Below are 127,978 nucleotides of genomic sequence, written 5' to 3'. Positions count from 1 at the left end.
CACTTTAAGCCCAAACTTAGATCTTCCCCGTATCTTCCTCTGTTATCAGCTGCTCATGCAAGAAGCGCATGACTAATATTTGTTCAGTTGACTGCAGTTTCCTCCCATGGAAATTCCTTCCCCACAAGCAAGTTCTGAACAATAAACATTAATATGGATAGGAACTTAAAATGTAATGCAAGACACATGTGTCATGAATTATAAACGTCTTCACTCGTTCGACTATACAGCCCCAAGACTGTGTTCCTGGTTTCAACATGAAAAATGCATTAACCGGAGGCAAGCTATTAAGTAAAACAAGGAGGAAAAACCAAATCTTTACCCTGGGGGAGAGCGAGGCTTCTTTTTTTTTTTTTTATGGTGCTAATCAAACTTGGTAATGGGGAAAAGGATAATGGTCCTAACTGCCACATTCATCTCATCATGTGATGAGACAGCAAGAGTCAGAAGTGCAAGCTTGCTCATAAAGCAGAGTTACTTTTTTAACTCACGGGGGTGGGACCCCAGTAGCTGCACTGCCCTGTGCAGTTATTTAAGTTGGCCGGAAAAGCTTTTCATCTTATCCCTTCCATGTGTGCAGAGAGCCAACAGCCAGCAGTCAGGCGGCCTGGCTGGTCAGATCTTGAATATGTATGCTCTCATGCAGCCAAGAAGAGGAGAAAAGGAGCTAATTACCCCTTTCCAGCTGTTGTCCTGGTTAATGAAGGCATTATGCCACTCTCAGTCCCACTGTTCCTGGTTTGAGGGCAGGTAGGTAGGACAATTAAAAAAAGGGTATGGGAAGGATTAGAGCTGTGTGTTTGTGTCTGCATGGGTATATGTGCCAGTTCCTTCTGTCATGACTCCAGTAGGGGAGGTGTTGAGCCATCTTCCTGTCACACGATGCCACCCAAATCAGATCGACAGAGTCAGACATTCTGCCACGGGCCCGAAAATTCCCTATTCCCTTTCTACTCATCCATCAGTCTGTATATGTCAGCGTCCACTAGCAAGCATTTGCTGCTTCTCTAAATCTCGCTGTCATGCTCTGTCTGTGTTACCCTCCATTGCTCACATTCATAAATGCTAATCTTTGGTGCTGAAACAGCCAGCATGTTCATGGGCACAGCTGCATGTTGGGATTTTACCTGATGAAGAAACTTATGGTCATTATCCCATAACTATGCAGCACTGAATTACATGTTGTACATGCCTCTCAATCACTGCATTTTCCATTGTCACATGTACAGTTCCTCTTTTTCACAGGCAGCGCCAGTTATGCCACACATCCAGTAGCAAACATATGAATACACACCCCACCACAGGGTCTACGTATTAAACCCAAGTAGTAGATGTCAGAGCTCATCACGAGGAGCTTTAAAGAAAAGTCAGGACCCTGTCGTGGAGAGCCCACATTAAAACGTTCCTGAACGCTCTCTGCCTTTGCGCTGCTGTGTCCTGACAGCATGAGTAATGAAGAGGGGCTGGCTGAAAACGCTTTGTTTATCATAAACTATTATTAGACATTTCACTACAAGACACATTTGGGGGCGCTGCTGATATGTAACGACAGACTGAACTTAATGGCCCACAGTGATTATGTAGCCTTCACATATGACGGCTGCACCCAGATGGCTTTGTAGATACACTTTGGCAGACCTCCGCCATTTGTAGCGTTCATGATTCGCAGTGGCCGAAATATTCATCTCTTCCAGTAGTACTAAACTGCAGTGATTACAACTAGTCTCATCATGCAATTTTGGGAATTGGCAAAAGTGTCCGTCCAGTCGTGTGTGATAGGTTTTAGGCGCAGTTGTCTCACTTTGAAAAAAAGCTGGCGCTGAACAAGAATGAGCCACAAAACATGACACGTTCAAAAATGTTTGGGTTTTTTTTTTTTGAGGGGGGGTGAGAAAAGCAATTTCATTAGAATTAGATTCACTTAGGTGTCTTTCATCAGCATAACCAGTTTAGGTGCTTTTTAACATCAACAAGTTGTGTTTAAGATTAAACTTGTGGGCCTCAATCAGGGGCGGTCTGTGGCGTAATGGCTACAGCAGACGCCCCATGTACATTGGACGGCCCTTTGCTGTGTGTTATTCCCCCTCTCTCTGTCCCCTGCTTCCTGTCTTCCTATACAATAAAGGCAAAAACTTGAGGGCCTCAATCATAAAATGGACTTTACAACAAATTCTAGCTCAAGTGTTAGTCAGGCTGATAATCCATGTTCTGATATCTGCTCATAAAACCTCACTTTGATCATGGAAATGATCTTGTTTGTGTCCAAAGTCCAGAATTGAAGTCAGTGATTTCCGTGGTGCTTATTTCAGATATTGCAGTTTGTGACACAAATGTTTCCAGGCCTGTGAGGAACTCTGCATGAACTTTATGATCAGCGTGAGAGATAGATAGCTATACTTCTTTCCTATTTAACTTAAAGCAGGAGCGTTCCTTTCATACTTCAGCCACTGCTCTGTCTCTCTTTCTGTATCTGTTGGCTGCCTTCAATCTCCTCTGTAATTTTTCCATCAAAATGTTTGCTTTTCTGCTTTAGTCCACTGCTGTTCCTGACCAAACCCTATTTTTGATGTTGGCATTACACAATGGAAAACTGCAAGGTAAGAATTGCCGTCATTTGGAGTAAATTTGGGATTTCTAAACCACAGATGTGTCGGTGATAAATGGGATTCTTAGTGCCTGCTTAAGCAACGTTCAATTATAGTCAGCATCTTTTATGATGTGAAGTTCAGATAAATGATGATGATACATTTGGATCTGAAAGCTACTGTGTCCCAGTATCAGGTTAGAACATATTTAACTGCCTCACAGAAGAATCACTTACACAAAAAAAAAAGTGTGGTCATTTTAAAAAATAAAGGAGGAGGGCAGGTACATAATCTTGCTGATGTGAACAAGACACATTAAGAGAAAAGAAAAGCGACGGATCAATGAACAATTTAAAGTATACTTTAAATTAAGAGAGGTGAAAGCTATGGAAACAGGGAGGACTGTGTAATGTGTTCGTGCCTGACTCCTGACCTTTCAGTAGCCTCTCTCCTCTCCCACATTTAAAACCTCAGAGCTCCCCTCTGTTTGGAAACTTCCGGCAGCTTTCCCTTTGAATTTTTACATGTCAATCGTTGATGATCTTGCTGTCTTTGCTCCCTTTTTGAGGATCGGATGGCGCAAGGGAAACTAAAATCAACATTTAACTATAACATATTTCCTTATAATTCCCATGATCTCTAAGGGGTGGATCTAATCTCAAAACCAGACGTGTGTTAAGTGTGTCAGGGCATTTCCATTCCCACGCCATGCTGCGATGAATGAGATCAGACTGTTGTAAGCCATTATTGTGCCATCCTCCAAATCATGAGGCACAAAATGTTTTTTGATGGATGAGAACCCAGCAGTGCCGTACGCATGCATGAATATATCTGCAGGCCACACATGACCTCATATTAACTCTGGCGTGACATCGTATTGATGCACCGATTTGCACATTTGAGAGGCAGCATCTGCATCATTCATTTAAACCGTACAAACCTTTTCTGAGGCCTGTCGGTGCATCATAGCATAACTCCCCAAGTGGCTTCATGCACTGTGTAACAAGCGGGTTTCGTCAGCTGACCTGTGACTTAACTGTGCTCACCACCTCTGCAAATGAGGAGGATCAGTTTTCTGCTTCAGACGTCACTTTAATCTGTTTTACCTCTCTGCCCTGATAATGCCTCATTCGTCGTAATATCCTCAAAATGTTGGAGGGAAAGAGGGCGGGGTGGGGGGGTGGTGGGGGGGGGGGTTGTCGGCAGTGAGAGTGAAAAAGAGTGAAATCCTTCTTGTAACTGAAGCAGGGTTGCATAGCTGTTGCTCTGAAAGATTAGGGATGAATGGCACAGCACGAAAAGGCCATCAGATTATACGGCTGGGCTGCAGAGAGCCGTCATATCAAAGCCAATGACAGTAGGAGGAGGGCGGGGGGTCAAAACGGGGATTAATGAGGTTCTTGGTATAGTTAGGACTGTTTTACTGTAAGCTGCACTGCACTAAGATGCCTTCTGAATGGTGTTTTGCTCGGTTTTTAAAAGGTGCGCAACGGTGAACTGATTTTCAACAAAGGGAACGGCTGGAGTGGAATGCAACACCGAGCGTATTATGTACATTATTCAGCACGTTTAAGAGCCCAAACCCACGTCAGCACATTCTCAAAGCTGGCCGTGATCCCGAGCAGTAAAACGTCAGCTGGATCTTAGTCCTGCAAACGCTTGGCTAACGCATAAATTTGACAAAGTACAGATCAGGCTGTTTAATGTGACTCTGGTGACGAGAGGAGGGAGAATGCACAATCCATCACTTTAAAATAAATGATGTACCTTTTTTTTTCTTTTTTTTAACACCAGGGAAAGCAACATATGAGCCAAGTAGGGGTTCTGTTTTGATATGGATAATTCAGTAGGAAGGTGTGTTTGTTTTGTTGCTATAACAAATATACCGCTGCCTGGTCACTGAGGTCTACTTACTTGAAAAATGTCAACAAATGAACTTCTAGAAACATCGCTCACTGTCACCAGCAGCTCTCAAGACATTTCCCAACACCACAGCCAGGCTTTGATGACGACGCCTGCAGACGAATGACATATGGGTCATCGTGTCAGGAGCGCTCTGTGCTGCCCTCCAAAGCTCCTCCAGTCAGCAGGAACCCAGAGAGGATCATCTCCTTTTTTGGACTGGCAGCTGAGCAGATTTATATATCTTTTTTTTTTTTTTTTTTTTTGGTGTCTGCATTTTCAGAGCTCCGGGGTCTGACTGTATTTAGATAAAGATTTGTTCATTTTCACAACAAGTGAAAAGTTTTGCTTGTTGCCCTGGCTTCACATGTTTATATACAGATGTGAAGGGGAATTCTTTTGCTTTTTGCCTACATTTGAATGACAATATACAGACATTAGATGTTAATGCGCTTATTGACAATGCATTAGATTCCGTTGCATTTAGCACAACATAATGTGCTTTTTGTTGAAAAGTTTCCAGCTTGTTAGAATATGTGGAGTCGCATTTATCAGCCACAGATAAAGATAATTCCCTCTGAGCTAAGAGTGAATATGGAGTCTTACAGAATTTTGTAGTGGCGACAGACTACACATGTAATTCCAAATGAATGCCTTTTCTAATCTGAGAAATAAGTCAAAGCTTTGTCCAGAACGTGTTCTGCTCATTAACACCGCGCCTCTTCGGTTGAACGGACAACTTTTTGGTTCTGAGTCAGCAACACCAACACACTTGGCTTACATGTACTTCTTTACAGGAACGAAAGATACATTCAATAAAGATAGATTATAAAAGAAAGCACTGAGATATCCTATGCAAAAAGGGCTCCTGGTGGCAAGTAAACTGAAGGCCAAGGAAGACATTCTGCTGACGCTGATGAGGAGATGCAAGTGGGGAGGATGAGAGACGAGACGCTGACAGCAAATTACACCGGCGGGAAAACTACCAACCATACACAGACCTAGCTCTAGTTGAAACTGTTAGTTCAGAATTGTTGAAGGTGAACCAATGAAAAGGCAAAGTGTGAACATAAAGTAATTCTTGTGAAGTGCTCAACACCGCCAAGAGCTGTGACGTTATAGATTGCCTGACACATGAAATTCTAAAGCCTGATTTACCCAACAAGGCCACAGTCAGACTGGCCATCTCCGTTTTGCGCCTCAGACAAGTTGGTGAAATTTTCGCATTAAACTTATGCTGTGAAAAGGAGAAAAATTGGCCCTCCATAAAATCTTAAGCTCTACAGCTTCTGAATAACTTTAATTTGAACAAATATCTTATCTATAGACAAAGTCTTACGTTTGAATGCTATACTATTCTGTTATTTGACCAAAACACATGAACTAAAACTACATTCTGGTTTCCCAACATCTGGCAACCAATGTCTGTTGTACCTTGCACAAAGGTTACGTAATAAAAGATTTGATAAAGAGACCTTCGACATGGACCTGTCAGTATCTAACCACACTGATGTGGGTTATTTATATATCCAATCATTTATAATAACTGAGCGTTAAGCTAATATGTCTTTTGATATTTGGAATGTCCAGGCCTCCCTCAGAAAAGAACAGAAGTAATGCGATACAGCTATTTTCAGACCTGGTCTCTTATTCCTCCATATGTGTAAAAAATTAATAAAAACAATTTTAAAAAACATCAAAACACCTCTCTCCGGACTCTCAAAGAAGTGCTCTTACACACATATGATCAACCCCTTAATCTCCTGCTTTGAATTTGAATGGGTCTCTCAAAAAGAGCCTCTGGAGCAAATGAAAAGAAAGGAAAGAGCAACGAGAAAGAGACAGCGATGATGATGGTGGTGATGATACATGATGATTACCTGGGTATGACTGGGTCCCATGTGCACCATTAAAGCATGACTGAGTAATTCAAAGCATGGCGGGATTAGGAAACAACAGACACAGAGAGATAGATGCGTAAAAAGATTCTCCACCTCCATGTCCTCTTGAGGCGTCACACAACTAGACACATTACAATGAAAAATATCCAAATTGATTGTGATTGCTGTGTCCTTGCAATTGTGACGTTTTGCATCACTTTCTCTCTCTTTTTTGTCTTGTTCTTTTTAACTGGTTGGTCATAGGGTCTCATGTTGTGCCCCTGAATTAGTTATTTGCATCCGTTCATTTTGAGTCTCTTTGCATTTTTTTTAAAGATTAATTGTCTAATGTTGGTCATTATTACATCTGTTCCTGCTCCTTATGGCCATTTATTATCATGACTGATTATTACTGATTAATTATTATGACTAATTTTGTGTGATGTACATCTTTTTGTGTCAGATTGGTTAATTGATCTTTGTTTATATGTCTTTTCACAGTTTTGAGACTCTGTCTTGGGGTTAAGACTGAGGGCCACCTGACTGATATGAACTTGGGTCTGTTCCCATTCAGTAATTTCTCTATGCTTCAGAGCAACTCAACCCCACGTTTGCAGAGCAGAGTTGTCTCTGTGCTCTAATACAGAGTTCTTAAACAGGACCACAACAGCGCTGCCTGGAAGACAACAGAAGCAAGTCAAGCAGAAACTTTAAGGTTACAGCCCAGCTTTACAGTCAATGCACTATTTGACGTCGTACATGTTCTCCCATGTTCTAATGTGGAATGTATGAAAAGTGTCCTCTGAGATATCATTTGCCTGTCCTTTTGAGGAGACAATTGCTCAATTTGCTTTGGTGTTTTCTGCCTGAGATGCAACGAGAAGCATGAATTAAGTATCAAAAACCTAAGTGAAAGGAGAGCACATGCGCAGTGTGCTGCAAACACAGATGGATAGTTCATATTAGAACCTCATAGGCTGCCAAGCTTGCCCTCCCTGCACTCCCTCTAGCCTTAAGCAGCTGCTTTGTGTTTCCTCCCCGACTTCAGATGTGATCACATGAAGGCCGAGCCACTTGAAATGGCATTTAATCTGCCTTTCCTCCTTCTCTTTGCCTGTTTTGCTATCTTCTCTGTCTAATTGTCACAGGTGAATAAGGATGCTCAGTGGAACGAGTTACAAATATCTAATATCTTTCTTTATGGGGCGATACAAGGCTTTGCAAATGAAACGTATTGTGAAAATAAGGTAGAACCCATATTAGATACAATCAGAATGCCACCAACGTGCCATGGTCACACGTTCAAAATGCTGCTTTTAGCCTGTAGCCTTTATCACTACCAATAAAATATTCCCTGAATATTACTTACATGCCCTTGGATTTCAAATTCAATTCTAATCTCGATACTTTTTATATAATAAAGCTTAGCTTTTACTCTGGGGGCCAGAGGCGCATACCAAAGCTTGCACATATGGCGGGTAAAATTTAGATTTTGTTATCAGCTCTTTCTCTTTCTCTGTTACATTTATTTTTACATCTAGAAAGTTGACACTCACTGTAGCCCACTTAATCTTCTTTGCAGGACTGTAGAGTTCGATTGGAACTCACTGACAAGGATCTGACGGCAAAGGAAAGGTCAGATATTGTTAATTTTAGAGGTTTAGAAATATTCCAAACAATCAGCCCCCATAATCTACTGCTTATCACTCTGAGGATAGTTAAATATTAGTCAGGAAAATATTGAACGTCTCTGAGAAGCAGGAGAACGCTATACAAAAATAGCAAGGTGTTTTTAGGTGCCTATCTGCTCATCATTTTGTGCTCTAAATAAGAATTTAGCAAGACTGTTGGTGGTCAAGCTGAGGTTTGGGTAGCTCTTGGCTTGCTATTAGGATTGCAAGAAGGGAAAAACCAAATCCATTGTCCCATTGTGTAGCGACACCTGCATAGAGTCCTGATGAGAAAACAGCTCATGTGTCCTCGCCACAAAACTTCGACTTCAAAAGTTTGCAAACTGTCTAAAGAAAGAGGCAGAGAGAGGAATCTGCATTCATTGTATCGCCTATGGCACTGAGACGTAAAAGAATAGCATGTCTGTTCTATGGCGCATTTTTCTACACAGTTACTTGCAGTTTCACATGGGCTGTGTGCTAACACTGACAAATGATTAAATGGAGCACAACCAAACACAGTCCATTGCACAAATATATACCCCTCTCTTGGCCTTGTCTTGGTGTCAACCTTGAAACACCTGTCATGCTGTCACACAGGGGCTGCTGTTGTGTCCAGGTGCTTCTTTGTTTGCATGACCCGGCTTGGCTGCTTGGCATGACGAAACCCCAAAGCCTACGAAGAATGGAGAGAGGCCAGCGGGTGCTGATGGCCTTGATGAATTCCTCACCACATCAAGCGTGACTCAATTCTGCACTGTTTGGATTTGATGGGAAACTCGCCTCAGAGTTCCAGGACAATGATGACTGACATCTTTAAAAAGAATTTGAATGTTCTACACCGTCCTTCTGAGGTTGAGAGGCAAAGTCACTGCACTGCTGCTTTTAAACGTCATTGTACTGCCTTTTAGTGTTTACATTTCAAAATGCAACTGATAGTATGCTTTTTTCCTCAATACTGCAGATATCTAAATTTCACCCATTCAACACATATATGAGCAAAAAGAAAAAAAATACACACAAACGTACCGATTCGTTCTGACTGAATCTGGTACTTATTTGGTCAAAAAGTCGTGTTTACCGTTGTGTTGTTGATGATGGATCAACATATCAAACAGTGATACCTGACAGAATGACACAAATACGTAGAAGAGCCTTGTGAAATGTATCAGCCATAATATTACCCCCTACTGACTGGTGACTGGCACCTGGCAGTAGGTGGGATACATTAGTCAGCAAGTGAACATTTTATTGTTGAGGTCGATGCACTGAAAAAAGAAAAACAGACAAAGAAGGATTCTGACCAGCACTGCCGAGGGCCGAATTGCGATGGCTAGATGGCCGGGATGGTTCTGGTCTGCAGTGGTCAGGAACTGCTAAAAGTGGTCCAAGAAAGGAAAAGTGGCCACAGGATCATGGACTGTCATCAGGCTCATTGTTGCACTTGGGTTGTCTGATCCAATAGAGGAGCTAATGTAGCTAAAATGGCAATAAATGTTCATGCTGGTTCTGATAGAAGGCTATCAGTACAGACAGTGCATTGCTGCTTGTTGCATATGCTGACATATGTCCCCTGCTGTAAACTGGGCTGTGAAGCAATGAAAAAAGGTGGCCTGCTGTGATTAATCATGTTTTTTTTTTTTTAATCATGTTGATGGCAAGGCCCAGCCCATTGCTTATCTGGGGAAGACAAGGCAAACAAGGAAGGAAAAAGGCAAGCTGGTGGTGGCGGTGTGATGCTTTAAGAGTGTTCTGTTGGAAAAACCTTGGCTCCTACCATTCATGTGGCGGTTATTTTTTCACAAACCACCAGCCTAAACATTGTTTCTGACCAAGAACAACCCTCAGTGGATACACAATTCTCTGATTACGGTGAACTATTTCATCGGGACAATGTGTTCTGCTACACTTCAGGTCTTACAGGACTCTAAAGACTCTAAACATACTCATTCTTAGGCAGGTGGTCATAATAGTATGGATGGACGTGACAATTTTGTAGTTGAAACCACATTGGAGGTCTTTTAAAGGCCTTTGAGATGCAGCAAAACTTTTGGTGGTTTGAGAATAAACCAAAAAAAACATTCACTTTGAATGCATGCAATGCAATTGTGACCTAGGCTTTGGCCAATCTAGCAGAAACGTTCCTGTCTGAGTCCTCGGCCACAGTAAAAGTCTTCTTCTGCTGTTGAATGACAGCTTGGCTTCAATCCATGAGATGCAAGGGCCAGATTGAACGAGTTGTCTCACTTAGCCTGTGGGCTGCTGGGGTGAGAGCCAAAGGACCTGGGAGAACCTAGTTGTTACTATGCTACAGTTCTGTATGTCAAAGCTGTATAAGGTTTCACATGGGGAGGGGTAGGACTGTAGACTGGCACAACATTCAGCTGCAGGGAAGTGCGCAGTCAGGAAGTGAACAATAATTCAAAACACATCTCCAACGAAAGGGAGCCTTCACATGTGTTGACTTTAAACCATATAATTCATCCAAGTGTTCATGGTGTGCTTTTGGAAAATATTTATGGACAAAATGGTCATGCACGAGGTTTCAGAAGGAAAACAGTGAATAAGATCAGGTATTAGGGAGACCCTTAGTGGTATGCATGTGCCTGCACATTAGTACATCTGTATACCAGTGTGATTGACATGAATATGTGGCTGGTCACACTCGCCCCTACACTGACTGAAACAAGCGTGAATTAAAGAGAGTGAGAATCTTAAACTGCATTTTTCTACTTGCCTCCAAAACCATTTATGTCCACTCTGCGAGTGAATATTTTATGTTTTGCTCTTTCCGAAAGTGTTAAAGTGCATTCGCCTCTAAAGTACGCTCAAACCAGAGAACAGAGCGCACGAGCGTCGCTCTCCACATGCTCGCGACCTTCTCGTCATGCCTTTTGTATTACTGTGGAAACAAAGTGTACCGACTCAGTGAGCAGTCAGCAAAGCGTGAACTGCTCTGTGGGATGGGAGGACCCAGTGGTTGGCCGTTCCGAGAGGGATCGTCTGCTCCGTGGCACTGTGCTGCGTTCATGTCCTCGGCAGGAGGCTGGCACGCTCAGAGGCTGATTCTCTGCCATGGGCTCCAAAACTGCAGGTCTTCAATAGCGTTTCACTGTGATGCAAAGTGGCACTGCTGCTGCGCTGACTCAGACATGAACATCGTTGCATGTGCGCGTACATCTGTGGATTCGTGGGTGTGCTTGTACATTCATATAGGGGGACAGAGTTATATGTGTTTTTTTGTGTGTGTATGCAGTGAGAAAATGGTTTAAGTAATGGGAAATGAGTTTCCTGGTGTGTACCTGTGTATTATTGTGAGCAAACAAGATATGTATGTCTGTTGGTACAATTACATTACGGTCATTTTGCAGACGCTTTTAACCAAAGCGACTTACAATAAGTGCGTTCAACATCGGTAGGCAAAAGAACTTCAGGTCACAAGAAATCATAAGTGCATTTCCTTCCAAAACCAAACAGCTAAGAGCAAAGCTCTGCAAAGCGCAGAGGAATACGCGTGAAATGTTTATGCCAAGGTTTGTCAACATGACAATGTGAAGGAACGCATCATCACCCCAGGCAAACAATCACAATTGTGCCACTTCTTGGATGACTCTCAATATCAGGTTTAGGAGAAGAACTGTAGTCATATTAAAGTCAAAGCAAGTTAAAGAGCTTTCAGTGGACAGTTATACAAGACAATAGACTTTCAGTGTTGCTCTGCTAAAGTTTTACACTGGAAAATATTTGCATATTCACAGGTTCTGGATTCTTCAGTGCAGTAGGAAGCGTGAAGAAGAATTTCTAACCTTGTAACTGCAGTTTGCTCAAGGAAAAATCATGTCACACAGCAGAGTATTTGTATATTTATGTATATGAACATATCTAGAGGGGACCACAGTGAAGGAATGGGAAGTTTGTTGAGTGAGGATTTTTGCATAAGTTTGCATAAGTGAAGATCTCCTGTTTGGGAGGGGAGGGGGGGGGGGTTACAGCCATCTTCCAGTGAAGGAAATGTTATGAACTTTACAGGCAAAATAATGAGGACAGCAAAAGCCATGTATGCCTTGTTCACCCTCTGGGAAGATGTTATGCTATTGCACTAAATTTGTAGCTGTGCTGAACTATATTGACATGACCTGTGGCATCTATCTTTGGCTTCTTATATATGGTATGAAGAAAAATATTTTATTCAACAATGACACAGAATATATTGCTGGAATATCATTTACTTGTCAGAAGAATTTTACTCTGTATGCAGGCAGTAAAGATGTCACTGTGACACAGAATTATCAGCTGACTTGGTTCCTTTTAATCTCACAGAGTCTATGAGTATCTTTCAGCTTGTTGCTTTTGCTGTGCAGTCTACAGCTAATGTATTAGGGAGATGATAAGATGATAAGCCGACATCTCATTTGGGCAGTAAAACAGTGTAGTAACTCACCAGTCAGTTGGACCTGACAGGGCCTTTTGTGTGAAAGGTGAAATTCCTTCTTCACAAGCTCATAACACTATTCAGTTCACTGCACGCCTGTCATATAACTGCATTCATTGATGTGAAAAAGAAAGTACAATTTCTTTTAATTCTAAGGTTTAAAATATCAAGGCATAACAGAAAAGAAAATCCAAAGCTAAGTACATCCTTTCTGTGTCCGTAGGAGTTAAGAAGACAAGTGCTTACATTCAAATGCACTTCAATAATTGATCATCGAGTGTGAGCACCTCTACAAGAGCAGAGGTTTTTTCAGTCTACTGGTCTGGAGCATTCAGGTGTGTGCTAACACAATGCCACAGAGGAAAGAGAGTTTAGTGAAAACCAAACACTGCATACCAGCTGTCACACACGGAGGAGGAGGGGTGATGATATGGGCTGTTTTGTAGCTACAGAACCTGGACACCTTGCATTCACTAAGTCAACTATGAACTCTGTACTGTATACCAAAGTATTGAGGAGTCAAATGTGAGGCCATCTGTCATATGACACAACTTCCAACTGCTCCATCTCTCCTTTATAGTTTTTTTTTCTTTGCATAGTTGGAACATATCTCATCAGCAGCTCCAGCAGCACCTTATCTTTAAAACTTGGTGGATATAATGAGTAATACGAGGAGATCCAAGCTTGAGCTTTCAGCAAGCTTACTGTGAAGCTTTTGCTGCTGCCACTTAGCAAAAAAACACTTACTTTATTATTACGTTAACTTTCATTACCGATCTCCACATAGGCTCTTATACACGCCTCTCTGCCCTGAGGCTTACACACGCTTTTACGTCTGTAACCACAAATTATTATATGACAATGACATTGGAGCATCTTTCTTCCATAACTCTGTTTCTAGATGAGTCGTCTGAACTCACAACCCCATCCTGCCTTCATCCGAATTCACTACCACCTGATCTGCCTCTTCATCTTTTAGCCCCATTCTCCCACCGGCTGTTAAGAATATGGACAAAGCAAAGCTTCTTGTCACCACCGCTGATATAAATTCATCTGACACTGTCTGGAACACACCCTTTAGTGAACAAAAGAGGGCAGAGGCAGCAGAGGGCAAACAACAGGCATAAAATGGATGTGTGTGAAAGGCCAAGACGTAAGAGCGTAAGAGCACCGTGTTTTTATGTGCTACTGGGTGGAGATGCCTGTGCCTGTGTGTATTTGCTGCCTCGTTGTTTACTGTGACTTGTCATTACATACTCCTGGAAATGAGTGCACTTGTCTTTGTGTGTTGAGATGCGTCTTTTCGTCAATGTAACCAACAAGAGCTTTACACCCAGATGTGGCCAGACAGGTGGAACAAGTCACCAAAAGGTGAGTTCATCTCAGGTGCACTAGAAGCTGATTATACTGTAAGAGTATAGGAAGATCACTGCCAAGGCACAAAAGCCACTGATATTCCCAAGATCTTACAGAAACTTTAGATGACCCGAGTAAATGAGATCCCAGAGGAGTAATTCCACTATCCAACAGGCTGTCTTTGTGGAGGTTTGCAATACAGAGAATTTTTTTTTGTGACCTGGAAAGAATTTAATTACAAGGGGTCACACATGTGAAAGTGTGAGTGGCTGCTGGGCCCTTTACTTTCTGTGGACTCTGCTGCAGTCGGGTCATTCGTATATCAGAACCCAGCTGCACCAGCTGTTCATAGATTTAAATTCAGCGTGGTTATGATGAGCCCTTTATGTGGATATTTGATTTTTTTTTTGTTATAATTTCATCAATTAAAACAAGATGCAGCACACAGACCGGAGGATTTTTCAAAAACATTCCAATCAAGAACATTTATGTAAATTGATATTTACAAAAAAAAAATCAGTCAGATTAGTCAGAATGGAAAAGTCAGAACACTTTTAACCCCTTCCAAACTATAAACTCAGAATTAGGTTGTGTGGTGTCGTCATCATCCAAAGACTTTCAGAGGCCTACAAAAAAAAAGGTTTTTGATGCCCATGAATCTGACTAGATTTCAAACATCTCCCTGGATGTCCAGGTCCAGGATGAGAAAGTTTTATATAGATGGCAACATTTAGAGTACGATCCAACTGGTCAGCCAATAGCTTCCCAGAGCTAGCAAAAGAATAGCGGCTGAGCAAAATAACCACAGTCAAGTAGACCTAAGAAGAGGCAAAAGTCAAGTGGACCAACCACTCATAAAGAAGAAGGGAAACAAGTAGAATTTTTCCTCCAGAGAGAGACAAGTTTCATAAAAGGGAACAAAAGGGAAACAAGAGTAGAGGCTAAACCTTTTGGAGGATAATGATCAAGATCCAAAAAAGTTTTATCATCAGGTGTAGTTGGAAAAAAGTTGGAGATTTCTGTAAACGTTTTTTAAACATTTGACATTGAGATGTAGTTGTGTCCAATCATGCGTTTTGGAAGAATATATTGCCCAAAATCTGAAAAAAATAGATGCACATAAAAAGTAAAATAAAAGCTACCAGTTAGAGGGGGGCAGGATTCCTAAGTCCACCGTGACTTTTACTTCATAGAAAGTTTAAGAAGTGTTTGCAAAAAAAACTGAAACACGTCATCACTTGGTATCCTTGATTAAGCGTTGTGGGAAGGAATGGCAACATTACAAAGTGGTAAAATGTCCCTAAAATGTTCCACCTTTTTGGGGAATCTGTTGCGGGCTCGAAATACAAACCTGGATGAATATCAACAAATGAAACTGAGTTGATGAGACAACGTGAAACATCACTGGTTCATGGAAGAATCACTGTTTTATAATCCGCCTTTACATACACATTAGATACTTAGAGATGAGAATCATTGCAGGATTTAATCACTGAGTAGAGTTAAAGTTACGAGGCCATAATGGTGACAAACCACAAATTCAATACCAAAGTGATCTGACTCTGTGGATGTAAAATGGGAGACGATTGGAGCAAAGATTGATGGTCCAACAGGATCAACAGAAGCAAGTCAATGATGTTGCAATTGCAGTGAGAAGGATTATGCATAAAGTGAGGGAAAGTATGTGAAAGAGAGGGCGTCAATAGGCAATCATAGACCAAACAGAGGTAGAAGAGAAAAAAATCCCTACAAATGAACAACGAAAGAGATCTCGCAGTTTGATATTGTTACTATGATTCATCATTTGAAAGTCTGGTGAGTATGCAGGCAACAGTAATCAGTTCAGGTTGGCAACTCTTTATCTGAGCAACTAAGAAGCAAGACCACTAACACCTTAAACACATATGTGCACGTCCTGCCCAAAATACTGTAGCTGTGACACTCAAGAGGCTGTTTCAGTTTCAGTTGCAGATCAAATCAAATCAAATTTATTTGTATAAAACATTTCATGTACAAACAGTTCAAAGTGCTTTACATAAAATAAAAGCATTGTAGCAGGGAGTGGAAGAAGCATTAGAAATACATAAAAGAATATAAAGAGAAACAAATAAAATAATTTAATAAAATTTAAAAACAAGCAACAGTCCAGATAAATTAAAAGATACCGTGCAGATTTCATGCATAGGCACATGAGAAAAGAAATGTTTTGAACCTGGATTTAAAAATGTCTACATTTGGTTAAAGTTTAATCTCCACTGGCAGTTTGTTCCACTTGTTTGCAGCATAACGGCTAAATGCTGCTTCTCCGTGTTTAGTCTGGACTCTGGACTGGACCAGCTGACCTGAGTCCTTGGATCTAAGAGCTCTGCTGGGTTTATATTCTCTGAACATATCACAGATGTATTTTGGCCCTAAACCGTTCTGGGATTTGTAAACCATCAGCAGGCTTTTAAAATCTATTCTGTAACTGACTGGAAGCCAGAGTAAAGATTTTAAAGCTGCTGTGATGTGTTCAGATCTCTTAGTCCGGGTTAAAACTCTAGCAGCAGCGTTCTGGATGAGCTGCAGATGTTTAATGCTCTTTTTGGGAAGTCCAGTTAAAAGAGCGTTACAGTAATCGAGTCTACTGGAGATGAATGCATGGATGAGTTTCTCCTGGTCTTTTTGGGAGAGGAAACCTTTAATTCTGTTGATATTTCTGAGATGGTAAAAAGCTGCCTTGGTGACAGCTTTGATGTGGCTGCTGAAAGTCAGATCTGAGTCTATCAACACTCCGAGGTTACCAACTTGGTCAGTGATTGTAAGGGCCCGAGTCTCAAGATATTTACCAACGCTGACCCTCTTCTCTTTGCTACCAAACAGAATGATCTCAGTTTTGTCTTCATTTAATTGTCGAAAATTCTCTCTCATCCAGGTGTACATCCAGGTGTCTCATCCCTTGTACAGATGTGTACAAGCACAACTTTGGGCCCCTTTGGAAACCGAATTGTTCCCACTTTACAGTGTCCACATGGAAGATCACATCAGTGTCTACAGAAATTCTGCACGTGCACACAATGATCAAAGTCAGTGGACAGGTCTACATGGCTGTAAGAAATTGGCAGGTACACAGTAATCCAGAGAGCTTCATGCACACCCTCTGATGATGACATGTACACCGCACACACTCTTCCAGAGAAAAGTGTAACAAATTAAACCGAATTTTAACCAAATCTTTGCTCTCTCAGTACAAATTTTGCAAAGTGGTGCTACCTGTTGCACAACGTCAAAGCAACATTGCCAATATTGAGTCTCAGGCTGGATAGCATTTCAGTCAAATGCCCGTTATGATCATTTTGAAGACACATTATCCCAAAGCCCAACAGCAGTCTCTCAAGTGGACATACATGACAGAATCTGACAGGGACAATGCAGCTTGAAACACTGGTGAAAGACGATCACATTCTTCTCTTTGTCCATAGTCTTTTGATGGGATTACAATGCAACGATTTGAAAGAGGATCACTGCATATATTTACTATAGAAGTTGTTTAATAAGATTAGCCGTATTGTGTCCAATCGGTCACAGACGTAGGGCTTCACTGACTCATTCTTTGCTAAGTTTAATTATCCTCTGATGTAGACTTAACATGCCAAAGCTTCTGAAATCAAAGGAGCGAACCATATAACAAGTTTTCCATGAGAAAGATTTTACGAACACGCTTTTTTGCCTTTGAATATTCAAATTAGATGCTGGAGAATGCACACAGGCAGGACCTGTGATATGAGGTGCTGTCCAACATGGCATATAAAGATTGAAAAAAAGCCATGAAGCTTGGCCAAAAAAACCCAACAACAAATGAAACCGTCTTTAAACGTTTGTAGCCATCCCAGTAGAGTGGTGACTGATCCTAAACCAAGAAAACATTACATTTAATCACTTCAATAACTTTTCATTCAACTTCTGGTCCAACTTTGTTTCTTTACAGCTCTATTTATCCATCCATCCATTTTTTATATGTGCTTTATGCCTAACCTGCAGTACATAGTGGTCAGGGTGCTCTCAGTTTGGAGAATAGCATGGTTTCCTGAGCTAAAGCTAAAAACCACTCAGCAAGTGGCCGCCAGTGAAGCACATTTTTTGTCATCTAAAAAGACACAAACCTAAAAAGTATATTCATGGCGTTTTTATTGAATTCTATATTATGGATTTTTACTCCATGCCACATCTGCATCAGACAGTTTGTTTACTTTATCACAAAATATTCTCAACTGGGGATTGCCTGTGGGGCTATGTGGTCTGTCACAAAACGGTCCAGATAGCGACACTATGGGGCAACATCTACCGCAACACATTGTTAGCTGAAATCATTATGAAATTTTTAAGGTTTGAGCTGCTTCAGACGGTAAAAAAATTCACTCCTCTAGTGGCCCCTTTATGAGTGGCTTTTAGCTTTAGCTCTCACAATAGGAAAGCATCTGATTCTCCAAACTGAGAGCAGAATGACTACTTTGTACCGCAGGTAAGACACTGACTGCTGTGTCTTACAGTAGTCAAAGTTTAGTGATAGGGAGAAGGGATATAATCTAAAGGGAGACCTAAATTTTAAAAAACCAAAGGTCCGAACAAATATGAAAAGAATGTGCGTATCGAGCTGTGGAGTGACTTTGTGGAACAGTCTGGAGACAGAAATAAAACAAAGTGCAAATATAATTCTGTTTAAAAAAAGGTACAAAAAATATTTTTAAACAAGTACATGGAAGAGGAAGTATGTTAACGGAGGACGATGAGGGATAAATATATGAATAGAATAGGGTTAATTGTTATATTGTAATTTAATTAGTATATGGTATATATGGTATATATTTATTTATGGAGATAATTATATATATATATATATATATTCATATTTACATTTATATTTACAAGGATATGTGTGTAGTATATATTTGCTTTTGTGATTATGTATTTATTTAGATATTTAGGAAGTGTATATATGGCATATATTTATATAGGTGTATTGTAGTTAGGATATTTACAAACTGAAGAGTAGTTAAAAAGGGGTGGGAAACTAAAAAAGTATTGTACTTCTTCCCATTCCTTTTTCGAACAATGTGTGGTGTTTTGTTATGTATTAGCACTTTATGTGATTGAATTATTATTATTTTTTTTATTTCTCTTTTTCTTTCTTTTGTATGTACAAATAGTTACATACATTTCCTTTTTTATACGTGTTCGAAAATAAAAATCTATTAATCAATCAATCAATCAATCAATCAATCAAAACCCCTTTAACCTGCATCTTTGTTTTTGAGAGCTCAATAGCATGTTTGCATTCAGCTGTGTTGTTAGCTTGGCCATTTAGAATGGGGACCGAGCATCACTATTAGGGTTGTTTAGGTTGTATTCCTGCTTATTCTGAGGTTGTCTTTTGAACACATAGACCCTGAATTCTAACTTCAGGACAGTGCACTTTTGCACACACTGTGGGATTATAACAAGTCACATCACGTCAACGAGATTTCAAGAAGTTTTAAGATTAAAGCAAATCTTGATTTTCAACTGCTGCATGTTTTGAAGGTATTTCAATCCATCAACATATAAAGGGGATCTGATTTCGCAGGGGTCAGATTTGGCACGGTTTGCAAAAGAGTCTGCAAGACTCAACAATTTCTCCTCTCAAAGTCCACCTTTTTTTCTCCTTTTCCTGTTCCATCTTATCCCCTCCCCACAAGATTTGGCCATTTTTCACTCAACAGAAAGAAAAGCTCACCAGACAACAGTGGGAGCAAACGCAAGTCATGGGCTAGCCTTCCTTACGGCACGCAACATGTCGTGAAGCATCTTCACATTCTCCATAGACACAAAGTGACAACCCAGGTGAGGCCTAGTGTGTTTTCGGTTAATGGCTGCACATCATGCCTGACTTGAAATCACAAGAACTAAGACGAAGAATCAAACAGCAGAAGCTTGTAAGATACTTGCACAATAAGCAGAAAGCTGAAAAGGAAAGAGGATCTCAGATTAATGTCTTCATACACTGATATGTCCCACTGAACTTATCAGTTTGCATGCAGAAAAACGTCTTTGTGGCTTGAGTGGTCCCCTACACCTCTGTCATGCTGTAAAAGCAGGGGGATTAATAAGTTAGAAGCAAACTCTTTTTCCTCTTTATCTGTGAACATGCTTGCGCGTTTGTACCATAAAACCAACCTGACTTTCAGACTTTATATGAGCAGCTGAGCACTGAAGCTGACTGTCACACTCCAGAGCAGGATGGCGACGACTCTGTCGCAGCAATGAAATATCAGCTTTTTACATATCCGTTCATCTCTTTCTCCATCTCTCTTTTACTCTGCCTCTTACAGGTGAAAAAAAAAATCCTTATATCCAGCCTATTAGTCACAGAGGATTAGACCTACAGCAGAGACAAGCAGAGATGGGAGGTGAGGAAAGAAAGAGACAGATTAAATGCATTTGGTATTACAACGTAATACTCAGGCCACAAGGAAAAGTACCCTCATGGGAAACTACTATGAAGAGATGAAGAAGTACGTTTTGTTGGTTAAAAACGCTTCTACAAATGATAACACTGTGCGGATACGTTTGTCGCACCTGTAGATATAGCTTGAGCTGTGTAGGCCTTTTTTTTTTTCTCACAATTTTGCGCTTCTGGCAGAGGCTGCGAACACTGTAAACAAATTCCTCCAAGTCTTGTACGGAATCCCTGATGAATTGCAGACTCAGGCCAACTTCATTATCAGCTTGGATAGAGATCTCTCCACCTCCAACCCTTTGAGAAGTTCATTTGAAAGTCAGGACTCATTTATCAGCTTTTGATCTAATTAAACAACCTGCAGCGGGGATGAAAGCAGGGACCAGCCATTGTCTGACTCCATTAGGCTCGGCATGAAAAATCGCTCCCCATCCTTCACAACTTTAAGTCAACTTTCCCACTCTTTCTGCTTCTGCAGAAGCTGCTAGGGAATTTGATCTTGTTTTCACCTCACCTTTTACTGCCTCCCTGCTGCCGTTTTTACCTTCATTTTCCTCATCTGCTTTTTCACCTTAAAAAGATGTCTGTTGTGAAACTTTCCTTTCCATCCTTGTTGACTTGGTAAGGCCTCTTAATTCTGTCTTACACGGGCCAACTTCAGGACCAGGACATAATCTACTTTTCCTGCACCAAGCTTTGATTCTGGCAGAGAGCTGTAAATCCCCAATTCTGATGTCATCCAGTCAACCTCTGTATGGGTTCAGGGTGGGGGATTGCCCCATCTTCTTGATGTAAAACCTACATTTCCACCCATCTCACTCCTCAAGGGGCTCGAATGATTGACTCTTAGATTTGTGTCTGGCTTTGTGCAAATGGTTCAATTAACAAACTGAAAACTGCACAACATCAGATGATTGATTTGCATGGACAGGGTGTGAGACCACTGTGAGCTGTTTGCAGAGGTGTGCGTGATGTGTGGATGTCAGGTGAATTGATAGCCTGAGGGAAAACACGCATGTAACACGTAATCTGCCTGTCACCCTGCAAAGAGCTACATCCTGAACCAAAATGCATGTACCCCCTCTGCTGACATATTTAGGTGCTGCACCTCATGAGCATGTGTTCCTTCAAAAATGGACCAATTGGGGCGGTCAGTGGCGTAGTGGGTACAGCAGACGCCCCATGTACAGAGGCTATAGTCCTCCTGCAGCTGGCCCCGAATCCTGCATTGGACGGCCATTTGCTGCGTGTTATTCCCCCTGTCTCTCTTCACTGTCCTATATAATAAAGGCATAAAAAGCCCCCCCCCCCAAAAAAATTGACCAATTAATGAGAGGAAGACTCAACAATTCTTATTATTTCACTGGTGCTGGCATTGATCACTTTTTGTCATCATCGTATTGGGCCGCAGTAGACCTGCTGTAGAACAGTTGTCAGAAATCATTTTCTCAGCAACGCTGTTTTTGCAGCATGCCTAACAGATTCGGCAATCACTGACGACATCAAGGGAGTCGTTTTAGCGTAACCTGCAGGCATCTACGGAAGGATCATTAACACAAGGAAAATTAAATGGTGGCACTTTCCGAAGATGATGAGATGATGGGGCCAATTAGGATGAGAAGCCGCACGGAAATCCCCAGTAAGACAGATATTTATAGGAAATGTACCGGTGGAGTGTAATTAGCCGTGTTTGCAGTCCAAGTCATTAACACTCATTTGTGATACTTGCAAACAAGTTCTTTAAGTCTGTAAAGTTTAAGGACCATTGTTGCATGATCACACGCAAGGTTCAACAAATTGAGCGGTGACCTGAGGTCATGCATGTATGTTGCTTCCATTGAATCGATGATATATCCTTTGAGAGCATAATCTAGTTTGTGAGGATCTAGGATTTCAGGTCTAATAAGCTCGACATAGGTCAGGAGTCCTGCACACAGCTGCTCCCTTAACCCTTCCCTTTGCTCTGCTCACTGTGCATTTTTCAAGCCAGCACAGCCTCCTGTGTGCCGTGAATTTTGTGCTTGGCAGTATTAACTCTTTGAAAACTTCGAATTGACTGTCCTCACGGTGGCTCTTTGGAAAATAAGCTTAAACTGTAGGTAAACTGTAATCTTTTAAAACCCAATGTAATGCACAGTAATGCCACATCTTTAGGGGATGTGTACAGTAAAGCCGTTGCAGCGGAATAGAAGCAAAGCTTCACTACTCCAGCAATTATCGTATTTTTAGGTACTGCAAGTTTCATCGATTCAGGATAAAAAGTGAATTTCGAACAACACAGAATATTGTTGACAGTTGGTGGTGTTCATTTTTGTCTGCTTTTATTGATTATATTGAGTTGACCTCAGAATTTGAAACGCGATCAGCAGCTTGTTCAACACCACGATACCTGGTCATACCTTTTATCCTTTCATGCATCACATATCATCTATTTCCTTGTGTGTTTCAGTAGAGAATGAAAAACCAAACAGTGCAAAGACCTCCAAATGGTGTTAGCCCCCGGATGCATTAGAAAACGAGACGTTGCAACATTCAAGATTCCCCCGATGAAGAGCGAGCACAAAAATCTTTGATACTAGATGTTGCTTGAATGAAAGTCGAAGTGTAACGCTAGTGAGGTGGGACATTTTAGCATTTTTAAAGGCAACAGAAAAGTTGTTATATAATGAGGCCTGTTGTAACCAGCAGCAGCACGAACGTTGTAATTTGTCAGAAGTGAACCACAGTACATTGAAACTCACATTAATGATCTTGTGAACAAAAATCATAGAAAAGAGGCCACGATCAGGGATTTTTATGGACTAATCCTTTATGACTTTATCAGGGTCTCCCCTGGGAGGGTATTCAGCCAAACTTTTATAGGAGTCTGTTCCATTTGGCTGCTGGTCTATTGGATGCCTTACTTTGTTGTCATTCATTATGTAATGGCAGTTCATATCATAACACTGCCAACAACTGGTAAGGTTACCATGACAGGTTATAAGGATTATAAGGGAATTCTGCATTTCAAAGAGAAAACAGGGAGGAGATCTGAGAATCTGTAAAAAAAATGACAGAATCCCCACTCTTGGAGGGTGTATCTTAAACTTTTTTGTTTTGTAGGAGAAATAAATTTGCCGTTCGTAATGATTCAATATGTTTATTTATCTTTTATTTAGTTTTTGATCAAGTTGAGGGGAACAACTATGGCATGTGAACAAACATCAGCTTTGCAGGATGGAGCCTTGTCATTTTTTTTAATTCAGTTTCCACCACAAATTTACTGGCATGTCATTTAGCTGATGTGCAGTTCCTGAAGAAAAGTTTGAATGTTCTTTGCAGTGTGGCAAGATGAATAATCACCCTGAAAAATAACTTCACCGTAACCAAGTTCAACTGTGCATTTATTGTAAAGGCAATGACTGCCCTTACCTGACACCGACCCCACATCATCAACGAATAATAACATTTGCTTTTTTCTTCTGTCAGTCGTCTGTTTGTTTGTTTTTTTATATGACCTGCACCAAACAAGAGTTCAGGCATCATCTTCTTGTCCAAAGCAGATTGGCGATTCATCGCTGAATATCCCTTTCATCCAATCATCACAGTCCACCGCTTCTCTTTAGCCCGCTGTCACCTCGTTGTCTTCTGCTCGGGTGTTGGTGATGTTCGGCTTTTCTGTATATCAGTGCATTTCCTTCGGCCAGTTTCTTACAGTTTGATCACAAGCATTGACTCCCACTTCTGCCCATTTGCTTTTAATTTCTCTTGTTGGGCATTTTCTATTTTCAGGCTTGGAGTTTTCTGTCCTGATGCTTTGACATCGTCCTGTTGTGACCTGTTTGTTACCCTTTTTACAACCTTCCCACTTTGTTAGCGCGGGCTCCAAATTCTACAGCTGACTGAGAGCAGCCAACATCTTTACACTGCGTTGAATTACCTTCTGGAAGGAGTTATTTAATCCTATCCATTGTTTCAACTGACAGCTCGCTTATTGGGGCAATGTTTCTTGTCTGTCAGCCAGGTGTAACAGCATGTTAGGGTCTGCAGGCGCTTTCTTTTAACTGCTGATTTATTTGCATATCAACATTTGTCCAGATGTTTGTTTTAGAAATGCAAATTGAAAAGTGATTCTTTGATGTTTTCCTGTTCTCAATGAGATTAAAAATAAAGTCATTATTCACAACAGTTTCACTGAACTTTTTTGAGGTATGTTTTACAAAGTCACAGCCTTCAGCTGTTAAATAGAATAATTGTGGCTGCAGCTATAAACTTTGACATTTTATGTTGAGGAGAATCCTAGATTCACTCACTCACATTCTTATATGTTGCAGCCCATTATCCTAAATCACCACTTATTACCCCAGAATGAGGTTACTCTTCAAATGAAGGCTGCTTGGTCTCTGTTATACTGATGCAGGCAATTACTGCTCAGATACATGGTGAAATTAGCATGTTAATTGCTTATTATCACACAATCCAGTACATCGGTCCCCAAAGACTATTTCTATCATGGGTTTGATGGGAGCAATCCCATTTGCTGAAGGGGGAAATGGCAGAATACAGACCACTTGACATGAGATAAATCAACAGAATAGGAATCGTGCATGCAAGAACAGGATTCTTCTGTCTTTTCAAAGCAAATTGGATGCATACTATTGAATTTATGTGAATCTGTGTTGCTTTTGCTTTGCAAAGTCATAATATAATTTTTTTCCCTGTACATGCGACATAATGTATATTCCATCCACAAAAATATGTAACTGTAGACTGAACTGAAGGCTGACCAATCTAATATTAGTCAGGATACATCCAATGCAGATTCTCAGTATGCCATTTGACCACTAGGTGGCACTCTGATACCACAGTAAAGCAGCCCAAGCTGTCCAGATGTTGACTCAAACGTAAAGGTTAGCTTCTCCCTTAGTTCTCTGTCTTTGCTATTTAAAGGTCGTCATTTGCAAGCAGTGGACAATCTGATGTAACATTTACGCTGCTGAGTCATTATCATCATCTGCAACAGGAGGAGGAGTTGATCATTATCACAGTCTGGTTGATGCTCTAATAGAAGGTGAATGCACCACAGCGAGGGCACTGCAGATTAAAATGTCGCCTCTTCTGTTTTGGTAATAGGGCTCCTTTGTAAAAAGGTTTCTCACATTTGTACTAACAGTTATTTACAGTTATCATGTGACTAACGGTTGCAATAAGGGAATCGTGGCGTCAGCCTGTGGAGGGATGGATCAAATGTCTGTGTGTGGGAGATTTCTACAGGGCCCCACAGACAGAGCAGGCAGGGCTGGACTGACAAGTATGTGTTTGCATATTCTACAGTAATGCAGCTCCATCTTCATTGACTCAGTGACTGGGAGAAAAAAAGATGTCCCTATGGGGTGGGGGGGTGGGCACTCACACACATATACTATCTTGGGCCTCCTCTCCTTTTTGATGTACATGTCCCGAATCGATCCACGCGAAGGTAATCGTTCTGTACACGCTTTTGACATAACAGCCCCTCCAAGGTTTCTCATTCTGGCTGAGATGGGGGACCAATGTTATTGATCCATCTGCAGCTACCTGAAGGCCATGACTGCCGGGGAAGATGAAATCTACTTGTTCACATCTGGTCCCTGCACTACTGAGGCTTGTAGCAATGCGCGGCATGGCAGACCACACATCAGCTGCTCAAATGTCATTGTGCCACACAATATTACCTGCAGTCAAAAAAAGAGAAAAAAACCCCAAAAAGACATCTATTAGAGTTTTGTTTCTTACCTCACTTTACTTGTGTGTTCAATCAAACCATGAAAAGATTTTTCGAGTGCTCAAACAGCTTTCCTTCTCCTCTTTTTCAGTTTCGGCTTACAGGTATGCATAAGACACGAACAGACCTCTGCACTGTTGCAGCTTTCAGGGCAGCTAAAGCAGCAGGACATAAGCCACTGGAGGGCCAATATGCTTTGCAGAAAGATCTGTCACCACTCACTCTAAGACAGAACACCATTTGCGTTCTCAGTGTTCTCTAATGGGAAAAGTGCATAAAATACTCTAGAAGAAAAGGTAATGACAGCAATGTGTTTCACTGGTTTTGAATTACGTTTATATACACAACATTTGATTAAAGCAATTATCACCACATAAATGTGTGTAAAATACAAAAGGTCGCAAAGGGATGAATTGTGAAGACGTACGACGTATTGATGTGACCAATCAAAAGGTAGAGTATGCAGCAAACTAAACTCCAGTGATTCCTTTTGTTCCTTTTTGGAGGTCCCATCTTCTCCTCCTCTGTGCTCAGGTTATGATAAAGACAAGCGTCATCTGTGAGCAGGAGTCAAAACAGCAAAAAGACAGACAGTTAATTCCAACAGCAATGGCCGAGTTAGCTGCACTAGTTATAGGTGCCATGTTGTTTGTGAGCTCCTCTCTTTGATACATTTTTCTTCTTATTACAGCAACCACGGGACATTCACTCACAGCACATTCATGAAAGAATTTCTAAAACTTGTTTTTTTTAATCAAATATTTCAACAGAATACTGAGCCAGCCTCTTATGCATCAATTTGACACAAAAAAGTTGAAGTAACATTTTCCTATGGAGATGTTTTCTTCCAAAATGAGCTGGTATTTAACTGAACTCATTCTTCCCTCTGTTATTGAAATGTTCCCAAAGTAACTGGCCGCTAACTCAAGCCCAAAGCATGATCAGTCTAGCTCTGTGTTAAACACCTGTAGTTGTTTTAGAGTCTTCTGAATTTTCCTTAAGATTGTCATATCATGGTTTTTGATTTGCCTTTCTAGCCTGGCCTAAACATGACCAGTTTGCTTTGCAAGCTTTCTTGGTCCTTGATCCTACTTGTAATGTTGTTTGTGCTTGAAAAAGCTATTTTTCTTACATTCCAGTGTAGCTTGCTTGAGAGTTAAATCCACGCAACCCAGTTTATACTCTACAAGAGCATGTCAGCAGGGTGCTGAGTTGAAAAGGTAGCCGTGCCATGCTCCCTGTTAAAAGTGAGTGCAGTCTCAAAATGATTGTAAGCATTTAAAGGAGTTCCATAATGTTTCTCTAATTTATTTTTTTTCTTTTAAACCCGAAGTTCAATTTTTGCTGCCGCCTGAACTGAAGTCCGAATCAGAGCTGATAAAACAAGTGCACCAAGATAAGGAGGCGAAGCGAGGCGGTGCACACAAAAGGAGCGACAGGAAAACATGCATACCATTGTATCATGGTAAAAGGTGAATATTAACATAATTAATTTTTCTAATCATAACATTACTTTGCTCAGTGGCTTCTTTGCTATCGACTCTGTGCGGCTCCATAAATACTTCGGCACAGAGAAGCTATGAATGAACGGGAACATACTCACAGTAACAACACAGTGATTTGCTATCTTAGTTTCATATGACACCAAAGCATGCAAACGTGGGCCCGTCTTAAACAAGAAGTACGACTGAGGCAGAAAAGGAGGTCATTCGTAACCCGTTTCAGGTGTTTGTTGTCAGGCATTTAGGTTGTCTTGTGGAGAACAAAAATTCCATGGCTATCCAGCTGAAACAGCAACTCAGTGATGGATGTTTGACATTTCAAGCTAATCTACAAACAAACAGCAGGATACCACAAAGCAAAAATTCAAGGGATTACCACGGTCAGTATCATCTTGTGGCAGTGGATAAATTTGGGCCCAACTTGCATCATCATTTGCAAGAGTGGGTGGCTAAAGATGCATTTCTGATTACATTACATCACTAAGGCTAATATATTAAGTTTTCCCCCCTAAAATCTGACTAGTTTTGATCCCATACCACTGAATATATGATTTGGATGGTAGGTCAATACCCAGACCTAATGGCAGACAAGACCCAGAACAGGGCATGAACTAAACCAACGAGTAAGTGCAGCTCTCATTTATTGATGATTCCTGAAGTCATTGTGGTATATGAAACAATTTGACAGAGTTTAACTTGTACTGTATGTGCCTCGGAATGTTATGCGTAAATAAGAGGCTAAATGTAAAATGAAATTGCAAAGTGAATCACAACTCTCACAAATAAATGCATAATTACTTAAATCTAGATAAACTAATCAGCATTTAAATTAGAATATCATTAGTAGGAGAGGGAACGATGTCCTGACTGATGAGGCCTCTGCTGTAACCACTACAGTATAACATAATAGTGATTAAACATCTCCCGACCAATCGAAGGCCATCACTGTTCAGTTCATGTGACAGCCCTCCACTCAGCTAACCTGCGCGTACTGACACAATGACAACAGTAGCACAGGATCTATGTGTCCCCATCGCGGTGAAATTGATCAGAGCAATCAATATCATCCAGTGAAGCCATTGGCAGTGCTGCTCCAGCAGAACAGAAGAGGAGTGCTTTGCCTTGTCTGTGACATATCTATCTTTAGGCAGGAGCTTGCCGTGGGATCAATATGCTACCGGAGGCTCATATTTTACTGATGGCCCAGCAGGGATGGACGAGAAAACGGAAGGAAAAGATGGGATGATGACATGGTGTTGCAAGATTGCCGCGAGGTCAGTCCAGAGAAGAGCCAGCGGGGAGCAGAAACGGGCTGCGACCAAAGGTGAAAAAAAGTAGAGCAAAGTTTTGGGTGTGACGTAGGACTCAATAGTTCAGCAGAGGCTTAGATGCAACACGGACGGCAGCGCAGCCTGACAGCTTGTCGATTCAGTGAATTTATAATGAATGTTCTTTTATTCTTCACTTTCTCTCTAACCTTTCTCCTCTCCTTTACTCCTTTTATCTCACCTCCCACCTTCCGCTCCTCTTGTCACTTCCCTCCACTCTCGGTTTAAGGCATCACCACCCCTCACCCAACGCGTCCTGTCACTGACTCGTGTAGCCTTTCATCCGGGGAGTAAAAACAAAGAGTTGTATGAAAGGTGCTTAGTCGCATTTCCCTCTACCCCTGCTGTTGCAGTGTCCTAATGATGCAAATGTTATTCTGGCTAATGAGCGGGAGCTATGTTTGGGCTGAAGTTTACCACCCTGCTTGACCAGCCTGTCTCATGAATAAAAACGCTGTGTCAGAGTCAAGATGTGTGTTCCTCTCAGCTCACAAATAATCACCAGTATACAGATGGCTTCTTAAATAACATGCAAGGGGGAAAAAAAGACAGTTGTTGGTTTGTAATGGCGTCTTAAAAGTAACAAGCAGGCCTTTAAAATGAAAATGAATCCAAAAAATTCAAATGCAAACAACTGGCCCTGTCTAAAACACAGTTGATGCACAAAAACAGGAAGAAAAAGTGCAGAAAAAACTTCAGCTGGCACGCCTTCTCACCTGTGCAACTCGTATAACCTTTTGACTCCGAGTTCACTCTGACTGTCAAATACACATGCTCCTGAAGGCGAGGGAAACCAATAGATGTTGGCTCTGTGTTATTACAATAAACCTTATAGCTGCTTGCATTTCTCTCCCTCCCCACCTCGTGGCTTAATCCTCCGTGCTTTTGCCCTTCAGTATTTCAAAGGCAGCCTGCGGGCTAGAATTGCCCTTTGCTGACTTGTGGCTGACAGTGAATAAGTTCCCCTCTCGTCTCCTCCCTTTTATCTCTGAGATCATACTCTGAGTGGGTCAAGATCAATGGTGCTCCCTGCAAATCTGCCCAGACTCTGGGTGCTTCTCATTGACCTCTACGCAGGGGTAACTCCTGCTCTCATCCATACGGCTTTTGCATTCACTTCTATGGATCAATTTGGATGCTACACGCAGAGCTTTCATCAAAAAGTCACGGGCCATGTTGGTGCAGACCATTTTCTGGTCTATGAAAAAGTTATTCTTGGTCTCAAAGTGTAAGCTGCCCTCCAGACATGTATCAGGTTGAAGTCAGTCAGGAGCACATTAGGTAAAGCTGACGATTGGCTTGGAAGTGTTAAAAGGTGAAATTTTCATCAGCACCTACAATACTATGCAAGAGTATTGATCCACCCCTCACTTCTTTATATGTAGCTTCCAGGGAGCCAGACTTTCTTGTAATCTTTTAAAGTTCAAAATATGCCAATGTAGGTACAGTTTGAGGGACATAAAATACCATTTTTGCAACCAACAAGGCCATTCTCAAAGAGCTATAAGCCAAACACTTGGCATAGCTCATCATGGTGTGAAGTGTGTTCATAACGAATTGAGGAAATTAGACAAGCGGGGGACAAAAGAACAAGTGGCATGCCGAAAAATGTAACTACAGCCAATCAACGGTCTCTGAAAGTGAAATAGGGGGACAGAAATCCAGCAAAGACCTGACACAGGATTTGAGAGATGCGTCTTGTCCTTTAGTTGGTGGCTGACAAGAAGTTGTTGTTATGGAAGGGAAACACGGAGAAAAAGGCCAAGGTATGACAAATTGACACAAGAACTGGCCTGAAAATCAGAGGGGAACAGGTCTGATGGAGGGATGAATCCTCCCCAGAGCCTGGACCTCGACATGATAGAATCAGTGTGAGATCATCTTGATATAGAAACATCCAATGAAGAGCTTTGGAAATTCCTTCAAGAAACCTGGAGAACTATTCCTGAAGACTACATAAAGACATTACAAGATAGATCCTCTAAGAGGGTTTAGACTGTGATGAGGAAGAGAAGTGATCAAGCCAAAAAAAAAAGGATTTTCAAGGCTGTTAGTATTCTACAAACTGTTTTTCCTGATATACTGTATTTGCTTTTTTTGTTTGCAGATGTTTAAATCCATAGCTGAACATATTACCCATCGTATCAGCAACATAGAAGCGAAGAGTGGCTCAAAAGTTTTGCACTGAAGTTTAGTACTGAATGGATCATTTTAAGAAGAATAGGCCTATGTGTCCTCTGAGTGCATACACTTCACTACAGTGTAATGGAATAAAAGACTAACTGAATGCATTGTTAGTTCTATTTGCGCTGTATAATGCTACCTTTGGATTTAGGTCTGACAGCTTTTTGAGCATATATGAAAAAAAAATCCCAAAAACCAAGGACATACTGTGACAGAGACACACATTTCTTGACACAATAAAGCAGCCGCTGCAAACTTCTCTATGCGAAGGGTGAAAAAAATTCAAATAAAAATCCAGCTATGCCCAAATTTAATGTGCTGTATTGACTGAGCTGGGGTACAATTGAACTCGGCCGTGGGGATGAGCTGAAATGAAAAAAATCACCAGACGAATATACAACCCCTGCATATTAACAGGAGAGTAAGAAATGACCAAACAACATCAGCAAAAAGAGAAGCAGCGGCTATATCCTTAGATTAGGCTACTTTTCAGAGCAAAGTGCTGCATCGAGACAATAAAAGCACGAGAGCCACAGAGAAAGTGAGGCTACTGCCATCCTCAGGCCCGATACATATCGGACAGCAGAAACCGTCCAGAACCAGCTGGGGCTCACGCCCGCCGAGATCCCTGCGAGACCCGCTTCAACAAGATGGATGGCGGCCACCGAGCTTCTAACTGGACCCACTCAGCCCAGACATCATTGGGTCCGGGCTTTATAAAGAGGTGGCGCCCCCTCGCCTGCTCTCCCCTAATAGGAGCCGCTGCCTGGCTGACAGCAGCCCATAAATAAGCCCGTCCGGTGTCATGCTCTGTTATGGCTCGTCGGTGGAAAAGAACGCGCTCACCTGAGCGCGCTGCACTCTGAGGCATGTCCGGGGGAAGAGGTGAGACGCAAGAATGCGAGGCCTTAGAGTTATGCAAAAGGCAACATGAGCACTGAAGGTAGGTCACAGGAATACAATATTACCACATTATCATCTTGTCTCTTCCTCTCCTGGTTTTAGCTGCACCGATAAGTCACGTGTGTTCTGGAGAGCTCAGGACCAAACCTCAGCTCAGGTGCATTTCTCATCAGTGGGAAGCAGAACCTGCACATGGCAGATGATGTCCTGGACGTGTGAGAATCTGATGTTGAGTGAATCTTTCAAAAGGAAGCATTTGGATTAAGAAGCAAACAGGTATTTTCCCAAGCCTTTGGTGTATGATGTGTATAATATATGATATAGTAAGTAAGTATAATAAGTATAATATATTATCTTCAGGATTTTCCTGCCTTGATACTTAGGAGTGCAGACAGACTATCTGATGCATTGAAGAAACTGTTTGGGTAATTCCCTCAGATTGATTGTAAACCTAAGAAAAAGGCCACAGACTCCATCGTAAATATATTTCCCTCTCTTCATAGCAGCTCACGCTGTGAGATAAATAAAGCACCAGTGAGTCCAGTCTCGGGATCTTATGAGCCATCTAAAGTGCTGCTCCAGATATTTTTTCCAGCTTGAAGAGCAGTGACGTTCTCGTTCTGTTTTTTTTTTTTTTGTTTTGTTTTCTTTGCTTTGTCCTACTCCTTTTGCAGGGGAAGCATCTGCGAAGTGGCACCTCAAAGCGGACGACGGCGACGTGATCTCGTGCGTCATGACGCCACGCGGAAGTAATTCAGCCAAGATGGCTGCGTCCTTGACAGGCATGTTTTGGTTTGAGTGAAGAGACAAAAATGCGCAGCAAGTGCGAACTGACGGGCTGCACGACCGTCCGGGAAGTCTTGTGAGAGAAGCATGGAGAGACGAGAGTTCGTCGCGTCGCTGGTGGTGAGGTGGACTTTTTGTACGAAATCATACTTGAAAGATGGACACATAACCATTATCTTATGTCGCTTCTGTGGCGATTCCCCGTTAATGGGGAACTGGCGTGCAAAATGCACAAGTTCATCAAGAGCCTTTTAGATTTAACTTGGCAAGGAGAGAGGAAATAATTCATGTTTCATTCAGTAAGAAAGAATGTGCAGTTTATTGTGTCTACCTGTTTCATTCAGGTGGCAGAACTGAATGTTCCGACATTAACTGTAGAGACAGTGCACGGTTGTGGTGATAAAATAATTGCTTTTTTATATTTACTGTGGTATACATGGAGGTTTTTGTACTTGAGAACTTGGAATTGATGTTACATGTAATATTATGACCTTCGATCCTAACTGAATGTGAGAGGCAAGTAAAGAAAAAACGATATTTTAACAGAAAAATGCACAAATGTCCTTTTAAAACTTAGTTACCAATTCAACAAGGCAAGGCAAGTTTACTTGTATGGCACAATTCAACAACAAGGTGATTCAAAGTGCTTTACAGATGCATTAAAACAGTAGAAATAAAAAGCACGATTCAAATTTTAAACAAAAAAGAAAGAAATAACAACAATAGATGAAATCAGTAGTTAAAATAGGATTAAGTTTTGAAACTCAAGCTTCAGATTTGGAGCTTTATTCAAATGCAGCTGAAAATAGGTGTGTCTTCAACCTGGACTTAAAGGGATAGTTTGCCTCTTTTGACATGAAGCTGTATGACATCCCATATTAGCAATATCATTTATGAACATTGACTTACCCCCTGCTGTCCTGTGAGCCGAGTTCCAGCCTTGTTTTGGCGTTGACGAAGCTATTCCGGCTAGTTGGCTGGGGCTTAAAAAATAAAGCGTTTTGCTTCTCAAAACAATATGCGTTCAAAAGAGTAATACATTTGCATCACAAAATCGTTCATCCAGAAAAAGTCAGACCTCACAATCGCTTGGCGCCATTTCTCTCTACCTTCGTATCACTACGGGCTGTGTAAACTGTGCAGACCGAAGTGCAGACCGAGCAGTCCCCTGCTTCCGAGCAGTAAACACTGTAACTGGTGCGGCTATCGCTAGGTGGCTGAACGCATTGTTATGAAGGGAGGCAAAAATAGCGCCAAGCGATTGTGAGGTCTGACTTTTTTACTCTTTTGAACCAGCCAACTAGCCGGACTACCTTCGTCAACGCCAAAACTCGGCTGGAACTCGGCTCACAGGACGCAGCGGGGGGTAAGTCAAATTTAATGAATGATATTGCTAATATGGGATGTCATACAGCTTCATGTCAAAAGAGGCGAACTATCCCTTTAAATACACTGAGTGTTTCAGCTGATCTGAGGCTTTCTGGGAGTTTGTTCCAGACATGTGGAGCATAGAAGCTGAATGCAGCTTCTCCATGTCTGGTTCTGACTCTGGGAACTGATAGGAGACCAGATCCAGATGACCTGAGGGGTCTGGAAGGTTCATACTGGACAATGCAAAATATATATATATATTTGTACTTAAAGATCCTGTGCTGCATAAAGTTAGAATAAAACTTAAGTCAAAAGTTAAGCTAACATAAAACTTATCAGCATGAACATCTGTGAATGAGATTCAGTACATGTCTGAGATGGCCTCAGGTGTGAGAGTGCATTATTGTTCACGTGTCCGTGTCCCCTGACAGACTGTAAGGGGAGATTCTGTTTTACATTTTACAATTGTGTGTTTGGATGGTAGGAGGTTGTGTTAAATGCTTAGGAGCTGTATGTAGTGTCCACTGCCGTTTTCGATTTTGTATTTTCGAAGCCGTGAATAAGAAAAGGAAAATCAGTAAGCATTTTGTTGATGTGCAAAAGAAATGTGTGGCTTCGTTTGAGGTGTTTTTTTTTTTACTTGTTTTCAAGAAGGTTCGATACGCATTTGGGGCGTGGAAACGGCCCAAATATGATATGATCATATCACCGTTGCCTGACCTGGCAAAGGTTTAAATGATGTCACTCATTGGCTGTTCTGCAAACTCTAAAGTCATGTGACTGACCGTCTTTTTCCCAGCAATGATTAATCATCCCAGAGACCAAAGTAGTTTCTCTGAAAGGACTCTCCTCAAATTTTCTCTCGCGGATATCCACCGCAGTACTTGTTGTTATTTTTTTCCTTGTGGAAGTAATAACTCTAGTTTCCTGTTTGGACAATATCTTGTTTTACTTTGGCGACATGTTGCACTCTAGCTTGATCTGTTATTTTCAGATGTGATCAGCATGCTGTCCATTTGGAGAGTCAAAAACTAATCTAAATGAGGGAGCCGAGTTAACAACTGCTCAGATCAGAGCCCATGAGCAGGGTGAATTTTTCGCCATCTAAACAAATCAAATTTCTTGGCGTCTTGACACACTCTGGAGCTTTTAATCTGATGTTGCAACACAGTGTTGCTAAATATCTATTGTTTAAGGTTTGTGCAGGCCCTGCACCCATCGCCTAGCCTGGGCGAAAGCCGACTTTTGACTCCGTCAAACAGTCTGGAAAAACCCAAGAGGAATCCGTTTCCATGGAGGGTGGGACCTTACTCAGCAACTTTAATTCATTGGAGTTCCCTTAACCAATCAGTAATGTTTAGAAAGGACGTAGGTTATGCGCCGAGGTTCATGCTTACTCTCGCGAGGCTCTAGCTCGCGAATCACGCTTCCCACATCCGCTTTCATTATACCGGTACCATTTGATAAATCAAACTTTTCCCAAAGCCAGTTGGAAGGAGAGCTACGACATCCTTGCCACTAAAAAAATTGACGAGGCATTCCTCTTGCTCTTGTTTTAATTGTGTAATGCTCTCCAGAGTTGAGACAACTTCATGGATAGCTTCTAGCGTTCTTCCGTCGCCATGTTTATTTCCGCTGCGGTTGAACTACAATTACATGGACTACAATGGACTCCTGTGAGTTCTGCGTCACCACTCGCAACTGTTTGCTGATTGGCAAAACACTGAGCGAACCAAGGTAGGGGGATTTGGCCAGACTATGTGCGGAGCCAAAATCTTTGGGCGGAAGTACGTAGGATGGCGTCGCCAGGCTACCCATCGCCACAATCAGACTTTAAAAGTACAGAAGCATTTGGCCTCTGAGGACTCTGATTTCCTTTAACTTTTGGGGATCCAAACAGAACTTATCGCCTCTGCTCAGTGTCTGTTTGACTCGTGCCACAGGTGTTATCGGGGGATTATTTCAGCCTTTTGTCTCACAATGTAACTGGCTTTGCAGGCAGGTGGCTGTGCGGGGATGTGTGTGGATCTGACGCTGTTCCCCCTGGACACCATTAAGACCAGACTGCAGAGCCAGCAGGGCTTCTACAAAGCTGGGGGTTTCAGGGGCATCTACGCTGGGGTCCCATCTGCTGCTGTCGGCTCCTTCCCCAACGGTGAGACACCCGCGGTGATTGCTGAATACACTCAGAGCCCACTATTAACTGTCGTTTGTGACTGTCTGCAGGTCAGACTTGCAAGTGTTGGTGACAGAGTGCGTCCTTCTACAATTGTAAAGTAATTGCACGAATAAAAAGAGAAATTAGAATTGCGTATTACCAATATTGCCAGTGAATATTTAGACAATAAACCTGGCCTTTTGGAACCATGTGCTCCGGACAGCTGTGACAATGGTAGAAATGTTCGGTGCACAGCCAAAGGCATCTCTTAGAGAAAAGAACCTCATACCAGTGGTGAAGCATAGCGATGGAAATGTCATGATTTGGAATCGCTTCACTGCCTCACGGACTGGACAGCTCGCAGTCATTGATTCAACAGTAAAGTCTGCATCATATCAGAATGCTTCAAGTTCATGTTCATTGGGGGTTGATACTTTTTGTTAGACCAAAAGAAAAGTGACATAAAAAAATAACCTGTAGATATTTCTGACATACTGTTTTATAATATTCCAATAAAAATAGCTATGATAAGATAATTGATGTTCTGGCATTTTAAGTGTAGCTACCTAAATAGCTTTTTGCTTTAAAATTACATTTAAACGGACTTCATAGTTTACCTTCTTATACCTTTTCTTGTGTTTTTTCTTCTTAATAACTCAAGGAAATAAAAGAGGATGTACAGACAAACTTTGTTTTTTAGTGTCTTCCACAGACAGTTAATGCATTAGTCACGGTCAGCCCTTTGAGCATTTGTTTAAACTAGTAATGCGTTTCGAAACCATTTTCCTTCTGTTTGCAAATGGACCAGAGGGATGAGGTAAATGGAAAAATGTGTACAAATCATCTCGTATCCAGGGAGCTGTGCAATGCAGTGGCATTTTGCAATTCTATTGACTATTTAATGAGTCATCATGACTAAGCCCAAAAAACCTTCCATTAGTTTATCAGGACGAGACAAAGAAGAAATATCGGAGTCATATGTTGTTGGTAGAGTTAGTTTTGCAGGATATGTTTATTAAACTGTGAGACTAAGAAAGAATTGAATCCTTCCCACGTGAGACACACTTAATATTCTGAGCTTTTAAACATATTGTAAATTCAGGAACACTCCCATGCACACAGTGTGTGTGTCTCGCACACAGTGTGTGTGTCTCACACACACACACACACACACACACACACACAGACACACACACACACACACACACCTCAGTTTCTCTCCTGTCAGCGGTTGTGAGGGATATTAATTGCTCTATGCTGGTTGACTAATGGGCCTTAAATGGCTGTGGTTCTGCTTGGTTTCAGCCGCTGCTTTCTTTGTCACCTATGAGTGCACAAAGTCGCTTCTCGGCGCTGGTGGAGCACTCGCCGCACCTCACAGGGCACCCGTCACTCACATGCTGGCCGCCTCCCTGGGAGAAGTAGTAAGTCCTCTTATCCCTCCTCCTCCGATCTTTTGTCCGCTCTCATGTGGGCTGCTGTTTCACTCCGTCAGTGCACTTTTTGAGTTGTTTTTATTTATATTGGCCTTCCCAGAACTCCTATCTTTAGAGGGCCAGCTGTTGTACGCACTTGTTATTGCTCCTCCATCTTCCTGCCCTTGTTGTTTCTTTCCCACCACTGTATATCCCAAACGAACATCGCTGGCATGTGCGTTAATGCTGTTGCCTTTTGAATTTCACAGGGGGCAGCAGGGGACGAGGAGGAGGGGGGACGGGGAGGGGGTTGGTGGCTTTTGGCTGTAGGCCTCAAGGGTCCAGCTGGGTGAGTTAAGGGAGCTTCCTCATGACTGTTCCAGTATTTTCTCCACCAGCTGGGTAAATAAGATCTCATTACTGCCTATTGACTCATCTACTTTCCCAGCACAGACTCTGCCAATTTAGTCTGGGGGATTCAGGCTGAAACCAATGAGGAGCAGTGCAATTTCCTCAGCCCATCCTCTCCCAGTCACTTGAAGTGAACCGCAGGTTTTGAGCCTTATGGAGGGCACTGGTATTCACATAGGCATGAAGGGGGGTATGGAGATCGGGCCTGGAACCCAGGCTGCCTGCAAAACACTAGATCTTCAGTATTCATGGCTTTTTCGATGAAAGTAGTTCAGATGCGTTTAGCATGTTTATGAAATGGCATCATTCCAAACGGGAGGATGTTTACTGTCTTTGAGCCTCGCAGTGTTCAGGAGGACAACGCGTTGCTCTATGATTAGCATCATTTCAACAGTGTGTGGCATGTTGTTCCTGTGACAGCCGTTTATTGCGGTAGTCTAGTGATTAATGATTGGCGAGTTCTAATCAGCTTTTGTCCGCAGCGTAGGCCAGCAGAATGTGAAGGGTGAAGCAAAGGTTGCGACTGCTTTTAACCCCGTTTTGGATTTGAGCACATCAAAGGCATAAATCCGAAGAGTTTGGCTGAGCAGAGCAGGGGCGGTATCCCACTGCATCCTGGCAACTGAATTCGTCTTGTTCAAAGAGTCTAATCTTCGGGCTTAGCCGCGATGGGCTTTGCCCTACTGCTGCCCCGAGTTTTATGAAAGGCCTAAACACCTGTGGTATGATGCAATAGCTGCCAGTCGTGATTCCGTCTCTCCTCAGTCATCGCTAATGATTTTTAATTAAAAGGCATTTTGCTGAAGGTCTAACGGAAGATGCAGCAGCTAGACCTGCAATAGATAACTTTTGTTTTATGCTTTTACAGTTTACAGTGAAAATGAATCTAATCCATTTAATTACTGATCTGTTGGTGAAGCTGTTGATGAATTTTGGCTCATCAAATGCACATATTTGCTCCTTATATCTTATCTGTGTCTATAGATGTCTGTGTGCTTTGTATTCCTGATGCTGTGTAGAGCTATGTGTGCATGAGAATGGCATCTCTTAATTATGCCTCTGTGATATGTTTATATAATGTGCCTGGAGTCCACATGGGCATATTTTAACCAAAGGTACATCATTGTGAGGGTCCAGACCTGTCTGTATAATGTTTTACAGTGGATGTTGCATTTAGAGATTTGTCAGTGGACCAGCACTGCAGGACTGACTCACGGCACAGATCTTCATGAAAATACAAGAACATTTCTGCAGCATTTGAAAAAGCAGTTCGATTAGAGCAATAAAGCGCTAATTTCTTATCTTTTCACTGTAGTTACTGTCTAAGACACAAGTAAAGACGCCCAAAATCCCACAGTAATGTGTTGAAAAAAGCAGACTTCCCTGTTTTAATTTATGCTCAGCTTAGTTTAGCAGTGCCTAGTCTGTGGCAAGCACTGTCAGGATAGAGCGACGCACTTCACTTCACTTAATTCGTCTAATCCAAATCTTAGACCCAAGTGGAAATGCAACATACCCAGGGTCAAAATAATCTTATAGCTCTATGGGAAAAAAAGACCCATTGCAGTGTAAGTTCTGGACACTGTCGGTCACAATGCACATTTGGTTATTAAAATATGAAATCCCTCGGTCAGACGGATAACCAAAAAAGCCAGTGGTCACCATGATTGAGATCCCATGTTTGAGCTCCCCACGATCCTTTCCCAGGGGTCCATTTTTTTGTTGCATTTCACCAAAAGTTTCCACTCCATGACATCCGCGGCAGAGGCTTTGCGAGATTTATTTTGTTCATAATTCTATTCCCAAGCCGCCCTCTGTGAAAGATGCACTTGACTTGGTGTTAACACTCTTGGCGTGGGCTGAAAGGAAAGTCTGTGATGGTCATACCAGAGGGAGTTTCAGAGTTTACCCTGCATGAAATCTGAGATGAGAACTAAGAAAGCGAGCTAGGCGTCATGTCAGGCGTGGACTGCGGGAGGTCTGATGGTCGAGATTTTTAGTGAGTCACGTATTACAGTGCGAGTGAGCCCACAGCATTTCTCTTTTGGAAGAGATAACGAGAGGAAAAACTGATAAGAAGCTCTTTAAATAAAAACATGTCACACAGCATGTGTGCCATTGAGGCCTTCAGCCAATCGGGTCCAAGTTTTGTCGTCGCGCAGGTGGTTCCCAGTTTATTATTATTCATAAAGTGTTTATTGGAACAAATGAAGAGTTCAAGGTCTTGTGAAGAACTTCGTCAGAATTTTGGATCTTGTGTGGACAAAAGACGCAGATGGATGCAAAAGCAGAAATTCTGAAAATCCAGAGCTGTTAGATCCTACACTTAAAATGCCCTAACTCACCCCATTTCAGTTACTTAAAGCACGACCTCACTTGTAAACAGAGGCAGGACAGACAGGACAGCAAAGAGGACAGTTGGAAGCTCAGGAGAGAAATAACTAGAGGCGGTTAAGACACCCTCCTCTTCCAGAAGTGTCCTGATGCTTGTGCGACTGCAGATGTGGGACGCTCCTATAAAGAATGTGTAAGCTGATGGCGTCTGTCAGGCTCTAGCAGGCTGTTATCTAGCCATTAGATCAGATTTATCTTCATTCCCATTCGCTCGACGTCTGCCCTGAAAGCTCATTTGTCAAGGCCAGGCAGCCGCCCCCCCCCGTACCGCCTTCACCACCACATGTCTGCAGGAGGATGTTCAACAAAATACAGTGTGACGTGACATGATGGGGGACAGTGAGAAGGTGGGAGCACAAGAGGGGAGTTTTTTGGGGGGAGAAACTGGCAACCACTTAAGTTGGCATTGAGAAATAATCCATGGATCGCCTTTGAGCAGCTCCATGCTCTGTGATTTATTGGCTGTTGTTTCAGAGTTGGAGACTCGCTGTGTCCTCATCCCATCCCTTTTTCTTCATGACCTTTTTCCTCCCTCTCTTCCTGCCTCCCTCCTTTGTCGTTTTAGTTGGTCTCGGTGCAGCGATGAATTTCAAGGACAGGAAGTGTAATCGATACCTAGAATAGTTCATCAGAAAAAAAACGCCAGTAAAAGTTGAATTATCGGTTTTTGAATTGTCGCGATTACAAAAAGTTCTTTCCCCGCAATCCCGCTCCTGACTGACTGTGTCCTGATGGCAGCGGATGGTAAAAGACGGGTGGAGCGAAGGATGGGAGGATAGAAGGATTTAATGACTCGGTCTGTAGATTGATTTACTGGCTGTGCTGATAATGTGTGAATTTCTGCTCATTTCCCATTCCTTAATGTGATCTGCTGATGATTGAGTGGCAACTTCTTACCTAGAAGTTCCAGAAATTGAAATCATGCTCTTGTCATTTGGATAAACAACAGCAGGCGGCGGGAAAGTGAAAGACGTCAGTGTCAGGCAGGCAGCTCCTTAATGAAGGTTGCTTGATGAGTCCAAGAGCTTGTAAACAAAGATGAATGGGAGCAGAAATTTTACAGACTGCCAATTGATTTATGATAAGTTTCCAAGCCAGAGGAAAGAACTGAGATTGGAGGCAAGTGGGGGAAAAAAGGTCTTTCTTTCTTTCTTTCTTTCTTTCTTTCTTTCTTTCTTTCTTTCTTTCTTTCTTTCTTTCTTTCATGACTGTTATTAAGGTTTTCTTCATCATCTGCCACACCTCGTTGTGCTTCGACTCAAGATCACGGTCTCCCTCATTTTTTCCACCATTTGCACATATCTGAGATAGTCTCTGAGGCTGCACACTCGGGTCTTTTATCAGCACCGTTCTCCTCACCATTTGGTGCACAAATTACTCCCAAATAAACAATGTCTCTAATGTATTAGGTGTAATCTCCAAATCATTCTTGCTTTCCTGCTGCAGTAATATGCGAGGGCAACTTTTCGTCGGAGCTCCCTGACCGAGTACGTCAGTAATTACTTGTCACAGTCACTTTATTTCCGTGTAACTGCCCTATTATCCTCCTTCTTGTACAATTGGTTTGAAGTAAACATGACGAACAATGTATTGCAGATGGTATCTAGATCAAAGCAGAGGACAAATGAAATCCCAGCATTGAATGCAGCCATGGATTACTGTATGTAGAGGAAATCCTGCAGATGCAGGTTCTGCCACTTGGTGACAGTGTTGCACCGCAGTTGAGTTACACCTCAACTAATGTTCAAGAACCGCATCGAATTCCTCAGAAAGACTCATTCGGTTCATTTTTTTTGCTGCTCTTTTGTACAGAGCTGGAGTTGTATCTGTTAACTTTGTATTGAAAGGAGGAAGAGGAGTCACCACCCTGCAGTAAAATGATGCAGTGAAGGTCTACACAAAGTTTGGAAATGGACTAAATCAGTAGTGAGTGGGACTTTTCGGGGTCCAATGTTTGCCTGCTCGGGGTTACATTTTTTAATTTTTTTTTTCCAGCTCAGTCTGAGATTTCACTTTCAGCGTTCCTGATGTGTCTTTTCTCTTTTTGTGCCCTACATATGCATGCATTCTCGCCCAGAAAGTTTCCTTAGTCTCTGACTGAGGAAACGAGAGAGACGACAAGTGCCCATCTGAAATGATTCCTCTAACAGCTGCTGGGGTATCCTCCTCTCCCTCACTGCCAAAGAGCCTTATGTTGGGGCCCTGATGCTAAATCAGTATGGATAGCTGGATGGAGAAGGGGCAATGAAGGGAAAAAAAAAGTTGCATTTCATCTCATTACTCCTTCCCTCTCTTCGTCCCTCCCCGCTTGATGTTGCCGTGGCGAGGGTGGCACCAGCAGACGGGCATCTGTGTGACTCGAGGGAGTCACAGGGGGAGGGCGGCTCACCAACCGCTCTGTGAGATTGCTTGCCGTTTGCCGGTATTTCCACTCCGATGCAGGATAAATGGGAAATCAAGTCGCCAGGTGGTCAGCTGTGCCTGCCTGTCTGCCTTTAGGAGGCATAAATATTCATGTCTATCTGCACTTGCTGTTGGCAGTCCATATTTTTGTTGACATATGGTGGATGGGTTGGAACTTGAGCAGGGAGTGTGGTTACTGAGGTGTGCATGCGTGTCTGAATCTATCAGTGTGTTTGACAGAAGCATGTTCTTTGGACACAGATACACAGTCTGCCTGATGACCTTTTTCCAGACATGACAACTGTTGCAGCAGTGTCGTCTCGGCTGTGTGTATCCATTTGTTAATTGGCCAAGTTGCACACTAACTAAAGCAGGCGTTCCCTGCCAGCTCTGCGTAATTGCTCTTCTCAAGCCCTGCCATATCATGGCCACCTGCCATGATCTAAAAGCAGAAAAATACTTTTTTTTTTAATCATTTACCAGCTCCTAATGCATCTAGATGGTGTCAAGAAAAAACTTACCACCCCTCTTCTTCTTTTTTTTTGTTGTCATTTTACAGGTTGCATGTTTGATCCGGGTACCCACAGAGGTGGTCAAGCAGAGAACCCAAGCCTCTCCCTCATCCACCACCTACGGCATGCTGCTGGCCACACTCAGGGAAGAGGTATCTGGCAATCAAAGTCTTTCTGAATAATAACAGCTCATTAACTTTGCTGCTTTTGAAGCAACGATTTTCTTAGAAATGGAAGTTGCACTTAATTGAAGTTGGGTTACTTGCCCCAACTGAAAGAAGTCAGGAGCATACATGTGAGTGATTTGTCGGATTTGGGATAAACCTATTCCAAACCCAGATGTAAAGGGAATGATTCGCAACACTTTAAATTGGCCTGAGTTGGTCGTATTGTCGGTTTAAGAAAAGTTTCAAAGTGTTTTCTCAACAAAATTCTTTTGTTGGATTATTTAAAAAAAAAAGCCTAACTTAGCTCTCAGCAACTGTTGTACACATCCACTCATTCAAAATGTACGTAAAAGTGTGTCCACACTTTTGACTGGTACTGTACAAAAGTCATTATAGTCCGAGTTCTTGCAATTGGAACATTATTCTGTAATCGCTTCACAGTTTTAGGTGCAGTTTTCTTTCATACTGCTCATCCTCTGTACATCTTTCTGAGAGACTCTGCCTCTCTAAGGTGCTCTTTTATACCTAGTCGTGTTACTAACCTGGTGCCAATTAACCTAACTAGTTGCAACATGTTCCTCCAGTTATTTCTTTTTACTGACACTTATTTTCCCAGCCTGTTGTGGAAAATGTTTTTTTTTTTGTCAAATTCAAGATGAGATCATACTTTTCCCGAAACGGTAAAATGTCTCATTTTCAACAGTTTGATATGTTTTCTGTGTCTTATTTATATTTTCTACAGTGTCCCAGCTTTTTGGGAATGGGGATTGTAATTCTACGTGTTTGTCACACGCGTGTCTGTTCCTCTCTGCTCAGGGTGTTCGAGGCCTGTACAGAGGATATGGCAGCACAGTTCTCAGAGAGGTAGGATCCATTCACTTCTCTCTTTCTGTCCGTGACTCCCCATTGCTATTGATGTCAACCAGATAATGTGCTTATATGTCTGTCTTTGATGAAGGCTACTGTGAATTAATTGTAAAGCTCATCATACAGATTCTATCAGAATCCGTTTAGTTGAGGATTATTCAAAGATGAATATATTCAGCCATTTCAGCGCTGGGGTTCTTCCTTTTTTTTTGTTATGTTAGATGGTTTTCCCACTCATGTGGATGAAGTCATTTTAATTTCTCTTGGGCTTTATTGAAGTTGTACATATTGATCCCCCCCTCACTTTTATCTCAGAAAATTACTTGTTCAAAGTACATCTGAAAAATGAATGCAATTAGTTGTATTATAAATGAAAAACAAAACAAGACCAAATGAGCACTGGGCTGCACTCCCTTGATGCAAGCTCACCTTTCTCTAATGAAAAAGCCGCTCTGACTTCTTTGATTCGTGATTCATGATCCTCAGTTTAATTGCACCTGCAGTGCACGATAATAGGAAATAATTGTTGTGAATGTTACCTGTGCCTGACATTTCATCCCCCTGCCTGCCAAGTTTGAATAGAATTGGGGAGGAAAATGATAAAGGGAGACAGACGGGGAGAAAGAAGTATATGAAGGTGACACTTGTCTTTTTTTTTTGGAGGAGGTGTGGGGGGGGTTGCGTAATCTAGTCCCCCTCTGCTGTGCTAGCCTGTACTTATTTTCTGCCTCACTAAACTGATGTTATTCACGCAAATTCCATCTGGACAGCCGTGGGAGAAAAAAGGACAACAAGACACTGTGATTTCTCAGAGGGGCTCTGAATAAATGAATACATTTGGAGGCTGGTGCACGGCCTGTGTGCATACTAACACTAGCAGATGAAACGTAACGGTGGCGGCAGGGATTTGGGTTGTGGGAACAGCAAAGGATGCTTCGTGGTGATTGGCTTTGACGTGTGTCAGGAAGGTAATTCATTTTCTCTCGGCCTCCTCCGCTATCCGCCTATCTACCTCCTTTGGCCAAGAGACCCTGTCAAGATAAGTTTGTTTATGTGGCGCGGCGTGGCGCCTCCCCTCCTTGCTGGCCCACTAATTGGGGTGCTTTCTGTGCTATATATTCATTAGCCAGCCTTCAGAAGGCATTTCTGATGGGTATGATATCACATTAGATCAGATGTGTAAGAATCCACTTAGATCCTCTTGGAATGTAGAGGAAAAGAGTGGATGTGTGAGTGCTTTGGCGATCCTGTTCTCATTGCAGCAATGTCCTACATCCACGTCACTGCACCTGGTTTTCAGTGGCTAATTATACACCGGACGCCCATTCAGGCCCCAAGTTTTATTTAAAACTTATATGCAGGCTATTGACTAATCGGCATTCAGTTCTTTTCACTTTTGTTCCACATTAATCTTCATTGCGGCGTACCCTTTCCTTAAAGGAAACAGTCCAGTTCTCCGCTGAGTCGGCATCTTTTGTGTTCCAGCTGAATAGAGCATGAAATCAATGAGATTCAGATTGGGGAGAATAAATTTGCGCTGTGGAAAATGACTTTATTCTCCTCTAGAAAAAAACAAAAAAAACAAGGACCCATTAAATTACCTTCGGTGAGACTCTTCAGGACTTTCAGAGAGAGAAGTTTTAACTGGGGCCCACGTACAGGTTTCTGATGTCATCTGTGTGTTAGTTTGTTTCCATTGTGTTAAAATACACAGGGTAATATTCCAAGTCTAATCAAGACTCTGATTATATTTTATCATTGTGTGACGTTTGTCACTTTGACAGGATTCCCCTGGCTTCTGCTTCTGAATTGCACCGCCTGTCACCACTAGATGGCATGCCAAGATTAGAGCTGATGGGTTCTCTCCTACCCTCACTCTCTGAACTTTCCTCCTCTCTTTTACTCTCTCTGTTCTTTTTCATCATGGCAGCTACCAATCCAGCTGTATGACGTTCATGCACAGCAGTTAGTGAGCTTGTTATTGGCGAGCTCTTCATTTTCCCCGATCTAAAGCACTGTGAGATGATCTGAACTGCTGCAATCTGAGTTGGAGTAATGAGCGTGAGATTGGTTATTAGGTAGTAATTTATTAATGGGCTGGTGTGGAATGACAGGTGTAACTGAAACCGACAGCATTTGCGGAGGCACCTGGAACAATATCTTCCCGACTATAACATACAGCCATTATGAATATACAGGATTGCTCTCATAGTGGTGGAATTTCACAAAAGCCCATATAATCCCTTATTGTTTTCCCAAATATTTAAGTTGACAAATATACAGACGAAGAAGGAAATTGAGCTGGCTAAGACAGAGTAAAGCCTGCTGCTGGTCCGTCTTCCCTTCATGGGTATAGATTTCTCAATTTAGTATCTGAGTGAGCGTCAGAACATCTCCCCCCCAACAGCCAGGACCCGGTAACCCGAGGCAGAGGATCTGGCCCACAGCAAAACTTCCCTTCCAGGCATCTCCCCACCAAACCTCTGCTACTTCTTCATCCGTCTCCTCTTCGGTCTGTTGTCGATCCCCTTCAAAGCATTTAGCTTGTATACCTGACTGAATAATATTTATCCAGCTACTAAGAAAACTGCTGCTTTGGCTCGTTTTCAAACTTGATTTTCCTTTTTTTTTTAATTTTTTTTTTTAATTTTGTCTTTTTAAAGCATGCCGTGGTCTAAGTTATGCCACGATTTACCGACTAACAGTTTCAACAGTTTTTCAAACAAGTGGAACTGTATCTTACTATGTGCGGCCACAATGGTGAGCCTACTGCTGAGTTGTTGTGCTTTGTAGAGTTATGATTCCATACATCACAGTGAGGGGTTTCTGCTTCCTCTGCTGGGATGCCGAGGTTGAAAACCTTCTCAACAGGCATGACATAGAGCGGAGGTGACCCCTGCATGCCCCCCTCTTTATTTTTTGTATGTATGTGTGTGTGTGTGTGTGTGTGTGTGTGTGTGTGTGTGTGGGGGGGGGGGGGGGGGGGGGGTTGTTTGCTTTTCACCGTCTGTGATACAGGTTCAAAAGAATGAGGTGAGGGGAATCACTCCAATATCCTGTTTCTGTGCGCACTGATCCGCAGCGGCTCATGTTTATACACCCTCATATGACGAAGACAGAGCAGAGAAAGGGCAGGGGAAGCAAAGACTGTGTGTTTTTCTCCACATATGTAAAGGCAGGATTTGTGCGACACGTGTAAAGGAGTCGGGGCTTCCTCCTGCTTTGCGTTATAGCGTGGGACCCCTTCAGAACAGCTGCTGGTAGTCTCTCGACTGCCAGAAGACCATCTCCTCCAAATGAGTGAAACTCAGCAAAATGCTTAAAGCAGCTGCTTTAGATGGAAAGTGTCACAAGGCTGCACTGGAAACATAGCGTAAGGAAGATGTCTTTTAGCTTTTAGGTCAAAATTGAATAAGATACCTTGCAGCCAGTTGACCATGATCCCATATATTGGAATAGTGCCTTTTCTTGTTTCATTTAACTACGTTTGAATACATCATTTCCATTTTTATTTGTTTGCATTCATACATTCTTAGAATAAGAGTTTTGTTAGCCCCCACATTGCAGCCAGAGAGTTGGGCTCAGTTAGTTTAAAAGATAGGAGAACATTGAGTCGAAGAGAAAAACTGTTGAACCTCCATAGGTTTTGGTTTTGGTCCTCATTAACACCAAAAAAGTGGTCATAATGAGTAAGAATGCCATTTCTTTGTTGGGGTCACAGATGTGGTGAGAATTGAGGTTAGGAGAATAGTAGGGGTGTGTCCAAATAACGATAGTTGTCCAACTGTGTGTGTGTGTGTGTGTGTGTGTGTGTGTGTGTGTGTGTATGTGCTCTCCTGTGATATTGGGAAACCATATAGACTCAGTAGCTGTATTTCAGCCCCAGGAACCTTTTTTACAGGAGCTTGGGTCTTATGGAAGGTCCGTTCTGTGACCTCCTTCATTTCCACGGCTGGAATCGGAGACTAAACACAGCTCTGAGGGAGAAATGTTTTCCCCGAAAGCAGCTCTGGTAAAGAGATAGCACTTTTGAGATTACACAGAGCCTTCGGGGTGGGCCTTGCGGTGCTAAACCTTTGAGATTTTATGGTCCAGCATTCCACACCCTAACCGTTTTATTTCCATCTTTCTGTCTGAGTCTTCTCCCATTAAACCTCCGCCATAGCTCATGAAGTCTTTTAATTTTAATATGTACCCCAGGAATAGTCGTTACTATTTGTGAGCAAAGAATTCAAGAAGACGCACCTGTGGTGCGGTAGTCGAGCGAGCTCCAGCGAATGACGAAAGAGACGATAGGAACAATAGTGACACATAAGCAGTGAATCTGAGCAGTAAAAAGTTAATGTCTGATTGTTTCACAATGGTTACGTTATGCAGCTCAAATACAACACCCACAACCCCGTAGAGATGTGTAACATTTACAGGTTTGGAGTTAATCACTTTGGGAAATTGAGCAGTCCCTGGTTTTGACTGCTCTGTAGGCTGCTGTGGCAATCTCGCAAGGAGTGACGATTCACACTATAATCAACTTTATTTGCTTATATTATTTTAACTTGCATCAGGTCTCAGTGGAAATGCAAAGGACCCAGGGCTGAAAAAATTCCTGGAAAAAAGTGCTGGGTGTTGGTCAAACCTCATTCAATGGCTTCTTGGTGTTGTTAATGGGCTGTCAAGTGTATGACATGGTTAGAAACAACATAATGTGCACATACACACTGAATAACACAAACCGCATATATATACTGTATATGCGGTTTGTGTATATAAGGAAAGCTTAAGGAAATCTTGATTCAGCACACTGAAAAACAAATATAGTAAATTGTAATTCTGTTACAATAGATTCGGTACTCCATGTTCAAAACCAGTTTCTTCTACACCTTTTGTTAACTGTTGCTGCAAGAGAGACGCAGCATATGTCGGCATGCACTGAGGAAAATTGAAAACAGACGGATGCAAATTTTTCAGTGAGCTTTTGTGGCATATCTGACACAAAGCACCGGTGTTAAGACTGAATGTGTCGGTGTCATGTTGAAATGACCCCCATCATGCTTTTCTGTACATTTTTGCGGCAGCAGTTCACGTATCATACTAGTATCAACCCAGTCACTTTAAGTTCAAACTGTGGCAATCGCATTCAGGCACAGACGTGTACAGTAACGGTGGGTTGATTACGCCTCTGATCTGCCGTTCTGAGCAGAGCTTTCCTCCTTCATGATTATCAATACGATAATTATCTGTACTACCAGGTTGAGCTGAGCTGAAGCTCCCCCTGTCTTCATTTTCAACCGCTCCCATCCGCCGTCATTTTGTTTAACACAGTTTGATATGAATATTCATGGCAAAAAACGACACGTTGTTATGAGAAAATTGGATTTCAATGTGTGAAAAAAAAAACAGCACAACAGCTGCAACAGCACACTTGGCACAATATACAAAAATTTATGGTGACATGACATGTGAGAAAACTCTTAAATTATGAGAATTAAGCAATATACCTGACTTAATTTACTGTCCAATCTCACGGGATATCAGGCTCATACTGTGGCTCTTGTCGTCACTTCGGCAGGCTTGTCTGAATGAAGCCCTGAGGAATTGTGTGAATGACTTCTTGCTGTCGCTTTAACAGGTTGATAAAGCTTTAATCTTTTGTATCTCATGTCTGAAAATGGCTTGTTTTAAGATGAGGCTTAGGATAAATGCGAGAGAAAATTGTGAGACCTAAGGAAAACGAGCACGGATAGGTGTTTTTATCTTTCCTTTAAGCTGGCATCAATGGTTTGTTCAAGAAGATTCCATTCAATTTATAAGCCAAAATGTTTGCGAGAGAGATAATTTCACACAGGCTTTGTAGTTGTTGTGGTTGTTTGAAAAGATGGAAATCTGACGGTAATTGCTCCAACGCTCAGAAAACAAAACGGCAAATGAAAGACGAGAGGGAATCAACCGGAGCCATCCATCCATCCTTTTTCTATACCCGCTGAATCTGTCGGTCAGGCTGCGGGGGGGTTGGAGCCTATCCCAGCAGGGTACACCCTGGACAGGACGCCAGGTCAACCGGAGCCTTTCGGTTGAAATGCTTCAAAGTTAAAATTACAAATGACAATATGTGACTGTGACAGGAGTTCTGAAACGGCTAAATTCAGCACGAGAGATGGATTTTTGTATCCATGTTGTGGGTTAAAAAAAATTCTCTCCCCACCGTCTACTTGCTTGAATTATGGATTATTCTTTGTAAATGCTGCCCCTGTTTGAGTTGTATGCAGGTCGAGCCGACCCTTGTTAGAAGAGTGATGACCCTCTTAAGGTACCTCTTCATCACTGGATGATTCCGATCACTTTATCACAGATGTCACTCTGGGGATTAATGGTTATACTCCTGCCGCCTCTGTGCACGATAGATGGATGGGATTCTGCTTGTAGTGACTGTCTGCGCCTGTCATTCACATCAGTGGAGCTTGTGTGAATGCAATTCTATCTTCACATCTTTCTTCTTTTGTGCCTCATCATACGTCCAGCTTGGCATTAATCTTGAGTATTTCTGTCCTCTCGTAGATAAACTTCACTTTAAGGGGCACCTTTGGCAACGGGACGTCCTATGCAGATATGACTAAACTTTGGTAACCTTCCTTAGATCAACATGATCCATTGATGAGTTCTGCAGTTGCAGGGGCTGAAGGAGTTAGCTGCCGTGTTGTCAGCCCCCTACATGTGTTTTTTGCTCAATGTGGTCCTGGCTGGGGGTCAGTTAAAAGTATTCCGTGCTTCTCTCTTCAGTTTGGTGCGCTGGAAGCCAGTGCCACTGAGACCAATGGATCACAAACTTATGTTAAGTATGTTTGTCCCAGTTGAACACTTCAGTACATTCAAAAATCCATCATTGTGGCCATAATTCAGGATTTCTCTGTGCAATTCTTCCTTTTTTTTTAGACTTATTACCAATATGAAATGCCAGACCTTTTTCCTGGAAAAAGACATGGCTGTTTTTGACAGTTTTAGTTTTTTTTTTTTATGCCTCTCTTTTCCACTAAATGTTTGTGTGTGCGTGCAAGTGGTATCGACCCAACAACAGTGTCTCCGTCATTCTTTTTGAGTCTCAGCTATGTTTGCTTCCAAAAACTTTATGCTTGTTTGTTTCAATCGGAGTGGAAAAACCGTGGTACCCCACATCTGTGTCTAATAACAGACAGCCCGCCCGCCTGTCAAGGGACCGAAGGCAGTGCGTCCGTAGGATTAGGGTCTTGAATGGTTGAAAAATGGACCAGTATATTTTTGACGTGATGGGGATTAGAAAAGTGTCAATAATATGCTTCTGTATGTAATTTATCAGTATAGAAGACTGAAAGGGATGCATTTATTACCCAAACAGCCGGTTCCATTTGAATTAAGCTCGTATAGAAGTGACATGATACCAGATTACATAGTTGCGTAACTGCTGTAATACCCATCTCATTCAGTGATATTTAGTCATTGTAGGAGGAAAAAGTTAAAACTTCAATCAGATCCAATAAATGGCAGCAACATGTTATTTTCATTTTATCCTGAAGTGAAAGCAGAGAGTAAAAGTGGAGGGAGTGGAAGGAGGATAAATCATAGCTGCCAAAAGCCCTAAGACATAAGGAAGGACCCAATAATAAGAGGTTAACCTCACTCCCTTTTACAGCACTATTTTTCTGTCAAGAGAACTAATAACGTGCCTCTTTCTTCCCCTCCTTCTTCTTCTCTTCCTTTCCAAAACCAGTCATCTCTCATATCTGTGGATTCACAGTAACACTCAGTTCAAAATGTAAACCATTACCCCATGTCATATACTCGGTCGTGGACATTTTTCAGTCACGTTGCTATCAGCCTTTTGTTGCACTCGTCCCTCTTTATGTGACAGTCGGATGAGGCTCTCCAGAAGCAGCACCTGCTCCACCCAGCCTGCCATAGGCACCCCCTGCTTCCCCATCCACAACCATCACCTCGCTAGGATCGTTACGACCCCGAAGCATCAGGAGCAAACCACCGGTATGTCAAAGGTCGCGCTGTGATGTCACTGCTTAATGTTCAACGGGAAAAAAATATATAAATATATAAAGTGCCCCCCCCCACACACACACGACAAGTATTTACCTCACTCAACTCCAGCAGAGGTGAAGAGTTCAAACCAATTCATAATTCAACACTCATCTGCTTTGACAGTTAACTGAAGCCATTCTTTGTGTGCAGCAAGTGGCTGCTTTATTAAAAATGGTGTTGATATTGGTCAGTTGTAATTTCATGGAGGCTGATTCATGACAGATTTCCTTTTTTTTTTTTTTTGTGGCTTTTTTTTGGCACCCTATATAGAGTGCGACCTTTAGATGGTAATGTTCCCTTGAGGTTGAACCCTTTTAACCTGTTAGATTCTGTTGGATACCAGCGATGCTTTTTTCAAAGCAAGGTTGGAGAACTGGGCTAAATAATGAAGTGGAAACCAATGGGATGATCACTTAGTCTGATGTCGCGCTAACTTGGCACCTTATTAGGTTTGTGTAGATTAAACATTGATGGCTGCGTTACTTTTATTTTGAAATCATTTCTGACTGAGTGACTGGATGAATAATGTAATCAAGCAATTTAAAGGTCATTTCCAGAAGTGGTTGAAAGTTTTACTCTCACCAACATGAGAATGGGATGTCTTTTGTCAATAGTCTTGATAGATCAGTCTGGTCCATATATGGTCTTGTTTGACAGAGTTGTCCGTTTCTGTGGGTGTTTTTAAAGTGCTGCATCACTGCCAGTATACACTGATTTTCACAGTGGAGATTCTCTTATTTCCAGCTGTGCTGCTACTTTGCTTATCTGGTTACCAGCTGATAAGATATACTTGTGTGTGAGGTAGTGAGAAAGAAAGCTAAAGAGCAATTTTATCAGCCTGCAGGCTGCGAGTGGTTCACTGCAGTGACTGTAGTCTCAGTTGTATTGCTGTTGCCACTTCTTCCCAAGAATAAGGTGTCTGTGTATCTGCTCTGTGACGCTACCCTGTGTTGTTTTCTGAAAGGATCCGTGCGCCATGCCAGAGATGTAGAAGCACGTTTTTAATCAGAGAGAACACCATCTCACACGACAAAGACTGGTGTCATTTTACTATTGCCATGAGGTTCGTACAAACTAACGATACAATGTTTCTTTGGTAAGAAATCCCAAAGTATCCTTCTCGGTACCCTCATCCACCCCTCCTGTATTGTGGCTCGGCCCTCAGCACCAGCGTGTTTTCTCTGTCCATTCTCCCATGTCTCACTCCCAGCTTCAGACAGATCGGGCAGCTATACATCTCTCTTCCTGTCAACAGCTAATTGGTTGACCCTCAGGGCATCCTGTATCACAACACATCACCATTCACTGGCTAATATGCCCTCTGCCATTGATGTCATATATCAGTGGCTAAAGCCACTCAAACTGTCCTTGTTTCAGCTCATTGAAAGTATGAGTATTTAATTGCCTCCATACAACAAATCCTTTCTATATTTCATAGAGCATATTTTCTCAGTGTTCATTTAACAACTGTGAGGATGTTGACAAAGACCTGTGCCATTTGTTTATCTACATTAGCATTCATTAGGAAATGTTTACATGCCTGTAGCTACTGTGGCCCTATAAACAGAAATGTCACTGACTGAGTGATGAAGCTACATCACTGCTAAGCCATTGTTGGCGTTTTCCCACTGGCTGCAGCCCTCTCTCTTTTTATTAAAGCAGGGCTCAGTAATACGGGGTTTGTTTACCATGCAATACACACCCCAAAGCTGTAGGGGGAGCTCCGTAGAAAATAGGCGTAAACCCACCAGAGGCAATTTACGGTTTATTTGTCCTGGGTCCGCATGAGAAAGTGAACAGTCACACACACACACACACACACACACACACACACAAATAGTAATAATAACAGTCCTAAAAAGATCATTCTGGAAGCGATCGTAACATAGCCTAATTTCATTACACCAAGACCTACTACTTGGTGCAGGAAGACTGTGTATTTGTACAAATGTAGTTCTACAAAAGTCCTTTATAGCAACATCCACTGAAAGAAAACACGAACGGACATGTCTAGTCCTAGTGCTATAGCCAGCCGCTTCAGAAACAGAGAATTGTTATTTTAGATATAGTTCGTGAGGCAGGAACAATACATAACAGTATGTTCACCTTTACTGTTACAACTCAAATACCTTCAACTCCAGCAAGCCGAATTCAAAATTATTGTAATGAAAATGACAAGTTCTACACCGACATCACTGTAACCTGCACACGGCAACTGCTCAACATTTGTCTATATACTAGCAGCTACATCCACTGATGAAAACGGTGATTAGCTCAATAGCTGCTAACCAAACATCGTTTTCACAAGTTTTGACTTGGAAAATGTAACGATTTTAGCTGTAACCGTATTCAATTTAGCCGTCGACAGCTAATGGAAAGGGGGTGTGTCTATCAGGCTACCTGGCTCGGCTCAGAGCCCTTTACGACCTGCCGTGAAGCAGTAGTTCTTGGCTCTCGTGTGTCGCGAGACTTCCAGAGCTAAACAAAGCACGCGGCGCCACAGGCAAAGTTGCAAGCGCTGTTTCGGGCTAGGGCCACCAGATGGAGATGGAAATGTCACCGTTTTCATCAGAACGGGTCAGCCAAGCAAACTGATGATTGCCAAGCAATTTTATGACCATGAAAAAGTTGCATAGCATGTCTTTAATTTATTTATTTTTTTGGTTGAAACTTATTTCTCAATTGGTTCCATTACATAACACTTTAAACTGTCAGTGCTGTGGGCTTTCTTTGTGCAGCAGCTCTTTTGCTTGTACTATAAAGGCGGAAATGCAAGCAATCTGGGAGTACCTTTGGTGAAACTACATCTGGTACAGGCAGAGGGCAGTTTTTCACTCCCTTTATCTGAGCTTTATTTGAACGTTTCAGCTCAGCTTCAAAGTGCTCACAGCAGGGACGATTTAGTAACTTATTGGCAGCACCCAAGGACCCAAGGGCTGTCTGGCCTTTTTTTCCACATGATCTTGTTCTGTCGGTGTTGTAAACGCACATTCATTCCCATACATATGGGCCGGTAGGTACCTACTGTATTTGTAGTTGAATGGTTTTCTCTTATTCATATAAGCAAATGCCATGATGAAGTCTTTTCCTTGAACAAGCCATTAAGGCCCAGATTAGATTTACTAAACCCGACAAATTAGCATTTGGTCGTAAATCCTAAACAGCGCAGATGGGAGTGACTTATCTACCAGCCAACCATCACTACGGCCCCCGGGGTATTTTTGTTAGTTTAGAAAATTAAAACATAGCCAGAGTCATCTGAGTATTTGAGAAATGCTGAGAGTACAGTCCCCTGCGGTGCTCCTGTGCTGCCGACCACCCTGCAGTATTACAAAACTGTATTCTCAAGATTTTGTCCGGCCATGTAAAAATAATGTGGCTTGGCAGTCGTTCTGATAATGTCTACTTCTGGCATAACAAATAGATTTACACAAATATTTGCACTATCACGGCCATCTCAGGCAACAAAATTTAAGATTTTATTTTTGGGAGATAAATAACGGTGCAGACAGCAGTGAACTGAATGGTTATACGATTAGAACACATTCTGCATCAATCATTTAGATAGTGTTCTCTTTGAAGTTTTATTCTGAAATTGAAACCAATAAATGCATATGCAACAGGGCTCCGCAGCCCTAAGTTGCGTCTGCGCCTCATTAGTAAGTATCGAATTTTAACACTAAAGCTGAATGGCTCCAGTGTATGTGATGCTTGCAACCATGGGACTCCAGCTGGAGATGAAGCTTCTGTAACTGCTACTTAGCTTCCTTGTTGTCATACATTCATTCTTTCCTATTGGTTTCACTTGCTCTACATGCCTTCCAACTATTTGGTTAAATTTGGCCATCACAGTCTCCTGGTGAGGTTCAGGCAATAAAATAACTTGGTTGGAGAAATAGAAACCACTGGTTAAAGAAATGGTGGGATCTTCTTCTGGGCTAAAATACCATCTCTCAAAACACTCAGTGGGGTTACATGGCACTGAAAGGATCAGATAATTGGCTAAATTATACGGTGGCTGACACGTGCTAACGCCGAAACAAATCCAACAGTAAAACGCTGCAAGAGAAAAATGCGGCAATAACAAAAACGACCGGAGCACACGCGCTGCAAACATCAAAACACATGCAAGAGAGAAACGCTGCAAACTTCAAAACACATGCAAGAGAGAAACGCTGCAAACTTCAAAACACATGCAAGAAAAAAACGCGCTGCAAACTTCAAAACACATGCAAGAGAGAAACGCTGCAAACTTCAAAACACATGCAAGAGAGAAACGCTGCAAACTTCAAAACACATGCAAGAGAGAAACGCTGCAAACTTCAAAACACATGCAAGAGAGAAACGCTGCAAACTTCAAAACACAACGGAAGTTCGCCAGTAATCTTTTATCTTATTATAGAAGAGCAGCGGAGTTATGTCGCTATGATAAGGTAAAAGATTACGTCAAAGTGTTTAAAAAAGACATAAATGACAACGTACCTTTTGACTTTCTTCTATTTCATTAATATGGTAGATCTCCCATAGTCGATCCCCTAACCCACAGGTCGAGACTGCCTAGTGGCCTGGCGAACTTCCGTTGTGTTTTGAAGTTTGCAGCGCGTTTTTTTCTTGTATGTGTTTTGAAGTTTGCAGCGTTTCTCTCTTGCATGTGTTTTGAAGTTTGCAGCGTTTCTTTCTTGCATGTGTTTTGAAGTTTGCAGCGTTTCTCTCTTGCATGTGTTTTGGGGTTTGCAGCGTTTCTCTCTTGCATGTGTTTTGGGGTTTGCAGCGTTTCTCTCTTGCATGTGTTTTGAAGTTTGCAGCGTTTCTCTCTTGCATGTGTTTTGAAGTTTGCAGCGTTTCTCTCTTGCATGTGTTTTGGGGTTTGCAGCGTTTCTCTCTTGCATGTGTTTTGGGGTTTGCAGCGTTTCTCTCTTGCATGTGTTTTGGGGTTTGCAGCGTTTCTCTCTTGCATGTGTTTTGAAGTTTGCAGCGTTTCTCTCTTGCATGTGTTTTGAAGTTTGCAGCGTTTCTCTCTTGCATGTGTTTTGGGGTTTGCAGCGTTTCTCTCTTGCATGTGTTTTGGGGTTTGCAGCGTTTCTCTCTTGCATGTGTTTTGGGGTTTGCAGCGTTTCTCTCTTGCATGTGTTTTGAAGTTTGCAGCGTTTCTCTCTTGCATGTGTTTTGAAGTTTGCAGCGTTTCTCTCTTGCATGTGTTTTGGGGTTTGCAGCGCGTGTGCTCCGCTCGTTTTTGTGATTACCGCATTTTTCTCTTGCAGCGTTTTACTGTTGGATTTGTTTCGCCGTTTACAGCGCGTTTGCACGTGTCGGCCACCGTAAAATTACAATAAGACTGAGTTATTAAGTTCATGTAGACACCTTAATCTGACAAGGAATTGGATCAAACCGAGTTACTCGCGATCGGATTAAGACCCGAGATAACTCGGTTGAAAGTCAAATTAAACGTGCTTGTAGACGGGTGAAGCACGTGGTGAATTAGACTTTGCGTTCTGTGCATTCTCGAGATTTTTTCCCGGGGTCGTAAACCGGAAGTCGGAAGAGACAATATTACTGTTGTAGTCGCTGTCGGAAAGAAAAACACCACGATTGAGAATGCGGCGTTGTGCATGGCGTTTGTGCAACAAGCAGCTCATCACAGACGAAATGTAGAGGGACATACCTTCATCTTGCTCTTCATTCGCCATTTTCTCGAATGCATGAGTTTGGTGTTGAAGGGGTCGACCGGAAGTGGCTCTATTAGCAATAGTTGAAATGGGTACAGCGCCACCTATCATATCGGAGTATGACATGCTTTGTGCCTATGATTCGATTCATTCATCGCCATATATCCAAGGATAATTACCCTTGCTCAACTCATTCATATTGTAATTTAGCCAATTATCTGATCCTTTCAGTGCCATGTAACCCCACTGACTAATATTTTGTTACAATATGACATGTTGATGGTCGCCTAGGTTATCCGTCAAGAGGAGGATTCGCAATATGAGTCAGTAGCACAGCAGGTTCCAAATAAATGGCAAGATTCTGAACTAATGCAGCTGTGAAATGATCACAAAAACAATAAGATTGACTATGTTCAGCCTTTTCTCAGCCTGGAGCTTTGAATTCTTATGCAGTTCATTACTTCTACTCTACTTTGATAAAAAGGAATACACCATATTTTGTTTTATTTTTATACTGTTGCATCCAAAGTGCTTCTATTTAATCTCAGATGTTTCTCCCTATGAACGTACTTTTTGCACAGTGACCATGGGTCCGGCCATATTCTAAGTTCAGAATTATCTTTATTTGTCCAAGTTTGTGCACACAAACAAGGAGTTTGACTTCTTTTGTTCCCTTTGCTCTCTGCATGCAAAAAAAACCCCAAAAACTTTTAAATGGGGAACATATACACAAGGAAAAAGACAAATATGAGAAGAAGGGAAAAATAAGTTACAGAAAAGTCTTAAAAAATCTAAAAAAAAACTACAAACTATTGTTTTAATGGTGCAGATGTGCATTGTTATGAGACCTGAATGGTATGACAGTGGGTTATTGCACATCGTTCGTCAGAATGACAGCCTGGAGGAAGAAACTGTCTCAATCGTGTCTTTAAACTTTTGGCGTTGCATTGGAGCGATCCATGCTTCATCACTGTGCTGACTCAGCAGTTGCTCAGACTTCACATCCAGTCCTTGAAGTAAAAAAGTAGCGTCAGGCCTCTGATAATAACGTTAGCGTGTTCCCACTCTGTGATTTTGCTTGTTCTGCTGTATCACATATTTCATTTGAAACAACAAGCTGCACAAAGCTGCATACAGGTGGGAGGAAGGAGAGAAAAAAAAAAACTTCAGCACAGCATAAATATTTTTCCGAGGTTCTGGGAAGCGTATCTCATGTCAGTGGAATTGCTCTCTTGAACTGCTGCCAGCACAGTACACCCCCCCACCACCACCACCACTCCAACTTTGAACAAGTCTTAATTTGTCAAGAATATTACTGCACTGTGCTGAGATTTGGCGGGCTGTGTCGGCTTTGGGGAACTCGGGCCAGCTGCTATGTGATTGGCTCAGTGGAGCTGTGCCGGCGCTCGAAACCTCTCCCTAGTTTGGCTTGTTTAAACACACACACACACACACACACACACACACACACTTCGAACAGCCCTTGGCATTCAGAACTGTCAGGTGGAATTCTTCAGCAAGTGCAGTCACACTCACTAGTTTGTACAGCACAGAGGAGCTGGGAAGGCTGAAAACTCGTCGTTACTGCCGCAGGATGCACGCAGCTGCGCGGCCTCTCATACTCACTTACCTGTAACAAATGTAGATTTTGTGGAACTCAGCTGCGCATAAGGCGTGTTATGCTTTATCCATGTTGTAGGTTTAGGTCGAATAGCCATATGATTTGTGTGAAGTGCGCCTCTGGGGATTATAAAGACAGGTGCGTATGTTTGTGTGTGCGTTTCAACTGAGATAGCATATGGGGATCTGTTTTCTGTAATCGGGAAAGCAGGTCTTAGCTTCCACGAACCAGCACTGCGCAACCACCAAGAGAGAAGTAATCCAACCTTCTCCCTCTGTCCCCCCCCCCCACCCCCACCCCGGCACCCTCAGTTCAGTTTCCCTCCTCCCTTCGGCCGTGCTGATGAAGTCAAACACAGGCCCAGAGCGCCGGATCAGACTCCTTCTATCGATTGACTTTTTTATGTGTTTGTTTATTTATTTAAAAGGACCTGAAACCTAATGTCCCTGAGGTGTACTTAGCTCCCCTCCCGCACACTCATGCACACAGTCTCTCTTACGGAACTGCACGCACCCTCATTCCTCTCCTGTGCCTATGTTTGGTCAGGGATTTTTGCAGCATAACTGCCCCGTGTGAGGTGTGACATAATGTTATTTAATGTGAAATAGTTAACAGCCCATAATTGATAGGCTGGAATGGGTTGTGCAGTTTGACGTCCTTCATGAGAAATGGAGAGACGCTTCGACTGAGAACCGCCGCTGTATCTAATGCGGCATTTTCTCAGCATGGAAGGTCAGACTGGAACAAATTTAAGAAAACAGCACAACACAAGTTTGTCTTTCGGGTTTGGTTTATTAACCCACGACTTCCGCGTTTTCATTCATTTCCCAAAAAGCAGCATACCAACTACACATAAAAAAAAAAAGATTGATTTGTTATTCTTGATCCACTACAACAGTGATACTCACTATTTTTTTCTCAAGAGCCACATTGGCAGAGCAAAATCAAGGGAAGAGCCACTTTTATGAAAACATACTAAGTCCCCTTTTGCAAAAATGCATTTCTACATATAGAACATACCACAAAAAAAGAAACAACACAGCCAATACATTTTCAATTAAGACCACATTTACCTTAATACTGGGATGAGCGGAAGCTGGCATGCATGTCCTTGACTTTCTTCATGTTGTATTTGTAGTTTGTTGTTGTAATCATAGTGAGACATTCAAGATGAGCATGTTTTTTGTGCTGCTTTTTGCCCCTTTTTTTAAATTAAAAACCGATCCATTGTCCCTGCATCTCGCGGTACACCCGATGTTTGCCTGCTCGTGCCCTCTCTGGCGTCTTCATGCTGATTTTCGTTTGGTTTTTGTGCTGGTTTTTGCCCTTTTTTAATTAAAAACCGATCCATTGTGGGGCGGTCGGTGGCGTAGTTGGTTAAGCAGCCGCCCCATGTACAGAGGCTATAGTCCTCGCTGCAGCTGGCCCCGGTTCTAGTCTCGCACCGAGCGGCCCTTTGCTGCATGTATTTCCCCCCTCTCTGCTCCCTGCTTCCTGTCTCTCTCCAATTGTCCTATCATTAAAGGCATAAAAAGCCCAAAAAATTACTTTTAAAAAAACAAAAACAAAAAAAACGATCCATTGTGCCTGCATCTCGCACCATTAAGCCTTAATTAATACCTAATAAAAATACTTAATACTACAAAAATACAAAATCAATAAAAATACCTAATCCTGTGGAGTATTTTCTGTATGTTATTTGAAAAAAATTATTGTTATTGTTACCATATTGTTATAAGCTACTATGCTACACTTGAGGAGCCGCGCAATGAGTATCTCTGCACTACAACATTAGAAGTAGTTAGAAGACACTGGCTGGTTTATTTCTGCTATTAGGTGAACTATTTAATAGCTTATTAGCATTTGTTTTGTAATAATGATTTCCAACATTGCTTCCAAGGTACAGCGAATGCTGCAATTCGGCCTTTCAGACATACCAAGGGGAGTTTAGATGCTGGAGTTAAAGCAAGGCTTTAGAGTGGCAGTCCATAAACCAATGGGTGAAGTCGGTGGTTATGTCCATCTTTTACATATTCAGTCCATCACGTGAATAAATGGCCGTTTCCTTAGCCTGCCACTGTCTTTCAAAAGTACACGGCTTAGTTTATGTCCTCCAAAACGTGCTTATTTTTTTCGCAGTCATTGCAGTGACTTTTAAAGAATTCGCTCAACCTTTTTGATTTAATTACAGAGAGACGCAGCTTATGTTGGAAACTGAGTCGAGTCTTGAATGAAAATCTTACAGTGTAATGAATATAGTCACATTAAAGCAATACAATGTAACTTCTCAAAAAGCCCACTATGGAGCTCCCCCTACAGGCTTGGAGGTAATGTACGGTTACACTGTCGTAAATACAACACCCTTTCGCTTTCACGTTTCACGTTTGTTGACAAACCGGCGAGGAGTCAGAAGGTGCAAGCTATGTCGACCGAGAAGGTAAGAGTAATCAAATGTACCTGGGAGCGTGAGAGGGGTCTATTTGTTTTTGCGGTAGGTGTGCCAGAAAGCAAGTCGAAGTACTTCCGCTCAGCTCCCGGGCCGCTCCAGCAAAGTTACATAGCGCAGTTTTTCCAACTCAGACCCCCGAAGGGCATAGGAGACAGGCCAATCGTAATATTAAAACTCATTCTAGCCGCACAATTTTTTCCAAGCTGTTATTTTAAGGTAGAAATGTTACATAGTATTGCTTTAAATAGTTGTTTTTAGCTATAAGGCTCTAGTGTTTGATTACGAGTACATTTTCAGTTTAATTGCGTGACAATTTAGTTTTGCAGTTGTAAAAGAAAAAGTTACGTATGTAATACGAGTAGTGTAAAGCTCTTTTTACTTAGTAAATCTATTTTCCATTATTTAATGTGCATATTTGCTCTCATTTGCCATGTGTTGATTTATACGAGTCTTGTAAAAATGATGGTGTATTTTTATATCTATCTAATGGCCGAGCCTCAGCTGGTATTCAAAAACAGTCCTGCCAGAGATATTTTAGGGAGGTAATTGCAACCCCCCCATTGACTGTTTATTCAGAGCTCAGAGCCACGCAACATGCATCCATATCACATATCAGTCATACTTCTTTAGAATTGCACCAACAAGCAAAATGCCTGCTTTTTTTGTTTTTGATGTGCTTATGCCTGTTGGCGTGAACTCGCTTGTGCAATTTTTGTATATTTTTTTTTTCTTGTGGCCTTTCATACAAGTTTGACTCCACATTGTCCAACAGGACTGCCGTCTTCCCTCTCAGTGGCTGTGCAGTGCAGACGTATCCAACGCCACCTGCCTCTCTGACATGATAAATGACTTTATCAACTTTCAACATGTTAAAATCTGATCTCTGCCTGTTTGTTATCAGCGTGTCACCACAGTCAGTTCCTCGTCATACTTTCCTCACACTCAGCAGATGGAATGTGGGTGTGTCTGGATGTTTTAGTGAGAAGTGTGTGTGTGTGTGTGTGTGTGTGTGTGTGTGTGTGTGTGTGTGTGTGTGTGTGTGCTTGTATGACTCTGGAAAGTGAATCCAGCTTGCAGTCCTGTTGCATTAGCAGGTAATAAATGTGGACTTAGACTCTTGGCTTTGCTCCCTCCGCCTAGTCCGCATGTTTTTTTTTTTCTTCTTTGTTTTTTGTCTGTGTGTTTGTTGGTCTTCACATGGCCCATAGTAGTTCTTCACTTTGAATCAGGCTGCTGCCGCTGTTTGCTTCATCATCTGACTCCCATCTGCCTTCTTTTAAAAGATCTCCTTTCCTCGACTCGACAACAAAGTTGCTCTGATTTAAACTCGAGCTCTCTTATTTCTTTAGATGACGCAACATTTGAAAGGAGAAATTGAATTTGAGAAAGTGCACATGGTCCCACTCGAAATGCTACATTTGGAAAATTCAAAATCTACAAGTTTAGGAGCTTTGTCAAATGGATTTGGAATGGTCATTCGGTATCAAATAGAGTCCGGTAGGCTTCTCTGGCTCATGAATCACTCGCTCTTTTGCTAATTCGCTCCACATCTGGTGGCAAGATTGAGGCAGGATTGTGTCGGGTCCTCGGTTGCACCATTGTGTTTTGACTGATCGTGAGTAATGCTCGTTTGTGTCTGGAATATGATAACAGTAAAAGTCTTCGAGGGGGCCCTTTATTGTCATTGTACTGGCAGTAAATAATGTCATCATGCCTATACCGCCTTTTTTTCCAAAGCACAAGTTTAGAAAAGCAAGGTAGGAGTTTCTGCATGTGTGGGAAAGAACAAAAACTGAAGTTCACTAGTTTCCATGAGACTCAGACGAGACTGAATTATTCTTAAACCCTGTTTGCAGCTACTTTGCAGCTACACTGTCGGATGTTGTGAAATCCTCAGCTGTAACTTATAGATCTCATCCAAAACAGGATGCGAAAAGCCCATTTTTATCTCTGCCCATGAATACTGGTTTGCATTTTAAAACATCAGTGTTGCAGAGAACATTCACAAACACAAAATGAGAATTAAAATCGTGTTTGAAAACTAGACTGGTGACATTAAGACATCTGCTAAGACGAGTGGAACTCTGTGATTTGTTGTGTTTTTGTCTCTCAGCGCGGCGCTTCTCTATGGGGATTCAGAATACACAAAAGGGGAGGGTCAAACATATACTGGAAGAGTTGTTTCAAGTGTTTAAAGCAATTATCTCTGGCAGTGAATAACCAAACAGGTTCTTAGCTCGAACAGACTTATAACTGCCTCTTGCACCAGCCCTAAACCAGCACTGGAACCACTTTGGTCGCAAAGAGCTTTCTCAGCTTTTCAACTGGCAACATCTTCAGGTGGCAGCAATCAGAGGTAGCGTCATTCAAGCCTGTTGAAGAATAATTGTGGCTTATTTTACATCTAATTTGCGAAAATGAGATCTAGCTTTGATTTCAGCACACAGTCGCTGTGGCATGAATTTGATCAGCATATGCAATGTCGCAACTTTAATTTCTGTCCAGAGTTGTATTCCTTTTTCACCAAGATCTTGTTTTGATGATGGGAGAGTCGGACAGCTGCCCAACGTCTTCTTAGCCCCGTCAATCCTGTCTTTTTCATTTTGGAATATGCCAGCGCCATCAGGGAAGAAAAAGTCAGTAGATGGAAAAACCTGCTCATTCAGTGTATTCAGGTAGTCGGCTTACCTCATATTGATCCTAACTAACTGAAACAATTCCAGATCATTAGCGTGGATTCAAAAGTGCTTTATTCCACATCTGCCATTCAGCCATCGTAATCAAAGTAGGCACAATACTATGTTATTTCCAGTACAGGAGAGACTTGATGCTCACTGTAATTACGTGGATAAAAATATGTTCATGCATTGGTATTGGCTTTGCTGTATTAGACGTTGGCAAAAATCCAGTATTTTGCTTGCTTAATTTGAATCTTAGCTCCCAGTAAAGTAGATTTTGTTGTACCCTTCCGCAGCCACGCAGCACTTTATTTCAGAGTAGTGAGGGGTGAGGTGATTTCTTGGAAAGAAAACTACTTACAAGGATAACCACTGCCTTCGATCAGATGGGTGTGCCATCGATGCGTTCGTCCGCTTGTCTCTTAATATCCATCTCCTTCACCACTGCGCTTCCTCTAAATACTCATCAGTATGCAGAGTCTGCAGTGTGACCTATTAAAAGTCATTTGTCAAATTGCAGCCAACCGGCCTGCCTGCAATCAGGCTCAATGTGAATATATTTTGACATGTGTTTTTCCTGCCCTCCGTTGAGTGCCTAAGGACCTGTGACAGCCTGGAACCTCTCTGAATACTAATAAAGTCAGCTCTGCTACAGTTGGCACGCACACACGCACGCACAAAAACAGGGACTCTGTCAGCAGAATGACACAGCAGACACCGTCTCCATATTGGTATAATATCATACCCGACAGTCGCAGCAAGTGGCACTGTCACCTTTGATCATCGATAAAACGCGTCAGCCTGCAAAACATGCGGCTCTCCATACACACGCATGCACACACATCAGAGGAAATCTTATAACGCATGCCAAAAATATGCATACAAAACAGACGGCATACACATGCAGGACAGCGGGTTTGTGTGAGGGGTGTGTGTGTGTGTGTGTGTGTGTGTGTGTGTGTGTGTTTCCCAGCAGTGGAATCCTGTCCCTTTTAGGACGCCTGGATGACACAGACCTGTGCGAAGCAGATGCTGCTGCTGAGCCCTGGGACGTTCAGAAGCTTTTTGTTTGGAATGACTTGGTCGAAAAAGATGCTCAGTGTTAAATATACGACGAGCCTCAGAGGGGACTTTTTGTAATTCTTGGTTTAAAAAATAAATAAATAAATAAAAAATCAAGAAATCAGAGGAGATACCCAGCTACAATAGACACCGAAGCAGACAAAAGATCATTGTGCTATGCGAAGGTTTGTCTAAGGCCCCGTGAGACATTTCGGAAAAGTCCAATTGTTGAGCTTTGTTGAATTTAGTTGATAATCCATCCGACCTTTGTCAAGAGATTTCTTTCTTAGCTGCAAATAAAAAGCATTAACCCTGTGGAGACCAACAATATGCACGCCAACCCATGGAAGAAGGATAGATATTTAATTGTAGACCAGAATAATTAACATGGCTATCCCTCAAGCCGTGCTAGTAATGGCGAGGGAAAAAAAATCCAGTTTGTTTGAGATGTCGACGTTGCATTCTTTTATTATTCCATCGCTTCAAATGTATTTTCTTCTGTTTTGTGTCAAGCTTTTATGTCAAGTTACAGGTCATGTCAGCAAACCTCAACAACGTGTTAAATGCTCTGGGCACGCTCATCTCCGTGGTTCTGTTTCTGATTCACTTGTTGCTCATGGAGGCGTGCGTTTGCTGTGATTGGCTCAAGCTGGAGCAGAGTGGGTTTGTAAAGTTTTGGCAGGCAGAGGAAAAGCTCACATCGCAGCCACTCTGCCCTCTGGGAAGCATTTTCTCATGCTAAATAATCAGAAAAGTAACAGCTACAGTACACATTTGATTGGTTAAATAAACAATCAAACAACAACCCTTTTGCCTTTTGGAATGAACAATTCAATGATGTATTTGCCGAATTCTGTTTGATTGAAGTCCGATGATGCTGACTGTCTTTACAACATAAAGAGTTTGTAAAATTCAGTCTTTTTCTTTGTTAGCATAACAACACTGGATTTAATGTCTGTCAGCCACACACAGAGGCACACATGTGGACACTGAGTCAGCTTGGCTTCATGGACTCAAACTGACCCGTGAAAGGGCCGGTGTGGCTGCAGGTTTTTGTTCCAACCCTGCAGCAGCACAGCCGACTCATTTTATTCAATCAACTGAACTAGTTAAGATCTAGGCTGTGTTCGAAACTACATACTTGCATACGGCATACTCATCGATCAGACAGTATGCAGAGCGTTTACCCACAATGCATTTCGCTCCTACCCGAGCCGAAATCAGCCGGCCTGAAGCTGATTTCGCTTAAGCTCTAAACTCTGTAAACTTTAGCAACATTTGAAACATTTTCAGGTGAGAAAGTTGTCGTTTAGATCCCCAACGTGTTGAAAACCTGCCAAAATACCGCCTATTTACATTTTTTTTTACGACGAATTCGGCGCTACTAAAGCTAGCCGCAGTGAGCAACGCACTTCCGGTTATTTTCACAAAATAAAATACCCGTTGCCTTTTATCATAGGGAAAGCCATAATGATACAAATGGTGCTTTTGTTTTGAAAACAGGAAGTGAACCTACCCTAGTTGTAGCTAGCTTGAAACTGCCGCTTTGACAGGAAATGACGATCGGCGACGTCAAGTTACGTTGCATCTTGGGTAGTTTGAGTATGAGTAGTAACCTCATGATGCATACCCAACATTTTGGCGAATCTAGTATGCATTTGGGAAAAAAAGTCAGTATGAGTAGTAGGAGAAGTATGCGGTTTCGAACACAGCCCTTTAGTGCAGACAGTTCAGTTGATTGAATGAAACAAGTCAGCTGTGCTGCTGCAGGGTTGGAACAAAAACCTGCAGCCACACCGGCCCTTTCACGGATCAGTTTGAGACTGCATTATACAAATTGGAGTGATGGGACAGAGTTTCCACCAAGGAGGAGCAATATGGAGCAGTGTGGAGTTGTTGCCCAGTGTAGAGGGACCTTGGCTCACTGCATGACTGTGTGTGTGTTTGTCTAGCATGACTTAGCTGAAGTTTAAATGTGCCCTCCGCACTTGGTGCAGACTCCCCTGTAACTCGAGAATATCAAAACCACGCGCTTCTCAAACTACCTAACGCTCGGATAAAGTTCCTCCTCTCGACTTCAGGTTCTGCATCTGCAAACCATTTACAGTTCAGATGGCCAGACACCGAGCCCATGGTCCACTGAATACATGCCTTAGCCTATCTGATAGTTTGATGATTTCATTGTGATCGCAGCCTGATGAAAAGCCAACATTTCTATATCATATCACGGTCGTTTTGACACAGCAACTTTTTCATGCTACAGCCACTTGTGGCTTTTTTGAAAACTTTGAAATATTTTTTTTCCATCAGCAAAGTGACATGTAAAGTCACAATTAAAAATGAGCTTCCTTTTACATTTCACATTTAGAGTTTTGTAGAAGTGTAGATTTAAGATTTCAGCCCCCACTGTGGTTGTTACCATGACTGTGTATTACCTCAGAACAGGGAAGGTAGTCACTTGTCTGGTTTCCCTTCTTTATTATTACTCCTTATTATGTCTCTACTCCTCGTTTCTCCTCATTTCTGATGTCCCTTTATCACCATAAGGTTAAAGGAGACGTATTTTGCCTCTTTTTCACACATTAACACAATTTCCTGAGGTCTTAACGAATGTCTGCCAGTTCCTTTGGTCACAATATCACGCAGAGACAGTACTAAAGCTCCCCTTTCAGTCCTCTCTTCACAGCTCTGTTCATAGCACCTTTAAATTGAATTGAATTGTATTCATTTGTATTGAACAGAATTTAAAGCCATCAATTTAGCCACTGGACTCCATTTCACAAATTTCGTCCAAGGGGTGTGACCTTCTTTGAGGTCTGGCTTCAAACCATATGAGAGAGAAAACAGTAAATAGCCTGTGAGCTTAAATTAGCACACACAGCAAACGGAGCTCAGATTCTACCTATCAAACTGATAGGAAAGTACTTAACTGGTAGTTTCATATTCTCATACACTTGCATACCCCTGTGTTGTTTTTTTTTAGTTTGGCAGCAGACAGTTGGTTCTGATCCCTCTTTTACGCACAATCTCATTGAGAGTCGAACACTGAACCGGCCCAGGTTGTTAAAACACCACAGAACAACCCAAGGGCCAACCTAAAGGTTCATACTCTGTCAAAACTCATTTTGTAAATCCTCTGTGTGTAATATCAGCAGCATAGTTGTGCCGCATACAAAAACAGATGGAGGAATTGGGTTTTCCAGCCTCTGATTGGAGAAACAATGCCAATAACTACTAACTAACCTTTTTTTAAAAAAAAAGAAGACGGTTGGTGCTTATTGTCAGCTCTGGTGAGCAGGGGTGGAACATGTTGAGTGGGGGTTGAGGACAGAATGGTGATGAGTTCACATGTCGTCCTTCATGTGTATCTAATTTTCATAACACCTAAAAACAAACACACACAGCTGGATTCTGCGGCATGTCACTCTGAGTCAGGTTCCTACATGTTGTAAGTGTTTCTGTGTGAATTCGACCTCCGCTTAGCTATGAATAGCTTATCAGTTTTTAATAGATGACATGTGGTTTTCAGAAGTTTCATCTCTGCTCGGCAGCAAACAGAGACACGCACACACTCGGTGTGCAGTGTGCCAGGGGTGTCAAACAGGATCATAAATCACTCGTGGATCATTCTTTCCAGAGCCTCTGCTGAACACATCTGTCTTTCTCTTTCTATCTCGTTGCACTCACTACAAGTCCTCTAGCCTGGTTTCTTCAAAAATAAACAAGTCAAATAATTCTTTTTTTTTTTTTTTTTTCCAAATTAACAGATTTTGCTTTTTATTTTGTTTCATCTGCTGTGTCGGCTCACACACACACACACACACACACACACACACACACAAAGACAGCCCTCAGACGGTAACCACATTAACACAGTCGTTGTTACTCGGCACCACTGTGTTCATATTCTGATGTTTTTGTCTTGTCATGTATGCATTTGTCATATTTTTATTTTTGTTTTTAATTCAAAAAAATTCTAAAATGAAACAAGAGAAAAGGGGAGGATCCAGTACTGCAGAGAGCAAACTTACCCAGTTAGCTGAAAGTGTTTCTGTACTTAGTATATCTGCAAAATATTTAAGAACCACTTATGTTACTGGTACAGATTCAATGCGTCTCATGTGCACAAGTGTTCTGATTCAACAGGTCAGGACATATTTACTTTGGTCAGGTTTTAATTTACCGTAACAGTTTGCAGCAGTACCTATTACCCCTCCCAACACCGTCCTCTGTTTCCCTCCCTCCCTCTGTCTTTCTGGCTTTCTCCTCTCCTGGCCTGGAAAAGCAGAACTCATCAGCTTGGTAATAAAACACAGGTGCACTTTTATAACACTCCACTTTCAGGGGGGCTGGATACCAGACGAAGAGTACGTCAAATAAAATTTTTAGATAATCTCCGAGGACTTAGAGAATTTGCTTCTGTCTGCCCACATCGACCAGATGGACGAACTTTTCTGTCTCTCCATGTACCGGGAGCCGCTCAATCAAGCAACAACCAAAAGTCGGATGTAGACTTTATGCGGTATGATGCTCCAGTGTGAGCTACAAGTTATTTTGAAAGCCAAGGGGAACTTTAGCAAGTCAACCACTGTACTAGAAACGGTACATGTTGCATACTGAAGACAAAACTATCAGCAAAACCAAGCAAAGACAGCTGAAATGAAGACCTCGCAAAGCCTTCCAAAGGATGCAACCCAACTTTTGGTCATGGCTTCAAATGATTAATTACACAATGAACTTGCGATATATAGCTGTGTTATTCCTTTTATGATTGTAACTTGAACATACTTTGGTAAACAAGTGAAGTAGTTAAAAGATGTGTCCGAATACTTTTGGACTGTAACTTGTATTCACTTTGATGGCTTTGTGTTGTTTTTTTCTTTTACCTTTCCCTTTAGATGGCCTTAGATAAAACTGAAAATCATTACTCGGCTCTGAAAGAGCAGATGTCCTTACGTTAATGTACTTTGGACTGCCTGTTTACAAGAGGGCATTTCGTTGAGTTGTTAATAAGCTCATGTGGTGGCATAAGCACAGTTCACGCTTTGTCTCGGTGCTCTGGCTGACTCACGGCTGGATCCTTCCAGATTTGACGTAGTCCGGTTGAATGTGTCGGAGTGGGAGGCACAGATGGAGGAATGATCCTCTTGTTGCTCTGATCGAAAGCCGATGACACGTCTCGGTGTCACTTCATTTATTTCTCTCTTTGATTTTGTTTTTGTTCCTTCTCCTCCTTCCTGCCCGGCTCTGCTCTTCCTGCGGCACCAAACGACAGAGCATGAGTGCACCTGCAGCACGCACAAGTCCGTGTGAATTCGGTGTGTTTTGGGAGCCTTTCTTTGTGTGCCTGTTTATAGGAAGTATGCCCAGTCTTGTGCATGTGTTTGCTTAGCTCTGTGTGTGTGGTCCGGCTGTGTGTCATTTGCCCCTCGCCTTGGCACTACCATCGATTTCCTCCCGGCTGTAACTTCATCCCTGAGGCGATCAAGGGTTTCCAAGTCCAACACACACACTTCAGCCATCGGGCTAGACCCTCTCTCCATCCATCCATCCATCCATCCGTCTATCCATTCAGGACTGCCAGACCAAAGTCCTTCTCATTCATTAATCATCAGCATTGGGGAAGGAAGCAGGGAGCAGTTGAGTCAGATGAGTGAGAGGAAATGGGGGAAAGGTGGCAGGAATGACAAGTGCAAGAAAGGAGATGTTTAAGAGGAACCTTCACATAGCACAATGATTAAAGCTCTGATTTGTTTTTCAGATCCCATTTTCACTGGTGCAGTTTCCACTGTGGGAATATTTAAAGGTATGTATCTGTTTTTGAAAAACTGAATAAATGAAGCGTCGTTTATTCCCTCTGTCTTTATTGTTCATCTCAGTGATAAATCCATTGTAAAGTTTTAGTGCCGTGCTTACACTCTGACACATTTACAGCAGGCTTCCCTTCTGCATTCCCCTGTATCATTGTGGCAGGCGAAAATGGGACTTTACGCCGCTGTTTAATGGCCTGTCACTACCGCCATCAAACCGGCCTTCAATTTATCATGATCTCCGAGCATATTCAGTCTTCTGTATCTCTTTCCCTTTCTTTCTTTCTTTTTTTTTTTTCTAGCTCCCCGTCTTAATGTCTTTTTCTCTGCCGTGTCGCTCCTCTCCTCTCGCCCTCTGTCTCGTTCCACTGTGTGGCCCCGAGCACATAAAAAGCCGTTTCTCTTTGAAAAGACGGCGTTTTTGTCGGAGTGACATCATGTCTCAGGGGCGCGAGAGGCGGACAGTCAAACATTCCATCAACGTTGGGAGTTAACGGCCAAGCTAAGAGGAACAATGTGCTGTGCAGCTGCGCGTGTGTCTGCGTGTATGTGCGTTTGCAACAGATAGATTTTGTTGTTCACAAGTATCTCTTTGTCCCTCAGTCAAAGGCCTTCTCTCTCCAGGCCATCTGGACACGTCCGTTGGCGGAGAGCTGAACTGCTGGAATATTCCCCTCCTATCCTCTCAGACGATTAGGTCTTACTTCAGATACAATTGCAGGCTACTCGAGGAGAAGCAAAACAACTGCTTGCAAGCAGGTTTTCACTGCCGTTCCTTCAGAGTGACCACCAAGATGTTCAGAGGCTTTTTCGAAACCAAAATGATGGGATTCAGTCTGGGAAACGTCAGAGTGAAGAAATCTGAGAGAGTGCATGTGTGTGGCATGATCTCCCATCTGTTTTGTGGGATCGTAATGTGCTGCATTATGGCTTTTTCTTATAATTTCTCACCGAGCCAGCACAGCTGTCACAGAGAGAAAAGGGAAAAAGGAAGCAAAGTGCAAGTTAAGAACTAATAGCTGCAGGACGGCTAGAAGAATAGTAAGCAGCTGAATCATTTTGCAGAGCACATTCTTTTCGGCTGGTCACGAAATTTCTGGGATTTTACACAGACGTATGTCACAGACTGAAGAAATCAGAAACATTCTTTAGATTACGAGGCAATTTTGCACGCTGGTCAATGCAGAGATTTAAAGCCTTTTCACACCAGACTTGAAGCTCCATGTGAATAATTCTTACAGTTAGTTCACACATTAATTTCCCAATGTTGAGGGGGGGGTTTCTCAGTTGTTTTCCCAATAGTGACTGTAACTCACAGTGTACTCCATCTGTTCTGACCTCAAAAATAACACGCGCAAAACAGGAGGGTGGAACACTTTTGGTTTATGATTGAACACCAACAGAGAGCCACAAAAAATCCAGGGAATTTTGAGTCAAAGGCATGATAGGAACTTTAGTTGAGCCATTAAAATGTATCTACAAACGCAGTCTCCCTACGCATACAGTCCCATTTCCAAAAGAGATGGAACGCTGTGTAAAATGTCAATGAAATCAGAATGCAATGATTTGCTAATCTTATGAATTAACATTTTATGCCAAATAGAAACGCAGAAAACATATTAAATGCCCAAAGTGAGACACCAACTCAATTTCATGATAAATGCCAGTTCAACATGAAGTTGATGGCAACAACAGGTCTCAAAAAAGCTGGGACAGGGCCATGTTTACGACTGCGTAGCATCTCCTCTTCTTTTAACAACGGTCTGTAAACATCTGGGAACTGAAGAGACCAGCTGCCGGACCTTTTGAGAGAGGAATGTCTCATTCTTGCCTGATATGAGATATTCTAGCTGCTCAACAGTCCTGGCTCTTCTTTGTTTTGTGTTTCCCGATCCTCCAAATATTTTGGATGTTGGTAGAAGGTCTGGACAGCACCCAGACTCTTCTACTACAAAGCCGTTGTTACAGATGCAGTCTGCGGTGTAGCATCGTCTTGCTGAAATATGCAAGCCTGTCCCTGAAAAAGACATCATCTGGATGGGAGCACGTGTTGCTTTAAAACCTGTGAATACCTTTCAGCATTCTCTGAATCTTTCATGTACCCATATAATGCTCTGTAGGCGATGCAACATTCAAAGTCTTCATAACTATATGTCATGACCTATTATTCCAAAATAGCTCTGCAATTTGTGGATGCAGTTTTTTTGGTTTGCACATCACTTAACCCGTACGATCTTTACTTCTGAGAGACTCTGCCACTCTTAAGGAGCTCTTTTTATGCCCAGTCATGTAATTGAACTGTTGACAAATAACCTCATTAAATGCAGCATGTTCCTTTAGCTGTTTCTTTTCAATATCACTTCCTTTTCCAGCCTTTTGTTGCCGCCATCCCAACTTTTTTGCTGCCACCAGGGTTAAGATGAGCGAATATTTTTCATGAAATTGTAGGCTCACTTTAAACATTTGCTACGTTTTTCCTTGTTCTGTTGGTTTTATGAGAAGTGCAAGTCGTTTGCATTCTGTATTTCTTTACATTTTACACGGCGTGCCAACCATTTTTTTTTTTTTTTTTGGAATTGGGGTTGTAAACGCACACAACAGCACTTACGCGTCTGTGATGCACTCAGACCCACCGCCTCCTTCCTGTGGGAAGTCATCCAGGTGCAAAGTGTGACCCTGACACGAGGGTTCACAGGTCAAAGAGTTTGTTTTCCCAGATTTACCCCTTATTATCTATTCATGAAACAGAGAGCACAAGAGGAGGGGCCCAGAAAAGGAGAGGAAAAAGGAGAGAAAAAGGAGGAATCCCCCAGCATGAGATCTTTGATGTTTAAAACAAATTCTCCTTTTTAATCTGCCCTTTAATGGAATACACATGACACATCCTGTGCTCAGCCACACTTTCTGCCATTCCTTCTATCCTCTGTCCTTTTTCTTTCTGTGTGCTTGCTTGTTTGTGTTAGTGGGTGCGCACACACACACACACACACACACACACACACACACACACGCCTTTGGTGATGTCCACATTTGTATGGTGGCTAGGAGGGAGGGGGACAAAGAAAATATTAGTAATCGCTCCATGCTGTTGCCCAATTGCTCTCCCTGAGAAGTAATCATACCTTGCATCGCCCGAGGCAGCCCAGCTGTCCACACGCATTTTATGCAGACACTAACCTCACATATTCGCTCTCCTCATCCCTCTGCCCAAACTAGTGGGGGGAGTAGGAGAGACGGCCTCCCTTCTCATCCTGTGTTCAATCTCCAAACAAAAACATCAGGTGGTTTCACTCAGTAGCCAGTTGCAGTTGGGGAGGGAGGCCTGTGATGCGATGCTTTTTTTGCACTTGAAAAATGCTTTTGTTCTGATTGGCTGCATAATATAAACTATGTGCTCCACATGGGTAAATAAAGTGATGTGCTAATAGTTTTGTTTTTGGTAAAAGTCAGTATGGCTTGACTTGTAAAAGTGTGTAATTTCAAGGTCAGCAAGAATATCATTTTATATCATCTGTTTCTGAGTTTTTGAGCTTCCTCGTGCTACTTTATGAATTAAAAAAAAAAACAGAAACTAAAAGAAGAAAATGCAAGCTCAAATGCAAGCTGTGAAATGTTCTACTTTTCATGTTAAATATTTTCTCTACATTTGCCTTTGGCTTGCTGATCTGGATAATGCACAAGCTCGGCTCATTGTTCCTGCATTTGTACATTCCCATGTTTATTTTGTGCGTACACATACCCAGATGTGGAGCATTTGTTTGAATAACTATTATTTAATTTGTATGTTCTAATGCTGCTATTAGACCCACCCCCATCTCATCCCGTTTCTTGGGAACCATGTTGCGTGGCATCACTGGGGAGAAAAGGCAACACAAAAATAGCAGGACGGCTCATTTCCCAGCTGTGGGCTCATGGACTTCAGACCAGACCAAGGTTCACAATGTGTTTCCAATGTGTCTGATATCTCCACTAACTACGGTCTTCTCTCTCCCTCTCTGTCTCTCTCCACTTTTCTCCCTCTTTCATCATCTTCCTCTATCGACAACCCTCTCTTTCTGTCTTTCTCCCAGACTCTGTGGTCGCGGAGGCAAGGTCACACGCTCTACTCTTGGCAGTCAGCAGTGTGCGGAGCTTTTGCAGGTGCAGGGGATTATATGCTGCTTTGGGAAAGAGGGGGAGGGATGGAAGCGGGAGGGAGGGATAGATGGCTAGATGGATAGATAGATGGTGGATGGGTAAATAAAAGGCCAACAGGGCTAGTCTCCTCAAAGCCACATTTTTGTAAGATTCCTCCGAGGTGAATTCTTTGGACAAATCACGCACTCACCTGCACGCCAGATCTGCCAAGGACAAAGACGATTGAAGTGAAAACAAAGAAATGCGATTCCACTCTTTATTTCAACCAATTTTTTTTTTTTTGGGGAGTGTTTGCAGTGTTTTCTCAGCAGAGAGGTGTCACTATCGCAGTTCTCAAGCACTTCAGCCAGTGAACATCACACCATAGCAGACTTTATGGATCTGTCTCCGCCTGGATGAGTGTCAGGGGAAACACAGACAACCAGGGGGGAAAGAGAGGAGGGATGAGAGGGGCCAGTTTCTGGGTATGCACGCCTGCAGCTGTGCGACCTTCTGAGCACTGGAGCGGTTTAAGAAAAGAGGGAGGGAGAAAGGCGCAAGACAGGAGTGGAAGAGGTGAAGGGAGTAAACTAAAAACAACACGAATAAAGACGGAAGATCTAGAGGAAATGCAATTAAACTGTGAAATGCAAGAAGTACGTGGCAGACAAATGTTAGAAGCTTGAGCGAAAGCAGGTACGCATCAATTGGTTTTCAATTGAAGTTTTTGATTTTAAACTCTAAAAGTAAGGAGCTCCATCCTGAGAAAGTTTCAAGCCCAAACACCGGTGGCAGCCCAGTGGTTTTCTGATAGATGAATATAGGTTGAAAAATGAGGTCACCCCCTCCATTCATCGTCAGGACACAAGTTCTGGGTAGTGACGGGCTAAACATGACTAAGATGCCAGGCATAGAGGGACATCTAGCCTACTCTTGTCACTAACCCCTATGATTGTTCACACAGCTTATTTCAGGCAAGTCAAAACTAAAATGTGGTACTTCTGAATCTAAAAACCCCCATAATCCTGGGACAGTGTGTAACTGCAAGTTAAAATCCTATGTTCTGGAGTTAAAATGATATCGGGTTATATTTAATGGTCACACTGCAAATTTAGTTGGTTTGAACAATACATTTTTGACATGGATGCATGCATTCATGCACAAAAGGGGGGAACAGAAGACTGGGACACTCAAATACCAAAGAAAAAGGAAAGAAACAGTCTGTGAAACATCTCAAAGCTACTGTACTTTGATTAAATGAGGACAAACGAATAACATGATCAACAGCAAAAATAGAATATATATCAAACAATAAAAACTGACATTCATGACAAAACAACATTGTTTATTTCAGCAAGATAATGCCAAACCGCTTTCTGGATGCATCTCCACAGTTTTTTTTTTGTTTGTTTGTTTGTTTTGTTTTTTTTAAAAACATGTAGCATCATGAATAAGTAAAGATTCTCAGTTGTCAGTCCAATGTTCAAGCACGCAAATACCACAAGTGTAGCTTTGCCTCGACTCTTTCAAAACCTCTGCCTTCATGGATTAGTAAAGATGTCACGTAATGTGCCTGGGGGAACCCCTTTCAAAACTCTAGGTGTGCGCAGATGGGCCTCGGTCGCCATCACCCTCAGCCTTGGCGTAGCTGCCGGGGCTGGAAAATGTCCCCACGTTTGTTATGCTTGCAACCGGGTTTGTTAAAGACTGAATGTTTTCTCTCTAAGAGCGGGCAGAGTCAGCAGATCTCTGCCTCCGATTAAGCCACTGTCGCTGTGTAGTTCTGAAGGTGACGTAACATCTCAACCAATAAGGTTTTAAATCTTCTGCCACCTTGATAACAGGAAGTCGTGGTTGCCCACATGGACGTTATTTTTAATCAGTCATCACCAGTGAATGATTTTTACAATTCAGCTCCTCCGGTTTTTAGCCTGCCGTCTTAACAAGTTCAAATCAGTGAAAACACCAGTTACATGTACCGGTTGCTTTTTAGCTACACTTGTTATTATAACGTGATGTCTTAGAAGTGGAAATGTATGATTTGTGCTCTACCAAATACTTAATTTAACTGGAGAGAGTGACGTAAATCCAGGGACACGTAGCAGCATAGCGTGTGCCTCCGATGTTGTTCCTCTGAATGAAAGAATGTGTCACATCATCCGTCATTCCTCCCAGTCTTCACTTTTTGTCGTGATGAAAAAGCAAAACCACAATCTAAAGACATATTTTATAAAAAGAACAGCTCCGGTTCGCGCAGCAGTTGTCGGACGTTTATAGCTTTCAGTCCATAACTCTTCCCCCTTTGCAACGTGCCAGACAGGACAGGAAGATTGAGGTTTGCGGCTCTGGGGGCGATATTGAAATTGAGCCGAAGGAGAGAAAAGGCAGAGAGGACACGGCACCCCGAGGAGCTGAGACGTGGCCGTGCGCCATTCCACCTGGACTCGGTCCACAGTGGGGAAAAAGTGGAGAAAGAACTAGAATAGGACAGAGAGTGAGAAAAAGGAGAGAGAGCAGGGAAATATGAGCAGGGGACAGTTTTGATCTGTCAGACAACTACACTAGTTGGAGAAACTGTGAAGAACTTGTAAAGGTTGCACTCCTAGTGATAATGTGATGCATGTTGGCTTCAGGCTATCGGGCAGTTGGATTATCCAGAGTGGGCAACTTGTGAGAAATGGAGGCGGGGCAGGGAGGTGGGGTGTGGTGGAGGGGACAGTTGGTCCAGGGCAGGATTCAAGTTCACATCCCTCCGTGACCAAGCTGCTGTCCAAGAGGCATCCTCAAGTTTCACTCACTTCCCCTTACATTGCACTTCACACTCTCTCTTTCGCTCATCCATAATCTGCTTGACACTGGAAATGCTCACACAGGCGCGTTTAATCAATCCCAAATATCTCCGCTTTCTGCCGCACTGACTTACGGCAAACTTGAGCCCCGAACAACCTCAGGAAGTTGTTTCTGTCCAAACTTAGATCCTTTGGTTTATTTGAATAATGCTTCCCCTTTTACTTCTTTCAAAAGACAATTACAAAACATTTGACAGTAAGAAGGCTTCATTTTTCTATTCTTGAATATGTTCACGCATTTAACCGGTTCAACATAATGATGTCACACTGCTCCTCTGTGACACACATGTAGACATGTTTACTGAGAACAGTTGCTATGTTTATGGCAGAGTGACACTCTCCCACACAGAGTCTCTCACTTATACACACTCATTGGGGACACCTCTGGATTGGGCTGCCCATCCAGCCTCCAGCTTGGAGGAAAGTTGGAGTACAGCTACTCTTAAAAGGCTCACCGGAGGATCCAAATGTGTCCTTTTTATTTAAATACATGTGCATATAAGCAGGTGTGTGGGAGAGGAGAGCGTGTGTGTAGCTCTTGGGAACGTGTGCATGGGATGAGGTAGGGTGGGGGTAGAAGTGTGTTTCTTCTAAAAGGGGAAGAGTTTTGATGAGCAGTATTACGAACTCAATGAATGTAAGGGTTCCACCACTTACTGCTGAAGGATTGCCTTTCTGTACCTTTAGTGAAGTGATTGGGCTTTTTTTTATGGGTTTATTTTGAATATTTAATGGCCGTTCTGAGAGCAGAAAGAGTGCGTGCACTTTGCTTAACGTGTGTACATGTGTCTTTTTTAGGTGCGGTAGCGGCGCTTTTCACCACTCCTCTTGACGTGGCAAAGACCAGGATCATGCTTGCAAAGGTACACACACAGTAAAACACCGCCGCACTGCTCGCCACCTCCTCTGGCAGCCGCTTTTAAACACTGCTGTCGGGTGATGCCTCGCAGGCAGAGAGCCGAACGGGCCCGCAGCCTGAGCAAATTTCAACAGTGTCAGCGAGCAGGACAGGGAAGGCCGAGGTAGCGCCGGGACAGCAGAGAGACACGCACACACAGCCATCAGCCCATCTGGAATATGGACTGTGTCGGGAAGACATGTTTGTGCGCATGGTTAGTGTTAGGGTGAGGGCTTTCTGCTGCGCCGCATGAGTTTCCATCTTAAGGCTGCGTGTCACTAAGAGGTGAAGAAAAAGGCCAGTGTCCCTCCTGTTAACTCTCCTACTCTGTCCACCCACCTCCTTCCTCGGTGTCGTGGTATTCCTCTTCTTCCTCCTCCTCATCACCACCTTTTTCTCTTCTGGCTTGCTCTAACTGTATGTCTGGCTTCCTTCACTCTGTCCTGTTTGTCTGTGTGTGTGTGTGTGTGTGTGTGTGTGTGTGTGTGTGTGTGTGTGTGTGTAAAGGGTAGTGAGTTCAGTTACCCCAACTAGCCCCCCCACAGACCAACACACAGACACAGACCGTCCTTGGAGAAGACACAGTGTTCCATTTCCACCCCCGTCCTAACTAATGAGATACTGGAATTAACAAAACATTCTGACAGTTTTGATCTCTGGCGAGAAGCTGTTGGCTGTAGGTGCAACTGCACGGTACGAATGCTTCCAGTAAACATTATCTGAAAGGCAGCTGCTGTAATCTAACCACCAGCAAGGGGCTCAGCTTGTGCTGAGGTTCTGTTCTAACTTTATAAGGCCAAGTTGTTTAATCACATCAGGGAGCACATGTGAGCTTAGAAAAGGGCTTTATTTCATTCAGAAAGAAGGAAAGTTGTGGTTGTACAGGGTGATCGTCAAAACAAGATCACACCACACCACACAAATTGTTATTAAAATCTATTTTACTAGGGTCTTAGTCAAGACAGCAAGCAGCTCGGATCAGCAGTACGATATCTCAAATACATTTTCTTATTGATTGTGCTGAAAAACTGAGCACTTGGGAATACATTTGAGGTTTCTCTCATAAGTTACAGTAAATTTTTTCTTGATTTTTTTTTTTTCGAATTTAGGACAACAGCTGTGATAGCTTTTTTTTTTTTAAATCATAATTTAGCCTGTTTCTCCATTAAAAAAAGAATCATTGTATCTTAAGTGTCCGCAAATGGTAAATGGCATCATCGAAGAGTCTCCTTTTGACCATCTGACATCTTAGCTCAGGTATTTAAGCTCTCAGTCACTTGGAGGTTGTTCGTATCTGATGTTATCATGTGTCCTGGGTGGTCTGATCACAAGTGGGCAGCTCTTAAGTATGAATGTTCACACCAGTCACCGCACACGTCTTAAAGGACCTCTTGTGATATCATCTCACTTACTTTCTTTGTATGCAAATAAACATGTAGTCTGCGTCACACAGTCAGCTGTCAACCGAGACGAATGAGACATCAGCAGATTTTGTTTCTGTAAAATACTTTAAGTAACTGAACTATATCCTTATTCAGACTTTTCAGATTTGCCTAAATCCCAGTGATTGCTAAGTGCTCTTCTGCTGCCTAAAGACTCAAACGGAAGCTTTTAAACTTTCAGCAGTTTTCATTTTGAGCCAGACTTTGAAGAGAAGCCTGAACAAGCACGTCTGCTCGCAGTAAATAGCAACTATACTCACTGTAACACATCCATAGAAGCTAGTTTTCCTTTTTTTTTTAAATAAAGTACCAGCCCTGAGGAATAGAAGATCTGCATCTCTCTAAACCTTCAAATTAAGGCCCGTCACTTCCAGGACTAATCTCTGGAGCTCTGCTCACAGCTGCTTTCTTCATAGTTGCTCCACAAACGAACATAAAAGACGAGCGGTCTTTCTGTGAATGATGGGTCCCCTAAATTTGGACACAGGTTTTACCTCATCATGGTGCATTCGCGCTATTAGAACCCCTCCGTATGTGCCCCGAACCATCGGATGGAAGTGTGTGAGTTCACACCTGTGCTTAGCGTGGTCTCTACTTATGACTGGGTCACAGGATTAGAGTGCACGTTCACACCTGGTCTGAACATCTGAGTCGTCACCGACACATTTGATATGCTCGCTTAAAAATGTCTGAATCCAATTAGACGGTTATCAAGGTCTCGTTTGATTAATTTCCCTTTCACTTAGCTAATCAACTAATTGGGTAGCTCTGAAAAAACATATGACATTCTAGAATGCCTTTTTAGGAAGTCATTCTAGAAGTCAAGGTATGGACGCTTTGGATCAGATGAATGGGAGGAACTTTGGGTGTTGGAACTCTTCACATCAGTTTCCTTCCCGCAGCGAGCAGAATGAAAGGCTGGTGTTGTACAGTGGACAGCCTGGCGCAGATGGAAGCGGGCAGACATCCAGGGCACAGCTGGACGTGTAAAACCCCCTCCAGGGCAGGACTGATGCAGCAGTGGCAGTCTGCCTGGCACACCACAGCACCGCCACACGCCTCCTGCGCCGCTACTGTACAACGCTGCTCTTCTTCTCTCCTCAGACTGGTGTGGCTCCTGCCATCAATGTAATGCTCACTGCACTGCACAATGACTATAGAATAGTTCCACACTTGGACAGTGACAGTTTTTTATTTTATTCACCCAATGGAGAGGTTTAGATGCAGGGTAATACAGATAAGTGCAGAATAGAATGCGCTTTTAAATCTGAAATCAATGACAATAAAGCTGGCCAATGTATGTCAGGGAAACCTCAGAGACTGAGCTACAAGGAGTTATTTTTATATGTCAGCAGTTGGACAGGGCTGTGGGTGTGTGTGTGTGTGTGTGTGTGTTTTGGACACCCTGTTCCTCCATTCCCTCGCTCCACCTTTCCAGAGCAGTAAAGGAAAAGAAAACTTGTCAGACGAGAAGAGAGCCATTTCTCAGCCACCTGTCTCCAATAGAAACAAAAGGAATAGGGGTGTTTTTCCTGTGCACAGGAAGAAAAAAAAGAAGTGTTAAGTGTGATTCCTCCTCTCGTTGTAGCAGTTCTTTGGAGTGGATGCCACAAACTTTTTCTTTCACTGTCTCATTCCTTTTCTCTTTTCTTTGGGCTGCCACCCACCCTCACATAGCCCAGCCGGGCCCTTTTCTGCAGCCTTGCAGACCCCTCTGCCACTCCAGAGTGATGGATTTTTTTTTTTTTCCTCTGGCCAGCTAATCTGTATTGTGTAAATAAAAGCACTGGACTCATGGGTGAGGAGGGGGACAAGAAGAACTCGTTCAGTGTGTTTTCGGGTGGGCAGATGATTGGGCGCGTTTCCGCGTGGGTGCTTGAGGTGACACCTGCGCTGACACAGCTGCCCATGTGCAAAAAAATAGAGAAAAGGGGGGGGGGGGGGCTCAGCTGTGGAAGACTAAACAGGGTGTCTGTCCGAGGAGCAGGAAGTAAGGGAGACCATCTATCCGTCATCGCACCTCTATTTGCTCTCTCTGTTTCTCCAGGCAGGGTCGGCCACAGCGAGCGGCAACATCCCGCTGGTGCTCTACGACGTGTGGAGGAGTAGAGGCCTCTCAGGGTGAGTGTGCGAGTCCTCATTTAGGTGAAATATTCAAAGGCCGGTATGATGGTTTGAAACCCGAAGGCCTCTTTACACAAACCATTTTATCCCAGATCATTTAAAAAAAACGTCTTCTCCGTGATTTGATTTAGCTCGGCCTAATCCCTCACGTAATCAAGTTTGATGACAGAGCAGTCACTCTGGGGAGCGGGAATTTACAGCCGCAGCTGAAAAATGAGATGCATAAAAGCTTTTCCTGCCGACTTGCTGTACCGTCCTATTGATTAAGGTGTTATGAGGGCCTAGTGGACGGGTTTATTTGAGTGTTTTGATGTGTTTATGATGCGCACTGGACAAAAGGCCAGGTCTAATGGGGCCGCAGAGGGCTGCCTGCGCTAAAACAAACCCTCAGTTGCAGTGAGTAATAGGCCCGCTTGTGTACAAGCCGCCATCATTTAGTCAGGATGCATCTCGGCTTAATGCTCATTGCAGATTTGGTTTGGGACGGGGCCAGCAGGACATCACACTCCACGCCCCCCCCCAACCCTATCTCGCATACACACTTGCAAATACAAACCAGTGTTTTTGTCCGAGAAGCATTATAGTGCTGGAATCTAATTATAGACAAATTTATCTCAGCATTGTGTTGGGTGGCTCTCTAAGAAGCGCTCTCCAGCATCAGTAATAACCCAAATGTCACTCTTAATAAAGGTTGTGATTGAGACTACAGGGCAGGCTTTGTAAAATGTATGTTGGAAAAAACCCCGACTTTCCTTCAAAAGTAACGGCGGGGTAATGCCGGCTCTTCTGCACCACATGGAAACATTTGGTGCCCTTCTCCTATTTTTCTCTCCTTTTTAAAAAAAAATAAAAATCTTATCCAACCGTCACACTATTGTAACTGCATGTCCCGCCATAAAGTCCACAACACGACATACTCCCTTTCCTCTCTGATACTCTTGTAATCCGAGAAGGTAAAGACATGAGAAGACTGAGAAAGGCAAAGAGAACACGCTAGGTGAAATGTAGAGACAAAGGAGGGTGTGTGTGTGTGTAGCAAAAAAAAAAAAAAAAAAAAGGGGGGGGGGGGGGGTGTTGTTGTTCTACGGGGCCAAAGGCCTGGTTGTTGCACTGGTGCATGCCTGATACAAATTGCTGGGGCTTTAAAGCTGTAATTATGATAATAGGCCCAATTGCAGTGTAGTGATGCTCTAAAGTGTTTCCATGTGTGTGCCATGCCCCAGAGACCAGCTCACACCGGTCTCCCCCGGTAACCAGCAAAATAACCAAACTGCACCAGGAGTCGTGTCAAAACAAAAGACTAATGGGCAATATCTCCTCAAGGCTTTCTGATTTGCCGCTAATGCAAACCAAAATGGATGAAATGCAAACGTGTTTGAACTTTTCTACACACAACAAAGCATTGCCTCTGGAGGCATGTGGTAAACCTTTATTCCACTTTGATGGTCAGGTAAGGATTTTTCATGCTTTAAGATGCACAATCGCTGCGGCCTGAAAAATACGAGATGTGTGTGTGTGAGAATGCAAATATCTGCGTCAGATGAAGCGGACTTTTTACTAAACCAGCTGGCTCCTTGGTATTAAGCCCAGAAAATCTTAGAGCGACACCATGTGTGAGCAGATAAGTGTCCAGAGAATTCACAGTGAGCAAGTGTGGCGTAAATAAGCGCGCCGCTTGGTGCCTGCCTCTTATTTTCCACTCATTTGTTGATATTCCTAGTTTGTATGTATGCAGTATTCATATAAAAGGAACAACAACAAAAAAAACTATGTTCATTACACATGAGAAAGGAGCTTATTCATACCTTTGAACTAAGTTGTTCTGCTTCTGCAAAGTTGTCTCCAACTTATAACGGCTGTAATAAGATCCACTTCTGAAAAGTGCTTTAGAGAGCTGGTAAACTTGAGTTTTTAGCTGAGACATCCCTCAGCTGGGTGAGATCTGATGTTTCAGTAAAGGGAACTTGTCTCTTGCTTTAACAGCTGGTTTAGAGGAACTCCCTACCAGCCTAGATATGTCTGGCTCTGCCCAAAATTCAACTCGGCCCACACCCAAATCGACCGATTAAGGTCGGGGCGCAGGGTAAGGATGCCTTTGCAAAGCGTGTGGAAGAAGGTGCTCTGGTCAGATACTAAAATTCAACTTTCAGCCATTGAGAAAAAAAAGAATTAGCGTGCAGTGTAAACCCCACACCTCTCATCACCCAGACAACACGGTTCCCACAGTGATACGTGGTGTTTACAGCATCGTGTTGTAGGGATGTTTTTCTTTGCCTTGATTACAATTGAAAGAACAATGAATGTTTATTTGTACAACACATTTGCGTTTCAAAGTGCGTTACATAAGATAAAAGCATTGCAGCGGGGAGTGTAAGAAGCATTAAAAATTCATAAAAGAACATAAAGTAAAACAATTTAAATTAATTAAAATGATTAAAAACAAGCAACAGTCTAGATAAATTAAAGGATATCGTGCAGATTTCATGCATAGACACATGAGAAAAGAAATGTCTTTAACCTGGATTTAAAAATGTCTACATTTGGTTAAAGTTCAATCTCCACTGGCAGTTTGTTCCACTTGTTCGCAGCATAACAGCTAAATGCTGCTTCTCCATGTCTAGTCTGGACTCTGGACTGGACCAGCTGACCTGAGTCCTTGGATCTAAGAGCTCTGCTGGGTTTATAATCTCTGAACATACACAGATGTATTTTGGGCCTAAACCGTTCTGGGATTTGTAAACCATCAGCAGGCTTTTAAAATCTATTCTGTGACTGACTGGAAGCCAGTGTAAAGATTTTAAAGCTGGTGTGATGTGTTCAGATCTCTTAGTCCGGGTTAAAACTCGAGCAGCAGCGTTCTGGGTGAGCTGAATATAAGCAAATTCTCGAGGAAAACCTCTTTCAAAACGAGACTCGAGTGTTTTGATGGGGAAACATTTAAATGTCTTGTTATAGTCTAGTCCTTGAAGTTTGAAAATCCCAGTTCACAGACATACCCAAAGAGACGTTCAGCTTTAATTGCTGCAAAAGATGGCTCGACCAAAGTAGGAACCTATTGAATTTGGGGTTGAGGTAGTGTGTTGATCAAATAATACAAATGTCTGAAATTATTTTTATTGCAGGTTGTGTTTAAAAAAAAAAAAAAAAAAAAACTCTGAAGGGGAATAATACTTCTGTGGGAGCAATACGTTTAGGACAACAATAGAGATCTATGACACAGAGAGTACTTTGAAACAAAGTAGGGGTATTGCTGTTGAGAAGAGGTCACAACTGTGTCGTTTGTCTTATCTTTTCACCCATCTATTGTCGTGTGAATTTAGTCGGACCCTCCCCCCCCTCCAAAGTGGATGTACGACCCCGACTCCCGAAAAGTCAGGGCACTGTGACTTGTAAAGACCGACAGAACGTAATTCATCGTTTTATTTGAAGTAGTTCTTAGAAAACGCATCAAATGCTGCAAGTGAGACATTTTACTATTTCATGAAAAATATTGGCTCCTCTCATATGGGATGGCAAAAAAAGCGTTCTCAAACATATTGGAACAGGGCCATGTTTGCGACTGCGGTACAACAGACCGTAAACATCTGGGAACTGAGGAGACCAGTTGCTAGAATGTTGTCCTCTTATTGTTTGATATAGAATTCTAGCTCATCAACAGTCCAGGATCTTCTTTCTTGTATTTTGTGTTTCATGATGATGTTTTCCGTTGTGAAAGCTCTACTGAGGGCAGGTCAGCCCAGCACCTGGACTCCTCTACTAACAAGCCACGCAGTATGCAGTTTATCACTGTCTTGCTGAAATATTCTGACCTTGCCTGAAAAAAGTTGGAGCATATGACGCTCTAAAACCTGTACATACCTTTCAGCATTGATGCAGCCTTTCCAGATGTGTAAGTTTCCAGTTCCGTAGGCACTAACACCCCCCCACACTTTCAGAGATGCCGGCTTTTTGAACTGAGCGCTAACAACAAACTGGATGTTCCCACTCCTGTTTAGTCTTAAGGATGCTTTGTCCACGATTTCCAAAGCCATATTTCAAGTTTCTATTTGTTTGGCCACACAACCGTTTTCCACCTTGGCGCAGTACATTTTAAATGAGCTTTGGCTCAGAGAAGACAGCAGGTGAACTGTGTTCACAGTCAGTGATTTCTGGAAGTGTTCCTGAACCCAAACAGAGATTTCTCTGACAGAATTAGGCCTGTTTTTAATCCAGCGCTGCTTGAGGGCCTGAAGATCGTGGGGATCCAATACTGATTTTCAACCGTGCCCTTTTCATGTTTTTTTTTTTCATGATATTATTTACTATTGATGGTGGAATATGCAGTATTTTGCAGTTTCATGTTGGGGAACATTATTCTGACAATCGCTCAACAATTTGTAGGCAGAATCATTTGCAGACTACTGAATCTCTGCCCATCTTTACCTCAGAGAGACTTTGCTCTTTTTTTATACCCAATCACGTTACTGATCTGTTGCCAATTAACTTAGTGAGTGACTGCATTTTCCTCCAGCTTTTTATAGATGCGCTGCAGCCTCTAAATTCAATATGAACTGATAATGTTCATGGAATAATAAAATGTCTCACTCTGACTTGTTTTCTGTGTTCTGTTGTGAATGAAAAATATTGGTTCGTGAGGTTTCCTTACCAGTGCGTTCTGATTTTATTTCAAAACAGAAGTTAAAGTTGGTCTCTTTTCTGCATGTTTCCTATGAGAAAGCGAGGGCTTTTTTTTTTTATCACACCATACTCTTAAAGCAGCTCCAAAAACATATATATATATTTTTTTTGGTCTCTCTTTTGTTGTCTAAACTGCAACCAATACGTTTTTTTCTAGGCCCACAACTAGTCTTTCCAAACTTTTTTTGAGACTATATTTAGTTTGATTCCTCAGGAGAAGGGATTGGCCGACAACCGAGGGATGACAGGCCTCTGTGACTCGCCAGGCTGTGATGTCAGAGTGAGTCAGGGCACTCGGGGGAGCAAAGGAGAATATTTGAGCTCCGGCTGTGCTCTGACATCTCAAGAGTCCACAGGTGGGCCTGATCCCAGACAGGAAATGTATCGCCAGTGGAGAGCTGAGACAAAACACGAGCTTTGAGTTTAAAATTAGTTCATTCCTCACACTTAGGCGTTGCATGATCAACACGACTGATAGGAACCCGTTGAGGTTTGTTGTGTTGTTTTCTTGTATTTTTTGGCTTTCTTTATTCTGTAACTGGGTTGTGTTTCGATTAGGATTGTGTTTGATAATGTGTAATGTTCAGTTCTTAACCAGATCAGTCCTGTGTCCTCAGCAGGCGGTAATAGATAGCTGTGATGAAATGGGCAGGACATCAGCCTCTGACTAGTGTTTCCATGTTTATTTGGTGCATTTAGAAAAGTTCATGCTTAGCTAATCACACAAGCATACACCCACTTTTCATGTTGCACACACCAACAAAACGTCAAACCGTGCACAGCAAGCGCATCTCTTGAAAACAACCAGACCGGCGAGAAAGACGTAATGACTTTGCAACTCGTGAGAGAAAATGGCGCTTTTGTTTAGTCTGCTGGATCGATGGATTGTAAAATAAAAGTAAACTGTGGCTGATATCATTAAAATACATCTCGAAGGACCAATGACTGTATGTCTTTAGAAGAGGTTCTGTCAGTCCTCAGCTTTGTTTAAGTTTCTGATATTATAGTGCAAGAACTGTGACCTACTGATGACAAAAGAGGAAAACTGGCAATGTCAAATTTACAGGGATTCAACCTCTGGGGACTGTGAATGTCTAAGAATATCCATCTTACACATATGGGGATATTTCTATCTGGACTGAAGTAGTATCCGAAAAGCACTGTCACACTGTAGCAAAAAAAAAAAAAAAAAAAAAAAAACCTTCTTGTTCACTTTAAACTGGTAATTAACCTGATATGGGGTACTGAAAATACATCTGTTGGTAAAAGTTGGGTCCAGCCTAACTCAGAGTTTAACCCTGTGCAATTGAAAGGGTGCTACTGTAACTCTAAAATAAAAGGTTAAACAAATGGCACAGCTCTCAGATTGTACATTAGATTTACAGGTGCATTTACTCTTTTCTCTGTGAAAATTCGAATGCTGAAAAATGTGATGCCTCAACACAGAGCTGCCCTGCCCAAGTGGCCCCCAAGTTGTAAGGTCTGGAGAACTTGTACATTTTTATGTACTCATTGTTTTTTTTTGTTTTTTTTTTTTTGCTCAAAAGGTTCTTTGGAGCTGATGAAATCAAAGTACATTGTTGCAATATTTTGAAAGTTGTGTGTAAATTGAAATGGACAGAAACATAAGCACTTCCACACCCATGCAGATGATGAATACAGACAGACATTTTGTGTGCGTAGACAGTTTTTTTTTGTGCTTTCTTTTAAAACACACACACACAGACACATCCACAAGCACACGTTATTCTTCATCCGTCACATCTGGCCGGGACTAGGCCAGACCATGTGAGCGTGGGGGCGTATTGGCAGACAGAAGGTGTCGGTAGGCAAATACACAGCAAGGGAAAGTGGGGGAAATAAAAGGGGAGAGAGCGAGAGAGACGAAGGAACGAATGGGACAAAGTGAACATGTGTTTGAGAAGTGGATGACTTAGCAAGGGAAGGAGATGGAGGAGAAATCCCCAAACAAATAAGCCAGCTGAGGGGGGCCGTCGGATGGATGGACGGCAGACAGACATGTGTGGATGTCATCTGGCCATCAGTCAAGCACAGAGAGAGAGAAAAAGAGGAGGGATGAGAGCTCTAGGGAGGACCCAGGGTGGGGGCTTGAGGCCTAATCCCAAAAACAGCTGTTTATAGCAAGAGGAGGGTGGGTGGCTTGGATCTTGGGAGATGGACGCTCTGTCATGGCCCATATCATCCTCTGACCCCCACAACGTCAACAGCTTCTTGTTGGACCCCAACTAAGGCCCCATTTGTGTAAGGGCTCCAGGAAAAAAACAAGGCCTCGAGTTTAACCCATTCCCAATGCCCTCTGCACCAGAACACAAGACCTTACTTCTACATAGAAGCCATAAATCTATGAATCTGTCGATTGGTGGAACGATACTTGATACAGTATGAGCTAATTGGAGATAATAAAACAGCAGTAGGAAACCTTCAGAGAAATGAGCTTGTATTTCCAAGTACATCTGAAGATCTGCTTCCTGCTCTTACCACTCCTTCAAATTAAGAGGAGGCCTATGCATGTTTTAGAAATTCTAAACATTGTTTTTAAATACCTGATGAAGCTTTATAGTATTTGAGAGTGAGCACAGGCAGATCTGATTGTACAGTACCCTGCAGATAACATCGACAACTGCAAAAAAAAAAAAAAAGAAGCTTTTTATACGTAGGTGCCTTACAGTATGAGCTACAATTAAAAGCAACATTGTCAAAATAGATAAAAACACAACACACAGTCAAGATAAGAGACAAAAAAACTACTGAATCAAGGAACACAAACAAAAATAGGTGGAAGGTGCTGTGTTGGTCGTGAGGATGTAGGGATCATGTGGGGTCAGCGAGTCTAATCAGGTGGGTTTTGAGACGAGTCTTGAATGTGGTCAGAGATAAAGTTGTATGAAGGTCCAGAAGGAGGGTGTTCCAGAAAGATCTGAGTCCCACGGTGGGCAGAAGGAGGGGATAGAAGGGTCGCAGAGGTGGACCTGAGCGTACGGGAGGGTGCATACATTTCAACAGGTTTAGTGAGATATGGGGCGAGGCTATGGAGGGCTTTAAATGTTGGAAGTAGAATTTTAAAGTTGATACGGAAATGTACTGAAAAGCCAATGAAAGACTTTTAAGAACGGGTGGAATTTTGTGTGGAGGGGGTTCTGGAGATGATGCGGGCAGCAGAATTCTGGACCAGTTGAAGTTAATGGAGGAGTTTGTTGGGTAAGCCATATAAGAGCATCACCGTCATCAAGCCAAGATGTGATAAGAGCATGAACCAGAGTGGTGGTGCTGTTGGAGGTTGATGTTACGGAGGTGGAAGTAAGCAGACCGGGTGATGTTATTTATGTGGGAAGTCAAGGAGAGATTTCTTTCTAAGGAGACATCCAGATAGGAGGGCTAGGGATAGGATGGACCAAAGAGTTTGTTGATGGGTAAAGAAAAACTGCTAGATTTGGGGAGCCCCAGGGCACCCCCCTGCTGACTGAGGAGGGTTGGGATTGGTGGTTCTTTAACTGCACAAAGTGGGTACGCCCGGAAAGATGGGAAGTAAACCAAGAGAGAACTGTATTGGTTCAACCAAGAGTAGGTAAACTGTTCAGAAGAGTGTGATGTGAGATGGTGTCAAAAGCTGTGGTGAGGTCAAGAAGAATGAGAATAGAGAGAAGGCCAGAATCTGCTGCCATTAGAAGGCCATTTGTGATTTTCACCAGAGCTGTTTCTGTGCTATGTAATGGACGGAAACCAGACTGAAACTGTTCATAGAGATCATTATTATTAGTAGCCAGATGATTGTGAACCTGTAAAGCTACTATTTTAGCTACTATTAATTGGTCTCTTTGAAAAAAGTGGGGGTCAAAGTTGAATCGACTTAAAAACGTGAGCTTGATGATTTGTATGTCATCTCATTGCACCCTCCTCCTCTGCAGTGGTTTATTGGCCCCAGTTTGTTTGGGGGAACCAACTTCTATAATGCACATAACAATGCTCGAAAAGAAAAGAAAAGAAAAGAAAAGAAAAGAAAAGACTTTTCATTTTACATTTGGATTTCAAGTGTAATAGTGGTAAAACATGCTGAGCAGGTTCCATGGGCCAGACTGTCTGTAGGCACGAAGGCAGAAATGTGCATATGCATTCCTTTAGCCAGATTCATAAAACTGTGTTTACATATGGTTCTCTTTTATAAATCTCAATCTCAATCTGATTTCCACTTCTTTTTATAGCCATTAATTCCATATGGGTGCTTCCCTAATCAAGACATAGTTCGCACCACAGTATAGATAAGTGCGGCTTCACAATTTACTAATACTGAGACAGCAGCGGGTCGAGAGGCAATCTGTTTTATTTTGGTGATCTCAGTTCTATAATCAAAAACAGCTGAATTGAAAAAAGGGACAAGTTCAGAGCAAATACCCTGCAACAGTTTTTTTTTTTTTTTGGGGGGGGGGGGGGGGGGGGGGGTTGAGAAAAAAAAAATAATAAGGAGAGGTGGATCATAAACCAGTGGCCAAAACATCCATCAGCTCACACAGCAGGGCTACAGGAGACTCCTGCTTTATGTGCAACAGATAAACGCGGCCTGCACAGTATACAGTCTTGTTTGGAGTCGATCAAGACGAAGACGCAAATGGAACATGGTGTGTCTCCTGTCTTCGCAACCAGCTTCGTGGAAGTGTTTTAGACAGTCTTGGCCCAGAAAATAAGAACAATTTCTAGATACTCATTTTCTTTTTAAACTTTTATTAGAGAGGACTTTTTAACCGCTATTTTACATGACGCACCGCTTCGGTTTAAATGACTAAATATGAGTATACTGAGAAGAAGAAAAAAAAATATTTTTTTTTTACTAAAAAGCTCAGTTGTAATTGAGCTTTTTTTCTTTTTTTTTGTCAGGGTTGTTATTATAACCATAAAAATGTGTTTTTCTGACTTCAACTTCAGCTGGTTGTCCTCGCATCTGTCACCCCGCTCTGTGGTTACTGATGCTCCAAACGCTGTATATCAGAAAAGTTGCGGGCTGTCACACGGGGTGAAGTGTTTAGATTCCAACACATTTTGACTTCCCTGTTTCTCTGCAGTCTGTTTGCAGGCAGCATACCAAGGGTGGCCTTCATCAGCGTGGGCGGTTTTATCTTCCTGGGAGCCTACGAGAAGGTCCGTGGCACTTTGCTATAGCAGGAAGTCCTCGCCGACTGTCCTGAGCTCTGACCTGGTGGAGGAACCGTAGGGGAAGCGTCTCCTGAAGCAGCACCCCCGGACCCCTGCAGGCGGTCCCTGTGCCTCTGTGCAGCCGGGCCCCGAGAAGCACTCCGCCACTAGGGTCGTCGTGGTTGTGCACGGTTCTGACTGCATTACCCAGGGTGCTGCATTCCAGCTCATTCGCGCTCTGTGGGGTTAAGTGTGCAAGTCGCTTCTGTCGCAGCAGTAGTGGTTTGTTGAAATTTCGCTGTGAGCTTACAGTATTTACGTGTGAGGGAGTGAGTTCTGGAAATAAAGATTGTCTCTTGATATGCTTTGACTGAAGTTTGGTGGTTTCTTTCCCTCCCTGTGGAACCCTCTCGGTTCCAATCATCCTCTGTTTAATTTTCTTTTTTGTGAGAATGCTTTAAGGCATTCTCACTGCTGTTTCGCAGGAACAGCTCTTTCTAGTTTTTCTTTACTGTTTTATCCATATCTTCTCTCTATTAAGCCAAGCCACCTGCGTGTAAGACCCACCGGGGAGATGCAGCAATATGTCACCATTGTTACATTCCCTCCAGAGCAAAACTGACCTCATCCACCTGCAAGAGCCTCTGTTTTTTAAGTTTCCTTTAACAATGGAGCACTTTGTTAAATGAACAAGGCTGCAGGTTTATTTAAAAGCTCAGGTGTTCTGCACAAGCTTCTTCATTACAGCTTGGGGTGTGCCTGTCATGACTTTATTATGTGTTCTTTTTTTTTTTTTTTAACATGACCGGACAAGCTTATCCAGTTATGCGCACACCATAGTGTTATCTTTCTGCCTTGATTGTTGCTTGTAAATATCTCGTTTGGTTTTGATTTTCGTGGTTGATGATCTGACACAAAGGAGGGTTGTTTACGCACCAACGTGCTGTTAAATTCTAACATTTTAATCGGTGATAGTTGGACTGTGTTAAAGACAAAGCTATGTTGATGGTTACCATGCGCTGTATAAAGCTCGTGCCCTTCGCTGCGTTCGTGTTTCGTTTCTTAGGAATAAAACATTCTCAAAAGTTTTGGATCATTGAAGTGACAAAGATTGGTTTTCATATCGTGCAACGTAAGCATACAGTAACCATTGAGGGGTTTAATAGGCAAAAATCTCCAGGTTTAAGTCATTAACATGTTGTAGATCTTTTTTTTTTGTTGTTCTTTTTTTGACTTGTTTGCCAAATGTGCCATCTGTACTATTAACAAGTTACTCTTCTACGTCTTAGTTATCAAAGGGAGACATAAGAGGAAGAGTCGAGGCATCGGTGCATATTCCTCGTTTTCTGCGAGTTGCGCAGGAGTCGGCGTAGACTCGGCTCTGGGCTCGGTACATCCTGTGCGAGCGGACACGAATGGCCTCACAGGTGGGACTGTATGTCATACTGCATGTCACTAAGCTGTTGAACAACAATGGCCGCTGTGTGATTGGTGGAGGCACTGGCCAGGGTCATGTCAATCATCTGGTGACAAACATCCATCTGGAATGCACATTTTGACCCCGAGTCAGCCTTGAGTCAATAGCAAATATTTTAAACAGCCCACAGAAAGGGGAAAAAAATTTTAAAAAATGCTTGCAGTCTTTGGAGCTGTAATGAGCCAGGAGACATTCCTGGTTGGAAGATTAGCCGTGTGTGTTGAGTGTATATGTGATCCAGGCACAAGCTACTTTGCCGCTTTGAAGATTAAAGTCCCTGGGTTTCATGTCGTAGTGCATGCTCCATTTGAATTGATGGCTTCTCCATAACCACCATGACAAGAGAGCAACTTCGAAATGCTAACTCAGCTGGTTGTGATATTTGCTGTAACAGAAACATTCGCTCCCTCCGTTTTTACGAGTGAGAAAACAGGCACAAGACTGGTAAGTAATAGCAAAATGTGATTATTTTTTTTTTATTAGACACTTCAATGCCATGTTAGACACTTCACTGTTTTAGCTTTGACATTGGTACAACAGTTTCAGACAGTTTGCTTCAATAAATTAGTCTTAGAACATGAACTGCAGCTCGCTCCCTCTTGTCCCTTTAGCCTGCTCCACTTGGTTCAGTGCAGGTAAAACCCGTCTCCGATAGGTGCCCTCAGGTGTAACCAGAGCCGGGTGCCCTCAGCCTTACCTCGGTGGGACCGCCGGTGACAGAGCACAGATCAGACCAGAGGAAACGCATGCGTACCTTAAACAATGTAACTACTCCGACTGAACCGGACCCAGTGTATCCAGGGACTGTGACAGTCTGGGGGAGTGCCTGACTGCATTAATCCTGGTTTGGTTAGAGCACGTTTCACGAGATTCCCCAACTGCTCACATTACCTCATACATGAAACGCAACTGAACTGTAGTGATGATGGAACTGAGGTGGAATACTGGCCATTTGCTTCCAAATGCACAACAATGGATGTTGCTGCATATTACAGCAGTATAACACAATGACGCATCTTTCCCATACTCAAAGAATAATTGATTAAGCCAATTAAATGCACGTGCTCAAGAGCACACGCTTGCAGCTTTAATTGTGAATGTGACCAAGAATGTTACACACAAGACTATCGGCTTTTACTGCAGTCACACAACAGCTGTTGGCTGATGTTTCTCTTCATTTGGTTGCAAACTTGTTCCAATGTCACTTCCAGGACCTAAATTTGAATAAGAGAAGCATTTATCCCAAGTTGGTCAGAGCAAACAGCTTTTTGCAGTATTGTGTGGTATTGTCAAAGGGTGGAAGAGCCTTCAGTGGGTACAGCGTGCACAGTTTTACGTCGACTGTGTCGAAGTGTGTGGAATGTCTCCTCGCACAGAGAAGGTTCCCGCATTCCCGTTGGCAGATGATGTGCACGATCTGCTTGTTCGTGAAGTGAGTATTAAAAAGTGCTTCAACTCGACTGCCTGCAAACGCCCCACTTCGCACCATCTTACGTACCAAAGTAATTCAGATCAAAGCTCAGCCTTCATACAACCAACAATGCACGTGCATTATGTTTCTGTGTGGCCACAGCTGGCGCCGTTTGTCTCAGAAGGAAGAAAAAACAACAACAACAACAACACATTCAAGTGCAATCGAGTGTTTTGTTTGCTATAAAAAGTGTACCGGTATCTCTCACATAAAATGTCTCTTAATATACGCCGTTACAGGTTTGTGTTCTCTTTGATCATGCAATAAGGCACTGCAGCTGAATGTTGGTAAAAGCTGAAAAACGCTGTTTTTTTTTCCCCCCTAAGAAAAATAAAAATATCATCACTCCTATTCTTTGTCATGCACATATATTCAAACACTCTTTTGTAAAAGTTATATAATATATAAGAAAACTCTTATGTACAGTCAAAAGTCCCAAGGTATATTTCTCTCCCCCCCCCCCCCCCCCCCCACTGCACATACTTACACTGTACAAGATTCCCTACATTTACATGCTTCAAATGTAAGTCACATTTTTTGGAGCTAGACTTTCTTCTTCTTTTTTTTTTCTTCTTCTTTTTTTCTTTTTAACTGGTCACCTCCAAATGAAGGTTTTTAAACTATGTACAGCCGATACGCTCAGATGGGACGCCACCCACACAAGCTCCACCTTCAAACTCCGGATGCTCTCCCTGCCCCGTACCTTTCCTCCTCCCGTCAGTCCAGATGCAGGAGGTTCGGACCTTTCCCCCTCCTTATGAGGTAGCAGTTTATTTCCCAGTGCAAAGAAAAAAAAGAAAAAAAAACTAAACAAACAAACAAAGAAAAAAAGAAAAAAAAAAAAAAAAATGTGTCCACATTTTGGGCTGAATTCAGTGCCTGCTAGTCGCTGGCTCTCCTCAGAGGGGCGCTCTGATTCTGAGAGGCTCTGAGGGCGTGTCCATTGGGCAGCAGAGTCTGCCTGAGCTCAGGCTCACAGTCAGTGTCCAGACATCCGTGGCCCGTCACCTCGGCCAGCTTCACTGGCTTGTGGAAGGAGTCCTCCTGTGATGGAGCGCTCGCCGGCGTCTGTCCCGCTCTGCTCACTGATGAACAAAGAAAAGAAGAGTGTGACGACGTGCCATGTATATTGACAAATATGCATTCGGCTTCAGAAAATGACGTGGTGGAATGTGCACGGAGCTGTGTTGACATGTGGAGGTGACTAAGAATTGGTGTTTGAAGGCCAATTCTGCTCATATTGCTCCTTGCTACAGGAGCTAAATCCCAGAGCAGGCCTGGCGTGTATCTGAGGTGGTTTGGCAGCAGCGAGGGCTCTGTGCTCCCTTCCAGTGTTTTCGGAGAGATATATCCTGAGTGGCTCTGGGCTTGCAACAATGATACGCTGTCAGATGTAGTTGGAAGACAATCAATCCGCAATCACGTCGAAAAGAATTTGCCTTGACAAGAACTTGCAAACTGCGGATAGTTTCTCATGGTATCACCTGATACAAGTGATACTCCTTTAGGAGAGTGCAAGCCTCGAAGAAGGTGTGCTGGATATATGGGTTAAAGATGCAGGAATCTGTTCTGGACCCGCGCACTGCTGACTTTGCGTGCAAGCAATAAAACTGCATTTCAACTCGCCACACACGTCCAACCTTACCTTTTCTATCGTCTTGGTTCAGCTGTATTGTATTGTGGTTTTTTGGAAATGTGGATCCTTGAGTGTCCTTTCGGATCCCGTAGGGAGTCCCGTTGCAGAGCGGAGCCGTGTGCAACTCCGTGTCATGCTGCTCCCCCAGGTAACAGTGAGAGTAGGGCGGGGGGACGCACTGCTGCTGGTACTCAGCCCCTGAAGAGGGGCCGAACCCGTGGGTCAGGTAGTCGGGATCTTTGGAGTAGCTGTTGCCAGTCTCCATACAATCTGTGCACACTACTGCGCCATCGAAACCTGCAGGGTGAGAGGTCAAGAAATCAATCAAAGGCACATCTGCGCAACAAAACCCTGGTTAGGATTTGTTTTCATTATTTCTGACGATGAATGAAAAACTCAGGTACCTGTGGCGTCTACGTGTCCGTTAGGCTGAGGACCGCCGCCAGCCTCCACGCGGATGCACACGTCCTGCCGCTCAGACAGAGTGCCCTGGGAGGAGAGGTAGCTGGGGACATCTAGGGGGACAATCGTCTCATCTGAAAAGGCAAAAGGACCAAAACTGAGATTGGAGCTAAAACAGTAGGTTAACTGATCAGTTACTGTACAGGTGACATTTCCACCTCCATCTTACGGACGGAGCAGATCTAAACTCACCCGTGTTGGTCACGCTGCACTCCTCGCTCTTTTTCCTGGTCTGGTAGATGATGCACACCCACACCAGCGAGGTCACCACAATACTCGTGACCACGGCGATAACGATGATGCCTATGGTGACTGTGTTGGGCCAGTCGCAGGGGCTCCTGATCACCTCCAGCTGGCTGTTAGCGCGCTCCGTGCCGAGCGTGTTGGACATGACGCAGGTGTAGCGGCCGGCGTCCTCCGGCGAGGCCGAGCTGATGACCAGCAGCTGGTTCCCGGGGGTGAAGTGAAGCCTTTCGGAGGGGCGCAGCGGCTGGTCGTCGCGCAGCCAGGTGATGCGGGGAGGCGGGCTGCCGAGGGCTTTACACTGCAGGGCCACCGTGTCCCCGACCGCCACGCTGCGGTCCTTAGGCAGGTCCTCGTCCAACATGTAGGGCATTTCTGTGGAGCAGTCCAGTGTTACGTTTCTCAGAAAAAAAAAGCCAGAAAGCTGCTGGATTCCTGGGGTCGCTCATAATTTCTGCTGCAGTATAAGAGTATAAGAGACTGTTCACCCTATTTACTGCAGACTGTGCTCCACACTGAGCCTGATCCCATGTTTCTGAGTTTGATGACAAAACCACTAAAAGCTTTTCTCATGATGACAGCCTCATTCAACAGTGTTATTTATACATCTGAGGTCATATCTGCGGCGCTGATCAATTCTGACATCGGTTAACTTTTTCATCGCAACATACAAGCAAGATTTCTTTTGGGGCCGAATCCTCTCTGAAACAATGTTTTCAGTGTTTCCCTGAGAAACTTTGCATTCTGTTGAATGGGGCACATTGAAGTGAATGAGTGAGTGAGTGAGTTGTGTGTGTGTGTGTGTGTGTGGGTTGGCCTCTCAGACTGAGCACTTCCCCTCACAGTGGGACATACACAGATTAAGAGATCTCACTTAACCCACTTCAGTTGGCTTTCTCTCTTCTATCAATCCTTTTTTCCCTCTCCATCAATCCCGCCCCTCACCTCCTTCTTTTCTCCAAATCCCCGACCCCCTCCCCCCCTTTCACTCCACCGTTCCAGTTCTTCTTTGGCTCCCATTTTTCTCCCCTCACCTCTCTTTACCAGACAGGGGCCCCTCAACTGCAGCCACCCCCCCCCTTCACTTCTCTGTCTTTCAAACCCAAACATCACAGATTCAGCATGGCTGCGTGCTCCAATATATTACATTGCTGAGTGGATTAGCACCCCGCCTGAACTGTAGAGAAGTCGCCTGCAAGTCACACAGCATGCAAATGTGTCACTAACCCAAAATCCACCAGTGTGACCGTGTTAAATATAGAAAACCGTTGCTTCAAAGTTCTTTAAGGGAGTTTAAGGCTTGTAACTGAAGACCCCTCCTCCTGGAACTTTTTTGAAGCTCTGTCCAACAAGGGGTTCTTTTGCTCAGTTCAAAGACAATGGACAAAGATGATCTATGTACTGAGATGGTTATAGGAGAGAGACTCTGTTTTGTTTGATTTAACAGTGTAAAACAGCCAATAAACTGGGAGCACTGAGGCCTGCAGTGAAGCAGCCATGACTGTCCCTCCCACAGAGAGAGGAGAAGGGGGTGGGAATGCCTAACAAACACCCCTCTGTGAGTCCCCTCCCACCACCACCACCTCCACCCCCCTTTGACCCCTAACTGTGACCTCTGGCCCCTGACCTGCAGCACGGCCGCAGCTGCAGAGAAAAGAAAAATAGAAAAGCTTCTCATTCTGCAGCCCCGGGCTGACCAGTTCCCAACGGAGTGCCCAGCTATTTACAATTGCTCGTTTTTGAACATGTGGGAATATTATAAACACTGTGTGTATTATAAACACAGAATGCGTGTCGAGCTCGACCGAGAGACGGATATTCACAGCTCTTACTCAGCACGGTGAGGGTGGCGTTGGCAGAGACGGTGCCCGCTGTGTTTTTGGCAGTGCAGCTGTACACGCCCATGTCCTCGGGCTTGACGTCCGTGATGAAGAAAACGTCGTCGTCGGGCATGACGTGCATTCTGCGCTCACGGGCTGCAGGGAAATCTGTGCCGCCGTCCTTCTGCCAGGCGATCTGCGGTGCCGGGTGACCCTCTGCGGCGCACTCCAGCCGGGCGGTGCTTCTCGTTCGGATGGTGCTGTCCCTGGGGGTCTTCACGAAGGATGGCAGCACTGTGGGTGAAGAATACACGTATTTGACCAACACGTGTTGACCAAATTCCTATTCTTTTTTAAATGCCTCATTTACAGACATACGGTGCTCGAGTAGTTTTTTTTTTTTGGTCTGCCAAAGAAACTAACAGCAGTTGTTGAGGATTACAGATATACTCATTGACTTCTTCCAAACACATTTTCCCAGCTGCTGTGGCATTCAGCCCCCCCGAGAACAACCGGCTAGATGTCCCACATCTCAAATTCTATTGGAGACCTTTTTCCATAAACATTTGTATGCCAAGAGAAAAGAAAAAAAAAAAAAGATTCTGTCAGAGAACAGACTAAGCAATAAGCAAGAGCTCAGATGGAGACTTGAGCGAGGAATCAACCTTCCGAATGAATAACCTCTACCTGACAGAGCACAGAAGAGATGACCCCTGATGTGATGCCAAATCAATTTGTTCCAAATACCAGCCTATGATGGATGGAGTCGACATGTTGTGGAAACATATTGAAAAGACCATGGATCCCAAATATTCCTGTTTTACATGATTTTAGATTAGAACCACAATGACTCCACTTCAGGAACAAAACTCCCCACTAAGACTAATACTTTTCTGTATATCTGGTTAGTAAATTGCCACCAAATCAAACAACATACCGTTGACAATGACATGAGCTTTGGTGGAGTAGGTGGAGCCGAAGTGGTTGGTGATGATGCACTGGTAGCGTCCCTCGTGGGCAAAAGTGACACGCCGCAGGAGCAGGATGGTGGTGTACTCCATCACGCCTCCTCCTGTACCCGCCGCCGCGTCAGGCGTCGCGCCTTGGTGGTGAGCGTGCACGTGAGCGTAGTTCTCCATCTCGGCGTGGCGAAGCAGCTCCTGGTCCTTGCGCCACGCAAAAGTCATGGGGGAGGAGCTGCTGCTTGCGGCCGTGCAGGTGAGACGTACGTCGCTGCCGAGCACCGTCACCGTGGTCTCCGGCTGGACGGTGATCTGGGGCTTGGGGAAGGTCATCTAAAAGCGGGGGGGGGGGGGGGGGGGGGGGGGAATGCAGCACAAAAGTGAAGAGATTAAAAAAAAAAAAAAAAACATTTGCGATATGAAGTCAAACATCAGATAATCACTAAATTTACACATAACTCACCACACACAAAGCTGTTGGATGGAGCCTCAAAGATGCTGGTGCCCTGCAGGCTCAGCGGGTGGGCACAGCTGGCATTGACACCGGCCTGCAGCCCGCGTGTCACCAACCAGCCGGGCAGCCACTGCAGCTGGCAGTCGCAGAGGAAACTGCTGCTCTGGATGAGACTACATGAGACATGAGGAGAGGACACCGGATCAATTCCACTGCATCTGTTGCTGAAAGTGCATTTCTGAGAGTGTGCAGACGCCAAAAGCTAACAGGGACTGTGTTTTAATGTTTATAGAGTTGAGGCATGTGCTTTGACTGGAGGATGGAGGTTTTACACTCTCAAGTTCTGTGTATGTGTGTAAAAGCATCTACATAACTCACAGGCTTTTGAGGTTCTTCATCCTACTGAAGGCGTCGGGCTGGATGGAGCGGATAGCGTTCTCCCCCAGGTTCCTGTTGGCACATTAGACTTTGTTTCATCACAGCTGCAACCAAACACAGACTCCACTAAAGAATATGACTCTCAGCCATGATGGAAATATCCAGGTCTGTATGTTCAAGAATACACGCCAGCTTTTCTGTCACTCCCTGCCCTCAATTTGACAAAGGCCTGTGAAAGAGCTTAAAGGAATTCCATTTCTTCAACAGAGCTCACCATATGCTCAATAACTTAGTTCCTGCACAGGAAGAAGAAAAAAAAAAAAAAAAAAGGGGGGGGCCAAGGCTGAGATTGTGCTCGCCTAACAAGAGAGAAGCAGCTGGGCGCTTGCAAAAGCCCGTCTTCTCCTTTTACAAAGACGCTATTAAATTGCTAGCGACCTGCACTCTGCCAGCTCCTTTTGGCAATCTCCCCTCCCCACTTCCACCCCCACCTTCACACTCGACTCCCGTTCCGTTGCTCTCTTATGGGATACTCACAGGTGTTCCAGGGTCTCCAGGCCGGAGAAGGCTTTCTTGGCCACCGACTTGATCTTGTTTCCAAACAGAGTCCTGCCGTTCCAGAACACGAAGGGCGCCGATTGATGAACAGAAAAGGGAGAGGAAGACGGGGTGAGAAGAGAGAGCAAGACGGGGAGAGAAGCACAATTAGCCCGGCTGAATCTGATAAGAGTGAGGGGATTGGGGGGTATTGGAAATCTGAACTGTGTGGAGATTAGTCTGGAGGAAGGGTGAGGGAAGCTGAATGGGGCTGCGGTGGGTGGCTCGGGGAGGGGACACCTGGGTTCTTTGCTGGCTTTTATCTTTATCAAACATTAATGGCAATGATCAGACATGGCTGTGTGTGTCATATACACGCACATATACAAAGTGCTTGTAAGGGCAAACATGCAATCATTTTGGCCTGTCAGATCAAGAAGTGAGATGTTTTCCCCTCCGAGTTGGGGTTTTGATCCCTTCCTCCACCCTCTCCCTGCTGTAACCTCCTTCCCTGTTGTAGTCCTCACTTCACAGGAAGAGGAGACATGGCTGGCTGGCTCACAATGAGGACCCCAGTGTTTAAACTCATCCACATGTGCACACAAACAAATTGTCCTGTCAAAGGGATGACGAGTCAGCTACTTTTGCAACTTCTGCTTTAAAAGGAATTTGGTTCAGCCAAACAGTGCAAATTTAACTGGATAAAATCTGAATGTCAATCCAAAATGGCTGCACTGACAACCTTTTAGGGAGCCCAGTACGTGTGGTAGGCACTTTGATGTTCTCTGTTCTCCATGTCTTCTTCTTCTTTTCTTTTTTTTTTTTTTTCCCATGGCTGGCTTTGCTGACTTTAGGATGCAGCAGGCTGCTTCCGCCAACACCATGGCAAAAGGGGCAGGGTCAGAGGGCGGGGCGTGTGAGCCGTTTGATGTTTGATGACTGAATACGGCCCTCAATTTCACCCTCTCTCAACTCCTAACAACAGAGAGTGGGAATGAGGGGACAGGCGGAGCGGAGGCATGGAGGAGAAATAGAAATAAGCCTATTGGGTAGCGCACCCCTGCCAGCTTGAAGAAAAGCCCTTTCTCTCCCTCCTTCTCTGGTTCTTTCTTTCAGTGCAGCTCACACTGGGAACCATCTTGGCTGGACATCATCTTTTCATCTTGCAGGTTGATGACTGCCGCTCGTTGCCAGAAACTTCACGTTCGCCGCAATTTCCAACCTCGCCAGCTTTTGACATTGAACTTTTTTTTTTTTTTTACCGGCCGATTGACGACACTGATGAGTTATCATGAAAAACAGATAAACGTGATTCAATGGATCTCCTTTTTGAGCCATTATCAGCAGCGAGAACCCAAGTCGCTCATAAAGCTTCAGGGAAACAATAAAATCACGAGATGAAAGCCAGATTCAAATGGAGAGGGAAAAAAAAAATACCTTCAGTTTTTTTTTTTTTTTATGAGCGAGTACTGGGAGAAAAAAAAGAAGAAGATGAGCCCTATAACTCACTGTGAGCATTTCCTCTTCAAATTTAGTGTGTGTTCTTAAGGGAGCAGGTGTCTCAGGCCTCTGAACTCTACAGCCTAAAACCCTTTGCTGGAAATGAAGGGTAAATATGGAGACTTTTGTATAACAGAAACATCTGAAAGCTCACTTCTGTTTCTCAGTTTCTGAGGAAGAGCAGAGAGAACCCAAAATCGGGGGCAAGCCAAGACAAGAGGCCCAAAAAGGAGGGCTTGATAGGGTAAGAGAGGAGGGAATTAAAAAAAAAAAAAAAAAAAAAGGAAAGAGGGGAGACACTCACAGCTTGTTGAGCTTGTCCAATCCAGAAAAGGCCCCGTTGGTGTCCTCTATTGTGCCCGAGATGTCGTTATGGTCCAGCTCCCTGTGGAGAAGGAGAGAAAAGAGGGGGATAAGAAAGACGGAAGGCGGGAGGAGACCAACAAGAACAGGGTCTACCATCGCTGAACAGTGTCACAGCCCTGGCAGAGGCTTCTCTGGAAGTCATGGGTTAGCTCTTTGCCCACGACCCCCCTCCCCCATTGCACCTGGCCTTAAAAGCTCCTTCACTGCTCTGCTCTGCCAACCAAGCGCATTCTTTCCTCAAAGGGTTGTTGAAGGGGTGTGCATGCGTGTTGAGGCAAACCCCAGCGAAGGGAAACATGTATAATTCATGATGGCGTGGAGCGACCAACGAGAGCACAATGCTTAGTGAGAAGCCAGACAGTTGGTAATAATGGTGGCAGGTATGATACATCCAAGAGTCTTCATGGCAAAAAGAGAGACTGGAATCAAATAAGTATGGAAGAAAAAAAAAAAAAAGAGATGAAAGGGAGTTCTTCTACAGCGCATTTCTGAACCCTTGTTGAATGCATATGCATCCTCCTGTGAGGTGAAAAGAGCTACCTCTTCGGTGAGCTCATAGCTGAAGAGAACATTCTGAGAGGCGATCAACAAGAAAAACTGAGTCGGAGAGCTCCTCTGAACCATTAAGACTTTCTTCCAAACTTGACAAAAGCCTTTGAGGTTGATGGTCAGCTACACCCTCCAACGCCTCCACTCCCTCCCTATTGCTTTCCGAGCATCTTTTATCCTCCTTTGGTTCTTTTCAGTCTCCGCTGGCTGCCGTCTAGTTGGGACTCAACTGGGGCTGCCAATTTCCTACTCTTTCTGGCTGGCTGAATGTGAATGGCCATTGCCTTGTTAAAGCAAGGCCGGGGGTGGGGGCCGTGGAGCTGAGAGAGGGGGCATGGTGGAGGGGGCCCCCGATGAGCCAACGACCCCCGTGGCCGAATTAGAGGGGCAGGCTGGCTTGTTTGGAGCTTTCACACCCTGATGCAGGCTCCAGCCCCATGCCAGCACAACCAGCAGCGCAAGCCCAATTAAAGCTCCCCCAGCTCCTTTTCAAGGCCCTGCCTATGCCTCTCCTCCCCTCCGCTGATTAGATTAGGCCTGCCTCAAAGACAGAGAGCAGGAATGATAAAGGAAAAGGAGAGGAAAATAAATCATGCAAAACAGGGACATAAATCAACCCTGTATTGTGGGGATGACAAGCAAAGACGAGCGAGAACACTTAGAAGTAGTGGGCATTACAGGGACAGCCACATGAAACAAAATGAGCAATTAAGGACGAGAGGGAAAAAACGGGAGTCAAAGCTCGCCATCCCATTCTCTAGCATTCCCTCACTGGCACCCAGTGCTCCAACCGAGAAAGAGAGGCCCCATGTGTTTGGGCTCGTCAACCCTTGCCTGGCGAGCGCTGACACAATATCTGCTTTTTCACTGGGAAGCAGCAAAGCCAAGAGAACCTTGGTCAAGAACCAATAGCCCCGAGTCTTTCTGCTGGATTTATCCACAAACTCTCCCTCTTTGGTTCTCCCCTACTCTCGCTTTGGGACTTTTGGTGAAACAAGGTGGATCTGGAGTAAAAGAAGGCTCTCTGTACTCCCTGGCATCTGAAAGTGGAGGTTAGGACATCAATGGAGCTGAAAGACACGGAACACTTTCAGATCCAGGTTTGTCTGGACAAAGCAGCTGACAAGAGTGAAAGTGAAGAAAAAAAAAAAAAAAAAAAAAAAAGGTAACCAATGACAACAGACACCTTGTGAAAGTAAAAGAAAAAGAAAGGGCATGAATATAGATGAATGCAAATAAGAAGTAAACAACCACTGCTTTGTAGGGCCAACTGAATGGGTTCCATAAGCCGAAATATCAAATATCACAGAGACAAACCAATATTAAACAGCTCAGCTTTCACTGCTCCCAGAAGGCACATCTAAGCCTTATCATCAGAAGGGCCAATGACTTAATAAGTGGGCTGTCGGTTTTTTTTGTGGGGCGTGTTGGGGGGGGGGTGGTGTACTTACAGGATGCGTACGGCCTTGAGGCCCCTGAAGGCTCCCTCGTTGATGTGGCTGATGGAGTTGTGGCCCAGACGGAGGGTGTGGAGATCCCCCAGCTCAGCCAGGCTTCCCTCATCCAGACGAGTCAAGTTGTTGTACGACAAATTCCTGGAGAAAGAGACGCAGACAGGCGGACGGATGGAAAAGAGCACCGAGGCAGGCACAGAGGAGGAGAGAGAGCAAAGGAGGGAGAAAAAAAAAAAAAGAAAAGAAGTTCTGTGTGAGGTCTGGAAGGAGATGACAGGTTGGCAGAACGCTGAGGCAGCTTGCGACATCATGAGACTGAAATTTCATGGCTGATTCAAAATCTATTTGCAACACTGTGATGTCTTTTTCCACCGAGAATGGGTCTAGCAGACTTTTAGAAGCACAACTCATTTGACAGGGAGGGAAAATTCTCGGTTGGCGCTTTGCTCGTCTATAGACTTACGAGAGCATGGAGTAAACCCAAAGGGAGGACGCCGTCAGTCATGTACAGAGGCACTCTAAATGTTACAATTAATATGTTCTTCTTCTCAGGAATCTGGAGAACACGCAAATAAGACACGAACGCTGCAAGAGTTTCCAAGTTGTAGCCGCCGCTAATAGACATACTTGGAAAGTGAAAACAAGCTTAAAACCTGTTGTCATTGCTCGTCTTTTTACAGGCTTTTTTTTTTACGCAACACTGCTTTATAAACCCTGATCTCAGATGATAATAAATCCATTAATGGTATCTTTCGAACAGCGTTCAAAGGCGGTATTGTGCGTTTTATTGCCCTCTCTGTGGCCCTCCTTGTCCGTCTCTGTGGCCAGGCCTCAGGTTTGCTTGACCAGTCATGTGTGCAGAGATTCTCCCTGATGAGCGGCCCAGCGCGGCACACTGGGAATGCAATAACAGGATCCTCATAAAGACCAGCCACTCACTTCTATCAGCCGTGTGGCTCATCAGAACGCTGGATAATAAAAATCATATAACTGGGGACTGCGGCGGTGCCGGGACGCCGATTCGGGAACAGTGCTGGGAGCAATCTGTCATTCATAAGATGTGCACACAGGAAAGGGCGCAGAGATACACAGAGCAAACCAGCATGATCTCCATCTACCTCCTTATCCCTGCAGACTGTTACGCATAAAGAAGCGTAGGCGCCACAGACAGCCCGGGCTACCTCGTAGTTAGCAACGCCTCAGCTGAACAAAGCACTTTAAAGTGGCATTACGACACTCATGTCAACAGTACAGGAGAAACTGTCAGATAATAACCCGGCAGACGAAGGCGGTGAAGGTGATCCTTGAGTGCAATTACCACAACACAAACAACAGGGGATTACACGCCAGTTTGCCAAAACCCCTGCGCTTTAGAACAGAGTACAAAAACTCTTGTCGAAGGGCTTGTGTACTTTTGAGCCCAGCTCTAATTATGGGATAAACAGGCTTATCCTGAGAAAGGCTCAGCGTATCGAGTGTTAAAAGCAAAATGTCATTTCACCCTGGGGAAGGTACAGGGAAGACAAGGGAAGACATGCGCGTGGAAACAGATGAGTTCTTAGGCCTTGAGGCACGTTCACGTCGCTGAAGACAAACTGTTTTTAGGAACTTTAAAAGATTTCTTCAAAAGATTTTCCTTATTCAGAAACTGGCACCAAAGGCCGGGGCGTTCGGGCTCATTTAAACGCTGTTACTTACAGTTCCCTCAGCTTTTGGCAGAACTTCCATCCATCAGGGTTGATGCTGGCTATTGAGTTGTTACTAAGAAATAGTTGCGTGAGGGAGGTCAGGCCATACAGGGAGCCACTGTTCACCTCCGTCAGGTTGTTGTACTCCAGGTGGCTGCGTGAGAAAAACAAAAAGAAATGAGCAAAAAAAAGTACTGCAGTGAAAATTTGTTTCTGGCAACAGCTCGTCTGTGGCATTATCGTGCCCAGAAAGTGTAAATGCAGTGTAATTTGGGATCATTTCTGCGTTATTTTGCGAGTAATTTCAGTAATTGTGCAAAAAAAAACAAAAAAAACCTGTTCATTGGCTGGGAGTAAGTGTGATTTTTGTGATTGTGTGTAACTTCCAGTAATTCTCCTGATTATATTCCTGTAACAGCAATTGGTGCATATAGGATTAACCCATCAGGTGGTTCTGGCATCAAGCTTTCTGAAGCAGCAGAGTTACAGTCTATGACTGGGTGTCGAATTAAAACAGTACATATGGAACGAAGAGCCTGTTAGAATTTCAATGCAAGTGTATCACGTATGTCCTTATGATGTTTCAGACATTTAAAAAAAATAAAATAAATGTATTTACGTACAGGACTTTCATTTTGGCCAAGTCCCAGAAAGCTCCGTCAGTCAGTTTGCTGATGCTGTTCCTCTGAAGTTTGAGCACCTCCAGGCTGGACAAACCCTGGAAGGCAAGGCCCTCGATCTGACGGATACGGTTCCTGTTCAGTTCGCTGTTGTGTGGATGGACAGACACAAATAAAAATCTGTGAGGTGATGTACGTGGAGGAACATTTTTAAGCAAAGCAACAGGAAGCTTCTCCTCCTCTTTTGTCCACGTGAGCAACAGCCCTGCAACATTCCTCTGTACAGACCACAGACTTAGCTTATGAACAAAAGTGAAACTATGACTCCCGAACAGATGAGGAACGGAAAATGTGGTAAGAGATGCTGAAAAACTACACTCAGTCTCTCTTTGCGTGTAACAATGAATCTGTGCAGCTGCTGTGTGTGTGTGAAGGCTGTAAAAAGCCCCCAGGTTGGCAAAGATAAACATCCATAGAGGTTCTTTTGTGTCTCATGTACATCAACCACTAGCTGTAGATACAGTGTCACCGGGGCCACCTGTTTAACAAAAGCCACCTGGGGAACCTGCTGGAGCCACAATGGGGGGAGGACTCCCATTACACGAGTACCTTTGCTCTCCGGAATGGAGGTGTTGAGCTACAAATGGGTCGGGCCTCAGCGCTGCGCTGGAGGGAAGTTTGACGAGGATAATGGAGCATGGTGTGGAGATTGAGCTAACCACTTTGGGGATGTGGAGGAAGGCAATAAATCACCAATAATATGGCTCCAGTGTTTACCTTGTCAGACCTTATCCACCCCGGGAGGTATAGCTCACACTAATAGCGTTCCAAATGTTAAACACACAAGGCTTGATCAACAGACACTGGGAACTCCTCCTCATCTAAACTCAGATTTCTTTTAAATGTTGTTTCAATCTTGTCTCCAAAGGCTACAATTGGGAAAGTCACTCATTTTCAGACAAAAACACAAATGTCAGAGGCATGATGGGTTCGCAGGGCGAGCTGATCCGGCAGATGGAAACCCAACGGATAAAAAGCAGTGGCACTCACAGCTGGGTGAGCCTCGGGAGCTGGAAGGCTCGAACGGGGATCTGGCTGATGCGGTTTCGGCTCAATCTCAGAACCTGCAGAGTGGAGCCCAGATGGTCCAGGGCTCCGAGCTCCAACGTGCTGATCTTGTTGTTGCTCAGGTACCTGAACACGGATAAATCCAGTTGTTACATAAAGGGTTTAGAACGAACACGAAACGTGTATGTATGCTGAAAGCAGTCTCCTCGGGTACGTACAGGTCTCGGACTTGAAGGCCCGCGGGGAAGCAGTGCCCTCGCAGCTCAGTGATGTCATTGTTGCTCAGGTCCAGGGTTTCCACAGACACCAGCTCTCTGGTGCGCCTGCCATCAATACTTCGGATCTTGTTATGATGTCTGGAAAATAAAGAGCACACACGAAAAAGACGTTAGATGTGACCTCGCTCAAAACGTGCGCACTGACTCCATCACCCTATCCCCCGGGTTCTCTGAGCCCACTCAGGCACAGAGAGAGAAGAGTACACAGAACAAAGTGGCCTCCATCCACTACAAAACATGTCCTTTAAGAGCTTCCAAACAGAAGCTGGCCTTCTTCAAACAACTCCAAGGATAAAGAGACAGTCACAGAATCCGTTAAGATTGATGGAGCCTCGGTGATTGACCGAGCCACTTAAAAGGGAGGTTTCAGAGAAATTCAATGTGTGATGGAATGAACCGATGGCCGTGGGTTTCTGAAGAAGTTCTGACTACAACAAATGGCTGCAGAACATATGTGAAGGCACAACTGGCAGGGTGACAAAAAAGCAGAACTTCAACAATCCTAATTTTTTTTTTTTAAAAAGATACAGCTAATAAGAAATAATCTTTGGCCACGGAAAGCTGGGCTGAAAAACACTTCGATTAAATTTTAGGGAGTTTCCACACGAGGAAAAGTTCTCTCAGCTATGTTTTGTCAGGTTAAGCTGACCAGATTGAGCCAGAAAGCCTGAGAGAGAAAACTGGACCAATTTCAGCGTTCATGTCGGCCCCATTTAGGGGTCTTGTGAAGAATGGCGGGTGGCGTACAGCTTCAGCTTATCCCTCACTGCGCAACATCTGTGGCGGGTTATTTAGGGAGCGCAAAAAGACAAGAGAGGTGGAATGGCATAGTAGAGGAATGCCGTTACCATTCAATATGGAGGAGAAGTGGATTGTGGGACACGGTGCTTAACAGCCATCCCTCTCGCTGCACCAGCAGCCAGTGTGCATGTGTGTGTGTTAGAGTGCTAAGGGTCTGCGTTACCCGAGCACACATGAAAGCCTTTGCTGGGTGACACATGCGACACATGACTGGGTGCTAACTAGGGATGGGGAATTTCATTTAGGATCGCTTTCATGTGCCAGACTAGTCGAGAAATAAATAGAAAAAAATAAAAAAAATAAATAAAACAAGTTCAAGAAGGAGGGAAACGAGTACATTTATCCAGTGCTTATGTATTCAGTCGGTGCTCACACAGATCAGTGCTTTATATCGAGGAGGCTCCTCCTTTTACTATTCATGTGAGATCTCCTCTAGATTTCCCTTTCTTTTCTGGTTTCATCCTCTCGCTGCTTATTAGCCTAATCTGTCTCTTACTGTAAGGAGGGGTCATCTGATTCGGGCTGACCTTTTTCCGACTGACCTCCACCTCCCAAATCTGATGACAAATATAACCGCGACAAGCCAGTTCGACAAGATCAGGTCCCCGTCTTCTCTGAGGGTTAGGAAAAACTGGTGTTCATTTCAACTAATCCTGTCCATACAAATCAGTTGCTGTGATGATTGGAGAGTCTGATAATATTGTTTTATGCATCAACATGTAAACTTCTCTGAATGGTGCGTGGAAGTTTGATAGAAAGAGCTAAAGAGAGCAGGTGTTCCCACCAGTCAAACTCATGAAAACAAGGCCGGCCCCCTATTTCCTCTCGAGCTTTCAGCCACACACACGCACGCTCTTATTGGTGAGGAGGAGGGTCAAACCGCAGTGGCCCACCTGAATAAACAGTGGCAGAGATGGTTAAGGATGAGCACACATGCGCAAACACAAACACACAATACAAATAACAAACGCACACATGGGACAGAGCAACAGACGGTGGCTACAGTGAGCAAAAGAAGCAAAGGAGGAGGAGAAGGAGAAAAAGAGAGGGGGGGCTGAGGGGTGATGTGGGTTCAACAGCTGGTGACCTTTGCTGGGAAAAACAGATCAGTCTCAAACTGGTGGGAGAGGTTGTCCTCTCCAACTTTTTCTCCACATTAACCACTCTGCCTGCCCCCCCTCCCCCCCCCCCCCCAACAGCCAGATCCCAGCTGCACGTTAAGAGACGCTCTACGTGTTTGACGTCCACACATACAATAGTAGCGTTTATTAAAAAAAAGTGATTATCATACAGCCAGTGACATTTCTGATAAAGAGGAGCTTGGTTCCCTCTTGTTCTCTTTGATGTCTGGGGGTCTTATTCGCCTTGATTCCACTTAATTCCAAATCTCATTACCCTGCCCCTTTGACCATGAGCCCGGCTCATTTTGACACTTCTTTTGATGTATGGAAACGACATCGGGGGTTTACACTAGCAGGCCCATTCCTCCGTTTCCAGTTTCATCTTTCCCTTTCCGTTTGAAGCCGGCGGTCAGGACAAAAGGAGAATCATTTAAAATCAGATCATCCAGTGGACCATATGATTTTTATCCCCAAGCTGTTTTAAACTGCTCTTTTGATGTTGACCGGGCAGGCGATGAGCACAATGGGAAAGTTTGTGCTGCTCTGCTGTCACTTTGACACTGTGTTTTTAAAACTTTTTGTTGCTTCTCTTTTTTTCTTTTTCTGCCATCCCGCTGTGGCATTCTGGGAGTCTGCGGGACCTCAGTGGGCCTGCCAAATACATTGTGGGACTGTGGGAGCCTGGCATATGGTCTTTGCTTCATCACAAGGGTCGCAGAAGATTTGCTTTGCGGTTAAATCGCTCTCTTCGTAAGATGCTCCTTTGTCCGAATGGTTACTGGATTTCAATTTAAATGTACACAATTCTATACCGCAGCGACACAACCATCCTATCAAGCTTAATTATGATTCTGCGACCAACAAGACCTTCCAGAAATGTGAGGAAGAGGAGGCAAAGACAAAGTTAGAGAACGGAACCGGGCCAACTGTGAACCATGTCAAATATACTGACAACTTGGAGAGCAACACATCCTGTGAACTTTTAAAAGCCCCATTCATACACAGTTGCCAGCATGCACACGGCTCCCACACCCTATTGCTTTACTGTACATTACAAAAAGAACAGTGTGATGCAACAAAAGCTAAACTAATGAAGCGGCATGATAAAGGGGGTCACGTAAGCCAGGCGCAGGTCAGGCTTGGCAGGTTTAATTTAAATGTTTCGGGAGCGAGAATAATAAAGGATGTAAACTAGTGTGTGCTAATCCGTCTAAAACCTTAAACAAAAAAAAAATAAAACAATGTAGACGTTAGTTCAACTTAAATCGTACTGAACTGGATTTTACAAACTAGGACAAATGCACTCAAATAAAGCGGATCGGAATCAATTTGCCAATTTGGTTTGTGATGTAATGCGTCGACCTGAATTCAAATGAAAAAAAAGAAGACTAATGAGCTGAAAGGGGGCACACATATTAAAGCGGAGTCTGACGTAGTTCCCCTTCCTTTGCTTGTATATCGGGAAAAAGAGAGTAATCCCATTAGATAGCCTAAATGAGCTCTCCTCAACTGTGCATTTGGCTGTGTATCAGTCAGAACATTTACATATGAAACTGGAAGACTCAGAGGCAGTCAGACTGTCAGACAGTAGCACCCGCGTATAAACCGCTCTCAGGTTTTTGGAGAGTTTACTGTTTGATGAGCGGCTAAGGACAGATTCTCTGTCCGTTTGCGTGTGTGAGCCGCCGTCTCACACAAACTTGTTGTCAGACAACATTCCAGACAATCTCCAACCTCTGCCACTACACACAAAAAACGCTGACACCATAAGGCGGTTGGCAAGTTAGACCGAGTGCAATGGATTTACTTCTAGGAACAACCCTGAGCCTCCGTTTCCCTCTCGCTTCCTCCCTCCTTCCTCCTTCCTGTGGCTGTCCGTGCCCTCCTTCTGCCTCCTCCACTACTTCCACTTAATCATGCCTCTTTCGACAAGTGGTGATGTCACCCTGATCTGACACTATTCCCAACCCTTATCCCCCCACACCCTCCCCGTTTTTATCATCCTTCCTCCCCTGCTCGCTGTTACCCATTTTACTGTAAGCCATGTGACTGACAGCTGCAGCTGCGAGTGCTACAGCGGGCCTTCACTTCAGCTGCGTGGCTTTGTAAAAATCTGACCCTCCCTCCTGCCTCCACTCCCATCAGGACTGCAAGCCCCCCCCTCCCAGCAACAGGCTTCAAGTCAGGCCAAAAAAAGACACCGATCATTTGGAGGGCCTGCCATTTTCCACAGTTTGTGCACGTAAAGGTGAACTTGCTCTGGTCCAGTTTGGATCGGGAGCACAGGAGAATTATGCAGATTCAAAGTCAGAACTTTTTTTTTTTATTTATTTTATTTTTTTTTTTAAAGATGCCTACTAAAATCCAATAAGCAGCTCAAACTCAAAGAAAACAGACAATCTAACAAAGTAAAAGCAGTCATAGTTGCTTCATAAAGCCTTAAACCACCCCTCTCACAAACTGTCCACAGCCTACAGAAATATTCTAACCACATTAGTGCATCATTATGAATTCTGAGAAGCAGGCAGATGACACACGGGGAGAGGCGAGCGTGTGACTCCCACAAAGCTCACCACTGCAAAGGATCTGAAGATGACCAAACATGACACGAAGCGGCAGCTGTATACTTTACTACCAAGCAGTCGGCCGGCATGCCTGCAAGGTGTGAAAGAAAATACAGAGCAAAGCTCATGGTTGGCACTGGACGAGCCTAAGTGGGTTTAACTTTCTTGTTTCAGGTTGAGCGAGAAGTGAGAATGTTCTGTGGTCACATGAGAGGAGCTAAATCGTGGCATACTGGAAAACCAGAGGTCACCCGGCAGATAATACTTAAAGATTGTCACAATTGTACTTATTTCTGTGTCAGAAATTCCTTAAGCATTGTTAAACCTCTCCACGTCAGCTCGATTTGAATCTCTAGCTCATTTTGCGCCAGCCTTTTGTGTGGTTGTACACATTTAGGAGAGTTACATGCATAATGAGGTCTGGCTCGGGTGCATATGGTGCAAACCATTTTAGCAACGGAAGGAATTCAACTGCTTTTAGTGAATCATCTTGTGAAATGTGTTAACTTTTTGAAACCATAATCCAAATTATAAAATATGACACCCCCCCCCTTAAGTTTCCTAACTTTAAACTGCATAAATGACAAAGTTCCCACTTTCGCATAGGAGTTTCCTTCATCCGTGTAAAAATCAGGCTGCTGATGGACTGCTGAGCGCACGTTTGTGACATACACAAGCGCACACACGCCCTTCCCAAATACGGCAGTAAATCTCCAGTGGGATGCCAGCGCAGGCAGTCCCCACAGGCACAATTTCACAACTGGGAGCAACCAAATTGAAACTATATATGAGCTGACACTCCAAACAGCCAGCACCACTCGCTGTAGGCAGGACCACATAGCTGGCTAATAAGACTCAATGGTTGCTCAACCGTTGGCTAATCGCTTAAGACAGAGCTCCATGCTGATGCCAACAGAGCTCACAAAGAGAGAGCAGATTTGATCCAGTTCCGTGCAGCTGAGTCCCAATCATCCCAGACTTCAGCTTTACTTCTGAGATGCAGAGAAATCTTTCACGGGTTTCAAGAGATTATTCCAAGGCGTTAAGCTGCAAGTGGAGCAATACTTACAGGTGCAAGGACACGATCTTGGAAGAAGCCTGTCCTAAATCTGGTATGGAGGTCAGCTCATTGTGATCCAAGCGTCTGAAAGTGAACAAAACCACAAGCAGCAGGTCAGGGAAGAAAAACGTGCCAAAGGAAATTCAAACTAGAAGAAAGAAAGTACAGACACATAAATGACAAAATGGTTTCTGGAAAACATGCAAGTGAAGACATAAAAGGGTCCTTAAACATTCAAACGAACCTCGTGCTTCTTGCACGTCTCAAGTAATCGATGAGAGTTTATCTTTCTCAACCACATAAAGATGAAATCAATATGTGCATAAATCAAAAGATTTCAAATACAAGTTGTCACGTCTGCCGCAGAGCAAGAGGCAAGTCATCCTTTTAAACACCAAAAATAACATGGGAGTAAAACAGATGTCCAGGAGCGTATGACTGGTCGGCCAGCCTGCCAAAGATGTCACCAGTGTGTGTATTACCGGTTAACTCATGCATCTGTCTGTCTGTGTGTGTGTGTGTGTGTGTGTGTGTGTGTGTGTGTGTGTCTCTTGTGTACTGGTGCTGAGTGACACGAAGCCAAGCCCTCTCCTCACCATATAAAAAATTTACAAGGCCGGTGTTGGCCACAGTATCGGGTGGTGGAGGAGGAGGGGGGGCGGCTTAATATAGAAAACCACCACTTAATTCTCAATTGGCCTTAGTTCAAGGCAACACATAGGAGGATGCTGCTAGGAAGTAACAGTGGCAAGCATGGGTGACGTTAGTCGCTATTAGGTAATTCATACGGGTGGATTAAAACAAAAAAATAAATAAAAAATGAAGCATTTTAGGGACAATTGATGAAAAGAAACAAAAAGAAGTAGTCCATCAAAGAGCGCTCAGAGGAAATCATGCCTGAGTATTGTGTTGGTGGCTACTTACAGTTCTCTCAAGTTGAGAAGGTTGGCAAAGGCTTCAACACTGATGGATGTCAGTTTGTTGCGGCCAAGATTTCTGGAAAAACAAGAAGAAAAAAAAAACTATATATTATATTCTTACAATATGAATATGATATAAAAAAGGTGCATTTTTCCCCCCCCAGCTGTTTAAAAAAAGGATCCTGATCAATAGCAGCAATTACGGTACATTTCCTATTTGACAAATAGCCTCATCCATCCACATGCGCCCGCAAACACTGCAGCACATAAACTCAGCCAGCCTTCAAGTAGGACTCAGATCAATACCATCGATACGGAGCGCATACTCTCTCCGGGCTCGCTTTCCAAACATAACCCAGAGGCAATTCATCTGCACCAGTCAATTTGCACTCTAGGCTAACAGTGTGTTTAATAGCTGGCACTTGACTTGTACAGCAGCTTCTTAGAAAGTGATTTGTCCAGTGATAAAGCGACACCACCGGCAGACAGCGAGCGAGAAGGTTGGGGGCCTGGTAGGTGCATCTCTCTCTCACACACACACACACACACACACACACACACACACATCTGCATTTCAGATTGAGTTTCCCACACCGTATGAATTTAGCTTCTTTCACGCATAAACAAGTGTCACCTCTGTCACACACACGCCTCCTGCCTGGCTGGCACGCAGCCTGCCTGTTGGCAGAGAGGAGGCCGCAGAGAGAGCAGTGTTTGCGTTTGTGCGGCGGGGTTAGGCTGGGCGAGACAAAGGGAGCCCACAGCTCCGAGCCGCCTGCCTCCCGCCCCTCCATCCCTCTGTCCAGACGTGAGAGACGGCAGAGGAATGTTTCACAGGCCTGCCGAGAGATGGCCGCTTGTTCCCAGAGACCGGGGACACTTTTACCTGATGCAACACATTTCTCATTCTCTTGTGTTGCTGTGGCCTTAAAAGACCAGTGCAAGGGAGAATACAGGGGAGTTTGCAGGCTTAGGCAGAAGCAATCTGCAGGAACGGATACTTCAAAAAAAGTTTGCCCTCTTTGAGGCTGAGGTTAATAGCATGGCAAAAAAGTCTATTTGCGTCATGCACCATATTGCTTTTAAAAACCAATCAATCTCAATCACCGTCTAACTTGACAGATTTTACTTTCTTGTCTTCTGTGCTCAATTGCAGATAATGACAGTCTCCTTCCCCGATCCTTTCTCTCGAGGTGTACGTGTGACGAGATAATAGCAGAGCATGCGTCTGCCCTCCAGGCGTGAGCCTGACAAGGAGGCGTGCATAAACGTCTATGTCATGATGATCATGTACTGGGGCACCTCCTATTGTGGCTGAGATTGTTGAATCATTGTCCCCTGCAACAGGAGGCAATTACCAGGTTATGGCAAAGCATACAAAACAGCGTTCCCCACAAGCTGCCTCTGCCTGGAGGTACGTGTGATCAGCCAAAACACACAGAGACGCACACACAGCACAGACGCGATGAACTTGGTGGAGTGATCCAGTCATCTGGGAAAGCAATCAGAAGTTTTTATTAACATGCTTTTGGCACAAAACCGGTCCAAAAATGTTACTAGTCATAGATGCATTACAAGAAAATAAGGTTTCATCCAAAAGCGTCACCATTAAAAGAGCTCTGTTAGCATGTAAAGGTGGAGGCAATCTGCTGAGCAACACAAAGAGCAAAACATGGAGGACGAGGAAAGAAAGTCACGTTTGAAAGCCAAACTTGTCGTACCGGTGCCAAAGGCCACAGCAACAAACAAAACTGGTCTTTTGCGTGTGTGTGCACGGCCCTCCTTCTCAGTCACCTATGCTGTTTACACAACTGAGTCTTTCTCTCTCCACTTCATCCAGACAGATTTATTCCCTTTCGTATCAGATCAGATAAGTTTCACCGCGTTTTAACACCTACTGCGGGAGGAGATGGTGATAAGGATGGTTTCCCTCTCGCTCCAACTCCCTCCCCCCACCTCCCTCTTGAGAAGGAAAGGGGGGACGAAGTTAATGCTTTCCAGAAAGTTGACCTTACAGCTCAGGCCGTTTCTGGAAGAATTTGCTGTGACGGAATCGGAGCTTTTGCCCGCCTCACAGGTGGAGGGGATGTGGGCTTGAAACGCCAAAAGAAGCAAACGCGCTTGGAGGAGTGGGAACTACCAAAATATCCGGTTAGAGGCTCAACTGGGTGTAATATTCAATGATCTTCCATAAGTTTGTCATATAATTTAGCCGGCTGTGAAGGAGGGTAGATGTGTATAGTTCACATATTGCGGCAAACATATTGCCGTAATTACATTCTCAAACGTTTTTGAATGCCACATTCCATCCATGTGGTATAAAAGCCTTAATAATAGGCAGGATTATGTGACAGAAGGATCAAAATCAAAAGCACTGCAAACCACTTAACCAAAAAGAAGTCTGGGCGAGTCAAAGCTGCACGTTTTGCCACAAACTTCAAGCTGCTCCGACTGGAGTGCTTCAGAAAGGTGGGCATTTTGTACATTTTCATGCTTTTTCTTGGGAAACCATTTGCCATCGGTGAGCAAAAGGGTCAGCAAAACACAGGAGACATGAAACAGAGAGGGCAGCTGGAGGGAGGGAGGGTCATCTGGGATGAAGAGGAAATTTTACAATCCCGTCTACAACCCCCATTCAGCTGCCTCAGCCCAATCCAACATCAGGAGGAAATGCCTGCTCTATAAAACACAAATTTAACTTTACCGTCAGAGATAAACCAGTACAGCTATTCAATGATTAAAGTCATTAATGACTTTCCTATAAAAAGCCATGTCTGACTAAGCGACCGTCTTTAGAAGAAGTGTAGGGCCCAGCCTTAGAATATCACCATGCAGCTAATGTGACATATAAAAGGCTTTAAAAAATAGCTGCGTTATGAGTGCCGTGGGAGTACCAGAGTGATGTCATCGCATATGACAGTATGCCTGTAAGTCAGCGTCTGTGTGTGGGAGAAGGGAGAAGAGGGGGAGCCGGAGCTTACACATACAGAGATACATCATCATTATCTTTCCCATTTCTAAAACAGATAAACGGAGTGTGAACTTTGCTCGTTGAAAGTGTGAAGTGTTGTCAGCGATGAGCCTTCCACAGTCCAGCTGCGAGACAAAAGACCTTTAATGTGGTCCATTTCAGAGCATCATAAACCTAGTCAAAGAGTAACCTGCGTGTCAGGGAGCCAGACACACATATACGCACTGCTCTTCCTGCCATTAAGGGCCAGTTTATAGCCCAGCAACTGCAGTGAGAGTGTACACAAAGCTGACACCAGCTCCAGGCCACCAGTTTACACACAAGACATACAGGGAGGGAGAAAAGGAGCTAATATCTTATCGGCTTTGACAAGGTTAAAAACATAAGCCAGCCGACAAGATTTGCTATAATTATGATGAAACTGACTTGCTAAATTCTAAGCAAAAAAAAACAAACAAAAAAAGCGAGTGTGAAATGCTGAAGGGGCGAGGATTTCGCCATTTGCAGAAAAGATTTGAACCCCCCTCCCCACACACACACACACACACACACAGACACTCAGTTCCACAAAGAAGCAACTCCAGCCTTTGAAATCAGTTGAGCCAAAAGCACCGACTCCGTTTTCTGAGGGCGGCCCACATCTTGGGGCCACGTGCCGCCGCTCTCTTCGCCGCTGATCTGGGGCTGGAAGCAGGAGAAGGAGTGAGGCTCTCCAAACAAACAGGCGCAGGGCTGGGAAAAGTGTGCACTAGCCCGAGGCATCGCGTGAACCCATGGCCGGGCCAAGCGACGCCAGCTTGGACGCTCAAGAGGTACAATAACACTCATGCTGTCCACACAGCATGCATGTTTATGCAAAGTTAGCCCATGTCCACATAGGATCATGCTCCTGCATTAAAAAATGGGTTCTATTGCGATGACAATATAATTTCTTACAAATGGCGCCAGACATTATGAGCGGAGGGAAATGAGTGTTCCCAATTAATCTGAAAGAATAACAAACAGGCAGTGTCTCTTTAGCGGGGCTATTGTTGTAGTACTACAAGACAGCTGAACTTGCACTCTGAGCTTCAAAGAGAAGAAAAAGATTGTTTTATCCAATTATTTTCCCCACTGATGTTTATTTTACTTGCAGAGCAATAATTAGCCATGATGATGATAATTTAACGTGAAGGAGTCTAGACACTGGAGCTCCAGCTCTCCTCTGCACACCATCAGAGAGGTGCGGGATGAATCTGATCCAAGTCTCCCCTCGAGCCTCCACGGCCGGCGTGTTTTCTGGGCAGAAGCTGATTCACTTGCGCAGTACCTCTCACTCTGTCCAAGTCACGCTTTTTATCTTCCCCAGATTTCCAAACTCCTAACAGATGTAGAGAGTTCATAGATGATTCATTGACCAACTCTTCTTTGTAGACACTGACTTCAGGAAAAAAAAAAAAAAAAAAAAAGGAAAACGAAAAGAAGAAGAAGAAGAAGAAAAAAAAAAAAAGACATGGCGCCTTCAAATGTCTTCACAAAAGTGCCATCTATTCTGCTGACTGAATGCCTGCAGAGTGACTTGCGGCAGCAGCTGTTTGATTGTCATTAAAGCCAGAGTGTGGCCATGAGCTCACTCCATATCTTCATGTTTTTGTCAGACTTTATCCGTTGTTACGAGAGTAGAGGCTCAAGCTTAGCTGTTTCCACCTAATTTGTTCGCAGCCAACATTGGTGCACGAATGACCTCAACCTATTAAAAAAAAGAGGATCATTCATAGTGATAATTTTTCTTTTCTTTTTTAAAAAAAAAAAAAAAAAAAAAAAAAAAAAAAAAAAAAAAAAAAAAAAAGGAAATTTCCTATATGGAAACTATGGTGTTTTTACTGACAGCCAGATAAAGGAGGGAAAAAAAGAGAAAAAGAGCAGCTGATAGCAATCATTGCCAGTGATTACAAACCCTTACCAAACCCTAAAGTTGGGACTTTAAAATATCTGCCAGAGGGCATGCGAGTCATGAGGCCAGCAAAACTATGACAATAAACAAACTTGGTATAATCACTCCCCAAACCACAAAATTACAAGGCTGCGGAGTGAGAAATGCCCTGGAACCCACAGGGGGCTCAGCCTTGCTGAGTGGTGCTGCTGTTGCTGCATCTCTGGCCCGACCACTGAAACACTCATGTGTTTCAAGAGATGACACATTTCTGCAGCTGAGCGTACACACACGAGTCCATCCTTCCGTCAGGTTCAAAACTCACACCATTAACTGCCGTGACGGAAACGTCCAACAAAGGGCCAGCCTTTGGACTGGTTTAAATTATTTTGGCATATCTGTTAATGGGTTTAGACAGAGTAAAACAACCTGAAGAATAAAGGTGTTGCCAGAATGTGCTGCGACGCTCCATTTCCTCCGGGTTTCTTGTGTCTGTTACAACATGTGTGACGGCGGTTGAGGTTTCTGACCACTGACATAACTTTTGCAAACTAGTGGCCCCAGCCTGAAGGCAGCAGCAGCAGCAACAGACCATGACATTAACAAAACACTTCCATGCAGTGGGTGGAACCCCACCCCATCATATCCCCCACCCCCACCCTCCTATGCCAGGTGATGTGAAGCCACCCCCCCCCCCCCACCGACCAGTCCCACCAACAAGCCGGCTGAGCTCCACGTGCCTGTCAGGAAACCACCAGCACAAACCCATTTCCTGAGGGTAGAAGCCAAAACCAGCTGTTGGGGGTTGGTGATTACCAACAGGGCTCTAACTGTGAGGTTTAAGGCTATGGCTTGAGGTTGAGTCGTAGCAGAGCGCTCGCTGCACGCCAAGCAGTACGGCGACACAACTGGAAACTTGGGGGAAACCTCACAGGAAGCTGCCGGATCATTCAACTTTGTGCATTTAGCAAAAGGCTAAATACAGACAGATGAAAATACAGACAAAGAAAAAGCAAATGAGATTTTACAATCTCATGCGAGAGTAGATGGAGACACACCAGCAAACAGACATCCAATATCTGCTTCATCTCTTTCCAACGCAGTAATCACAGCCAAAATTAGTAATGCTCATGCTTTTATTTACTTGAATAAACCCATTACACCGGTGGCACTGTGGGTAGAAATGCTTTTTATACACATTACTGCACCTGCAAATAAGATAAAACGCCACTCCTGAGAGGGAATATGTGACTGAGAGTGAGCACACTTGCTTTACATGTTGTTAGGCCATTCATCAATCATAAAGAAAAGACAAACACATGAGACTAATGGTCGGTTTTCTAAATGTCAGGCGCATGGATGAAAAACAGCGGCAGATGTGTTTGATGAAGAATTTCATAACAACGGAGGCTTTAAGGAAGTTGGAAGTCTATAATCTTAAGTGTTCGCTGTAAACACCCGAGGTTGTAGGCAGAGGTGAGACAAACAATTGCTTAAACAATAAAATGGGATCAGTGTTATTGGAAAACACAATGACTCCAAATAAAAGCGACTAGCACTGTAGGAAATGGATATTTTCTTTATTTGAAGGTAAGTTCCACATGGTGACCAAGACATCTTTCCTGGCTCAGCCTGCCCTGCAATGCATGTTACAAGATGTTTTTTTCCTTGAATCCTCATCAAGGCCCCTTTCTCAAAGAGGACCATTTAAATCAGGGTCCTGAAGGACAGTTATTTTGACAACTGGAAAGCATCAGTGCTTTTTTTTTTTTTTCCCTCCACCGAGAGCCTTGGTCTTATTTGTGTCTCAGAGGACTTAAAGACGACAACTGATGGATGAACCACGGGCCGAAACTTGCCCTTTGGCCACCTATCTTCCCCGGACAAACAAGTCACCAAAAGCACCTTTCTGTTCCTGACAAATATACCCGTACTTTATACGGTCGGCACTGCAGACCTTAATTAGTCAACGCAGCACCAATGGCCCGTTTTACATCTTGCAACTGAGTACCCATTCAGGCTCCGCGAGCGCAAGAAAAGGCCAAATCACACAAGACATCTATTTTATAACATTTAATTGGTTCGCACACACGGCATTTTCACCTCGAGGGTGACAAACAGCTTCACAGTTGTGTCACTGTTGTAGAAGTTGGGAAAAAAAAGAAAAGATAAATCACCAGAAATTGTTTTCAGTGGAAAGGCTCCACTCACAGCACTCCGTCCAACATTAAATCACTTAAAGAGGCAGCTTGTGGTTATACACACATACGAGTCTGACATTTCATATTTCCACTTTTTGCCCAAGAGTGCGAAACGGTGCCAATATCATCTGCCACCTGCAAAAGACAGGAAAAAAAAAACAAAAAACAAACAAACAAACAAACAAAAAAAAAACTTGCAGAGGCTCCGTCTTTAAGGAAGATTTCCACATGCAAGCGGCTCTATCGCTGCAAGCCCTGAGCTTCGTTACTGTAATCCCAATTTAAGAGCCTGAACAGATATAATTGCAACAGTACATGACAGCGCAATCACTCTTCACCCACACATAAGGGTGGGAAATCCTCTTTTATTTAGCGCTGGATTTATGCTCTCTGCTTGAACGAGCGGAACTTCACAGAAGATAGAGCTTGGAGGGCGTTCATCTTTAAAAGTTGCACAAAGACACATGTTTATGAATAATTCAAGGCCTTCCGGCTGATTAGTCACTGCAGTTGCACATGCTGCAGTCATTTATACCACGTATGGATATAAAAAAGGTGCTTCTGCGGTTTTCCCTCAAGCACAACATCTAGAACGGTGAGAGAGGGAGGGAAGCTGGAGTAGATGGCTTATTCGACACCCACAATACCGTCCTTCTTAACCAAACTACTGCTGCTGCTTCCTCCCTGGGGAAAACATAACAGAAACAATTGATTCCACACTGATTTCGCTTGGCTCAAATGCCCCAAGGTGGAGATGGACAAACAGAGTTTGTTTAAAACCCTCAACTATGCACACTAGAGCAGGCAGTCTACTTTATTGGCAGCCTTAAAGTGTTACTGTTGCACTGAACCATAACCACTTGTTCTTGCAGCTAACAATTTGCAAAAACACTGCCGGCTTCCCGTAATCTGTCCAAACCACACAGCACACAGACACAACAGAACTAAAGTGTATCCACTCATGTGGACAGACCTGCATAAAGAACTTTATAATGGGATCACTGGGCTACAAGTCAAAATGCCAAGACTCGTATCTTTGGGTTTACAGCAAACGTGTAGTAATCTGGCTTATTTACAGATCCCAGAGGAATAGCGCAGGTTCCCTTTGAGTTACCCGCCAACATAATCAAGTTGTGTGGAACTATGCAACCGTAGGTGTTTTAAAAGATAACTCAAAGCCATAAAGCCATTCCCTTTGAAAACAACAAGATTGCGGGTGCTTAAATCTTGACCGATAAGGTTTGGATGAGATAACAGAAGGAGGCTTGGAGCGACACAGCGCTCACACAGGATGCTATCTTCACACAAACCAAAAAGTTTGGAGCAGCTGTGTCACCCGGGACGTTTGTCCCACACTGTCCACGAGGATAGGAGGTGCAGTGTGCATGCATGATAAACTGCATGCGCACTTGATCTTGGCTAAGTGGTGCTTCAGGGCAACGGGGCTACCCCGGGCACAAGTGCCGTTATTCATGTTTCTAGAAAGTCTTTTAAAAAGTTGCATTCCTGACTTCACAGGGAAAGATAAACTACCTCACACAGGAACCTGGGAGCCAGAGCAGCCTTTTGGTCTTTAACCTCAGGTTCTCAGCAACACACACACACACACAAACAGATGGTGAAAAAAAAAAATCTGTAACGAGATGCCTATTTGTTCACTGAGGATTAGCAATTACCACTGCACGTAGCGGCTGCAGTATGCTGCAGGGAGAGCCAAAATGTTGATTGGGAAGATAGAGTTGTGTTGTCTGTGAGTAAAGTGTGTCATTCAGCTTAATAAGTGCTGAAGTTCCCTAAACACTGGAGGATGTTTAATAAAAATGTCCCAAATGAGCTCATTTCCTAAATGAGCTAGCAGACAGGGTACCAACTGTTGTCAGTCTTACCCTGGCTGGGAAACTGATTCATTTACAAGTAACTTAATTTATGAACGATTGGCTTACAACAAACGGGAATGTGGATAATACCTGTCATCAATCTGACTGAATAATGCAGAGGTTTATTCGCTATGGCATGTTTGTCTACTCACCCCGAGGGAACAGTTTGTCCATTCTATCTCTGGAAACATGAATACATCTTCAGAAAGCTGCATTGAAATGAAGTCATTTATGTATCCGAAACTGTGAAAGATCTAAATAGTCACTGAGAGGGAAGACGACCAACCTTCTGAAAGTAAATAGGTTTAGCAGGACGGTCATTTTAAAATGGGGCAAATGGCACAATTAATTTGATTAATGCAAACAAATCAGTCTGCATTTATTGGGGGTGATTCAAATCTAAAACATAAATATGAGTGTTGATGCAAATTTCAAACAAGAACACTAGAGCTCTGCTCTGCACAAGGATTCAATGTAGTTTTAAAGCGTTTCCCTTCCAAACATTTGAAGAGCTTTTAGCTAATGACAGCACATCAACCTCTTCTTGTGGTGATGAAACACTTCTAGTGAGACAAGGATAACCAAAAAAAAAAAAAAAAAAACACAATGAATCTATCAATAACACATATGGCCAACTGTGAAACTCAATGCTTTCGTTTCGCCAAGCTGCTCTGTGGTGAAAGATTATCGCGATAGTTATTCCATAAACTGGATAAAACAATCCTAATTAAGGACCTAAATTATGTCTGAGGCTTGCCTGAACAAAAAGTGATGGTGGTTAGTGGTTAAATTAGTCCCCAACGCGGGGTAAAGCGACCTTCGGGGGGGGCTCACATTTACATAGCCTATACGTGAAGTTACAGAGAGTCATGGCAAAAGATGAGTTTCGCTACTTACTTAAAGTTATAGTTCTAGCTATGACGAAGGTATAGCTGCCCTGACAGCAGCCCTCACTCCCCTATTTTAAAGTGGGCTTAAACCAGAATCACAAAAATCCTCTCCAACAAGATTCCTGGGGCAGAAAATCTATCAACAGGGGTCCTTTGCTTATTTTCAATTTAGCTTTCTTTCACAAAAAAAACCTCCTCAGCTTCACATTGTTGTTCACTTTTCTCTTCTCTAGAAAACACTGTCACCCGTTATGGACTGGTCAATAAATAGGCAAGGGCAACTAAGCGCTTTACTTACAAGGAAACAGTCCGGATTGGAAGGTCCAGAGGCGTAGCCGTCAGCTCCAGATTGCTACAGTCAACTGAATCTCCGTTGCACGTACAGTTCTGGGGACAAGGCGTATCTGAGCTCAATCCATAACTGTTGAACAGTTCGACTGATAAAATTAAATAAAAGAAACAACGAGACATATATCCAAATCGTCCCAGGGACGCCGCCATTTTGTATCCAGTTTTAATAGCGCGGCCGCTGAGGTCTCCTTGTGCCCCCACAAAGTGGAATATTATTGTTGCTTCGGCAAAGGTGAAAGCCTTTTGCAGCACATTAAATGTCTTCTTGGACTGCCGAGGCTAACATGAACGGCGTTGTTGCCGCAAAACGTCTTCCGTCCCAGCAAGATTCATGTTTGACCCAAGTCCCCACTCCAACTTTCTCCTTGGGAGTCGCGACGCGGGCTTAAAATCAAAGATGAGACGGCATTACTACCCTACGCGTCGCCCTCAACTTAAAATTAAGTTGCCAGAGTGTGTCCATAAAAGGGCGAACAACTACTTTCTCAGCGAGGCCGCTGCTTTTAGCGACACGTTGGAAAACATTGAACTGCAAAGTGTGTAAAGGACACTGCGCCCGAGTGGCTCTTGGAATAAAAGTTGATGTGCCCACCAGCCGCAGAACTGCTTTAAACTTTGAGTCACGACTCACAAACTTCTGACGGCGTTGAAACTGTCCACCACTAAGTTGAATCTTTGGCCAATAAGTCAGGACCCGCAGGTGTAGTGGTGAAAACTCCAGCGTTGATCTCTCAAACCGTGCGCTGCATATCTTCCAAAACCTGAACAGCACTTCACCGGGATACATCCAACTTTGAAATGCGCACTCCCATCCAAATAAACTCGACCAACAGTTTATCAGGTGCAGTCTGCGGTCACGAAATCTCGACGATCCGATTAATAGCAAAATAAGTAGCCCCCTCCTCCTTCCGACCGTGAATTACCACAATGAGTTTTCTCCTTTCCCGAGTTACTTTTCCCTTTTTTTTTTTTTTTTTCTGGGTGATCGCTCCGTAATCCCACGTTGGAAACACAACAGCCATTCAAAGATCCTCCCATAGCTCACTCTGATTGGTTGGTGAAATTTGAGCACCTGACCTGATTGGCCGGTACGGGTTCTCCCCGCATCTCGGTGTTGAAGAGCTTTTGAGCGTCTGTCACTCAGCGGTCGCTGGACCCGCCTATGTTTCCCACCCCGGGGTGTGAAACCGCACCACCTCCCCTCACTCTCACTGCTTCTTAAAGAGACAATCGCACAGATCAAGCTCTGTAATCGCATTATAACAAGCCATAATAACATAATTGGTTGAATGCCCTAACAACTCCATT

General features: G+C 43.5%; 2 protein-coding genes across 2 annotated transcripts; one reads left to right on the top strand and one right to left on the bottom strand.

Annotated features, from left to right (window-relative positions):
* The first annotated feature begins 32,687 nt into the window (after nt 1–32,687).
* Nucleotides 32,688–93,409, top strand: slc25a26 (solute carrier family 25 member 26). The gene is made up of 10 exons (XM_075460417.1): nt 32,688–32,866; nt 36,116–36,272; nt 37,581–37,699; nt 43,458–43,562; nt 44,394–44,441; nt 71,740–71,784; nt 75,859–75,928; nt 79,552–79,616; nt 83,141–83,214; nt 92,970–93,409. The coding sequence occupies exons 1-10, from the start codon at nt 32,834–32,836 to the stop codon at nt 93,064–93,066; spliced, it is 813 nt and encodes a 270-aa protein (XP_075316532.1). The 5' UTR covers nt 32,688–32,833; the 3' UTR covers nt 93,067–93,409.
* A 3,044-nt stretch (nt 93,410–96,453) lies between these two features.
* lrig1 (leucine-rich repeats and immunoglobulin-like domains 1) lies at nt 96,454–127,682 on the bottom strand. Its single transcript, XM_075460416.1, has 18 exons — nt 126,618–127,682; nt 116,473–116,544; nt 115,558–115,632; nt 109,943–110,080; nt 109,707–109,850; nt 108,660–108,803; nt 108,047–108,190; nt 106,346–106,489; nt 104,284–104,364; nt 102,480–102,551; nt 101,943–102,014; nt 101,563–101,737; nt 101,086–101,443; nt 100,161–100,442; nt 98,278–98,703; nt 98,028–98,159; nt 97,633–97,920; nt 96,454–97,072 (listed from the first exon to the last, which is right to left on the bottom strand). Exons 1-18 carry the CDS (start codon nt 126,818–126,820, stop codon nt 96,870–96,872), a joined length of 3,153 nt encoding a protein of 1,050 aa, XP_075316531.1. The 5' UTR covers nt 126,821–127,682; the 3' UTR covers nt 96,454–96,869.
* Between the last annotated feature and the right edge of the window lie 296 nt (nt 127,683–127,978).

The sequence above is a fragment of the Odontesthes bonariensis genome, chromosome 3 (genome assembly GCF_027942865.1).
Source record: "Odontesthes bonariensis isolate fOdoBon6 chromosome 3, fOdoBon6.hap1, whole genome shotgun sequence".
Classification (NCBI taxonomy): domain Eukaryota; kingdom Metazoa; phylum Chordata; class Actinopteri; order Atheriniformes; family Atherinopsidae; genus Odontesthes; species Odontesthes bonariensis.
This window is presented reverse-complemented; position numbering and strand designations above follow the sequence as displayed.

What these genes read in the sequence shown, in the direction of transcription:
- slc25a26 (XM_075460417.1), top strand. Translation starts at nt 32,834, where the DNA reads ATGGAGAGACGAGAGTTCGTCGCGTCGCTGGTG. An exon ending in TGGCCACACTCAGGGAAGAG is followed by an intron (nt 43,563 to 44,393) that starts GTATCTGGCAAT and finishes CTCTCTGCTCAG; the next exon opens with GGTGTTCGAGGCCTGTACAG. An exon ending in CACTGTGGGAATATTTAAAG is followed by an intron (nt 71,785 to 75,858) that starts GTATGTATCTGT and finishes TCTTTCTCCCAG; the next exon opens with ACTCTGTGGTCGCGGAGGCA.
- lrig1 (XM_075460416.1), bottom strand. Translation starts at nt 126,820, where the DNA reads ATGGCGGCGTCCCTGGGACGATTTGGATATATGTCTCGTTGTTTCTTT. An exon ending in CTCAAGGCCGTACGCATCCT is followed by an intron (nt 104,365 to 106,345) that starts GTAAGTACACCA and finishes CCTTCTCCACAG; the next exon opens with GGAGCTGGACCATAACGACA. An exon ending in CGGACACGTAGACGCCACAG is followed by an intron (nt 97,921 to 98,027) that starts GTACCTGAGTTT and finishes CTCACCCTGCAG; the next exon opens with GTTTCGATGGCGCAGTAGTG.